The sequence below is a fragment of the Emydura macquarii genome, unplaced genomic scaffold (genome assembly GCF_026122565.2).
Source record: "Emydura macquarii macquarii isolate MOO-44397 ecotype Brisbane River unplaced genomic scaffold, CSIRO-AGI_Emac_v2 contig_1790, whole genome shotgun sequence".
NCBI classification, from domain to species: domain Eukaryota; kingdom Metazoa; phylum Chordata; order Testudines; family Chelidae; genus Emydura; species Emydura macquarii.
The window spans coordinates 25,164,230-25,308,408 of record NW_027131927.1 but is presented as its reverse complement, the minus strand read 5'-3'; the positions used below and the strand labels follow the sequence as shown (position 1 = coordinate 25,308,408).

The following is a 144,179-nucleotide window of genomic DNA, read 5'->3' as shown; positions in this document are numbered from 1 at the left end:
GGGGATTGTCTGTGTGTTGTTGTAACCTGAATTTTCCAGGAGTGGTATATATGTGTAAATAAAACATGCTGGCACTAAGAATTTTGCTACCTAGATGTTGCATCACTTATTTCTCCTCAGAGTCAAATTTAAATCTACTAATTGGAGCTCAGAGCAAAATGTAGAACTTCTGATGAGCTTCCCTGAAGTTCAGGAGGATTCAGTGTTATGACTCAAACTCCTCTGTACTTGAGGCTGTAGCAACATGGAGTCTTGAATTTCCAAGTATTATTACTGTCGAATCTATGGCCAGGTCCTTGTCCTCAACTCTGTCCTCTCTGCACCTCTCTAAAAACGACAGATGAGGATTCTCCCATCCTGGGGGAAATCACTAGCTGGTATAAAGCTGACAACTCTGGTCCAACACTCCCAGGTGTAAGGAGTGTGGTAGGGGCAGGATGGGGCGTGGCTGTAGCTTCTTCACTCCAGTGATTTTTGGCCAGCATTATGGTCCCTTGGGGGCTGTAAAAAGCTAGGGTAATTTAGAGTAGCCTCAAGCCTGTTCTATATTATACGGGAGGCCAAATCATCCCCCATTATTTCAGGGATCACAGGAAATGCAGGGTAATGTACAATTGCCTTTATTCCCCTCATGTCCTGTTTTGAGCAAAGCTCAGCCAGACCAGCGAATCAGATCCCTATTCTTTCTAGGTACAAGAAAGTGAACAGAAGAAGGAAAGTGTGTCACATCAGAAACTGTAACACATTGACTAATCATTTCTGAAAGAGAAGTACTTCCTCTGAGCAAGCCTGGCAGCTGCTAAAATGGCCTTCTGATTTATCAGTTTTTAGCTTAAAATTTCCACATGTCCCTGCAACTAACAAAGCCTCATTAGCAGCACTCTTTGGGAAACAAATAGGTTCGGCAGGAGATATAAAGAACTCAGATAAGCAGACCTGAGCTGCTGTGCTAACTCACTTATCAGTGTATCAATCAATAATATTCTGAGAAACTGGAAGGGAGCCAGATCAGTGACAACAGGCCAAAACAGTATGAGATTCATGGTATGTGTTAAAATCTGGGCTACTGGGTTTTCCAGGCTAAAGATGGCTCCACAGATGGTCATTATTATGAAGCCCAATGGAAGCATGCAACAGTGCCTCAAAGAGCTAGTATTAGAGAACAGCATTTAACATAAAGCTCAGATCAGTCAAAGCCCATGAGACTGTTATTACGGGTGGATCAACAACTCTGATTACAATCAGACATTGCTAAATCCCCACCAATCATCCATATCTTGAAGGATCTGATGAAAACAGACTGCATTCAGCACTAGGTTGTTCAGTCATCCCAAGTCAGTCCATCGGCAAAAAGACTCATTTGTTCTGGCTGCATTTGCTGTTAATATTACAAGAGAGAGGGGAAAAAAAAAAAAAACAACCTTTCCACCACAACTTCTGGTAGCCAAAAAGGATGCACAAGGAAGTGAGATAGAACTGAGGGAAGAACTGAGAGTAAAAATGGAGGAAAACAGAAGAGGGAAAGAAGAGAGAGAAAGACAGCATAGTGAGGCAGAGGTGATAATGGAGAAATGAGAGAAAAGAGAGAGAGAGAGAAACAAATATGGCAGTGAAAGGGGAGGGAACAACAGTAGTGGAGATAGAGCCAGGCCATAAAGTCTGGATTTGCATCTTGGTCTGAGCTTCCTCAAAGTTTGGAAGAGCCCAGTGCTGGTCTTTGATTTGAGCCCATGTCTGATCAGCCTGAAACAAAAATAGAAGTCCAGAAAGAGATATACAAACGAGGGGTCCAGTAGCTGCAGAGCTCCCTCCTCCAGAAGTCTGTAAAAGACACCCCTCTCCTTCTCACCCTATCTCTGGGTCACAGTGTGCTGGGATGCCCCATTGGCTGGAGAACACAAAGCCCAGAGCATGAAGTATGTCACAGTAGATTATGGCTACTGCCCCTCATGGCTCTCACAAAAATGAGGTGAGTATCTAATGGGGCAGCCCCAGTGAGTCATAGTTCACTCGCACTCTTTCCTTCCAGGACTTCATGCCATTCCTCTGTCTCTCTCTACATTTCCTGCATTTGAAGAAGTAAAGAGGAGCCAGGATATTTTAATAGAAACATCAACCCACATCAGAAAGATTAATAGTCCCAATAAAACAGATGGGTCTATCACGCCGTAGAAGGAGTAAGTTACTGTTGGCTATGTCTGTAAGGTGTAATAAGATGATTTAAGTGATAGTTGAGAGGCCTTTCCTTTTATTTCTTTTGGCTGCTGTTTCCATGGCAAAAATGCAGTCTAGACTTTCTTCAAGCACGCTTATCTTTCATCAGTTTTCTTATAGCTATGTATTTCATGGGAAAATATATATATATATTTTGAAGCAGCTCAGTGTGGTGTGTGATTCAGAGTTGGAAAACTTGCAGGAAGAGGCAAGTCATTAATTCTGACATTGCAACATTAAAGCTTTGTAACAGTCTGAATTTAAAAGGGGTACAGTTACTCCCAAAACATGCGTTTAAAATATAAGGAACATAGTGCAAAAGATACAAAGAACAATGGTTAAAGGGGTGCATGTGATCAAGACAAAAATTGCCTATTAAAATTCTGTCCATTTTACTAAAGATAAATGAATTTTAAAATATAATTTACTCTTCAGTGTTTGATTTTTTTGCGTTTCATTCAGCTGGGACATTGAAACTAGACTAATCGCTTTGACTTTAAAGTCAGATTTACTTTCTTGTTCTTATAGACTCATTAGAACAGCTTTGTCTTAAGCTTTCCAATACTGAGGCCCTGACAACATTATGATGATCAGTGCATAAGAATAAAAAAGTAACAGACCATAAAATCAAAGTGAGCAATCTAGTGTCAGTTGTCCTACTGACTCAAATGAAAAAAATCCATTTAGCTTTAGTAAAACATGAACAGATTTTAATACACAGTTTGTCTTGAGCATATGCATCCCTGTAACCATTACTCTTTGTATTTCTTGCACTATGTTTCAAAAGCATATTTCCCAAAACTGTAATAGAAGAAAAACCATCTGACAGGGCATAGGAACCTTGGGCCTGATCCTCTTTGCCTTCTACTTCTCCTTCAGTCCATCTACTTTCTACTGTTCCACAATCCCACTCAATGGGCCAAGTTTATTCCTGCTGTAATGCCTATGTAAGTCTACAGAACGGAGCTGGTTGAAATGTTTCGAACAAAATATTTTCTTGTTGAAAAAGGTCCTCTTAAAAAGAAACCAAATTTTCACAAAAAATTCTCATTTCTTTGAAATTCTGTTTTTGGATAAAACCCCCAAAATGGAAAAAAAGGTTATTTGGTTTTACATCTCCCCACCCTATTTATCAATAGCAAAAAGGAAAAAAGCTGGAGGGTTGGGATGGGGAGGGGAAAGAGGGAGAAAGGAAAAGGAAACTCAAGGGGGAGAGAAAACAAACTGAATAACAGTGAGAAAACATTAAAAAATGCCAATACATGAAAAATTACTCTTTTTTGAAACCTGTGGAATGACAATTTTAAAGCTTCGTGTGAAACTCTACTATTTTTCAGTCATTTCTACCATAGAGTTATACCAGAGATGAACTCAGCTTGATATGTTACATCTCCATGAACCTATAAAGGAATGAGCTGCCTACAGAATTTTCTAGCTACAAGACACATGCAGAGAAAGAACCCAGTCCAATACCCAGCAGAGCTGCCCTGCAGGAGATCCAATGCTACAGGAATCCACTGATCTACTAAACTAGCAGCTGAGAAAGGCTGTACAGGATTACAGAAAAAGTTCTTTGCCCTTCCAGCTCCTTGCAATGAAGTTTACTGGGAGCCCAAAGACCTTGAGTCATTACACAGTTGCTGGGAAAGGACCAGGGGAGAGATTAACTAAATTCAAGCAATGCATCATTTAGGCTCTGCACAGGTACAGCAGATGGGCACTGAAAAGAACTACGTTTACTTTTTGTTTGCATTTTGATTAACTGTAAGGTGCACAACAATACTGGGATAGATCCCAAGCAAAATTAAGTATGGGCCCCCACCTTCCTTCAAAACTTCAAGCCCACCCCCTTCCCACACTCAAGTTTCCTCTGTTTCTCTCTCTACAGAGGTTGGAGAGCCAGTCTTTATCGAAAAGTCCTAGAATTTAGAAGAAAGCTATGGGCCAGATTAACCAGGAGGTCCTGACTGCTTTGCACAGCTCCAGAAACACCAAGCAGCCATAGATCTGGTTTAAGCAATTTGCTAAACTGGGTTTATGGTTGCTTTGTATCACTGGACAGGGCAAAGTTGCAAAAACATGTTGGCGATTAAGGCCTCATAAAACCTTTCTATATGATTAATCCTATTTTATAGAATTTAAAGAAAATTAAATCCCTGCTATAGAATGCTAGAGGATAGTTAAAGAATCCTACAGAGATAATTTCATCCTCTATTCAATTCAATAAAAATTTTCCATAGGGAAGATGGGTTGTCTCTGCCCCTGTAGGAGACCTCCAGAGCATATCTCCCTTAAGGGGGTAGTGGTGGGTAATGGTTATTCCTTCCTTTCTTCTTCCATTCCTTCCTCCATCCAGAGGAAAGGGGGATTGGCCTGGTGGCAAGTCTCACCCCTGTCACGGATCCACTGAATCAGTGCTGTGCCCCAGCTTTGGAACAGTAACTAGGAGGAACTCCTTCAGTGTGCCAGATCCCCTTGTGCTCTCGCTGTTCCTCTAGGGTAAGCCAGGCGGCTTCACCACCTCCTTAGACTGGACGTCAGGGCCTTCAGCACTTCTACTTCACACCATGGACTCTGTTCAGTGAATCCAGCTGAGACAGACCCCTGTTGGAGACTTGTACACGTTTTAGGGATCAATGCACCTCTCCAAACGTTTGCAGTGACACTCCCACAGTGTTCTCAAAACAGTAGGGTTTGTTAGTCATCTAGAGCATAGCATAGGAAGTCTCCTAGGTTAGTATAGAGGAATGAAGGTTAAAGCATAGTCCTTTCTGGTTAGCTCAGAGCCCAGCCAAGCTGTAGTGAACCCCTATGAGAAGCGTGCTTAGGGGAGGGGTGGCTGCTGGCAGGCTGTTTTGCTCGGTGCTCCATTGCTGCTCCTCATATTGACCAGCAAGCTGTGCTGAGAATAGCACAGACAGCAGAAAGGAGAACAAAACAAGTGTTCCATCCCTGCCACTTGGCTGATCAGAGCTAAGGCTGCAAGCCTGATGGGGGTGGAATTCATGCACCTGAAATTCATGCTCAGTGACATTACATTCTTCATAAAAGGACTTGGCGTTAATGAAACGCTGTTAATGATGAAAGGCCGAATGCAAGATGTAAACAAAACAGAGCATATTCTGTCGTGCTTGGCTTCCAGGAAAGCTATAGAGTTCTGCAAAGTGGGTCGGGAGATCTACAGGGAAATATATACTCCGCAAGTTCAAAATATATTGACTATGACATATTACAGGCTCTTCATTCTACCTGAAATCAAGTGGTGCATTTTAAAACCTCTTGTAGTAACGTGGGAAGCAAAGGCATAAGATATTTGCTTACAATTATATGTGAACTGTGCTGATTTACAGCTGCAACAAAACTCTCTCTCTTCCCTTAAGGTCCATTTTCAGATTCTACGTGTTGTTGCACTTGAGCTTGTACATGTCCTTTTCTTGACCTCCAGTTACTTTTGTTCAAGCATTATATCAGAATCCAGAAATTCTTTATTCAGTCACAGTCAGAACTGTTCTGTATAAAGTTGCTTGTGTTTCTGACATGTGCAACTCACTTTTGCTTCAGCTAGCCTTACCCTGTTTAACCTTTCCAAACTACTGTATGCATAATAAAAAGGGGCCTGGGGATCAGAGTAGAAGTAGTAGTACTAGCTAAATAAGGTGCCCATACATTCTAATTTTTCTGGCTCTGTGTGTACATCTGGAGTAAACAAATGCTCATACTGTTTGCATGCAAACTGTTATCTTGCTTTTAGCTGCTTGTAGAGCAGCAAACGAGGTGTTACACAACATCCTGAGTAGCTTTTGGGAGGAAGAAGAAATGCCACAAGACTTCAAAGATGCTACTACTGTATCACTGTTCAAAAACAAAGGCAGCAAAGCTGACTATGGAAACTACAACAGCATTTCTCTCCTCTGTATAGCAGGGAAAATACTAGCTCACATTCTACTGAACAGATTCATTGCAAACATATATGAGGAGAATCTGCCAGAAGCACAGTGTGGTTTCAGACCAGGGCGTAGTACTACAGACATGATTTTTGACGTAAGGCAAGCCCAGGAAAAATGTTTATAGCAGAACATGGACCTGTATTGCAGTTTTCATTAACTTGATCAAAACTTTAAGATATGATCAACAGAGAGGGTCTATGGGCTATTCTACATAAACTGGGCTGCCCAAGAAGGTTCATACAAATCATCCGTCTGCTCCATGACCACATGACAGTGCAAGTGCTCTCTAATGGTGATGCTTCTGACGCATTTGAAATCTCATATGGAGTGAAGCAAGTCTGTGTACTTGCTCCAGTGTTGTTCAATTTGTTCTTTGCCTGTGTCCTCAGCCGTGCCACATGGGACTTGAATCGGGGATATACAACCACTATTGACTCAGTGGCTCCCTCTTTGATCTTCAAAGACTTAATGCTAAGACCAAGATGCTGGAGAGACTTCTCATTGAAGAGCTTTTTGTAGATGACTGTACCTTGATGGCCCTTATACACGACAACCTTCAGGTCATCGTCAATATGTTTTCTGAAACGTCCCAGCTTGCTGGCCTCACCATCAGCCTCAGTAAGACAGAGGTCTTGTTCCAATCAGCACCTTGTTCCAATGCCCCAGAAATAGCCATTTTCATCCAAGCTGAAAAAAATGTGGATCAAGTATCTGGGCAGCACCATCTCAACTGATGGTTCCCTGGATAAGGAAATTGCCTCCAGAATCAGTAAAGCTAGCCAGGCCCTCAGCCGACTCTGAACAAAAGTCTTTAATCAACACTACATTCATGTCTTCACCAAACTGAAGATTTACAGTTCAGTGATTCTGGCATCTCTCCTGTATGGATCTGAGACATGGACTCTTTATAGACGGCACATTAAACAGCTTGAGCCATTCCACGTGCGCTCCCTCCATTCAACAATGAGCATTTGCTGGCAGGACAGAGTGGCCAATATTAAGGTCCTTAGAGAGCAAACACAACCAGAATTGAGGAAATGCTTTTGAGAGCACAGCTTAGGTGGACTGGACATGTAATCAGAATGGAAGATCTCTGTCTCCCAAACAGATCTTGCATGGGGAGCTGAGGCAGGGCAAAAGAAAGAAGGATCATCAATATAAGCATATCAAAGATAATCTGAATAGTAGTTTTCAGTGGGCTGTCATCAATGTTAAAGAACTCGAGAAAGTGGCTCAGAAGAGGACTCCCTGGTGGTTGTCTTAAGTGGAACCAGGATCAGTACATTGAAATAATTATGGAATTATGTAAACAGGAGATAAAGTCAAATGTCATGGCCTGTACTGCAAAGCATTTCCTATTCTCATGTAAGTCATCAGTTGCTGTTATGTCCTTTTCTTCCTACATTAGCCATGAAAAGAGGCACCACTGGGGTGGATCTTTAGGGAATAAGCATTTCTGGAGAGAGGAAAATATTAATTTTTGAAAGCAAAATACATGCTGCACATATACTTTACGTATTAAAAATACCCACCGGGACAGATCATCAATACAGATGGTGCTAGCAATTTTACAGGCTAAATCCCATTTTCATTAGATGCATTAGGATGTACACAGCCCCAGAATGTTACACATAACACAAACTCATTTGTTCCTTTAAGCCCTACATCCCCAAAAGATCTTAAAGAGCTTTATTCCAGCTAAGCAACAGTACAAATCTGCAGACAATATAGCATTATGCCTCTGGCTCAGTGCACATAGTCAGCAACCTATACTATAAGAAGGTAAACTACATGAGCACACACAAAGGGATTGTGTTATGGCACAGCGCACTGAACCCACAGCAAATGGTGCTGAGTGCATAAGCTATGAAGCAGTACCTCAGATGTCCTTTCTATGATTATGTTTACAGATTGCCTGTAACAGACAGTATTGTAAAGACATCAGTTCAGAGAGATGAAGCTGACCAAGCCAAGACTGCATGAAATAACAGTACATTAACCATTCACCTGGGAGCCGGGAGCCCAGGGTACATGACTCTCAACCTGGCTGTTGGTTTGAGGGACTGTTCCTTACCTAGGCCATAATTTTACCTTTCCTCAGTATTGCCAACCCCAAATGTTCAAATACCATGAGTGAGGCTCAGCAAAAATAATGAAATTGGCTTTAAAATCATGAGATTACTTAAAAAGAATAGATTTGGTGGTCTTTTTATTTGCCTTCTGCTTTTTGAGCCTTTAGGATGCACTGGAGTCACATTTTTAAGCTTTCTCCACAGCCACAAGAGCTCAAAGCCTATTTTTACTTTAACAATGAAGGCTGAAATCATCACGTATCCACTTGACTCCAGGAGCTGGAGCTTTAAGGGAAACAATAATTATCATGAGATTCATGACAAAATCATGAGAGTTGGCAACCCTGTAAAATTTCCTGCCTGGTTTCTTTTAACAACCCCTTTTGATATCACACAGATCTACTGGGGGGCAGATAATATTTATAACAATAAATACAAGTTTTTCCCAGTTCTCCCCACTGTGATCCTCTGTCCTAGTGCCACATTAACTGATTGACAGGTATGCTAGACCTCACAAAGAATAATTTGAAACAGTCTCCATTCTTCTTCGCCTGTTCTCATGATTCCGCTGCCGTGCACTACTCCCTGCGAGCTCTGCTGCCTGAAGGGTAAAGTCTCTTTTGCTATTTTGTGTGACATTGGCAGTCAGTGAACCAACCTACCTGGGTCAGGATTTCAGGGTAGTTACTTTGCTATCAACACTCTCTTCCTGGCTCTGCCTGAGTCATCTTTGCTTCCTGTTTGTAACTAACTGTGGTCTTTCTTCAGAATGGGTGTGGGCACAAACTAAACTTCAGCTGCCGCTAATATATTCTGGCCATCTCCCTCCCAGCAAAGGGCATTTTCTGCCCAGGGTTCAACTTCTAAATGCTGCTGTTGTTGGTTGCCACGCTATGCTACCATCTCCTCTACTGCCTGCTACATTTTGTCAATGGAATTCTTTTTTAAATTGAAAAGTGAATGCAAACCACTATAGAACAGTGGGACACCAGGAACACAACACTGGCTTTTTGCCAGGCTCCACCTGCTGTGGTGGAAGTCAATCAATCACGTTAGCAAGCCAACTTACTATTGGTTCAACACGTATCAGGATTTGGCCCTGTGGTAGGTTCCTCCCAATTGCTTCCATTTTACAAACTTTTGGCCAGATCATCAAGTCCATAACCCATTGATTATGGCAAAACCCATTGATTTTTCAAGGAGAATTTTGCTTAGATAAGGATTTCAGTCTCTGCCGCTGCCACTCCCTGACCTTAACATCTAGCACTTTACCCCTAATATTTCCCTTTCAAGTCCCCCACACATCCATTTCTGAATATTCACTGAACAACAGGATGTCTGAATGCAAATATTATATGAACTTTTGTGTCAGTCTATTCTCCTATCCCTTCTGACAACTCCAAATGCCAAATATCAAAAGGTCGTCCTTGCTGGGTTATTTGTTTGAATTTAGCCAGTTTATAAGGGAAAGATTTTAATGTAAGCAATTCGATAGGAAGGGCTCTATCCAAAATCCACTGAAGTCGATGGGAGCTTTTTCACTGTGTTCAGTTGGCTTTGGATCAGGCCACCCGTGAATGTGTTCCAGAAAGAATGTGTTCCAGAAAGCAGAGACCAGTTAACACTCAGAATGAATGCTTTTAGAGGGACACTGACCAGGAGCATTGTAGAGTAGTGGGGAAAGGCTCCCCACCTGGCCTAGACAGGCATTTGATATAATTAGACACATGGAGGAAGTGTCGGAAGAGTGGTCATATGGAAGTAGGTTTCAAGCCCCCAGTTAGAAAGAGCTTGCAGAAAGGAGGATGACTATGGTAGAACCTAGTCCCAGAAAGAATATTGTAGAAGCCTTGAACTAAAGGGATGAGTTTGCTGGCTGGAAAGGCCAGGATTTGAACCACAGAGCCCCATGAAGGAAGGCTGTGGTACCTAGGAGTGGGTGAAAAGAGGACTCTTTTGGGAGTTGGAATATGTTGACTCAATTAGACCGAAGAGAGGGGAAATATTATTTTAAAGATTTTTGAGTGTGATTAGATTATTTCCAGGAACTTGCAGGGGACTGCAGTAGCATGTCATGCTGCACGGAGGTATGCTTGGAGACTACACCCTTTCTGCACTAATGGTGCCAAATATGACAGCTTACAATAAGACACTGCAGAACTTTGGCTTATCAGTCTTTTTTTTTTTTTAAATAGTGAGAGATTTCTCTACTTAATTATATTTATTTTAACCCACCAAGTAGAGCTGGGTAAACTTTTTTTGTCTGAAACTCTCTTTGCTGAAAAAAATGCAGATTTGTGTTGACTAAAACATTTTGCAATTTGGTGTTCACCTAATTGTCTTGGTTGACTTTTTGTTTGTTGCTTTCTGAACAAAATGTTTTAATTTTTTAAATTTGAAATGCCATTTAAAAATTGACTTCAATTTTATTAAAACTTCAAATGAAACATTTTGCTTCGGGCTGAATGAATCATTTAGTTTGACCTGAAACCATTTCTTTGACTCTTCTTTTAATTTTATTTTACAGCCAGCAAACTGGAAAATCTATTAACATAGCTTTACCTCCAAGTGCAGTCAAAGCTACAGGAAAACCATCAACCTAAGACTCCAGAGCTCACCAAAATCCAGATTATTTTGGAAAAGCACAGTTCAGAATACACTTTCAGGCCACTGTATTCCTTTCTTGTGGTAGAGGCTAAAAAATTACCTCCAAGAGCTTTTTTTGGTGACCTACATATGCAAAGTGAACTGGTAGTCCCTGTCCAGTTCACAGGCCCTGATTCAACTAATCACTTTAACATACTTACATTTAAATTTAAGCACATACTGAAGTCCTACCGACCTAATCAAAGCTAAATGTGATTAAATGCTTTTCTGGGGCCTTCAGGTCAGAGTTGGAGGGAAAGGAGAAGGGGTTATTGACCATGTTGTACTTCTGTGGAGAGAAGGCTTTAAGGTTCTTAATCTGGTACTCTTTATAAGAACTACATTTATTTAAAAGGCACCATAATTATGTGCCTCAGATGTGATCTTGTGTTATCATTGTGTTTTTTCTTCAATATTATATTAAAAAAAATCCTTTCCTGTCAAACAAATAACCCATACATAAATGCTTTAAACAAAACCTTCTCGCAATTATTACAGTCTTCCTTAAAATTCTAGGTCAGATCTGCTGAGGCCCCACTTCAACAAGCACTTAATCCTGTAGTGAGGCACATCCTTAAATTATGCTTCGAGTACTTTGTCAGATTGTAGAATAATGGGTGTATAATCTATTCTAAATCTGTCACCCAGGATTAGACAGAAAGGAAAAATACTCTCTGTTCCATTCCCTCAGAAAGAGTTAATTCCTTTTAGTTTTTGACAGCAAAACGAATTATTCTCTTTGAAATGTGCAAACTCAATTTCACCTGAGAGGTGGCTTAAATTGTATGGTAATAGGTGTTGTAGGAAACCCACACCTAAAGTTTTAACAAGACATGACACACTGTTTGTATGCCAGATAAAAAGTTATTGTAACTGCAGCTCTAGGCTTATTATGATTATTATTAAGTGACCTTAATACAGTTGCAGCTGTATATCCCAGTCAGGATTGAGGCTCCATGTTATGTGATGCTGTACCATGATATCAGACTATGCACGGACCTGTTTCTGCCTCTGAGTGTGTTCAGTCATAGAAGGCAAGCAGCACATAAGGGTGGGATGTAGGAGATCTAGTAAATATATGCAATACTAGATATGTATTTTATGTAACCTTGATATATATATATATATATATATATATATATATATATATATATATATATACATTTTTGTAATAAATGTTATCAATTTTAAGTGAAGTTCAAAACTTCTCCCCAGGTAAGTGAATGTCAGTTATACAAGCAAGCAATTTCCCACACACAGACAGATACATAAGAGGAACCAGTGGTTATGTTAACTAATAAATGCCCCCAAACTCACCCACCATCCCTCCAAGAGTTCTAGAGGAGTGTGTGCTACAGCAGCTATTTTGCCACCCTTAAAAAGGTGCAACATATGCTCCCCATGTGTACTGCCAGTTTTTCTAGCAGCAGTCCATCATATCTCTGCAGGGAGACTAGCACTTCACGCAGCACTGTCCAGGAGTGTGTTGCCAGAAAGGAGTCTCCCCAGCACCTGCACAGTGACACGAAGAAGGCTCTTTACAATTCTCTACACACTTGTGCACCTGCAGAGAAGCAGCCATTTTTTTTACCCTAAAATGGGACAGAGATTGTGTCTTCACTTGTTTTATGATGCAACCAGCACTCTTAATAAATACTCAGAGTGTTAAACCACCTTTCATTGCTCTTACAATAGGAGGATAGATTAACTCTGATAGCAAAGGGATTATTATTATTTTTTTAAAAGATAATTATTTTATGTTAGAAACAACAAAACTTACATCACTTATTCAAAATGTTGCTTCCACTTCCTTCTCAAACTAATGAGAATTCCATGTATTGCTGTTCAGTATCATTCATACATAAACACCTAAATTGCCAAAGTAATATCAACCATGGACACTTAAAAAAAAACAATTAAAATGGTCCTGTTGAAATTGAGGGATGCCTTATAGTTTTATTTGTAATTTAATTTTTAATACGCTAAATAATCAGTTCTATCTTTGAACAGGAAAGCAGAACCAAACATTATAAACAAATCAATCACAATAAACTCCTTGCTCAAATACAGATTTGCTCTTGATTTGGATGAACTCCAGCTTATGTGGTTATTAAAATTTTTACTTGTATTGGTTCTAGCCATTTCAAAGATTATACAGGAGTTACATTAAAAACTATGCTAAAAACATTATAAAGATTGCGAAGTCAAGCACTCAGAAGTTAGGAAATGCCAGATTTAAGGCTGCTTGTGTAACCTTAATTCAGCCTTCTTGTGGATTATGGTATTGTCTTTAATTACGTGAACATATACTATTCTGCACAGTATCTAGCACACTGGGGCCATGATCCCTGATCAGTACTACTGTAATACAATCAGAAATGCATTGACAGGTAAATCAGATTTATTTTACAGAAGATCTGGTTGCTTCAAGTGAGTAATAGGCATTAGGAGCAGATGAAGTTCCAAGAAACAGAGATCCTGTTTCTTTGTTCAGGCATAGTAATCTGAAAACCTCATCAAGAGAAACATAGATGTCTGAAATGTAACCAGGGCAGTGGCTGAATGGAATATTTTCTTTGAGGCATCTGGAGGCTAATTTTCTAATACTGGTGTGGTTTTACAAAGGAATTTTGGGTAGATTTCTTTGAATTTCTTATACAGAGCATATGGAAGTGAACATTGATGAGCCTGAACTAAACCCATGGAGCTGGATGTCTTTTGAAGGTTGTGATCATTTGAATCAGGATTTAGATACAAATTTTACTTTTAGACCCTGTCTATAGTGGCTTGAACAAAAACTGTAGACCTGAAAAATCTCAAACTTTGGGTAAATTCAGATGTGGATTTGGACTTTGCCCATTTCTAATATTATGGAGAAGCAGTAACCACTCCATAATTACGGGGGGCAATTGAGTTATCATCAGATAAATGGTGTCCCCTGTCTAACATCCACAAGCAATCCAATATTCCTTTATTGGCCTCAAAATTAGTAGATTAAATTAATTGAAGGTCAGATGTATAATTCTGTAGCTGAATTTGAAATGGACAAAGTTTTCCTGAAAAATGGTGAAGTTAGCTCAAAAAGTTTCACTTTTTTTTTTTTTTTTGCCAGTTTGTAGCAAAAACAAACAGTAGAGCAATGCAACTTGCTTTACTGGACTCATCCATTCTCCTAGTACACAGGAGCAAAGTCGATTTGTGTGGCGGCTCAGAGATGAGATGAATAAAGTCTGGTTTTAAAAGTTCCTAAGATTTTAAATAGTATTGTAAGAAAGGCAAATTAACTTTGCTGAGCTTACAATAAGGCATCAAACAACAGCCAGAACCTAAACCCTGGCTTCTTGTGAAAGGGTAATTCTCTAGCCTTTTTATTGCTGAGATAGCCCTCAGAAGCTCGGGCTAAAACTTTCAAACTTGAGTGTCTAAAGTAAAAGCATCTAAGCCCTCGGAAAAAGATTCTCAGGTTGTGGCGGATAATCAACTGATCATGAGCTCACAGTACTACACTGTGGCCAAAAAGATGAATGCGATCCTTGGATGCATAAAGATCAGAATCTCGTGTAGGAAGTAGAGAGGTGATTTTACCTCTGTATTTGACAATGGTACGATTACTGCTGGACTACTGTGTCCAGTTCTGGGGCCCACAACTCAAGAAGGATGTTGACAAATTGTAAAGGGTTAAGAAGAGTCACTAGAATGATAAAAAGATTAGAAAACCTGTCTTGCAGTGAGCAAGCTCCTTGAATCTATCTATTAAGTAAAAAGAAGGTTAAGAGGCGACCGGATCATGTAAGTACCTACATGGGGAACAAATATTTGATAATGGGATCTTTAGTCTAGCAGTATGACCTGATCCAATGGCTGGAAATTGAAGCTAGACAAATTCAGACTGGAAATAAAGTGTAAAATTTTAAGAGTAATTAACCATTAGAACAAGGGTCGTGGTGGATTCTCCATCACTGTAAACTTTTTAATCAAGATTGGATGGTGGTTTTTTTCCCGCTAAAAGAGCTGCTCCAGGAATTATTATTAGTAACCTTATTAGAGTACTACTACCAACTGTGCAAATGCACTGCTGGTGAGCAACTGCATAAGCACTGGTGCAGTCAAGATTAATTAATTTTTACCCTCCACTCTAGGTGCATCATTTCAGGCAGCTCCTGTAATATTGACACTGGTGTAGACGAACTTGACGTGTAAACTGATTATCTGGGAGGCTTGTCAGCTGAATATGAAGAATGGACATGTTGTCTGGGTCTTGACAAATGCATAATTATTCAATTTCTGCAAAGATCACTTTTCTGGATTGTTGTTGTTCTCAACCTCCCTTTCCATCCCTCCAGTGGCTCTCCCTTCTCCATCACATCCAATATAAGCACTGTCTCTGCACTTTAAAGCCCTCCATGCAATATCCCCATCTGAGCTATCATCTCACATACAATATCAAGATGTTGACACCTGCCTCCACCTTCATTGCCCACATTTAAAACTTTCAAACAAGCACCTTCATGCTTTTTCCCATACTGCTCCTAATGCATGAGAGAAGCTCCTCATAAACATCCACAAAGCCACCTCATTGTCCTACTTCAGATCATGCTTTAAAACATTCGTTTGTGATGTCTACAAAATTTTTACTGTGGTTACGCAGCTGAAGTGCTGAAACCACTGTCTCTCATGATGCTCAATACTGTCATTGTTTTCTTACACTTTCCCATCTGTCTGTGTCCACCTGGTATCTTTTGTTTTGCATTTAGATTGTAAGCTCTCTGGGGCAAGGTCTTACTTCTGTGTTGTACAGCGCTAACACAATGGGATCCTAGTCCATGAGTGGGATCGCTCCTCACCAGTAATATTGCACTATAATAATCATACTGCCTCCCAATAATTTTTCTGTCACACTTAAGTTAGTCAGACAAGCTGTTATAAATTAAGACATTTTGCTGATCATCACTATAATAAAAAATTATTAGAACACTTTATTTTATGCCAGATATGAGCTTGAAAATGGACAATGGGAGATAATTAAATTTAACTTTAATGGATCAATTAATTTTGTTTAGGAAGGTGAAGTAAAATTCATCCTTCTTCTGTTGCCCCTTTGTTGATGCAGGTATGTCCTCCTGAAGTGCTCACTGTGACCACAAGTGAGCAGTCTGTCCCTCTCCAGCAAAGCACGTGCTTAGGAGTTTTGCTGGATGAGGACAGATTTAAGCATATGCTTAAATGCTTTGCTGAATTGGAACCCTAGGTAGTAGGTGCAGAACAGTGAACTGTATAGAGCACAAAGATTGGAGGACCTGAAATCTGCCATTAGCATTAGTGGATAGTGAAAAAAGGAAATGGGGACATCAGGGCAGGTAACTAAAATGTCCCGATATTTTTATCCTAAATTGCTTTTATGTTACTTTCAACCCTACCAAAGTCTTTTTGTCTGGGGACAAAGTGGTGCAGACCCTTGCTCTCAGCAATGCTAGTATAAAACATCTTCAGAAGAAAATTTGCTGGCTTGATACCAGAGTGACCGAGAGCAGAATGTAGCCCAGTATGTTTGAGGGGGAAAAAATCCTGACATGAGAGCTCTGCAATGCTGAATTTGTAGCCATTTGTGTTATCTTTCCCCTCACCACATAGTGGTAGTGAAACATAATGTTTGGATTGTCTCTGTAAGTGAAATGATAGATGCCCAGAATGGTTATGCTATACAGATAAGGCAAGTGGAATAAAACGAGGCAACCTTTCTGCCTCATTAGGGTTATGTGTAATTTTCTCTTTGTGTTAAGACCTGGAGAACTAAGCTCCCTGTACTACACACAGGCAGATCCCATTGTCATCAAAATGGAAATTATGTAACCATCCCGGATCTGAATCTCCGTTATTCTAGTCCTCTACTTGTAACAGGAATGGATGCGGGTGGGCAAAAGTGTTTAAAAGTCGCCTTAGCTCTTCCCATAATCTGAGCTGTGCAGGGGTCTGCTGGCCCTTGGTGTAAATTAGAGGTTACGTTTGGATTCAAAGTGCCCCATTGCTTGTATGTGTTCAGATTCAGGCCCATCTCTACACACTTGAGTAATAAATGCCTCACATTAGATTTCCTCTCTCTCTCTTTAATTGTTGACTTTTATATTTACCTGTCACAGTGAAAAACATGAGCAATTTTTCTTTACATCTTTCTTAATAACTAACTTTATTATCCAATATTCTTTTCACTGCCCATCTCTAATTTATGATGATCTCTTCAATACATAATTCCAGTCCTATAATATTAGGTAAGAACCCAAAAAAATTAAGACACACAGGAACCTGATGCAACATTGTCCTGCACCTTGTACAGTCACTTACAACAGTCTAGCATAGATGGGTGTAAAACTCTGCCATTGATATTTGGTAGATATTTACAACCTTTTTGCACTGGTGTAAATGACTGCACAAGGTGCAGGCACAGCCATGTTGGATCAGGATCGTTGTACCTTTTTCTTCTCTCTTGTTTTCTGTAAGGGATTTCTCAGTCTGTTTTTGCATCAGTCAGTGTTTGATAGTTATAAGAAAATTGAACAATATTCAGTAGGTAGGAAAACTGTAGTGTTCATCAGTATTGGTACTGACAATCCATTGCTTCCTTTTCTTCCAGTGGGGAAGAATCTGCTAAAAGGACAAGACCAGCTGTTACAGAGATAGCAGGAGCTCAAAGAGTTGATAGCAATGTTATACAGTGAAGAAAACACCAGCCCTCCTGTAGGGGGGGTTGCAGCTGTTCCTCGGGCCCAGGCTCCGAGGAAGGTCACAGCACCTTAGTCTATGGTGGGAAAAAGCTAGCGGTTGGTCAGGTTTTAGCCCCCGTCCCCTAGGTTGGGCTGACAAGTAGTTTATAGCCCCCCCGCCCTCAAGCAGGGCAGGGCATCCAAGGTAGTCAGTAGCCCCCAGCCCTCAAGCAGGGCAGGGCAGCCAAGGTAGTCAGTAGCCCCCCGGTCCTCAAGCAGGGCAGGACAGCCAAGGTAGTCTATAGCCCCTGGCCTTCCAACAGGCGGGGCTAGCAAGCCGTCTGGTGCCCTCGGCCCTTAGGCAGGGCGAGGCAGGCAGAGCAGTTGAGAGCCCCCAGCCCTCCAGCAGGCAGGGCAAGCAAAATAGTCAAGAGCCCCCAGCAGGCAGGGACAGTAAAGCTCAGTATCCTTAGGTAGGCAAGTTCCAAGGAAGCTGTGCACACCCAAGGTGGTTAGGGAAGGGGGGCCCGGCAGCCCTTTCCAGTCACTCGGGCCCAGCAGTCCAGGCAGGCCTTGGAGGCTCTGGTTGGGCAGTTGCGCCAGGGCCAGGGCCAGGGCCAGGGCCAGGGCCAGGGCCAGGGCAACTTCAGCTTCTAGAAAGACACATCTTTCTCCAGCAGCAACTTCCCCCTGACTGATCTGCTAGGTCGGTCTTTTAAGCTTCCCTTTCCTGCCCGGGCTCTGTCCCTCTGCTTCCAGGGTGTTTGCCCTGCAGGGCCTTTATCTGCCCAGTAGGGGGGTTGAAGCTGTTCCTCGGGCCCAGGCTCCGAGGAAGGCCACAGCACCTTGCTACACCACCCACTCATCTAGTGCCATACAAGAAATCAGTTGAATACATAGCATGCAAGACCTTTAACTGAATAGAAGCAGAAAAGGAAGGTCTCTTCAAATGGGTGTGTGAAAGCAGAGAGTGAAAGAAAATCGTTTAAGATTAAACAAAAGAAAAGTGTTGAATCATCCAAAGATATGTGGCAGGAGTCCCCAAAACACGGAAGTGCCATCAGATATGTGAAAACTTTTATGTATTAAAATAGCAGATATGCTCAAAGGTAACTGAGTTTATAATGAAACAGCATATTGTGGCACAAGTGTAGTCCATGCCGACAGATCAGCACTCCTCTTTCATCTGCTCAGGCTATGCATTCCAGCCTAAAACCAGGGCTCTCCTCATAAGGGTGCAGTAAGATTGTGTCCCCAGCTATTAATGCAGATGTATTTGTATTTCTGTTTGAGATTTGGGCAAGAAAGGATGAAGTTTTGCCAGAAACCAATTATTACTGAAGGGGGCTTTGCATTGTATTGTGTGTTAGCTTCAGCAATGCTGGTGGAATATTTCTGACAGACCAAGTCTGAAACAGCTCATGGTCTTGTATGATTAATTATTGCTTACCTGATGGTGGGTTATGCTGGTACCAAGAGGTCTGCAATCAACTATGTTCCAATAACATTAAATTCTGCCCAACCCATAAAAACCAGTATACAAAACAGCCATTCTCTTCTGTGAGAGCTATGCATCTGTATGACTGCCTGACCATGTCCTATAGATGCATTAATCAGAAGTTTAGTAGACTTTTTCAATAAAGATGAATTTACTATCTGATATTTTTCAGCTATTAAAGATGCTCAGTTAGGTATCAAACAAACATGATAGTTTCTTTTTGCTGGATGACAGATTTATAAATATCACCTTTCAGACAGAAAATCCGAGTGTTGTGACTTTTAGACTGGTTTTCCATTATCTAACTTTCTCTCCGAAATATTTTCCTTTATACGATTAACCATGACATCTTTTACAGAATCAATACCAGCTTTAACCAAATTAATTTTTATACCCCTCTTGGGAACATCTCACTACTTGAAGATTCCCTTGAAGTGTCTCAGTTATGAATTCCAGCTTTGAGCACTTAGGGGCATCTCTCTCCATCTTAGCCTCCAAATGGGTAATCACAACAAAATAGGTCTTTAAAGAGATTTTCCTTGATGGTGTTTCCACATCAAAGGGCTTTGTATTTACCAGGTGTCAGAGGGAGTGGAGAGAGACACTGCTGATTTCAGCTCCCTCCCCTTCTTCATTAAGTCTTAGCTTGAAGAATGGATCTAGGCTTTTCTAGGAACCACTTTCATGGGTGAGGTTCCTCTGGTAATTCCTGCTGTTTTTGTAGATTGTAAGAAATGTCTGGCAAGTAAATGAACCAAGAAGCAAAAACAACCCTCACTAGGAAAAGAAGATGGATCAAATTCAGCTCATAGTGACTCCAATGTAAAGCCACAGTAACTTTGCTAGTACCAGGGGAGTTGCTATGGATTAACATTCATGCATAATGGAGAGCAGAATTTGGTCGGATGAATCAATTATGTGAAATTTTAAAGTACGAAACATCTACTCTATGAATATACTGCCTCAGTCATCTCTGCAACATTCAGCTAACATGTCCACTATCTTAACTCCCTCTCTCTTACCTTTAAATATCTATAAAAAGTTGTTATCATTCTAATGGAAGTATGTAAACAATTAGGGTGGGGTCCACAAAGAGATTTAGGCTAACTTTTAAGTGCCTAGAAAAATCACAGGCACAATATGGTAATCCACACAGCTAGTATGCTAGGCAGGGGAGCTGCCTAAGATAGCCAAAAGGAGATGCCAATAAGGGAAGTGCGTGCTAAACCCTGCCTATCTGTGATTTGGTGTCCTCCCTACGCTTGCCTTGAAAGGGTTAAGGCAGGCCAGAAGGGTCAATTAGCTTATTAGGCATGAAGCTGGGGGGGTATTAAGACTGGGAGAGAAGCCTTAATTAGAAGCTTACCTGGGCAGGAACAGGCAGAGCTTCTTTAAAGACAAGGAGCTGATAGTAGGTAGTCTGTAGCCTCTCTTGAGGAGAGGGAAGGTGTGTTTGGGGGCTATGAAGATAAGTAGCTTACAGTTACTTCCCAAGAAGAGAGGCTGACCATCTCCAGAGACGTGGGAGTGCTGGGGTAGGAAGCAGCCTAGGGAGTAAGCAGCAAGGTTGAGAACTGAACAGAGTTTGGCAGTGTGTTGTAGGGTCCCTGGGCTGAACCCAAAGTAGAGGGCAGGCCTGGGTTCCCCTACCAGCCATCAAGGGTGTGGCATAGACCAGGCATGGGTCACTGTAGGAGCAACAAACTTTGAAGGACTATACTTGGGAAAGGGGGAACGCTGAGTGATCTGGCTGGAGGAGTGACTCATAAAGAGGATGCTGTGGTTCCAGTAGTGAGAGGGGCTGCAGACCAGAGAGAGAGAGAATGATGGCATGGGATTGCAGGAAGGGGTGTTGACCTCATGAGCTAATCCCCGGAGTGGCCAGGAGGAGGTGCCAGCTTAGTGGTGAGTCTCACCATCTCTCAGGGAGAGGCATATATCTCTGCTTGTGATCCACAAATGGGAACTTTCCACCTGGAGTCAGGCGACTTATGAACAAAAGGCATTTCTTGTGGGAATGAGTTAAGCGCATGCATTGCACAGCACAAAATGGATGCTGTTGGATGAGGTGGCACCCCCACCAGTGCCCACCCTATAACGGTTAGTCCAGTGGACAGAACACTTGCATGGGAAGTGTGTAACCCATCTCTGCGAGAAGGGGTAGGTATGTTGATGGGAGAGCCCTTCTGTCAATATAGCATTGTCTACAGTGGGGTTAGGTTGGTATAACTGGATTTTTCAAACCCCTGTGTGATGTTAAACTGATGTAAACTTATAGTGTAGACCTGGTCTAAGGTCTTGATCCTGAAAAGACTTAGGCCTTGTCTACACCAGCGCTTATGCCAGCAAAACTTTTGTCACTCAGAGCTATGAAAAAATGTGTCCCTTAGCAACACAAATTTTGCTGACATAAGCACTTGTATGGACAGCGCTATGTCAGCAGGAGATGTTTTCCTGCCAACATAGCTACCATCACCTGTTTAGGTGGTTTTATTATGTTGACAGGAGAGCTCTCGCCCATCAACATAACGCAGCTACCCAAGTGCTTATGCCAGCAAAACATATGTCGCTCATGGGAGTATATTTTTCACAGCCCAAGCGACAAGTTTTGCCAGCATAAGCAGAGACCAGGCCACAGTGTATTAAGTTAAGCATGTGCAGAAATCACTCAGGTTGGCACATTGGTCCCCAATCAAGCAAGCCACTTATGAAATGCTTGATTTTAAGCATCTGAGTAGTTTCCTTAACTTCAGTGGATGCTGCTGAAAGCTAAGTGTGTTCCTGAGTCCCTGATCCCTCTAACTGTCCACTTGCACAGACATTGCTGTCTCCATGGAGTCCCAGTGAAGACAATAGAGCTTTGAACTGTGAACATGAGTGTTTCATGTAATACTCACGGTGAACATCAGATGACTCCTGAGGAATCCAAGGCTGAATTATGTTTGCATAAAACCTTTGTTAAATTTCACACACTAACAGTCATGAAAATCATGATCTGATTGTAGGTCACATGCAAGCAGTAAAAAACCAACAGTAGATTAGTAAATGGTCACTGTGATTAGCTTGCCCACTTCTAGTCATATTTATTATCACTGTAGCCTAATATGGTTTCCTTTCATACTGCAGCTTTTCAGGTTTGCAAAGATAATGTCTCTCTCTCTGTAATGCACCATAGCAGCCTTACGGTAAAGTTGAAAGCTTAAGGCACTCCTTGAATTTACAGTGGAAAGCTTTTAACTTCTGAAATGGTGTCAAAGTAAATGTATTTTCACTGTCTCTGTATGTACCAAAGATCATTTAAAAAAAAACAATCCTTCAGTGCCTGCAACGAATTCAGTTCATTGTTTTATTCTGCAACATTTGTCACTGACAATTGTTCTTTTCCAGAGTGATTAAGGCAGATTTAGTTGATCACTAGCAACTAAACCCATAAATTATCCTACAGCACAAGATTGATTGAGGAGTTTTCATTATGGTTTAATTGATTTCTTGCAGTAGATGCTCATGCAAAGTAACCAGCACCATTAAATAAATATTTGTTTAAAATGTGATCAGAGGGCAATCTGTTGTCTGTTTTCCTTTTTCCAGTCAAGAGAAGCTGCAGGGGAGAACCCTATTGTTATTTTAATAGTACTATGGGAACAATCTAAGAAACCAGCTGTTGTAGAAAAATTTGCCTAACACGGGTAACTATTAGAGATGTAGGAGCAATTTCATCACTGGTGTAACACTATTCATTTAATGCTCAATCCACTTACATGTATGATTAATTTGGCTCGCTATTCAAATTTTTCTCCTAATACACCTCTTTTCCTCTTCTGTCATTCTTTAAAACTGACTTTTTAATTCATCTGGGATTTTAAAATTTTATTTCTAGTGTCTTGGTTGGTCTCTCTCATCACACCCTTTTTAGTGCAAGATGCCTGCTTTATTATTCTATTATATTGTACTGTTTAATACCAAGATATCAGGCTTCCCCCCTTGGTAAACCGAGGAAGGAAAAGAAACCCTGCTTTTCTGAGCTGTAGCTCTAAACCTCTGAGTCTTCCTAATTAAAATGTATCTGAGTACATGACAGCAAGGGTGGGATCTATGAAAGGATTTAGGCATTGCAACACAGAATGTTGCAGCATCTAGAAAATCCACAAACATCAGTGAGGCCCACGAATTACCTAGGCTCCCTGCCCAATGGATAGGGAGAAACAGGCACCTAAGAATGTGACATACAAAAGCTAGCATGCTAAGTGCAAAGCTGCCTATGCCAGCCAATGAGAGATGCTGACCAAAGGGGTGTGTGCTAAGCCCTGCCCCTCTCAGAGATAGACGCCTATCTCTACTTAGCAATCCACAGCCTCCAACCTCTCTTCTGGAGTCAGAATGGTTTAGGCACCTAAGGTGTGTCTGATGAGAGTGAGTTAGGTGCCTGCCTCGCTCCAGGCAAAATGGCTAGAAGGGGAGGAGATGGCAGCAGCCCTCACCTTATAACTCTTAGCCCTCAGGTTAGGGAACTTGCCAGGGATGAGGGAGACCCAGTTCAATTTCCTCCCTCTCTGGCTGAGGTGGTGAGAGGATTTGAAAAGGGGGGCCTCACCTCCCAGGATAGTGAGGGCTATAGTCAGGAAATGTCTCTCCTGTTTAAGCTGTTCCACAGTGGGGAAGTAATGAGAGAGTGATTGGAACAGAAGGACTGGGCCCACTGCTGGCTCTCCCAGGTGGATGCCTTAACCACTGGATCACAACATCTTTCCCTTTGGGCTCAGAGGCTGCTACCAACTTGGGCCCCACACATGACTATCACAACCAAATGCCTGTCTTCCCCGGAGTCGTGGATTGTTCTGGGGCTTAAGCAGCCAGATGCCTAGAGTGAGGCAGCAGTGCACATGCCCAGAGGCAGAAACATAGATGCCTAGGGAACTTTTACCCTGAAAAAGTAGACAATGAGTGAGTTTAGGCACCTAGCAGCGTTCAGATGGAGTTTTGTGGATTGCAGTAGAACCAAAACTGGAATTTTGGCACTTAAGTCCCTGATTTAGGTGCCTAAATACTTTTGTGGATCTCAGCCCAAGTCATTGTTTATTGCCAAATTTTGCTCTCTATTACATCACTGTAAATCTAGAGTAAATCCATTCAACTGAGTGGCATTAATCCAGATTTACTCCAATATAGCTAAAATCAAAATTTGGCTTTAAATCAGACCTTAGCCAAATGGCTCCCTGAAGCCAATACAAGTTATGCCTGAATGGGGAATTCAGTAACTGCCCAATATAAATAAATTATACCTTTGGGGCTACATTTGCTGGGCTGGACTCCATCTGACCCTCCTTCTCCAGTTTTATGCGAGTTTTGTACTTTACTAATCCTTGGATCAGTTGGGGAGAAGGCTGGTTTCTGGTATAAATCAGAATACCCTCAGGACTGTTCAAACTTATACCCAACTGCCCACAGACCCAATAGCTTGTTGTGACAACAAGGGATCAGTTGGATGCATAGGACTCTTATGCTACAGGTTAGGAAATGGTGTAGGTTTCACTGTGACAGATTAGGAGCTGCATGTAATTTAGGAACGCTGCATCTTGACTGGGTTATTGTTGTGTTTACTTAATGCATATATTGAGTTAAAAGCAGGATTGTCAGGATATATAGACAGGAAGGGAATTGGAAGTGGCTGAAGTGTTTCCCAGCAAACACTTAAGATGAAAAAAAAAAGTCATTGCTTTGGAGTTCCTTCTGAGAGTCACTACAACAGCTCTATAGCATTTGGGCATTCCCCTGTTCTTTCCAGCTTTTCATGTCATCAGTCACAAAGCAGCTGGAGCAGCATGTGAGGACCTTGCCCTTGGTCCTAACCAAATACCTAATTAGGTCTTCCTTCCTGATATGCCTAGACTCCAATGTGGGTCTTTAAATATCCAAAGGCTCAATGCTAAGGTGTCTGAGAATGCCTGACCCAAATTCTCTGCTGGAATGAATCAGGGTAGCTCTAATCACTATGATGATCTGGCCTTGTGTACAATTTAGTAAGGAGGTGGTTACAGAGGAGACAGCCAAGTGCTCACACAGAGTATGGTCAAATGAGTCAGACTGAGCCTGAGTGAAAGTCAGTCTTGGGTTTCTTTTGAACTTTCTGTTAATAAATCAGCCCCTTGGAAGGAAGTAATTTAGGAAACTGTCAGGTCCACCTGCTGTGCCACACCTCTCCACAAGCAAGTGCCTGGGGATGGCATGTGCCTTTTACAACAAACAAATGTCTTTAGAATGTTAGAAATTATTCATTCAATCAAATCTTCCATTGAGGCCTGCCCCCATAATGTTCTGTGTATGGACAGGCCCCTATGCCAGCATGAAACCTCATTAGAATCTCTAGGTCTCTGGCTGGTGGAAGGGTAGACCTACACAGAGTTAATCCTATGATGCTGGTAAAAATAATTTCTTTGGAACAAGGAAAAAAAAAAACAACGCCCTGAAATATCTGGTATCTGAATAGTTGAAATTCAAGGGACATTTAAAACAGGCATCAAAAATCAACTAATAATCCTACCATCTCTTGTTTATAAGAATAACACAAAATAGCCTCTTATCTATGTCTTTCAATTCTCGGTCATTGTTTGCTTCCCTGAATAGTTAATCTGGCTTTCTGTGCAGTCTCTGTAACCCATCTATTCTCCATTGATCTGAAACCTAGCATCTCTGGATCTTGACTAATCCTCTCTCATAGAAGAAGCTGCTCTCACAGCTACAGAGGTGAAGTCCTAATAACATACTAAAATATAACAAATTCCTGCTTAGTCCTAACTTCTTCTATGTGAAAAGTAATCCTTGGCATGATTTTATGTGTACAAAAGTATTGTGACAGACAGACCTGATGGCTACAGGAGTGTTGGAGGGTATATATATTAGCCCCAGGATCAACAAATCCTTGTTCCCTGGGTGATTCAGCTGGGGTTACTCCAGGGCAATTAAGCCAATTAGGCTAACTGAGGCCAATTTAAGGAGCTTGCCCTAGCAGTTAAAAGCCTCCCTGTCAGGCTGATAGGGGCAGCTGAAAAGGAGTTAAGAGGAGGAGCGGAACAGAGCAGAGTACAGCTGCACTGCTTGGAGTGGTTGCTATTGCCACCACAACCCAGAAGGTACAAGAGTCAAGGGGAAGCCCGTCCGGGCACGGCCAGGGATCATAGACACAGAGGCCTGAAGGAGGACCCTTGCCTCGGTTCCAGGAAGGGGACTACGAGCAGTGGGGCCAAGGACAGGGAAGGTAGTAGCTCACGGACTAAGCAGTTTGAGGCTACTCCTCACAGGGTCCCTGGGTCAGGGACTGGGGCAGAGGCCGGGACCGGGCCCCCCCCCCCCACTCCCACCCGGCTATACCACCAGTGTAGCCAAAAAGGGCACAGGACCCATGGGAGGGCAGAACAGGGCGCCCTTGTCACAACCGGTGTCAGGAGAGAAATAGTATTGCGCGGTGGCTAAGAGAGAGAGGAGGAAAAAAAAAGGGGGGGGGGGAAGAAAGGGAGAGAGGAATTTTTCGTTCCCTCCTTCTACCATAACGGAAGACGTGGTAAAGGCCCTCATACAGCCACGGCAACCCAGCAAGAGGCCACCAGGGCCCAGATGGCCACCCAACAAGACTCAGTGCAAGTTCAGCAAGAGACCAACCAGTTGCTGATCAACCAGGCCAACAAGGATCGGGTTCTCTTGTGAGAGATGGTGGCCAAGTTGAAGACCCTGACCTCCCAGACCCTGGGGCCTGATGGGATGCAAGCACTATGGGCCACCAGTTATTTGCAAAAGATGACTGCTGAGGATGATGTGGAGGCGTACCTTCTTACCTTTGAGAGGATAGCTGCACGTGAGGCTTGGCCCCAGGCCCAGTGGGCTGGTATTCTCGCCCCCTTTTTATATGGAGAAGCCCAAAAAGCCTACTATGACTTACCTGCAGCAGCGGCAGCCGACTATCACCAATTGAAAATGAAGATCCTGGCTCGATCAGGAGTGACAGCGGCTGTGTGGGCCCAGAGGTACCACTACTGGAGGTACCAGGAAGGTAAGGCCCTTTGGTCACAGCTGTTCGATCTTGTCCACCTTGCACAGAAGTGGCTGCAGCCAGAGAGCCACCGGCCAGAGAAAGTCCTAGAAATTCTTGTTGTCGAGTGGTACATGAGGGGGTTATTGCAGACTTCCACACTTGGGTAGGTCAGAATGACCCCTCTTCCTATGATGAGTTGGTTGCCCTAGTAGAATGACAGGTAATGGCCAGGGGCCTTTCCCGACCAGCCAGAGAAGACTTGCCCCGGGTCAAACGACCTACCTCAGGTCCTGGAGACCGGATGACTGAGGGCCCAGGGAAGACCAGGTGGAAGACGAGGGAAACGGAGGGCCCACCAGAGGCTACTAAGAGATGGGGCCACCTGGGCAGGGAGAAAGGGGGCAGACACCCTAGCCCAAAGGACAAAGCAGTACCTCGATCTCCCTACCGGTGCTATGCATGTGGGGAGTGGGGGCACATAGCAACCCAATGTCCCAATGCGGAGGAGTCCATGCAGTGTAACCTGGGACATTGGGCAGACTCTTGCAGCCTAATCCATCTTGTGGGGGAAGCATTAACCCCACATAGATATACAGGGCCAGTAAAGGTAAACGGAGTTGAGACTCTGGCATTGGTGGACTCCGGGAGCGCCATCACGCTCATTTCAGGGAAATTTGTGAAGCATAGCCAACTGACGCAGGCCAAGCACACGGGGGTAACATGCATCTATAGGACGGTTAGTTATCACCCAAGTGTCCCAGTAAATATCGAGGTTCAGGAAGGGGTCACAAAAGTGACCACAGGGGTGGTTCCCCCACTTCCATATCCCATCCTCCTAGGAAGAGATTTCCTGGGGTTTGGAACCCTACTTCCCCAGAGAGCTTGGGTGAAGGGGAGGACCCTGAAACTACTGGGCTAGCTCCCCTCGAAAGACACCCCCTGATATTCTCCAAGATCACCTAGGATCTATTCCCAGCCCCTGGGAGGGGTCGAAAGACCAGGGTGGAGAGGAGGGCAGCTAAGGCTCTGGGTACCAGTATTTTGACCCAGGGCTTAAAACCCACCATGGTAGGTAGGCAGACCCAGACCACAGTTAGAGAAACTGCCCTGAAGGAGAAAGGACCCAAAGCAGGCCCCGAGCCAGGTCGCCCCAACCCAGAGGAAAGGGTGGGGACAAGCCTACCGGAGCTTGGACAACTAAGCATGGTACAAGAGAACTTCGGCCGAGATCAGGCCGAGGACCCAAGATATGCCAATGCTCGAGTGGAAGTGGCAGAGATAGATGGAGTGACTGTAGAGGGAAAAACTCGGGGTCTGGGGCCATATTTCATGATGAGGAGGGACTTGCTGTATCGGGTCATGGAGGTAAACAGAGAAAGGGTGCCACAGCTCCTGGTGCCCTGGAAGCACCAAAGGGCTGTGCTGACCTTGGCCCACAGCCACCTCTTTGGTGGACACTTAGGCATAGAAAAAACCCTGGCCTGGATCCTGAAAAGGTTATTTTGGCCAGGTGTACACGAAGAGGTTTGGTGCTATTGTGCAAGCTGCCTCAAGTGCCAGCTACACAGCCCCCAGCTCCACTTCAGGGCCCCTTTAGTACCCCTCCCCATCATCGAAATCCTGTTCGAACAGATTGCCATGGATCTAGTGGGTCCCTTGGAAAAGACAACCCAGGGGCACCAATACATACTCGCCGTCCTCGACTATGCCACCAGGTATCCGGAAACCGTTCCCCTGCGGAATACTACCTCTAAGGTGATTGCGACTGAGTTGGTGAAGATTTTTGCCTGGGTGGGGCTACCCAAGGAAATATTGATGGACCAGGGGACCCTGTTTATCTCCAAACTGATGAAGGACTTATGCACTCTGCTACAGGTACAGACCCTACGAACTTCCATTTACCGCTCTCAGACAGACGGCCTTGTGGAAAGGTTCAATAGGACTCTCAAGGCCATGATAAAGAAGGTGGTGAGTCGAGAGGGGAAGGACTGGGATGCCTTGCTGCCATATCTCATGTTCGCCATCCAGGAGATTCCCCAGGCCTCCACAGGGTTCTCCCCATTTGACATCCAGGATACCCCGGGAGTGGCGTCCCTAAGGAACTCACCAGGGAAATTTGGGAGGGGGAGCCCGCCCCAGGGTGAAATGTAATTGACCATGTGCTTCAGATGAGGGACCAGATAGCCTGAGTCACCCCCATTGTATGGGAACATTTAGAGACAGCCCAGGGGGCCCAGCAGGTCCACTATAACCACCAAGCAGTGGTTCGATGATTTCAGTCAGGAGACCAGGTGATGATACTGGTACCCACCGCCGAGAGTAAGCTACTGGTCAAGTGGCAGGGGCCCTATGAAGTGATTGAGCCCGTTATTACCTGTTGAGACTCCACTTTACCCTCGTGACTGATCATGCGCTCCTCCAGTGGATGCAACAGAACAGGGAGAAAAATGCACAGGTGACTAGGTGGTTTTTGTCCCTCCAACCCTTCCGATTCACAATACAATACAATACAAGGTTGGAAGTCTCCATGGAAATGCGGATGGCTTGTCCCAGGTGCACTGCATGCTGTCCCAAGTTGCCCCACCTGGTGGGATTGAGCAGGGGAGGAGGATGTGTGACAGGGCCAGACCTGATGGCTACAGGAGAGTATTGGAGGGTATATATATTAGCCCCAGGATCAACAAATCTTTGTTCCCTGGGTGATTCAGCTGGGGTTACTTCAGGCAGTTAGGCCAGCTGAGGCCAATTTAAGGAGCTTGCCCTAGCAGTTAAAAGCCTCCCTGTCAGGCTGATGGGGGTAGCTGAAAGGGATTTAAGAGAAGGAGTGGAGTAGCTACAGTGCTTGGAGCGGTTGCTGTTGCTACCACAACCCAGAAGGTACAAGAGTCAAGGGGAAACCCATCTGGGCACAGCCAGGGATCATAGGCACAGAGGCCTGAAGGAGGACCCTCGCCTCAGTTCCAGGAGGGGGACCATGAGCAGTGGGGCCAAGGACAGGTGACCCAGGGAAGGTAGTAGCTCACGGACTAAGCAGTTTGAGGCTACTCCTCACAGGGTCCCTGGGTCAGGGCCCAGGGCAGAGGGCAGGACCGGGCCCCCCCCTGCTCCCACCCGGCCATACCACCAGCGTAGCTGTAAAGAAAGCAGGACCCATGGGAGGGCAGAACAGGCCACCCTCGCCACAATATCTTTATGTGGTGTATATACATAATGCTGATAGCAGCACATCATTGCCATAATACAACATAGTCATATGACACAATTGAACAACACATTAATCTGGGGTTTAGATGAGGGAGTGCATGGCACATGTAAATCCTGTGTGCTGGGAAATTAATCTTTTAAAATGCTTATGTCCATTGGTAGAATCCTTTCAAAGGGGACTTCAGAACCTACATCCGATTCATTTTAATTTAGGCACAATAAAGATGCAACTAGGTGCAAAAATCCCATTGATTTCAAAGACTTGGTGAGGGTGTTTTCTAAACTCAGTGTGTCACTGCTGACACAAATGTAAAATTATCCTGAAAGAACTGGGACATATGATCATCAAAACCCTATTAGATTATGTTTTTATTCCAGTGGATGTACTTTCTTTTCTCTTCAATAACTACTAGGAAATAAAACTGCTTGTTTTGATTCCTTGAGGCTTTTCTCTAGGCTTAAATGATATAAAAAGTTGGAATCTAATCATCAGGATCCCACTACCCCACTCTTGCAATAAAACAACAGAAATTCTTACACCTTGACACATCCCTTCCAATGTTTGACAAATTACAACTATGGTCCTCTCTCCCCAGCAGTGGGAGGGAGGGCCTAGAATCCCCCACAAGACGCCCTCCCTTTCAAGCATAATTGTACAGCACTTGATGAATGAGATGAAACACCTTTATGTAACACAGTTATTGTTAGGAGGAAGAGGGGAGGAAAAAGCTCTTCTTGAGGGCAGTGTTACATAAGGGAAGAGATTTGTATTCTCAGTCAGTCTCTTCTTTGAGAAAGCAATTAATTGGGTTTCTGAACAACTGGCAGATTTGAAGCCAGTAGGAGTGTGAACCAAATGAAAGTTTATGAGGCTATACAGTGGCATTAAAAGTTCACTCATGATCTAGAAAGTGCAAGCCTCCTGCCAGCATGGTTGGGGGGTGAGGTTGGGGGAAAAAAACCTGGTGTTATTTCAGGGCCAAAGACATCTCAGCCCTGAGCATCTGTGCTGGATGGAAAGGAAAGTGTGATACTTCCTGAAGTCTAACTCTCTGCCTCTTCTCCACCTTCACCCTATTATCTCCCTCGCCCTTGCTCCAGTCTAGGTGATGCAATAGTATAAGAGAAAAGCTGTCTCTTGTGGGATCCTGATGACTTTTGGCTTCCTGTGCCCAAACTATATTATCAAATTAGAGAAATCTGATTACTCCCACTTCACTGCAAAAATGGCCCCTGATGCACCCCAGTCCAGTGCACCAGGCCCTGGATTTTTTGGTGTGGAAGAAGCGTTGTCTTATTTTCTATTTAGGCCATATAATTGGGGGGTAAAGAATACCTTGAAGGCCAAAGAGTGGAAGACTCTGGTAGGACGAAGGTGCCAGATCTAGGTTTTTGCAGCATCTATGTTTTGGGATATAGATTTTTTTTGTTGGGGGTGGGGGCGAGTGCAGCAGGAACAAGTAGACCTCCAGTAAAAAATTCCAATGTGTTTAAGTGACTTATTTTCAAAAATGAATTAGGCACTCAGAAGTTTAACTCCCATAGAAAGTCAATGGGATTTAGGTGCCGAAGTAACGTAGGGCCAGTTTTTCAAAGGTATTTAGGTGCTTAAAAATGCAGAGAGGCATTGAAAACTGCTTAACTTCCAACTCTATAAACTTTTGAAAACACCACCAGTGGCCTGCCTCCATCTGTAGGTGCCAAAATGCCTTTGAAAATCTAGCCCTTGGGCACTTTTGAAATTTTTACTTTATTTTTCATGATCACATGTGGGGGCTTGGTGCTGAAGATCAGTAGGATCCGGCTTTCCTTTTATCTCTTGCTGTCTAGCATGGTCTTAATGTGTACTAATTTAAATAAAAATGCACCCACCGCCATGGATTTGTTATGTATCCAGCTTTATTTTTGTTAATGAATGGCGGGGTGGTGGTGGAGGGGGAGTTAATCATCGTCTGCATCAGGCCAGGCCCTTGGAAACCCCAGCAGTGAGGGCGGCATGAAACATTATTTCCCCCCAGTCTCTAGCAAGGAACAAGACTCCAGGAGCCAGCCTGTCAGGCCTGTAGACAAACTCGGGATAAAAATAGCGGTGCGGACGATGCTCTCCACTGCCAATCCCATTAACAGTCGCCAGGAGTGCGGGTGCTGAAGCCATAGAGCTGTCCCTCTCTTCGCTCCCCAACTCGCCCCATCTTCATGCTAAGGAGGGGGTGGGCAGAGGAGTATTGGGTCGGGCTAGCCACGCAGGAGGCGCTACGGAGAAGGCTTCGGGGAGGGGGAGGAGAGGGGCTTGTTGCACACGTTGAAAGTGGTTCAGCATCCCTCCCCCACTATCCTCCTCGTCGCTTCTCTCCTCCTCCTCTTCTCCTCCCTCTCTGCCTCTGGAGCTGGGACCTGGCTGCATTGGATGCTGGACGACTCGCTCTCTGCATCTCCTCCGCCTCCTCTGCCGGGGATGTACTGAAAGGGGGGCCGCTCCCCGGGGGACTCTCCGCTCTCCACCCGCTCCCAGCCTTTTGTTAACAGGTTAAACCCATTTGCAGATTCAAGACCCCCGCGGTAAGTAACCTGGCCAGGGCGGGGCTGCTTCCCCCGCCGGCCGGGGATGGAGCGCGCCGGTGTGTGAGTGCGGATGCTCCAGGGTGCCTTTCCCCGGGGCGAAGAAGGCTGTGCGCGCCCTTCCCGGCCGGCGGGCGGGGGGGCGGCGGGGCCGGGGGAAGTGGGGTGGAAAGAACCGCTGGTTTCAACGTGGATTTGGGGCTTCTCCTGTGTTGGGCGGATTTGTAGGTGCCTCTCCCTGCCGAGGATCATTTGGTGGTGGAGGGGAGAGAGGCACCCACATAGACCAGCCTGCAAGAGAGACAGGAGGCTGGGGCTGTATGTGCCCGGAGGAGCATGCACCTGCCCTGTCTCTGTGTGCCCGGGGCTGTATGTGCCCGGAGGAGCATGGCACCTGCCCTGTCTCTGTGTGTGTGTATGTGCCCGGAGGAGCATGTGTGTCTCTCTGTGTGTGCCCGGAGGAGGAGCATGGCACCTGCCCTGTCTCTCTGTGTGTGCCCGGGGCTGTATGTGCCCGGAGGAGCATGCACCTGCCCTGTCTCCTCTGTGTGCCCGAAGGAGCATGCACCTGCCCTGTCTCTGTGTGCCCGGGGCTGTATGTGCCCGGAGGAGCATGGCACCTGCCCTGTCTCTGTGTGCCTGGGGCTGTATGTGCCCGAAGGAGCATGCACCTGCCCTGTCTCTGTGTGCCCGGGGCTGTATGTGCCCGGAGGAGCATGGCACCTGTTCTGTCTCTCTGTGCCCGGGGCTGTATGTGCCTGTCCCTCAGGTGAGTGTGTAACGCGGGGAGAGGCCGTTCCCTCGGCCTAAGGGGCAGTGCAGGGCGGGACGTGCCCGCTCCTCCCCTGGCTTGTGGGCTCGCTCAGCGGGGCCGCTGGCCCGAGGCGGCGCTTTGCCCCGGATTCCAGCAGGACGCTCCCTTCTCCCGCACACCCCGCCTGTGTCCGCCAAACTTCTTTTTCGCCATCTGCACAGCCCCCCTCCGCTCCTCCAGCATCTTCAATAGGGAGGCAGCTGTGCTGGGCGAAGAGCGCAGCGCTGGGAAGCCGGGGGAATAAGGGATTGAAGACATTCTCCTCTGAACGGCCATGGGACACGTGCAGCGAGAGATGTCTCGTCCCTCCTCTCTCTGCTGGGGTGTGGCCGTGCGATTGCCGCTAGGACACAGTGACCAGTCAGCGGCAGCAGTCTGGATAGATTCCTATTTCAAGCAATGTAAAAGCTGTTCTCTTTCTATGGGAAGGGTGACAGATCTGGCAGGGTGTTTTAATGAGACACAAACCTCGCCCCTATTTTTTGTTTAAATTTCTCATTTAAAAGCTCACAAGACCAAGCTGGGGTAGTGGATGTGCAGCCCAGATGTTTGTTTAGATACCCCATTCCTCCTACTCCGCATCGCAAGAAAAAGGGAGGTACAGGCACCAATATGTGGATAGAGAAATAAATGATCATCAAGAGTTAATTTGTTAAAGGGACACTGCCATTTAAAAAAAAAAAAGGACTTAAATGAAGTTCCTGGTCCCACACCTGCCCCTAAACCACCTGCCAATGTTGGGCTTTACAATCACATTTTGCTTTTATTAAAAAAAATTATTATAAATGACTTTTTCATCCCTGTCGGCACCAGAAACATCCACACAAATAACAGTGGAAACTGACTATACAGGGAAAGAGTAAAACTGACAATAGCAAAATGCTATCTAATGCAGTAAGTAGGCATATAGGAAAATAGATTTTTTTCTCTCTAATCTCTTGCAGTTCATAGATTCTAAGGTTGGAAAGGACCACTATCACTATAGGCTCATTATCACTATATAACTATAATATAGTTTTAATTGTAATAGGGTTTATAATAAGGTTTACTTGTAACAATAGTAGGTAAACAATTTTCAGACCGAATTGTGATTTTGTTTGTTTGTTTTGTTTTAAGTTGATGGAGTATTTTTAACCAGCCTGGTGGCTCTGAGTGAGGAGATATGGAATATCATCTAACCAAAGGGCTAAATCCTGCAGTCCTTGGAACAAAACTCCCATTCACTTCAGTGGGAATTGTCTTAGTCAAGAGTTAAAGGATATAGAAAAAACCTGTGAAATCAACCCGTGCAGCTCCCTGTCACAAATGGATTATTACCTACAGTGAATTGTAGTATCTTCATTTATATGGCATTTTTTTTAAAAAAAGGCTCAGCTTGTCCTGCTTGGTTTGTGAGAGGACTGCATAAACCTGATATGTGTCTGTAACACTGTTAAAGTTGTTTATGTGTATGTAAGAAAACTGAAAATATTAAGGCTGTTCAGAGAATTGCACATATTGTTGTACCCACTTGTTGAACCGCTTTTATTCTGCATGAAATACTGAATACTTCTATGGACAGATACAGATATGTATGGTGTGTAAATAGATAATACGTGGGTATAGATGATTGACAGAAATATGGTTTCAGTTAGAGTTTGAACAGTCTTCCCTTCATAAAAATATTATCCTATTCAAAGTGTTTGTCTTGCTTTTTTCCCCTAGTGCTGCATAAAGAAAATCTTTAGCCATGGATGTATTCATGAAAGGGCTTTCCAAAGCTAAAGAGGGAGTCGTGGCAGCAGCAGAAAAAACCAAACAGGGTGTGGCAGAAGCAGCAGGAAAGACGAAAGAGGGCGTTCTCTATGTGGGTAGGTGGGCTACAGAAAACCAATTGCTATTAATGTGTTTGCTTCTGTTTGCTTATCTGCATGGTCAATGAAAAGACTAGGATTCAGAGTTACCTTGCTGTAAATATGGAGTAACTCAATAATAAAGTTACACAGCAATGGAAATGAGATCAGAATCGAACCATGAGCCTGGAAGTAAAACCTCTGTAAAGCTGGATAATTATTCTTGCTAGATCCATTGGTATATTGTTGTGCAAAATTAAGCACTCGGGACTTTTTCAAGGGGAAAAGGCAGTATGCCGCATTTATTGACAGAAACTAAAGTAATAACTAACTTAAACCTACACATACACACACACACACACACACACACACACACATTCACGCGCCCAAACATACCAGAAAGCGTTCTATAGTTATATATAGCTACCAGTCCTGATTGTGGCTTGAGATCGTAGCTAGGGTTCGTTGCTGGAATTCGTGGCTCGTGGCAGCTACCTGGCCAGGGAAGCTGGGCACGAGGAGAGCAGGGTCCTTGTCGGGCGCGCACCGACGCTCTTCTTTAGATGATGTGTAGAACGCTGTTTTTCCCCCAAAGCCTTGAAATCTCACCCAGTCTTTTATAGGTTTTTCAGTTCTGCTGTGTCACGTCGCTTCTCTGTGACCCTTGATTGCTGATACAATAGCAGACGTGACTTTCAGCTTGTTCTTTGATGTCTTGATTAAGTTTGATTAAGTTTTTCTGGGGTGGATCCTTCTTTGATTTTTGGGGCTATGTTCACACTCTTCAGCCTAGGATGGACTTCACACTTCATCAGGACAACTTCATCAAGACAAGCTGGCAGTTTGGGTCTGACTCACACACACATACACCCTCCATTCATACCTTGTTCAGATAACTATCTTATTCATCTAAAGGTTTAGAAAGGGTTTGACACAAGATGGAGTACATAGGGTCAAAATGGGGTTTTTACACAAGATGGAGTACATAGGTCAAAATGGGGTTTTACATTCACAATATGGAGTATGACTGAGAGAAGTTCAAATGTTACATGATATCAATAATAACCATATAGAGGTTGACACAAATAAGGGTATGAATTGAAAGCTATGAATTAATCTACAGGGTTACAATTACAATTTTATTCCTACAATATCATTGCATTGTGATAGCTACCCATTATTTGAGCATGGTGCCAAAAGCATAGAATATAGAATATTAGAGTTGGAAGGGACCTCAGGAGGTCATCTAGTCCAACCCCCTGCTCAAAGCAGGACTAACCTCAGCTATATCATAGATAGTTGCATACCATAGGAGATCTGTACAATAAAAGATACGTGCCAAAAAATAACTGGCTCGCTGTCCAAGAGCCCTAACAGGTTTAGGGCACACTGGCTGGTACAGTAAAGAACGGTATACAAAGACAGAATGACATGTGGCTTTATAACCCGAATGCTACTGAATATGTGGATGTTAAGGAAGTTTTTTTGAAGAAAAAGTCAGTTAATTTGGAGACTGAGCCAACGTTATGCTTCCTGTTCCTGTATAAAGCAAAGAGGATTCAGTAGCTGGAAGGGAATGTAATTATGTTTTTCATGATGTTAAATAAAGATTTCTGATATTGAACATTCTGTGTACAAGCATTTCATTCCCTCACCTCCCTTGACTGAGTTTCCTCTAATGGATACTTGTTACATTGAAGGCCCATAGCACTTTCCTTCATGGATTATGAAGGAATGCCCACAGCAACTCTGTGAGGAAGTGGAATTATTATATCCACTTTACAAATGGGAAAACTGAGACAAGGAGAGGTTAAATGACTTGCCCATATCACATAGGGAGCCTGTGCAGAGCTAGGCATAGAATTCATATCTCAAATTCCAGTCCTACGCTTTAACCACAGGATCATTCTCTTTGCTTAGCAGGTTTCAAGCTCTAGAGAACTGTGTCTTCCAAAGGCTGTGATGAAAAATTCATAGGAAAGAACCTGTAAAATGCAGGAGTAAATGGTTGGTTAGTTTAAATAAACATATGCCTCTGCTTCCTCCTGTCTAAGTTAAATTAGGTCATGGAAAAATGTGAATGAAATAATACATTCTTTTCAGTATATCCTTTCTGTTTTTTTCATGGTTTTATATGTAAATACTGATAAAGATGCTGTGTGTACCTAGAGAGATGCGCACAGATTTCAGAAGATTTGAAAATGGTTGAAAACTGAATCAATTCCTTGATATGGGACTATTGGGGTTGCCACACACTCCTTGTTTTCTTTTCATGAATCACAATATCTTACCAGGTTAACATTAGTTTGTAACAAATTATTTCTGCTCCAGATATATTGGACTACACATTTTAGCTCATCTTGAACATTCTTTTCCAGTTAAGCCATAGCAAATTTCATTCCCTGGTTAACACAGAAAGCAGTAATTTTTAAAACTAATTTTAAAATCAATATATGTTTCAATGTATCTAGGCATTTTTTCACAATTATCAGAATACCTTTCACTCTTTCATTTTATATTATTAGTTTTCAGTGGTATGTGTTTTATTTTCTTGTAGATCATGATAGTCTTTTCATTATTTCTTTTTATTTGTTATGCTCAAAGTGTATGCTGAGTTAATCTCCATGACTTTTTCATTTGCTATGATATTAGGAATGCTGGCACTCAGTCTTGCTTCCAATGAAGTCAGTTGCAAAATTCCCATTGTCTTCAATATGCTTAGATTGTGAGCTGTTTGGGGTAGGGTCTGTATGCTAATAATAATTAAGAATAGTGCAGGAGTGATCCACAGTGAACTGATTTCTTTCATAAAGGAAACAAACATATGTAGTTTCACTGTAACAGGAAAAGGGCTACTAGGCAAAAGATCCACTCTCTCCTTCGCTCCAGGAGTGATGACAGCTAATATGTACAGCCTCTAGAAGTTCATCTTCCCTAACTGGAATTGTAGTTAAAAATGTCAGCTGATCTAGGGGTTGGCCTGATTTTCCTTCATGCCCTGATGTAAGAAGAGAAGCCAGGAATTCCTCTTTTTACCTCCCCAGCACAGGGTAGTGGTAACTTATCTTTTCTCCTGCGCAGCTGGAGCAGAAGAGGAGGAAGATAATGGCTAAATTCATAAAGGATTAGTACAATGGAACTCATTTATAATGGAGTGAATTGCATTGAAGCAAATGAGGATTTTCACTCTCTATCACTGTGTACAGAGTTGAAACTATAACTGAGTACATTACAAGTAGGTTCTGCAGTGCTATTGGTTGACATCTTCCTGAAAAGGCCCTATTGAGATCAGAGTTCAGAAGGCCTTGATAGTATTTTTTACATCTCAGTAGTCAGCTTGTCAATGACTCTTTGCCATCAGTTCTTGGGGGTAGATTAATGAGAAGCTAAGATCTTTCTGTCCAAATTACTGCTACTGCTACTATTCAAAGCATAGTAAAAACAATCTAGTACAAAAAAGTTGGTAAGAGAATCCCATGGAAAAATAGCCATTATCTGGGAAGAATGGAGTCATGGTAATGATTTAATCTTCTAGGCACAAAGAAACATTTCTGTCTATGGGCAAGGAGGCTACAGAGGACTTGGGAAAGTTTGGATTTTATTCTGTTTATCTTCATCCTGAATCCCGTTCTCCTCTGCCATTGTTTCTTTCCTCTTTCCTTAGTACCTGATCCAGTGTCCATTGCAGTCATTGGAAAGCCCTTCTGAATGGGTTTTGGATTAGGCCCTGAGTGAGCTTCTTTCTTTCACTCTGTGTTCAGAGTTTCCACTTGTGTGTATCAGCATAGGTCCAGTGAAATCAATGGAGCTACACTGATTCATGGCAGCTAAGCATCAGGTCTTCATAGTTAATGTATAACACACAAAGGAACTATGTGATTAGTGGTTATTAAGAGAAGGGAACTGGGATTCAGGAACCCTGGGTTCTGGTTTCTGCTTTGCCACTGACTTGCTGGGTGACAGATTGTTCAAATTAGAGTCCCATTGTCTTCATTAGAAGTTATAGCTGCTTAGCACTTACACGTTTAGGAACCTTAAACATGGATGACTTACTCATGTTTATCTTTATGCCAATTTCACTTAAGTGAATAAGGGTTAGATGATGACCTCCTTATACACATTGAACAATACAGTACTCTTTAATTTCAGTGAGACAGTTTGAGGAGTGTGGTACTAAGAGAGAAGTATTTTAATCTGCCTCTGAGTATAGATGTGATGCTCTGATTCAGGGGTTGCAGTTTGCTAATTTTGGCTCAAACTCACTATCTCAGGGAAAGGGGATGGGGCTTGTCAGGAGATGGGATGGGCAGAGTGAAGCTTTGCTACCCCAATTCTCTGATGGTGTGTGGCTTTTGTGTAGGACAAAGTGGCCCCGCCTCTGCAATTTAATTTACACGGGGTCTGGGTAGCTCAGTCTCTGGTAGCTAAAATCCCTTCCCTGTCAGCTCTCCTGGCTCCAGTTTACCCAAGCTCTGGTGTTCATATCTGTGTAGATTTGATCTGACCTGGTACTAATCCGTACCTTCCCCAAACTGTTTCGATTCATACAGATACCTCGGCTGCAGCCTTCTCTCAAGACATTTGTTGTTTTTCTTTGGCAGTAGAAAAGCTTGTGGGATAGCAAAGATATTCCAGTTTTAATCCCTGCTAAAGTTCTTGTGGAAACAGTTCCCCATGGGAACACTCAGAAGTTCATGAATTTTCTTGGGCAATAATCTCTCCCCTTATCTCCCTCTCCCAAGTTAGGTCATGCTTCCCTGTTCCCAATCAACTGTTGCTTAAAGTGGTGCATTGCCGCTGCAGGAAGGGCTTTAGCCCGCCCTGTGTCTGAATGAGGCCCTGATTCGTTGGAGTGTGGAGAATGCTCAGCACCTGTCAAGCAATTTGTGCCTTGCAGGATTGGGCCCCATAGCCAATGCACAGAATAACTACTTACGTTAATAGTACTGACAAATACTACAGAAATGGCAATGGAGGGTGGTAGTTATTATTTCTTGATTTTTTTTTCACCCAAAGGTCCAAATTCTGGCTGGAGCCTGAAAACAGGAGTAAAGTCCACTGCCCTCCTCCCTGTGTGGGCACATGTACAGTGTACACAGGAAAGGTAGTGGTAGTGTGTGCCACTATTCAGCCTGTATTGTGTAATCTGTGCAGAGGGGCCATTGCTGAGTCAGTGTGTATATGCAGACCATGTTTCTTGACCACTAGTTCGTGCTAGGGTGACCAGATGTCCCAATTTTATAGGGACAGTCCTGATATGTTGGACTTTTTCTTATATAGGCGCCTATTACCCCCCATCCCCGTCCCAATTTTTCATACTTGCTATCTGGTCACCCTAGTTCATGTCCTGTATCACCCTTCCACAGCTCCTGTCATGCAGGATATGAGGAGCAGCCTTCCTATGATGTTTTGGCGTGGCCAGAATAAAGACAACCACTTTCCATCATATGCTCCCACTACTGGCTGCAACTTTACTTAGGTGAGCCTATGGGCCTCTCCAGCCAGAATTTGTCCCACAGAATCTGGCTGCTGTCCTTACAGGACCCTATTCTGACCCTGAGCAAAGCCTAAGTAAAAAGGAAGCTGTGTTACAACACAGCACAAGTGAGATACCAACATAAAGCGTGAAGCTAGGAGAGCTGAGTAGCTAGATGGCTGCTATCTACTGCCCAGTATGAATTTGCTTATGAGAATCTGTGATTTGGCTGGATCCACTGGCCAAACTCTCACGTGGCCAAGAGGCCCACTCCCTACTCTCCATAGACCTGATTCTTATCTCACTTATAGTGTAAATCAGGACTAATTCCACTGAATTCAATGGAGTTATACCTGTGTAACGCCAGCGTAAGCGAGGTAAGAATCAAGATGTATATTCCTCTCTGGAGATATCTGCTGTGCAGAGTTCCTCTGTGAGGATTTTTTGCTCCTTCCACCCCAGTTGAACAGTTAAACATCACTACGGCTTCTACCTAGAATTTTCCACAGACACTCTTGCTTGTCTTCCTACCACAGATTTAAAGACACATGCACATGCACACTGTTGAGAAGCCCTCTACATAAAATGGTGTGTGCGTGTGTTGAATAGAATAATACAGAAAAATTACCCAAATTAATAAAATAGCATAGCTAGAAATTTCTAAATACTAACTCCTTGGAAAAACATTTTCTTATATAATCGTGCTTTTTAAATTTAGAGATCAGCACTGGCCCTCGAAGATCTAGTCCAATGGTATTGTAAAACTGTTACTTTGGCTTCCATGGTATATATCACATACCACTTCTCTGCACTGTAAATTGCTAAGCACGGTAGGCCAGAGATGGGCTTAATCCCCTTAAGATGTAGCTAAGGGGTAGTCTATACTTACCTCGGAGATTCGGCGGCAGTCGACTGGAGTTACGCAAGCTATGAAAAAAACTTGCATAACTCCCATCGATTTCTGTGCTTCTGTTCTGCATGCCGACTTCAATGCACTGTGCCAACAGGAACATGGTTCCAATTGACGCAGCTCTACGCCACTTGAGAAGGTGGTCTTAATATGTCAATTTCTGGATCAACTGAGCGGGTCTTCACTGACCGCTCAGTCGATCCAGAGAAGTCGATCTGATGGCGATGACTTTGCCGCCGTCAGTGTAGATATAACTTCAGTTATAGAATCAGAGAACCGGAAGTCTGGAATGGAAAAAAGACATTGAGGGTGGGATTTTCAAAAGTACTATCTGTTGGTTTATTTCTGCTCCCTCTGAAGTGAATAGGAGCTTTACCATTGACTCCAATGGAAACAGAGCCCATTTCCTTTCCAGTGCAGAATTTTTCCCTAAATTGGCATGTGCAAAGGTATCATGAATTCCAAAATTGGTTTGGTCTTTGTGGTTACCTCATCACACTGCACACTCATGTCCAATACTATATCCATTACTGCTCACTATTATCTCTAGGCATATTTCAGTGTAGCTGCTTTCCAGATTCCACTTTCATTAAAATATTTGTTTCAGATTACTTCCCACATAAATATTAGCTTGCATTTTTCCAAAATGAATTTCATGACCATGTTTCTATTACCTCTAGGCACTTTTATATCATTTTTATGTCCTCCCTCTTTGCAGTTCCCCCTATATTAAGACCAGAATAAAGTCTGCAGGATTGAGTTATAAATCGCAGCTGCAAATCTGGGTCCTGACCCTTACACACATGAGTAACTTCATGTATGTGGGACATTAGTGGAACTGCTCACATAAGCGAGTTTATTCATGTCCAAAAGTCTTTGAAGGATTGGGAGCTTATTTAACATACTGTTTACTAGAGCTTTCATGAAGTTGATAAATCAAGCCAGACCTAACATGGATGTTTCCAGTGCTTGGCTGTCCACCTCTCCACTACTCAAAACATGGCCAGTTATTTCACCCTTTATTGAGGTTCTCCAGTCGACCTTCAGTCCTTGCACCATTGCTTATATCAAGCCCAATTTTAATGAATTTTAAACTTCTTATGAGACACTATCTCAATTTATTAAAATCTAGATGTGCCATGTTTCCTGCTTTCCCATCACCCACTCATTTGTACCAGTATTTATAAACAGGTATTGAAAATGCTAACAACAATTTCATTGTAAAATTATTTTGCTTTGTTTAGGTTCCAGGACCAGGGAGGGAGTTGTTCATGGTGTCACAACAGGTAAGCACACAAGTATATTATTTCAACTGTCGTCTTATTTAAATCTATGATAAATCAGCCATCCATCTGTTAAATGGGTTCTTTGTCTTTGCACAGCCTCCACCCATAGAGACTGACAGCCCTGTTCGTCTAGGCAAGTCTGTTTCTCCTTGAGTGCGGGAGAGGAAGGGCACTGGGTGTTGAATGTGGGAGGGGGTGAAAGGGAATGTATTTGGGAGATATAGGGTGAAGTGGGATGTTTGTGTCAGGAGGACTGTCAGGAGGACTGAAACCAATGCTGACGGATTATTTGGGGGCTATGGGTGATGTAAGTGGGTGATAGTCGGCGTAGGGGGACTGGCGCTGGAATGGAAAGTGCTGATGCTACCTGGAGATTAGGAACTGAAACCAACACAGCAAATGACAGGTGGTCAGGAGGTCACTCATGTACTAGGGATGTACAGAGCACATGGGAAGGAAAGGCTGTAGGAAAGTAGGAAGCATTTGAAGCACATAGTAGAAAACAGTGTCAGAGTCAGTGAGTAGTGGACTGTTTGAGGCAGTGCCATGCTGGAGCTGCTGTGATGTATGTTTTCACCTTGTGCAGATCTACTAAGCCCCAGAGGAGAATACATCTTGGGTCTGGGTAACAGGTGGCACCTCTGCTTTTTGATCCTAACCATGCCTTCTTTTCCTCATACCATTCCTCAAACCTGGATGAGTCATGGGGTTCGCAGTTCTTCCATGGCACTAGAGGAGTTGGAACTGAAGGACGGTACCATCTTTGTACCATTTCAACATATGAAGGGGTGCTTCTGCTCTGCAATAGGACACAGGGCTTGTCTACATTTACCTCGGAGATTCGGCAGCAGTCGACTGGAGTTATGCAAGCTACGCAAAAAACTTGCATAATTCTCGTTGACTTCTCTGTTTCTGTTCTGCCTGCTGTCTTCACTGCACTGCGGATGCAGCGCTACGCCACTTGAGAACGTGGTCTTAATACGTCAATTTCAGGATCGACTGAGCAGGTCTTCACTGACCGCTCAGTCGATCCAGAGAAATCAATCAATTTGCCGCTGTCAGTGAAGACGTAGCCACAATAGAATTGAGCTTATGGGGCCTGATCCAAAGCCTGTGGAAATCAGTGGAAAGAGTTCCACTGACTTCTTGGGGCTTTGGATTGTGTCCATGACGAGGAGTGGAAGTGATACTTTCCCCATTTTCTTCATATATCTTTAAAACTACACCTGTCTGAATCTGTCCACAGCAGATGATCTTTTAATCTGTCTGAAGCTGGAGCTTTAGCTAATGGCTGTAAGTAAAGTTGTCTGAACATTTACATTCTGTTGCTCTGTTTTCAACTGCTCATAACTTTCCAAAACTGTCGCTTTTTGGCCCGAAATTTACCCAAAGTGGGCTCTGCCTGAGGATGATATTTTTCCTTAGAAAGTTTGAGCAAAAACAGTTCAGCCATTTTTGAGACTGAGAAAAAGGGAAAATGACATGTCTTCCATTATTAAAATGATTGATTTTTTTTAAAAAGAAAAAACAGGGCTAGCACTGAAGCAGGCAGAAGTAGGAAACTAAAAGCCGGCTGGGAGAAGTGCCTTTCAAAATTCTGCTGAAATTTTGCTTTGAATTTGTCACAGTTATGAAGATTTGAAAATTGTACTTTGCACGTGCACAGGCTATTTCAACAACATTAGCACTTTACAATTTGAAAATTAGGCTGCATGGGGCATGCAGACACATGGCCATAGTAGCTGTACAGTGAAAAATTCAGTGAATCTATGAGTTAAATTGATTTGGACGGTAACAGGTGTGGTAAGTCCAAAATCAGTAAGCAATATGGCGCAATAATTGGTAAGGTTCAAAGTGAATTAAACTCTTTGATATACACACAGAGAAGTTAAGAGCTTAAAAGCTTAAATCCTGTTTGAAAAATCTGCATAGTACACTGAATTTCATGCAATTTATCTTCTTTGGAATGATTGACACAAGGAATGTTTACACTGCAGGTGGGTGCATGCCTCCCAACCCTGGCAGACAGATGCACACTAGCCTCTAAAAATAGCAGTGAGGATGATGTGGCATGGGTGGTGTCATGAAATAGCCACCTGAATATGGACCCAGGGATACAGTGGGCTTGTTACTGGTGGCTAGCCTGTGCCATGACATCCACACTACTATTTTTAGCATGCCCTCTCAAGCAGACCTAGCGCATCTCTAACTGTGCATGGTCGGAGGCATGCTTCCTGCTGCAGCATAAACATTCACTTAAAGGCCTGGAAAAATACCTGAGCAAGAAGTTCAGAGGTTCTGAAGACCACTGTGAAAGTTAATAGCTTAGATAAGGAATTAGAAAAGAAAGAAGTTTGGGGTGAGACAAGGACTTTTTCTATTTCCTACTGCCCCACGCAGAAGTCCAGAGGAAATAAATATCAGTTGATTCATGCTCAATTATACAAACCCTACAATTTTTGAAGAAAAACTTCCTAGGGGGCATATTTAGCCTTGTTTAACGTCATATACCAAATGAATGGTTGAGGAATAGGCAAGGGGGGTGTTTTAGCAGCTAAGCTGAGGTGATCAACTGCAAAATTTAGCCTTAAGACACATATTGAAGCATTTGGAATTGGTACAAGTCTTTGATATAAGGTTTGCAGCTTGACATCAATCTAAGCTGGCCAGAGCTCAGTTAAGGGCTAACAGAAGGAAGAAAAGGAGACTCCACTTGAACTGGCAGAGGATCTGTGGTGATTGGTATATCTGATGTGTGGTGTATCCAGATGAACAGCATGAACATCCAGCTAAATTAGTGGTGGCGATGTTGATTAACTGAACTTGAACTTGAAAAGTCCAAAGACACTGTGTGAACCCTATGGAATTTGTTGCAGCATTGGAATCTTTCTGTGCAGTAGCCTAGCAGGGATGAAAGCTGCTTCTCATGATAGCAAAGTAGAAATGATTAATTGTGAATCCTGTGAGTACCAGCCTGTGCCTGATGTTCATGAGAGAGGGGATTCTAGCTGGATGCATTACATGTTTGAGAGGTTTGAGGTTTAATTTTGTTTGTAAGACAAAGAACTTGGACAATGATGCAAAACATAAGGACACCAATTCCACTAAATGCTGCTTCAGTTAAAAAAATTGGCCAGAAAAGGATTATTACGAATTTAGGCAAACCAAAATAGAACATCATAAATGACTAATGATGGGCCCTCACCCAGCTCAGGAAATGACTGACACTAAGCTGAATGGACAAAACTTATGGTTACTGATAGTAATTCTATAATATTTTTGTTTAATTCTGGGCAGTTAAACTTCAGTAATGTAGGAGGGTTGTTGAAGGTTAATTAAAAATTTGAAATGGAGAGGAACTTTGTACACAGGCTCAAACAATTACGGTGAATAGAGCAAACTTGCTACAAAAGCTGGAGAACACAAGTTCTAAAGTTCATATGAGTAAGTGACTAGAGAACTTGATCCAGTACAAACTGGGGAAACTGGGTTTAAGAAATGAACCTCTGGTAACTGAACAACTGGTTTGGAAAGCACAGATAGTTGGTGAATTCAGATTTGGATTTCATTCTAGCTAATGATTGTATAACTGATGCTAATAAAGTGTCTTGTAGATTCAGTCCATGGAAATTAATCCTGATAAATCATGTTATTTTCATCTAAATGTGTGATTTGAATATTAAATGTAATAATTTGTGTCCTCTTGAATTGCATTAGAATGTTTCATGTAACTCTGAGTTCGAACTGGAGGGGAAGAGATTGGCTATTACTTAACCAATAATTTGGGCAGACTGCCTTAAGTGACTTCAGAACTGTATTCTCAAAATTAGCTTTATCAGGGAGTAGTTTGACTTTCAGGGTCCAGCCAAATAGCTAATACACCAAACATCTCAATTAGCATCAGGAGACTTGAGGCATATCATATGCATTGTCAACAGTGACTACTGAGCATCAGATGGTTTGATTTCATGACCAGTTGGAATATATTATTGAGAACTGGCCTGGAGAGGAGTCATAATGGGCCACTGCTGGTTGGCACTTTTTGGCCTGATGGCCAGATAAAGTCCCTGCACATCAAGCCCTAAAGATCAGCTTGTGGAGACATTGCTCAGTCATGGATGGCAGCAGTCATGTGGCTATCTGTGATTTACCTGGCTGCACCAGATCAGTTATAACCCTGTGGAGCTTTTAAGACATGCAGAATAAAGCCATACAATGTGCCCATGGATATTTGGTGCTACGGCACCTCACTGTCTAAACGTGCTGTTGCTGTATTACTGCTAGGGCTGTTAGTTTACCAAGGCTGCTGCCTTCCCAGATTATTACATAGAGCTTATAAGCAAAGTCGGTTTATTTGATATGGTTTGATCAACCTGATGCTTAGATTAATTTGATGATTTGATATTAATCTTCATTCTAATTTGATTTCTTTGTTTATATATATGTATGTGTATATATATATCTGTATATCAACAGATCAAATATATATGCTTTTGTTTTGTTATTTAGTCTAGATAGTAAAATTATATCAAATGGAAGCCTATGTGGTTTGGATGTTTCCTTCTCAAAGTCAGGGTCCCTGAAGAGTCCCAGGATAAATAAAAGAGACAACTCTGTGATGCATCTAGTAGTGATGTATAGAAATGCCCTGTAGTTCTCTTATAACTGGTGCCTGAGCAGGAATATTGTTGGGTTTTGAGGAAAATTTGACTTCTGAATTGACCATTTCTTTCAATAAGCAACATGGGTTCCAGAAACTTTGAGGGCCTGGGGTAGACAATATGAGCCCATCAGCTGAAAGGCTACCCATTTCCCTGTAATTGTGTCAATACTCCTTACAGGCAGAAGAAAGGAAACACTCTCTGTCTCTTTCTGTTTTTAGCAGAGGAGGGGCATGGTACTTTAACATCTTCTCCACAAACTACAATTTGCTGGACTTATATGATCACTGTCTCAGCACCTCTAGCACCTGATGTGAAAGAATGTGCCTCTGTGACTCAATGGGAGACACCTAATCTGCTTAGGTGCTTTTGAAAATCCCACTTGGTACCTAGCAGCATGTTTAAGCACATTTGAAAACTCACCCTTATTCACTTTTAAAAACTAGATTTAAGGCTCACTTATGTACTTCTGAAATGTTTACACTAGAATATTAGCTAAAATCAATTTTGGCAAACCCAGTATAATACTAACATTGTATTTCTGGGAGGGAACGTGCTTTGGGTGACATGCTTTACTCAAGTTCTGCAGAAAACAGCTCTGCTCCTTGTTTCGAGATGGAAGCACTTCAAATGAATATTTTTCTCTGGAGAAAGCAGATTTCCCCAAGAAAGCTATTCAGCAGCCTCTCATCCTTGTGATTGTTGAGCTCTGTATCCCAGCGCAGACTAATGATTTGGCAATGGTGTCTGAGGTAGTAAGAGACAAACTGGCAGATGGGGTATTCTCAAGCATTCACTTGTGTGCACGGAGTCAGGCACACGTCAGGTTCAATGCTCAACATTATCATTTTCTTTTATGTTGTGTTTTATTCTTCTCCCTCTAAATCAGCAGAATGCAATTACACTGTGCATTTCTGTTTGTTTGTCTTCCTGTTTCTTTACATACACTGGGTGCTATTAAATATGGACCTAACACAACAATTTCTCCTGTGGAACATGTAACAACAAACTGTTTATACTATACCACTAAACAGTAAATCTCTTTAATGGCACCTATTGTGTCTTTTTTGTCAGGTTAACCCTGATACTCTATAGTGAACTCTTATAGCCACTGTTCTGGTTCCCATCTTTATTATATTTTTCATTATTATTATATCACTAAAATCAATGTCAGCAATCAGATTCCTTGCCCCTTTTCCTTGTTTGCATGCATGTACTAAATCCTTCCTGAAGAGAAATATATCCCTTTTCAGGAAAAGAAAAACATATGTCAAGGGAGAAGGCTTTCTCTATACACTGTAACATTAGCAACTATAGTCAGTAGATAATCACCCCTGCCTTAGGTTGTCACTAATGTAATCTAAGAAATATGGTTTTAGTAATGGCATTGTGTACAAGCCATTGTATATCACGACTGCATTAATACATCTGTGGGGTCCCAAACTTCAATGCATTTTTCCTTGTTTTGTCACTGATACAGAGATATTTGAGCAGATCTTTAAATGGTGTAAATCTGCATGGTTCGATTGAAGTTGATACAGCTATGCTAATAGTTCTATTGAAAACAATGAGGCTATCTTGGTCAACAGCAGCTGACAATTTGGCCTCTTGTCTTTGTCAAGGCTCCTGACTTTGATTAGAGGTGGTCGAAGTGTTTCATTTTTTTTTTTTTCCAAAAGTGCTTGTTATGAAAATTAAAATTTTAATGGAAAACATTTGACTTTTTGACAAAAATCAACACAGCTGAAAAATCAAATTGTATTGTTTATTGTTTTGGGGTTTTTTTTGTAATTTTTGGATTTTGGTCCACACCCACTTTTTTCACCTTTCTCGCCTCTCCCCATCCCCATTTTGCCACTGGAGGGAAGCAAAAAAGAGAGTAGTGAGGGAAAAACCAACAACAAAGCCTTTAAAAATTGTTCAATTTTTAATTTCTTTCATCAAAAAAGGGAAAACTTTAAAATTTTGATTCTTTTTAAATGAAAAAATGTCAGGCATGTTTTCCAAACATTTTAACCAGCTCTGCTTTTGACAGTTCTTTAACCCATTCTAAATAAACTGGAAAGCAAACTGCTAATCAGTTCAGGGCAGAGAAAGTTCACTCAGAACTCTAGAAAGTTCTCTGGATCTCCAAGGTCCCTTTGGCTGCTTCTGTTCCTACTGGCTGGAATTTCTCGCTGGCTCCTCTCTGAATTTTTCTCCCCAAGTGTGATCCTTATTCATGGCTGGAGTTCCTAGGTGCTACTGCAATACAAATATGAAAATAGTAACAGTCTGAAGTTCAGCTTCCCACGTCTATTTTACTTCCATTGTCAGTGTGTATGACAAAGAGTTAAGTCATTTGCATTTATTTCCTGCAAGCTGTCCTTTCTTACTGAACTTGTTAATAAAATCTTCCAATGGGGACATTTGGGGTTTTTTTTTTTTTTTTGCCCCCCAGCTATTTTTTACTGATGTTGTATAACTGATTATAGTAATCTATAGAATGAGCCATTTGATATAGGAAACTGAAATTCTTTGCATAAGAAATTGAAGGAAGGAATCTAATTGATGGATAGAAATGAAAATGGCCAAAAAAAGAACAGTACACACTTGCAGGGTACAGCTAGATTTTATTTCTATTATTTTACTAGTAAAATTGTGGGTGTGGATACATCTTGTGGACCAGATTTTCCAAAGAGTTTAGAGACCATTTGGACACCAAAATAAATGGCAAGATAGACTTTTTTTTCTTCAAGAAAACTCAACACATTAGATGCTGATCACTTCTGAAAGTCCAACCCTCAATTAGGTGATGAAATGGGAGTTGTCTTTTTTTAAATCTGGCCCTATATCTTTAAGGTATAGAGTCACATGATCCTAATTCTGCTTTCTAGATTGATTTCACTACAGTGCAAGCTGCTGGTTGGAGATAATCCTTGGGAGTGAATGAGCAGAAAGATCCCTGTTAGACTCCACAAGGCAGAATGGAGAACTATTGAAGTATATGTAGGGTAAATGTATTGTTGTCTTACTAGAGACATGGAGCCGGCCACTAGTGCAGTTTGCTCTGGTATCTTCAGTTTGTTTTGTGACATGGGTTTTAAACCCCACAGTAGAGTAAAGATAGATAAAGTTTTATCTGTTTCTTTCTGAGAACTAGTGGTCTTCAGAGTGTTGCTCACAGGCTGAGAAACAATAACTCCCTCCTTAGTAAGAAAATATTTATAAAAAATCCTGAAAAATTAATAACTGGAATTAAACTAGTTCACTAAGGCTATGTCTTCACTGATGGCAGTAAATTCGCCACTGTCAGATTGACTTATCTGGATCGACTGAGCGGTCAGTGAAGACCTGCTCAGTCGATCCAGAAATCGACGTATTAAGACCACCTTCTCAAGTGGCGTAGTGCTGCGTTGACAGGAACGCGGTTCCCATCAGCGCAGTGCAGTGATGACGGCATGCAGAACAGAAGCACAGAAGTCGACGTGAGTTACGTAAGTTTTTTGCATAGTTTGCGTAACTCCGGTCAACTGCTGCAGAATCTCCGAGGTAAGTATAGACAAGCCCTCAATTGTTTGTGATTAGCTGTAACATGCAGTCAGTGTGTTCTGTAAACTAATCAAAATGTGGTTTCTATATTGCATTTCATTGAATGTATTCTGACAGAAGATGGGCATAATAAGGGCCCTCTGCTAATAAACTCTGTCCCACAGAGTACAAACTGACCTGAATGAATATGGTCAGTAAAGGCTTACCAAGCAACAACATTTGAACCACAAATAGACCCTTAATTCTAGTTGTGCTACCACTATTTGAATTATCAAATGATGATGTTTCATTGCTTATGATTCACTTGGGATATACAGAAATTATAACGGTCCCACTGTTTGTCCATTGATGCTGCACTGTCAGTTTCTATATCAATAAATCACTTTATTCTCTTACTCCCTGACTAACGTTCATCTCCCAGTATTGTAACGTATTGTTAATCTCTTGATTTTCTACAGTGGCTGAGAAAACCAAAGAGCAAGTGTCTAATGTCGGGGGAGCTATGGTGACAGGAGTGACGGCAGTAGCGCAGAAGACAGTGGAAGGAGCAGGCAATATTGCTGCAGCTACTGGCTTAGTCAAGAAGGATCAGTTGGCCAAACAGGTTTGTTTTAGTTACCAGATTTTTTTTTTAAGGTAAGGAAGTGACCAAAATCAAAATAGTGAATAAATACCTTCTACTCTTACTAGTAAACTACCTCCTTTAGCTCAAGCGTTAGAAGTCTGCTCCTTTGAATCCCAAGGTTCTGTCCTCACTGATGACTGATAATCCGGGTTGTTACAAAACAAATGATCTAAAATCATTGTGTGTAATGTCTGAGCTGGCATGTTGCTCTCACAAAATTACCCATTTTGTGAAACTAGAAATTAAACTATATTAACTGGAACTGGACAGAAAAGGGGTAACAAGCGGGGGTTCCTTTGCATACTAGAATCCAGGATGTTTGCCAGTGTGGTGTCACCTTCTGAGTTTGCTTCCAACTTTGTGATAATTGTGTCTCCCAGTTCATGTTACTTGCTAAACACGTAGGCCCTGATTCTGCAAATGACAGCATGTGAGCAAACTGATATAAGCTTGGTGGGACCCCATGTGGGTGCAGCAGTCTATGCGCACACTAACAATTGCAGGATCAAGGCCTATGAGATGGATGTAATTAGCACTCTATAAATATCTGGCTGCAGGCCCATCTAAACAAATGGACACTAATATCAATTTCATGTGACTTCTCTTTGAGGTTAGGAAGGGGTTTTCACTTGATGATCTTCACTTATAAAGCAGGACAGAAATGAAATATCTCTGCATTACCATGTCTTGTCTTATCTTAGCTGAGCTGTTGATTCGCTCAAGATTTACCGTGGCACCTGCATCCTACCTCAGCATGGATATTAATCTCCGAACTATTGATTGCTGTGATTCCTTATTAATGGCCTGACTGCACTTGTGAAGGATTATATCACTGATGAACCATTTCACTAGTTGGGTTATCGCTGGCATTATTCTCTTGAGCAAACAGCAGTTTAGTTGTGCCTTTCAAATCCCTTCTTAGGGAGAGGAATCATAGACCTAACAGAATGTGTGGTTTCATATGTGGGTGCAAGAATATTTGTGGTATGGAAACTCTGGGCAGATGACTGGAGAAATGCTTTCTGTGTGGGCTACATCCATCTGAGGGTATCTAATATTAATATTTAATAATACTTCCTTCTAAGAAGCTAAAAACTGGCCATATGTCATTCAACATGGCCTGGGAACACAAGAAATACTGTTAGTGATCTAACTGGAGATCAGACTGGAAGGCTGCTGTTACCATGAACTGTCAGCCCTAATTCTAACACTATATACCCATGCAAACTTTGACTGGGAAGTGGTTTAGTGACACATCAAACTATGGTTGACAGGGCTGATTTATTTATTGGCGGTTTCAGTGCTGCATATGGGTTTTATGATTTGGAAGGAATTTACTTGTGAATAGTACAGCAAGAACTATCACACTTTATATTAAGTTTATAAAGAATTTTAAAGGGTTAGAAAATTATTAGGAAATGTTTTAATAATGGTTAATCAATTCTTATAGACTGTTATAGAGCCCAAAAGGTCTGTATGTTGTTTATAACCATTGCCTACTACCATCCACTTGTATATAATCTAAAGCACATATTACTCATGTAAAGTGAAATTGAGAAATCAAGATGCTGAGTTACTGGCTTATATGTTTGGCTTCACCTTTTCTTTTTGCCCCCCCGCCCCCATCTGTGTTTTCTATGAGTCATATATGGTAATAACTCAATTTTGTAATAATCAAAGAAAAATGGAGAAAATAAGATAATTATAGTCAGAAAATATGCTTTCCCTGTATAGAGACAGCCATCTACTAAATCCCTTGGGTGTCTTATTCTTGCTTTAGTACACACACATCTAGCTCCCACTAGCATCATGGGGAGTTAAAGATGGAGTATCATGGAGAGAATGCCCTAAAGTTGTGGTTTTTAACTCGGCTGGATTCAGCTCATGTTTCAGAAGGTTTTGAAACACCTCATAAACAAATCTTGGGGTGCATTTTATCGCTAGTGTAAGTAGTGTTTATTATTTATGTTGTGCTGGTATCTAAAGGCCCCAAGCAAGATCAAGACTCATTGTGCTAGGCACAGTATAAACATATGTTTAGACATGGTCCCTGCCTTATTGTGTAATTAAATAGACTTGCATGCCTTCTCCTTGGATCTTTACTTTTTTATATCTGATCTCTTGTAAATCCCACTGGAACAAAAAAGGCTTTCCACTTTCCACCGTGACTATGAAGTGGAAGGCTGATTTGTGCTTGTAAATATATAAGTACAGTAGCTGGGGCTGGATGATATAGCTCATCAATATAATTGCCATGCTTTCAGTGGGGCAAAAAACCCATAAGTGAGGATTTTTTTAACTTAGATGTTAGGTAATTCTTTTCTATTGGAAATGTTATTAAACTAAAAACCCTTATTAGTGTATTATTGAATATGAAAACGAATACAAAAGCATAAAAACAGTAGGAATTTTGTGAGTCCCCTTTCTTTTCCCTCCTTGATTATAATATGGCTGTCATTCTCTAGATTCCTCAGAGTTTAATCATTGTTCCAGAATAGCTGTTCAGTGGAGGGAGACAGTTAGACCAATTGAAGAACACAGCATAAAAGTTGCTGTAACTCTCCACTGCCTATTTTTACTACTTCTCCTGGTCAACCAACTTTTTTCATATAATTGCTGACTTTTACCAGTCCCTGCATCTCTTTTGGGAGTCACCCTGACCAAATGACTACATATGGATCTTTGTTCCCACTGTGTGTAGGGAAGCCCTGGGATGCATTGTGCCCAATGAGAAGTTGTGACTAAAAAGAACAATAGTCTTATATGTGGGATATTCCTTTTGATTTTGATGAGGCAGGAGTGACTCAACTTGAATGAAGCCAACAGACACTATAGTGAGCTCCATGCATTTATTTGTACACTTGAACTGAATTCCAATTGAAATGAGCTTTAGGAAAACATATCTTTTAAGTTGCTCAGGCTTAATTTTTCATTGATGGAATGATGTTATTGTTTCTTTTTATTTTCCTCCTCCTCTTTGTTAAATGTACGTTTTAAAATTTGGGTTATGCATCATTAAAGATTTCACCATCCCATAATGTGAACTAGGGCAGTTGGTGGATTGGTGGTAATCCAGAGCATGGAGTTGCATCCCTGACTATCTTGGTTAGTAGCCATCGATGGACCTATCCTCCATGAACTTACCTAACTCTTTTTTGAATCCAGTTATACTTTTGGCTTCAGAACATCCCATGGTAGCAAGTTCCACAGGTTGACTATGCAGTGTGGTACTCAGAAGCTACGCGTATAAACCTCGGTCTGTTTCTAGTCTTGACATGTCCTGCTTTGATAGCTTATCTCCCAGTGCTTTTCTACATGCTTTGGTGTTCAGATCTTGTTAGCTGAATGTAGAATTTATGGGTTTGATTTTTTTTTAACTGACCTTCAATTTTGTAACCACAGATGACTGTGCGTAAAACTAATTACAAGTGCAAACGATAGCATTGATTATGCATGAAAATCAATTTGTTAGGCATCTTAGCATTGTCAATTGTGCCCACAATCAGTTGATGGTGCAAAATTGGAAGCTTTTTAAAAAAATAATTGGGTTTTCTATGTAGTAATGGATGTAATTATAAGGGGCAATGAATGCAGTGACATTTGCTAGTCCAATGTTTAACTAGGTCTATTCCACAGATGGACTTGTCAGTGAAACATCTGTTAGTGGACTTGCAATGGGTAAAACTTTCTAGCATAACTTATAAAAAAGTTCTATGAAAATCCTGTTTTTTAACAACTTTGCTGTGGTTCATTTTGAGACCTGGCTGTGACAGTCTTGCAGTTCTGAGGAGGTGTTTGTGCTTTGCTGCCGTGTGCACTAAAATGCTCTTCAGAAATAAAACTGGTTCCCTTCAAACCAAAGACATTTTTGTTTTCATTTGGGGAGCAACAGGATTTAGGGTCTAGTGCTATGAGTTCAGAGAACTGAGGGCAGTCAGAGACTTGTGTCTAGCATGGAAATTCTATTACTTGAATGTCAAGATCTTGAAATTTGGCTTCATTCCAGATTGGAGAGAGAACTGAATTTTAAAATTTTTAACAAAGGAAAATTTAAATAAACAAACAAATTAATTGTTATTTAAACATTTTTTTGTTTTGACAAAATCAAAAATTTTTTATATGGACTTTGATTTTTATGTTGTATTATATATTCAAATATAAAACAAAATAAAAAATTTGAAACAAGTTATTTCAAAATGAAAAATCAAAACATTTTGTTCTGACAATGTCAAAATGAGATATTTTGACAGTCAGAACTTTTTTTTCCCGATTTTCTTCCAAAATGATATTCTGGTGAAATCAACCAGATTTCACAAAGCATTTTGATTTTTGATGGAACTGCATTTTCTGACCAAATATGGGTCATTCAAAGTTTTTCTAGCCAGCTCTATGCTGAACACATCTTAGGAGGTACTCATGCAAGATCAGAGCTTCATTAACTTCTGTTCAATCTCTGCTTGTGTTACTGGGGAATTTAGTCTCCAAATACAAAACCTGCTGATTGGAAATATGATGGGCATGCATTTCCTGAGAAGATCTGAGTACATTTTTCCTGCATGTTCCATCTTCCAGAAGAGAAATGTGACAGCTCCAAATTTTCCTGTTATGCTTCAGGCTTCCACAGGTTGATATCCCAAGAGATGCCAAACAACAAGGTGGACATGCTAAAAATGTGACTAGGTTCCTTTCAGTGAGATATGAACTAGTGCTTCTGTATGGGAACATATGCTAATTCAATTCTCCTCTTTTGAAGTGAAATTTGTTATGAGCAAAAGTAAACTTTCTCACTTAAAAGCAGAAGCTTTGGTAGGATTTCAGAATGGTTAATCTAGAAAAGATTCCCACTAAATTAATGTTTGGAACTAATGCATTTGTAGACATCACTAAATAGAAAGGTAAGGTGGTGTGAGGGGTTCAGTAGGCAGGCAGGAAGCAGGTACAGTGGTAGCAAGACTTAGGCCTGGTCTACACTGGCGACGGAGGTCGACATAAAGTCACTTACGTCCATTTCTGAACACCTGCGTCTACCCTGGCACTGCAGTTAAGTCAACTAGAGTTGCGGCAAAAGTCAACTTAATAAAACCACCTCTGCAAGTGGCGTAGCACCTAATTCGAATTTATTGCTTTGATTTAGCATCAGTGTAGACAGAACTTCACTTAAATCAACATTATTGGCCTCCGGGAGGTATCCCACAATGCCCCGTTGTGACTGCTCTGGACATTCGCGCTGTGCTGTACCATGGTCACACTACCCGGAAATGTCCCCTCCCCTCAAGCCCTGGGAAAATTTGAATTTTCATTTCCTGTGCAGCCAGAGTGGAGAGAGTTTTGGTGCTGGACTCCTCATGGCGACTGCAAAGCCCAAACGCGCTCCAGCATGGAGTAGACCAAAGGTGTGGGACGAGGATTCTGTTCTGGCTCAGCTCAGAGCCAGCAAAAGGAATCTGGACATTTACGGGAAGATATCCCAGGACATGCTGGAGAAGGGACACAAGAGGGATGCTCAGCAGTGCCGCGTGAAGATCAAGGAGCTGTGACAGTCATATCAGAAAGCTAAGGAAGCTAACAGCCGTTCTGGCTCCTCACCCAAGACATGCCACTTCTACGATGAGCTGCATGCAATTCTCAGTGGCGATCCCACCACGGTGCCGCCCTGCAGCATTAATACCTCTGCTAGGTCACAGTCCATGGACAATGATGAGGACTCCGTGGATGACGAGGAGGAGGATGAGGAGAGCAGGGTTCAGGAGAGCAGGGTGTCTGTTCTCCCAGAAAGTCAGGACCTATTCCTGACCCCAGAGCAGCCCAGCAGCACACAGGACAGCACTAATGATCCCTGGGAAGGCACGTCTGGTGAGTTTTTTTTCTTCTTGGCAGTTCTGTCCTTTTACATTGGATGTGTGTGGGGGGAGGGGGGGCAGGAAGGGGATTTCAGGCATTTATCAGACTTTACTGGGGGGTTACCCACGGAACAGATTATTTATGTGATGAGATATGCTCTGATAATCAACAGTTGATATCTCACAGAAACTTTCATGTAGGTAATCTGTTATCCTTCGCAAAAGGTTTCTGGGGAGGGCTGCATTGTTCCTCCCTCCATGGTAGGATACTTTGCCGCGCCACGCTGTAATCAACGGATAAGACATCATGGCGGAACACAACATAGAGGCATAAGGGCCAGGCTGGTGCCCCTCTGCATGCAGCAACTCTTCCCTTTCCTCGTGCGTTACCCTCAGGAGACTGATATCGCTCATGGTCACCTAGGGAAGACGGCGCATGTTTAAAATACCCGAGCTATACAGCAGATGCCCTGTACCTTTATATTCCCCATTGCAGTGTCCTACCAAGTCACTTTGATTACTTTTATTTGGTTTAAGCAGAGACTATGTACTCCCCTTCCCCTCTCCCCCCCTTCCCCGTGTTGTCTGCAGATCCCCTCGCTTCCCATCTCTGTAAGGACACAGCGAGCCAACCTTTCTGGGATGTTAGGAATGGAACAAGGGTCTGTGTTTGCCCTGTGCACTGCATGGAGAGTATTGTCTACATTACTGCAGTTGTATCATTTTCTTCAGTTTGCTAACAATGGCTACCTTGTGAATTTCTTTTAATTCTGTAGACACATCGGCCCTGGCCCAGCCTTCTCGAACTGCTGAGGAAAGAATATCACAGATTAGAAAGAGGAAAAAAAAAAAAAACAAGAGATGACATGTTTGGCGAGCTCATGAATGCCTCCACGACCTCAGAGACAGATCTCAGAGCGTGGCGGCTGACCTTGTCCAAGAATATGGGCATGGACAGGGAGAGTCGCAGAGAAATGCAGGAGCATGATCGCAGTACCACGCAGGAGATGCTGTGAATCATGCGTGACCAGGCAGACATGCTCCGGCGGTTTGTGGAGTTTCAGGAGGAGCGGAGGCAGGACTGAGTCCTACTGCACCCCCTCCATAATGATCCTCCACCTAGGGCCGCACTGCCCTGCCCTCGCCCACCCCCAAGAGGTCTCGGAGGAGAATGGCCAGGCTGCTGTACGTGCTCACCTCCACCCTGGTGGAGGCAAGCAGAAAACACCAGTGGCCCCCCTGACAGCTGGCCAGAAAGCAACTACACTACCCCTTGAGATTGTGAATGAACACGTCCCCCCTTCACCCATGACATGAATGTTCATAAATGAAAGTTTGCATCATTTCATCACGTTTCTTTATTAAATCATATCTTGTCCTGGAAGGATTTGGAGGGTATGGATATCTATTGGGGGGGGGGGGGGGATGTTTAGCAAAGGCAAACAACATACAGAACAGAAATCAGTCCTGCATCTCATTGCAGAACCTGGTTTTCAAAGCTTCCCTGATGCAAAGCGCTACACAGTTAGCTCTCAGCGTACTGTTGGCACCTGGCTGTTCATAACTGGCGAACACTCCTTTCTGCCTCCACAGCCCAACCCCTTCGCTTCACACACATTATGAAGAACACAGCACGCAGATATCACCGAAGGGAGGTTCTTTTCATTCATGTCCAGCCTAGTGAGGAGACTCCTCCATCTGCCCTTTAAATGCCTAAAGGCACATTCTACAACCATTCTGCAGGTGCTTAATCTGTTATTAAAACACTCCTTTCATTGTCAAGGTGACCGGTGTACAGCTTCATTAGCCAAGGGAGCAAGGGGTAAACAGGATCCCACAGGATCACTATTGGTATATCCACATCCCGATGTGAATTTTTTGGTCAGGGAAAAAAGTGCTCACCTACATGTTAGAGAACAGCCCCCAAATTACGAAATACGCGCGTGTCATGCACCTTCCCAGATTACCCCACATGGATGTCGGTGAAACGACCCTGGTGATCCACAAAGCACAGCAGGACCACAGAAAGTACCCCTTGTGGTTTATGTACTCAGTTGCTAGGTGGGCAGGCGCAAAGATAGGGATGTGCATCCCATCAATGTTCCTCGCCCCCCTCCCCCCCAGCAGTTTGGGAACCCCATCATGGCAAACCCGTCCACTATGTCCTGCACATTTCCCAAAGTCACTATCCTTCGTAGCAGAAGTCTATTGATGGCACTGCACACTTGAATCACGGCGGTGCCCATGGTAGATTTACTGACTCTGACTTGATTCCCAACCCAGCGGTAACAGTCTGGGGTTGCCAGCTTCCACAGAGCGATGGTGACTCTCGTCTCCACCATCAGAGCTTGTCTCAAGGAAGTATTCACGCGCTTCAGGGATGGGGCCTGCTCCGAGCACAGTTCTAGGAAAGTTGCCTTTTGCATACGAAAGTTTTGCAGCCACTGGTCATCATCTCACAGCTGCATAACGATGCGGTCCCACCAGTCTGTGCTTGTTTCCTGAGACCAGAACCGGTGCTCCACGGACTGCAGATGACTCATTACAGCCTGCAGCAATCAGGAATTGTTCTGCTCGATGGCTTGTAGCAGGGCAGCCTCAGTAGCATCGCTGTTGCCTGTGCTTCAGCTTCTTGCTTTACTTCGAAAATACTCAATGATAAGCTGCGATGTATTTGTGATGCTCACAACAATAGTGCAGAGTTGAGCTGGCTCCATGTCTCTGCAGCAATGGTGAGCGCGCGGCATAAAAAAAATGGCACAAAAATAGGCTTCCTGTTTGTTTGGGGCAAGAAGGGAGAAAGAAGCAGCGTTGCATCATGGGACGATGAAGCTTGTCCCAACAGCCACTGCGGCTAGTTGTACTGTGGGATAGCAACCCACAGTGCATTGCTTTGAAAGTCGAAATAAGTGTGGTGAGTGTGGACGCACGGGACCTGCGCAAACAGCATGGTGTGTACACACTGCTGCGACTTCTATAAATCGGCGGGTGAAAGTCAACTTTAAGTAAGTCGACTTCACTCGGCAGTGTAGACATACCCTTAATATTTCATCCCTCTGTAGTGATCCTAAATACCCTTCTCACCCGTTACTGTCCTTACCCTCAAAAGACTCTGTGAGTAACCGTCATGTTGGCGAAGAGACAAGATTCAGTTTTAATGACTATAAAGAGTATTCTTTATTGAAGTGGCTGGACACAAAGATACCACGTCGTTCTCCTTGACTCTCTAGCTTTTGAGCTAACTAAATGCAGCCTGTTCTGCCTAGCATCACTACAGAGTCCCCGTAGCTTGTGGCCTGGACTCAGTAGAGAAGAAAGGGACTGCCTACTGTACTACAGATCCCAGGATGCAACAAGTTCTAGGCACAACAGGGTTGGATACACTGTAATGCACCATATTATCTCTTCCTCTAGGAGTAAAACTTTAACAAGGGGTATCCAGACAGGTACCTCCTACATAAAAGTAGAAAATATGAGCTGGGATTTTCACAAGTGTTCTGAATTGCCTTGCATGAAGCTGGTGACGAAACTCCCACTGAGTAAAATAGGAGCAGTTAGGTCTGTTCTACATTACAGAGTTAGGTCAATGAAAAGCTGCTTACATTGACCTAACTATGGAAGTATCTACACTTAAATTTCACTCCAGCTGATGTAACTATCCCACTATGCCAACTTAATCACTCCATTTCCACAAGTGGCATAGAGTCAAGGTCAATGTAGTTAGGTTGACACAGTGTCAGTGCAGACACTGTGTTGCTTGCGTCGACTGTTAATGGCTTTCAGGAGCTGTTCCACATTGAGAGTATAATCAAGACAAGTGCTCCTGGTGAGGACACGCACCCTCAACAGAAGGAGCCAAGCGTAGAAGGATTAAGACCAAGTATTATCATATGGCTTAGGAGATCTTGTCATGGACGAGGAACCCATTGTGGTAAGCACAGTCCAAACACAGAACAAAAAACATTATTTGCCCTAAAATAACAACAGATGGATGCAGACAGACAGGGGAGTGCAAGGAAACAGTACTGGTCCGCTTGATAGACACTAGTGTCAGTGCATTTTCGAGATTTGTGTAGGCATCATGGCAAAGAGAGTTTGAAGGAGAACAGTGAAGTGTCTTTATGGAGCAGCATGGGAGAAAGCAGAATGTTGCTTGTTTAACAAGTGAGCGATGAAGGCTGACATCGTGGGCCAGTCAGAGGTGGGAATCGACTTTTCAGTACTGAATGAGAGATAATAGGTATGGGGGGAATAAACTGGAAAGGGTGTTGAAAGCAAAAACAAGTAGCTTATGTTTGATGCAATAGAGAAGGGGAAATCAGTGGAGAGAAGAAAAGAGAGATGTGATGTGGTCAGAAAAACGGGCTATGAGGTGATCTTTGCAGTAATATTCTGAATAGATATGGGAAAGGCAAGATGGCATTTGTCAAGGCCAGAGAGAAAGATGTAGCAGTAATTGAGATGTGAGATGATGAGAGCCTGGACAAGAGTTTTAGCTGTGGATGGATAGGAAAGACCATATCCTAGAGATTTTATGCAGAAAAAATCAGCAAGATTTAGTTATAGCCTGGATGTGAATGAGTCCAAGTTGAAGATAACGCCCAGGTTACTTTCCTGAGTGACAGGTAGGATGGTGTTGTTGTCCACAGGTGTTCAAGAAAGGAGGTAGCCAGGAGGATTTAAGTATTATTTTCATTTACCAAACACCCCACCTGAAATCTTGTTGGTAATTAGCATTGTTTTTCAAAGACAAAAAGTAATTACTGTCTCCTAATAACAGAGATAGCAGAAATCTCTTGACCTCTGATCCCGTTAGAAGGAAAACATGAGAAATACCATCCAAGTTTCTTTTGAGACCTGACCCGATAGGTTTGTGAAAATGCAAATGAAGTTCTTTGCTTTTAGGTGGCAGCCCCCACCCTACATACTATATTGCTGGCAACAGTGTTTTACTGAGATATCTATAAAAGCTTCTCCATCCATGGAGGCAGGACAGCATCTGAAGAGGACAAATGCTAGGTCTTCTCTCCTTGGGTTTCAGCTGGTGTTGCTCAGGGAGGTTCAGAAGTGGTAGGAGGATTTTGTGCCACAATCTGTCCTTAGCCTTCCTGGCTGATAAGTGACATTGGGAAAATACTGGTTTCTTCATGGAAGAGATTGTCAGCACTTTCCTCAAGGAAGGCAGCATACCAATAGTTTCAAAGGAAGTTCGTGATTAGCTTCTGTCCAGAAAGCTATGTCTTGATGTGGACATTCCATTTGGTTATTGACCTGTATGTAATCTTCCATAGCTGCTTATGATCATTATTAAGGTTTGGCAAGACAAGTCTCACAGTAACTATATGCCTTGGGTTTCACTGACCTTTGTTAAACGTGGAATGGACCTAAGGTGGCACAGCGGTGCCACAGATTACATGGGTTCATCATCTCTTGCTGATTGATGATAGTAGATGACCTGCTGATATTTTAGATCTATTTACTGCCTTGGCTACCACTGACTATGAAGTATTACAGCAGTCCCTAGTGGAAATAGATGGAATGGCTCTTGAGCAGTTTCATTCTATTTTCTCTATTCTAGGAGTCCTAGCTACATTGCTGTAGATGCTATACAAACATATAACAAAAAATCCATGCTTTCTTAAAGAGCTTACAATTTAAGCATAAAGCTAGAGAGAAAAGAAAGAGAGGTTGGTCCAGTGAGGTAGCCTGGGACTTGAGAGACCTGGTATGAGGTCCTGGCTCAGTCGCACTATTTCTTGGGTGACCTTGGGCAAATCACTTAATCTGTACTTCAGTTCCCCATCTGTAAAATGGAGATAATAGCACTGCACTATCTCACAGGGATGTTGTGAGGATAAACACATTCAGAATTGTGAGGTGCTCAGATGCTCTGTTAATGGGGCCATGTCAATACCTTAGATTGAATAGGTGGATACCACTATTTTTCTTCTTATCTAACTCTCTCTTTCTAGCTTCTTACACCAGCCCTTTCCCCTGGTACTTTCCTGCCTTTCTGGAGTTTGACTATCATTTGATCCATTGATTTATTTAATTTTTTTGTTCCCGTACTCTTTTTATTTCGCTCATTCTTTCCTCTGGCCTCTGCTCCCCACTCCTGTACATTTAATCTTTAATTTCCTTTCCACCTAACTTAATTGTCCCCTCAGCATATTAGAGGCTGATACATTTGTCTCCTCTAATTCTAAACATACTTAGGGTGTTTTATATAAACCTTTTCAGTTAATGTGGCACCAGTTCTTCTTCACAGTGTCCCACTCTTTCCTGTGTATCCGTCTGTGCCTGTGTGTGGGATCTCATGCAAAGCTCACACACATATATTTTTCTTGATCTAAATACAGTAGCAAAACCTATATTAAATATGCAGGGGTATGCTGCTTGCTAAGAGGGTGAATGTGTTCAAGTTCATTCAGGGATGATTCATATTCATGCCAACTATTCCTATCCCTTCCCACTGTTACATGAAGAATTCTTGAACAAATGCCTCAGATGGGAAAAAAATTGTTTAGAACTTGCAGAGGTTGTGCAAACTTACTAATATTATTGTCTTTCCTGAATGCAGGTTTACAAGCCTACTAACCTCAACAATTACAATAGCACCCTCCTTAATTTCTCCTGTCTCTTACATATTGTCTCAGAGCCTCTTTGCCCATCTTGCTTACCTCATATGACCAAAAATGTGTATTAAAGTGCACTCAAGATTGGACATTTAACCCTGATTCACACAGCACTGCTAAGACACCAGTTTAAATGGGATGCAGGTTGGTGCTGCATGAAAGTTGTTGCCCTCTGAAGATTTGTGAAGTTAGTTGTTGCTCTTTGTCCAGATCCTAGTAGATATGTATCCACATCATAAAAATCAGCATCACAGCTGGTACTTTTTGTTGGCAAGCAATGAACATTTTGCTAGGCACTGAGATGCCATTTCAGTGAAGCTGTGAAACATGCTCAAGTCCATCCATCCCCATTCAGCAAAGCACTTCAATGTGATTTGGTTTGCTGAATTGATATTCACTGGTGTGTCGGAGCCCTAGATACCATAGTGATGATGGAAGTATAAAGTTAGAGACAGTCTAAAAGCAGAGGCCGTGGATTGAGTGGACAAAGAGAGAGTATTGAGAATACATTATTTTCTCACTCATACAGATGACTTCTCTAGCTCAGGATTGAACCAAGAGGAAGTAGTTGTTGTGTAGATGAATAGAATTATTCATGTTTTCAGATATATCTGTCAAACATCATTGCTGAGAATTAAATTCACTATACATTTTAAACAAGGAAAAATGAGAATTTTAACAGCTCATTTATTAGATTTGACAACAAGGGAGTTTATTTATTTAGGGATATATATAACAACTGTTCAAATGAACATAGTGTATCTTATAAAACATGCCTGTTTTGATCATTAAAGATATCTCATTAGGTATCTTAATAAGTCTTTGTATTCATAAATAAAAAGCACACATGTCTCATGATTACGGCCAACTGTTATAAAAAGTCAGTGGTATCCAGGTGAAGAGCAAAGCTGTTCTGGTGCCCTATCAGCTGTATAAAAGGTTATCATTGAACTATCTCTGCAGACTGCCTCCTATGCTTTCTGCTCTTTCAGCTGTATTATATCTGGGCCTTTAGCTGACACCTAATCAAGAAAGAGTAAAACGGTTTGTGGCAGGTTACCTCGTAGGTTGAGGCTTTTCCTCCACTCCAATATTTCTTACAAAATGTTTGTTTCAAAAGCTCCCGGGATATGTCCAGGGATCACAATTCATTATTGAGGAAAACTAAGTGGACTACATCACAAATGCATCACATTTTCCTGTCTGAGAATGGACATCTGAAACTTTTCTATGTTTTGGCTCTCTAATCAAAAATATTTCCTTTTGAGTAGTTGGACGCAGATATCGAAATGGGTGATAAGTTCACTGAAAATGGATATCTGCAAGTATCTCCAAATGAAACAAAGCCATCAGTGCTGTTTTCTTTTAGGACTTGATCCTGCAAGTTATTGAGCACTCCAACTCGATCCAAATGCATACAGCTGTGCTTAACATAAAGAGAACTGCTCAAGTGCTTGGCTGGATCAGGGCCGGAGTTGTCAGGACTGAGCCCAGGATGAGCTGGTACAGCAGACACAGCTAATGTAGAACCTCCTCCACAGACTTAGATATTTTAATATCCGTGTGCTCGATAGTAGATTAACCGCTAGCCTTAAAAAGCAGCACAAAGTTGGGCAGCACCCAGGAGCAGATTAGGGATTGAATTGTGACTCGGTGGGAATTTGGTCTCTAACCCTCCCCTTCCTTTGCTCCTGGAGGGAAGTACTCTTTATCAGCTAAAGGACTCCACTAGCGCAGCATACTTACCCATGATGGGGAGCACTGGACCTGCAGAACCTGCTTTTTCCTCTGAGCTGTGATCTGTGATGCAGGTGAATAAGGGGGCATTGTATGCTCACTAATTCCCGTGGGTGGGTGCATGAGACAAGTGACGATCCTGTGTGACTAGAGAACAAGGTAAAACAAGGTAGAAATCATTCCATATAGCAAAGTTAAGTATATTTTGTGAAAAATTAATCCTTCCTTATGAGTAGATGAGATGAGTGTTTTAGCTGTGCAAGGGTTGTCTATACTTGGAGGGAAGGAGGAAATAGCCAAAGAGAAAATCATCAACAAAGTGGTAATTTAACATTATTAAAGAAATCTGTAATTTTACAACTGAAAGTGGAAAATACACTTGGGGGGAGAAATGACAGAGCCAGGTTAAGATATGGCCATTAGGGATAAGTCTAAAGAATTAGAGTTTTTCTTAATTTCATGTGTACCTTAAGGCAGGGGCCTGGAACCCATGTAACAAAGTAAGTGGCTGTAGTGAGAGTGGAGGCTGCCAGGATTCTGATCACTTCTAAAATGAAGTATTTACCACGGAAAATGCTGAAATGCTATAAATTGTTAACGATTACAGCTCCAGTTCAGCTATGTACTTAAGCATTTGCCTTAACTTTAGCACTTTTACTGACCGCATTCTAAACTTAGGTACAGAAATAATATTGCATGGTTTTATATATAGCAAATATATTTGCTATATGTGTATTTCATATATATATATATATATATATATATATATATATATATATATATGTATATATATATATATATATATATATATAGAGAGAGAGATATAGAGAGAGAGAGAGAGAGAGAGAGAGAGAGAGAGAGAGAGAGTATATACTGTATCGTATGTATGTAATGTTTGTGCATAACTACCAATTTAATGTCATAACTGAACATACATTAAGATAATTTAAAGTGATACTGATTAGACAGTGGGATTAAATGTTGTAATTTAATGCATGCGAAAATCATTTAAGCATTACATTCTTTTGGTAGATGCTTGTTTAACCCAAATCTTATTAATTATATAATTTATTTAATTGATGCATAATAAATCTCTCTTTTTAAAAAAACAGCTTTATCCCCCTAGCAGTACAAGTTTTAGTGATCTGGTCACCTCTTAGTTCCCTGATGACAGTATTTCATTTTACAAGACCCTCAAGACATAATTAAAAGAGCTCAGATCAGCATACAGTAAATAGAAAGGTCAAAGATTAACAAGCACAGAGACCGAATTAATTTCCATCCCTTGAGAGAATTACTCTGAGGTCAAGGGGAAGTCACTGGAGAGGTGATGTAAATGAGTGGCCTACACACTGCTCTTTACACCGAGGAAAGAGGATTTCCCCCCCACATGTTTAAAAATTTATCTTAAGTGAGTTTAGTGCTTGTGAAAGGTGCTGGATTGACAACTCTGGAGATCAAAGTGCTCTATATTTAGCCACAGTATGGCCAGTATCTGTCTAGCATCTCCACATCACCCCGTCAGAAAGCCTGTCAAACCTGATTTAGAAAGACCAATTTACAGGGTGAGAGGGTAGTTCAGATTCTGTCAACATTACACATTTTGGTCTTTCTGACAACCAGTTGTTATGCTGCTCTCTGTGACAGGGACTTCAGGCCAACAGGAACTGGCGGAAGACTGCTAACAAGAGTTTAGTTTTATTCCATTTGTTTCACCTTGCTAACCAAGCACATCTAAGGGGATCTCTAAATAGCAATTACACAGCATTTATGCAACTTCTCTATAGTGCAAATGAGTCACGTGTTCCATTGTGAATATAAATGTAGCAATAGATCATTCAAGTTGCCTTCTGAAGTTAGTAAACTAACTGGTTTATTACATGCATGGAAAATGGCTTTTTTTGATGGGAGGGGGAGTTAGAGGAAAGGTATCAAAACAGATAAAGTAATGATGCTGTATCTGAGCTGGTATGGAGGTATTGCTCTTCCTATTGATCTGCTCAGCATTTCCTCACTAGTCTGTTTCTTTAGAGGGGTATAGGCATAGTATTGGCAGGAGAGGAGACATTTTTAGCAGTGTTTCTTTCCACCTCCTACACAGCATGCATCTATGAGATAAGGCTTTTAAGTCTCTAGAGTTCCCTTGGCAGATTTTTCTCAGGGCTTCATTTCAGATGCATGCCTTATATTAAGGTCAGGTGAAACTTGTGCATTTCTGCTGTGGGACAGGCTCAGAAATATGAGACAAATATGTTTCTAATGAAGTAACAGGAATAAAATGAAACTAGAGTGAAAATCAAAATAGATCTGGTTTTTGATTGGGCATCCATCTTGAATGGTAAACCCCTCGATGATGCCTCAGATGAGGAAACATAAATAGGTCTGCAGATATACCATTTACTCTGTTCTTTGAACCTAGCTTAACTATGGTTCCCAAGTTTCATGCATGATCCATGCATATGCCAGGTAACTGAAACCAACCAAAGACTTCAGTGGGCTTTTGAAGGAGAGTCAGGTTTGTGTCCAGTGTTTGGTGGTTTGCAAGTTAGCATGCAGAATGTGAAAGAGGTGAAAGAATGTGCAGGGTGAGCAAGGATAAGGAACTACATTTAAAGTTGTTTGTGCTGAATTCCTTGACAAGTTTTTCTCTTAATCTTTTTGGGTGAGGGGCGTTCCATTTTTTTTTTTTTAAACAATGTTGATGAATTATCATATTGAATATGCATGGTCTATTCAGCTGTGCTCAGGATAGCTGTCTAGACCTGGCTTGGCAGGGAATGGCTTATCATCTCTGCCACCCATATTTTTTACAGTTTGTTCAGTGAGATGAAGTGCTGCCAAAAATCTCCATTTAGAATTGGGCAGGGAAAGGGGAAGGGGAGGGGGAGGGGAATTTTTGGAAAATACAAGTGTGTGATGCTGCTGTAGAAAAGCTCTGATTACAGGGCTCCTAACTTCTTCTTTCTCCCTAGTCCTGGCATCTCCCAGACCCCTATTTCTATATCCTTTCCATGAAATGGTGGAGGGAGGGTTATGGGTAGATACTGGAAGACTAGCAGTTCCCCAATACATGTGTTTCAGCTTGGTGTTTCTAGTCCTGTCAGAGAACAACCATTAATGCTGTGGTGAGAAAGAGCTTACATTTCACGTGGGATTTTGAAAAAAACTGCATATAACTTTGCTCCCATTGAAGTAGCACTCCCAATGACTTCAATGGGAGCATAATTTGATTGCTGCTGAAAACACCACTCTTAACATTTTAAAAATTGACATCAGCATTTTACATGCACTTTGTAGGGGGCAGGTTTTGTCCAGCACAGAAAGTCTTTGAATGGCTGTTTTAGGGCCTCAGGTTCAAATGAGACTTCAGTTTGTCAGAAGGGACTTGTCGTGGACAGACCTGGAGCTCTGTGTGAACAATCATGTCAGCACAAGGAGTTGCTAGTTTACACCAGACTGGCATGTCCCTGCCTATCCGGATTTGTACTGGCTAACTCTTGGAAAAGCATCTTGTTTAGTAACGACTGATTCAGAAAAAATCATTTGGAATGGTTATTTTCCCTGGACAGCTAGGGTGCGTGAGTAAACATCAGTTGAATGGAGTGTTGAAGAGAGAAGGCATTTTAGATTCTAAGGAAGGTTGGGAAATATTTGTTGCAAATATGTTTGTTTAAATAGTCAACATTTTGGTTATTTTCAAACTATAACATTTTCTCTAATCAGAGCTAGATCCCGAGTTAACAGTCTGCCCTGATCGTGCCTCAGAGAGCCACAGCCTCGCTCCCAGTCTCCCCATGGGTCTGGGGAGGGAGTAATTGGCATTGAGTCTCTATTCAGTGCAGCACACATTGTCCAGCTAGTAGTACAGATATGCCATCCCATTGGGGCTTGTCCTCCCTATGGTGGCTGCTTTCCCCACTGGGCAGCTACTCATGACTGGCCTAGCCAGCACAAAGTAATAAAAGGACCTAAAACACCTCCAAGGACCTAAAGCATTTTGCATGGCCTGGCTAGCAGAACATAATCTGCCCCTTAATGTGGGGAGCAGAGTAAGTGTGGGCTGCCAGTCACAGGGGATCATGCTGAATTCCAAACAAAGTACTCAGAGTAAGATAAAGCACAGTGTGAAGGAGACATCTCTGGCCCAAACGCCATCCTCACTGAACCCCAATTTGATACTTTAGATTGTCGTTTGGTTTTGTATCTTTTAGATTTGCATCTCTTTATTTTGTTCCTTTCCTTTTTTATATATATACACCATTTTGAAAGAAGGAGAATTTGACCTTTTCTTAGAAAGACACTTTTTAAGTGCAGTTCTTTTGTTTTATTCACAGAGTGATGCTGAATGCAGCTTAAGTTGAACAAGTAGAATTTTATTAAACCCTGTGGACTGCTCTGTCCATTTGGCTGAGTTGCTTCCAGCCTAATTCCCCAGCATCCCCTGTGTCCACTGGTGTTCCATCAAGTCATAGAGTTTAAGGACAGAAGGGACCACCAGATCCTCTAGTCCTGTGGTTCTCAACCTGTGGCCCAATCAGCACACAGCTGCAGACCATGTGACATCCTCAGGGCCATACAGGTAATATATATATTATGTGGATGCAGCCCACATAACACATAGAGAGCTGCATATGCAGCCCACAATGGTAAATAGGTTAAGAACCACTGAGTGTTTCACAGGCCACCAACACCACACAGAACCTGCACATTAACCCCAAAAACCAGAATTAGATCAAAGTATTACAGCCCATAGGAGATGAAATTATTATGTACCACAGGCAGCGAATAAGGGGGACTTGGTGCCCCAGCAATGGCAGGGAAATAATTAAGTGAGATACCCAGATAATCCTGGCAATTGACCTACACACACACATACTGCAGAGGAAGGTGAAAAAACCCCAAGGTCACCACCAACCTGACCTGGGGAAAAATTCCTTCCTAATCCCACATATGGCAACCAGTTATACCCTGAGCACGTGAGCAAGAATCAGTCAGCCAAGCATCTGGGGGAGAGAACGCTTAGTGCCACCTCAGAACCCTGGCCTGCACCGTCCAATGTCCCATCTCCAGCCATGGCCACTCCTGATGCTTCAGAGGAAGGAGATTAAAAAAACAAAACCAATCCAGAATACATTGATACACTGGGGAAAGCAGGGAGGAATCCCTTTCTGACCCCAGCCAGTGACCAGCTGAACCCTGAAGCATGAGCTTTTAGGAACATAAGACAAACCACGAATGAGCTCCATGGCTGTTGCGCCCTCTACCATCACAAGCACTGTTCTCATATGATCACACTCATAAACTTGTCCAGCTCTCTTGCAACTAAGTTGTTTTCTCCCTCAACTCCGATTGTGATGCTGTTCCAGAACCTTTCCCCTCTTATGGTTAGAAACCTTCTAATTTCCAGACTGAATTTGTTCCTGGCCAGCTGTGGCCAGGTGCCTGGTTAATGTGCCAACATTGTCCTTTAGTTTAAATAGCTCTTCACACTCCCTGGGATAACCCCCACCCCCGCCCAATGTATTTATAGAGTGCAATCATATCCCCTCTCAGCCTTCATTTTGCTAAACTAAAGTTCTTCCAATCTTCTCTCATAAGACCGGGCCTTCATTTCCCTGATCATCCTAGAGGCTCTTCTTGGCACCTGTTTCAGTTTAAATTAATCTTTTTTGAACATGGGTGACCAGAACTGTACACAGTATGCATCCAAGTTGGTATTGTCCATAATTGTTTTCCAGTCCTGACCACCTGAACCTCATATGCTCTTGGACTCATTATGGAGTCATTATGTCATCACAGATGTCCAATGTGCCATCTCCCTCTCACACAAGTCAGACCGAATCTTTCTGAGATCGTCCTCTGCTCTTGCACATACTGCTAAAGAGGTTCAACTTGCCACATTCCTTGCAATGCTGTCTTAGTGCACGGCACTTCTTCTTTGCCTGCTCATTTTGTCTCCCCCAGTAAATACATCTCAGTAAATAGTCACTATTGGAAAACATGTCACTCCAGTTTCATTCTGCTTTGGGGAGCAGTAGACTGATGTGAGGTTTGAGGCAGCGGTGAGCTTCTGAGTGCTGCAGACCTCTTTGCTTTGTTCCCCAAGAAGGTAAGATAATTTTTGTCATCCTCCTGCATGGCCAGGTTTATGTACAGCTCTACCTCCTTCCAGGGGTCCATTGCTGGGATAGTTTTAGGTCTGCAAAACCCACGGCACCAGGGGATTTCAGACTATGCTCCATAGCTCACATTGTCAGTTGGTGCACTTCAGAGAGCTCATAGCTCTGACACTGCCACCATGTTCATTCACAAAAAGCAATGCTGGATTTAGGTTAAGTTGAACAAGCAGAACCGTATTAAACCCTGCGGTCAGCTCTGTCTATGCGGCTGCGTTACTTCCAACCTAACTCCCTGTTGTTCCCTGTTTCCATTTGTATCCTGTCAACAACAGTCCCTTAAGAAACATTGGCCCCCTGACTCCAGTTCCACTGATCAGGATACGCTCTGAACAATAGAATTGTGGGGTTCTACATTCATTGTCTTAAAGTTTCCATGGGAGATTTGATCAGATTACAAAGAAAATGATTGTTGTTGCAACCACAGTCTGAGAGTTGAGCTGGATTAATTCCTTCCCGTGCATCATTACTATTAACTGCAAGCCAAATTAGACCCTGGATTACATTGAAACTTCAGACAATAGCCTCAGTTTCATGTGTGCAAATCCACTGAAGACTAATGGGGTCACAAAGGTGTAAGTGAGTGCATTGTTTGAAGAGGGTGTGGCTGCACAGGCATAAATAAAGCCCATCGTTTTACCAGTAAAGTGAACATATTTGATCCGGCAGCCACTGAGAGACAATAAACACAGAGCACCACGATACCATTTTTACAGTCTCTTTTTGGACAGAACTAAGTTTTCAATAATTTACAACTTGTGTTGTGTCATGAACTGTTTCCTGCCTAGATGAGTCATTTTTGACACTGCCGCTAAAGTCATGGCTGAATTTCGAGTTTCTCTATACAATACATCAACAGCTGCTGAGTTACAATTTCTCATCTGCTATCTGTTCCTTCTTGTTGTGAAGTCATCAAATACAATTCAAAGCATGATGGTTGAGATTTATTTAATTAGATTGCTTTCTAAGTTTTTTGGGGGGGGAGTTGGTGATGGTTTGATCTTCAGACACTTTGAAATGCAGCATAAAACCTCCTATGAGCTCTGTTTGTTGTTTGTGTGATCACTGGATGGTGTGCTTGCTTTTGTTAAAAAGCAAGAGGGAAACCCTGCCAGAATGTCATTCTGTATGTGCCACAGCTTGTGAAGATTGTCTCAGTTTCTCAAGTCTATCGGACCCAGAAAGATATTTTACATCTACATGGGAGTTCTTTCTGTCACAGTCAGACACTGCATGGGAGCTTTTCAGATAGTCTTTTCTCTCACTTTCAAGATCAGTAACTAACACAGTTGCAACTTGGAACTTATGCTAGCAGGAACCAAAGGTAAATGAGGCTAGAAACAAAAATGCTTGGGAATACAGTGTTTACTGAAAACACACCTGCCCAATTATATGCAACTAGCAACATCTTTAGAGATGGCTTAGACCAGCTGGCTACCCCACAGAATTGTCTTGGCGCCAGATAGCTTTCCCTGGAGAGCCCACAAGTTGGAGGTCATTTTTGAAAATCAGTCCTACATCTTCTATACACCTATAGATATAAAATGAGGATAGAAGCAGTAATATCTGGTAAATGTGTTATGAAAAGTGAAGATTGGTGAATTATCTTCATATTTATCAGACTGAAGATAGCATGAACTGAGTTGTTGCCAGAACTTCTGTGTGCTGTTGCTATGTGACTTTGAGTTGCTGTATTTCATCCCCAGAAGTAGCTGCAATTCACTAGTTTACAATATAATTTCTATATAAACAAATAAACAAATAAAGTTGTGCAACAAGAAAGAAAAAAGCAGGAATTAACCTTTTTGAATGCAAAGGATAAAGATAAATTTTACCACTGATCACTGTGGAATAATGATTAGAAATAAGTATCTAGAAACTGGAAACTAATGGCAAATGTGTTTTTTCTTTTATGATGGCATGATATTGTGGTATAAACATATACAAACATTTTGTTCATAGGCTGTTTTGTCATGGGATCCTGATTGCCTTTTTGTCTACTTTTCACTTTGTAGGACAGGATGTAAAGTATTAATCATATGGGCAGCATGCGACTCTTCACTGACCTCTAGCACCAAAAACTAGCTGCTTTTGTCAACCATGCAAACACTAAAGGCCAACTTAAAAAAAAAAAAAAAAAAAAAAAAAGGTACATTCGGCCTCATCTGCGCTAGAAAATTGTCAGCTTAAGTCATCGCGCAGGGATGTGAAAAATCTATACCCCTGAGTGGCATAGTTAGGCTGACCTAAGCCCCAGAGTAGATAGCATTTGGCTAACAGCAGAGTTCTTCCATCAACCTAGCTACCACCTCCCATGGAGGTAGCTTACCTACACCAGTGGAAGAACCCCTCCCATGGGTATAGGTAGTGTCTACACTGAAGTGCTATAGTGGCATGGCTGCAGCGATACAGCTGTGCCGCTGTAGCACTAGAAGTATAGACAAGCCTTAAGTACACACATAGGAGCCTAGTGAGATGTGAAAAATACCTAAGCAAGTTAAGTTCCTGTCTCCCATTAATTTGAAGGTTACTTTGGAAAATTCCACTACTTGGCTATCTGTGACTTCAGATGCCTAAATATTTTAGAAAATCTGGCCCTAAAAGCTTGTCTTCATTGGGTATTTTTGTTACACTGGTACAAACTCCCATTTTCATACTGGGATAAGTCACACCAGTGTAGTGCATATACCAATGCATACCTTCAGCGTATTGCTGTATCATTGTGGCTATGTGGATGAAAAAGATTTCTGACCTAGACAAGCCATCAGAGATTCTAAAGCGTGGTCTACTCTGGCTGCGGATTTCGGTGGCAGTAGACAGGAGATACGCAAGCTACGTACAGTAACTTGCATATCTCCCATCGACTTCCTAACGTCTACTTACCATGGTGTCTCTACTGCACTGTGCCTATGGGAAATACCCTCCCATTGACACAGTGCTACGCTTCTTGCCGGAGTGGATTTACAGAGTTGACTTCTGGGTTCGATTGAGCAAGTCTTCACTGCCGCTCAATTGAACCCACAAAATCAATCCTGCACTGCCAGCACTGCCGCCATCAGTGTAGACATAACCTAAAAGTGCTTCTTGAGAAAATATGGTCCGCTTTAATGAATGTGCTTCCCTGGATGCTTCTCAGTGTTGATTTGTGGCAATTGTGTTGAATACATCAAGGAACCTATCAAAAGACTCGTCCTGCGATGGGTAGGTATGGCATGTGGTTCTGGTGTCATAATATAGCTCATGGTGGCCTTTGTTTCTGGAGAGATTGAATGAGTTCCAACAGGAATATGGAAGTAGCCTTTCAATTCACATATCAATGAGTTAGAGTATCTGGGTTAGATTTTTTAGACAGGCTCATGGGCTTTAGCCTGAAAATCCAAGTACCCCAAAAGACTGAAAGCTATACCAAGAAGTGTACATATGTCCCAGTACAAAAACTGGAATAATCCAGTGTAAAAAAACAAGTCGTATCAGCTGATTTATACTGCCATACAGTTTTTCAAATGAGTGGGAGGAAAAAAGTTAACACTTAATTTTCTATTGCTCCTTACATCTTAATCTCGTAAACATAAAATGCTTTATTTCAGTCAAGAATTGTGCTCGCTAGAAAGAGGTCAAAGTTAATGACTCAACAGCTGCTTCCACGTGATGTTGGATTGCATTACATGCCTGTGCAAGCACTAACTATTTTGAGCATGTGTGAGTACTGGTATTCCTGCTAGACACTCTTATTTCTTTGCTCTGTCTTTCATCTCTTGGTGATGGTGAAGATCCTGAGAAAGCAATGGCATATTAGTGTCAAGGAGCACAGGACAAGTCACTGAAGGTTATAGATTGCTATTAGTTGGGTATCACTGGCATTTCAGTTTAGTAACTGGTGACAGATGTGAGACCTTGGAAGTGTGGAAACTTCAAAAGACTATTATACTGAGATATGCCAGACACCAGGGGCCCCAGGAATATTCTTAAACATTCCTATCTATGTATTATGTGTGTGTCTTTGGGAGGTAGGAATTGTATTTGAGCTCCATGGCAGGGGAGGATTATGGAGCTTTTCCAGGAGCTAAAATCAGAAGTGGGTAATTACTGCAGATCCTGCAGATTCAAGAGATCCAGGAAAGACAGAACTTTTTGGTATAAAGGGTCAGCCTGAACTGACTCAGGGACCTTATTTTATACTCAAAGTGAATGAAACTGTAATCCAGAGAGCTAAAAGAGTTTGAAGGACTGAAAAATCTGTCAGGGTCTCCATGGGGAAGATGGGAGACACTTGGTAAGGACAGCATGCATGTAGTAGACTTGTTTTATTCTATATTCTCTCTGTAATGCGTTTGTCCTAAAATAAATATACTGTGCTTTGTGAAAGCTGGCTGCTCACTGGTGAACACCATCATTGTCCCTGAGAGAGAGTGAACTGCCAGTGTTGGACTAAGGTCAGACCAGTGGAGGTCAGCAGGAGGTTTGCAGGCCTAAATTCCCGGTCTGGAGGGAGAGGTCGCCACTCACACCAAGGTAACATCTAGAGGTCTGAGACCTAAGAGGTGCCCTTAAGCAGATCAGGGAGGTGGCAGGGGTCAGTTAACCCTGGAACTGTGTCATAACCCATTTTAGGTGACATGTGCCATGAATTTAATGTTCTCAGATTTGTCTAAGGTGGGTGTTTTTCTTTCATGTTGCCTATTGCAGCAGCGGCAGCACATGCCAAAATATTTTAATGAAAGCTCAGGAATGCTGGGGAATGCTGAGTAGAGACGAGTGAATTCCATTTACCTGTCTTTCATGAGGCCTATTTCTACTCAGGGCTATCACTCTTCCCTTTAAAAGTACTTAAATATAGAACAGATTAAGATCATTTTGTTTTTCAAGACTAGGGGGAAAATAAGCATTTGAGATAATTTGGTGCCTGGCCAGAAACCTAATTTGGCATTTTATTCTACTTCCTGATTGGCAGTGCTAGTGTAATTGTGACACTAGGGACTAAGAAATATAGAGTCCCAGAATCAGATGTTCTTATCAGTGAAGAACTGTTAGGTTCTTTGGCTCTGAAAACATGAAAGAACATTCTGGCAAGTACTGCACAGCAGTGCTTCACAATTGCTATAGCCCAAGTTCCAGTGTCGTGATTCTTCAGATATTCGGTAGTCGTGGCATGTGCTTCTTTGAAACATTGTTTTATGTGTAAAATCCACTTACATATAGTATGGTCAGTAAAGGTGTAATAAGGTCTACACATCATTAATAATACTGAATTGCATTTTCCTTGCTGGCAGACCAGCTTGTTTCCTACCTTCAGGCTTTTGATCTTTCTACCTAATAATAATACAAATGGTAACATACTATGTCTGTGTTGCTTTTGGTTTTTCTCCTTCTCTTACCCTTTTTCCACTGCATCGCTTCATGTATTTTTCAGCATCTGATCCCTAGTATTTTATAATGTGCTAGATCCTCGTTGCACTTAGAGTGGGATGAGAAGGCAGAGATGGCTTTCCACTACATTTCTGCCTTCCACACCTACCACAGAGAACTGAGGCCTGTTTCAGCCACTGGTACAAGTTAGAACAGCTTGAGGGCAGGTCTAACATGCCTCTGGAATGGCTCCCTAGAGTTTGTGTCTGCCATCTCAGGACTGTCAGAAAGTAGCATGCTCAAGGCACACCTTCTCTCACTCTGGCACTCCCTCAGATCACCCACTGCACTGAATGGGAGAGGAGGGAAGGAGCCAGGAGCTGATCATAGGGGATAGAGTGAGGTTTGCGTCCCACATGTATTTTTTAAAATACATTTTACTCTCTCTTTTCCACCCCCTTCAAAAATCCTCTCTCTTCTTCGGCAATGCTCTCTCCTTCTTTCCTCATTCTCTTTCACTCTGCCCTTTCTCCCCATCAACCTATCTTTCTGTAAAGGATTTTTTTCTCCCAGGCCAGTACCTCCTCCTGTTGCAGCCTGACATGATGTAATACTTGTGTGCCTATGACATCAGTCCATTGTTTTGGACGTAGCTATGAAGTCAGTCTTGTACTACAACATCAGTGTCACAACACTAAGCACAAATGATAGGTTGTGAGGAAGGGAGCCCTGGCTTAAAGACAAATTGGGTCTGACTTGCACAACTGCTTAGCATCCACAGCTGCAGATGAATTCAATGGTGGCTTCAGGTGCGCAGCATTTTTTAAAATCAGACTACCACTGATAATTATCTAGTAAGGGGCCAAATCCCCAAGAGGGACAGATGTCAAAGGAGAGGAACTGCAGGATTTCATCCATGGAAGGAAAAAATATGCAATTTGTCACAGTTCAATGCAACTGCACCTGTATTCCCCCTCAGTGGTCTAACAAGGTCAGACACACTCAGGTTTCCAGCTCCCCAGCTACTGCTTCTCTTGAGTGGAAATCTGTCTCTCTCTCTCTTCTGACTGGGATATTTTCCAGGCTGGACAGTTCCTGGCCTTCACTATATTAATTCCCAGCCACAGACAGGTTGCCCTGGGACACCTACTTTCTCTTCAGAGATGGATAATAGTGTAAATACTACAGATATAAATTACCATATGGCTCTTTCTAAGCAAGCACATTTTATTCTTAAGATAAAAGCATTACAGAGTTTAAAACAATAAAAGAACCTACACACATGCTAACAAGTTTATCAGAGTGCATCCCAACTCTCACAGGGGCTCTGGAAGGTTCCATCTTTTGATATCCCTTCCTAAGGGCATATTGTGGTTATAGGTTCATCAGAGCTTCAGCTCAGAACAAGCACCCAGTCTTATGAAGCCCCTGTAGGCCAAATCCTTCCACTCCTCCCTTAAAGATGGGGGCTGCCTGTGGACCAGAGGTCCTGTCCATTTGCTGGAATAGGAAGAAGGCCCTGAGACAGGTTAAACCTCAAGTTTTTATCCAAAAGTCTGTTCCTTGTCTGTTGGTCTCTGGAGAATCCAGTGTGAAAGTATATTATATATATTTCTTCCCAGCGGGTGACTTCAAAGGGTTGATAATAGAGGAAGTATATGAGCATCCCCCTCCCTGTCAGAGAATGTATATACAATGTCACAACACATATACAACTGCATTTTTAATACAATGTATCCCAAAGATGTTCAGTATATTACAGGATATTGTCATTCTCTCACACATGCTATCTACCTTTCAGCTGCTTTTAAATTTTCAGTCATAAATATGTGAAGGTTTTCTTCAGTGTCATAAACCTTTCAGATTTCAAGAGGAGAATAATTTCTGCTGAGCCTTCCAAAGCATACTAATTTTATTTGTGGCCTCAGGATTTGAGTAATGTCTTAATACCTAAACTGTATTTGATTAAGGTGTTTCACACATGAGCTTATTTCCAGCAGGATGAAATACATTAGCAGCATTGCTCTGTGCATACTGTCTCTTGACAATATGTTCTCTGTGCCTTATTTGTTATAGACCTAGGATGTAGGTAGGCATTTTAAAGATAGCAGACACATTAAAAAAGTCTGAGCTCTGCATAGCTTGTTTAGGTTTGCCCAATCTGATACCCCATGGATAAATCTTTCATATGAACATGCCTTTTTTATTTTAAGGTAGGGCTCAACCCTAGAAAGTACTGAGTATCCTCTGTGAGGTGCTGAGCACTTTCAAACTCCATCTCAAGGCAATGATCTCTTTTTTGCTCCCAACTGGAATAGAATAATAGAATCATAGAAGATTAGGGTTGGAAGGGACCTCAGGAGGTCACCTAATCCAACCCCTTGCTCAAAGCAGGACCAACCCTAACTAAACCATCCCAGACAGGGCTTTGTCAAGCAGCACCTTAAAAACTTCCCCAAATATTTTGAAATAATAAGGGAAGTGGTAAAAGATGCCTTTACCTGCTACATTACAAATGGTTGGTCTCACCCCTGGATTTCCCATTGTGCAGTGACGTCGGGGTGGGATAGTTAACACAGGTCCCCATGGTCAAGGCTGTGTCCGAAGACACCCTCCAGCCCACAGATAGTAGTTTCAGATAGACAGAAAAAATACAAAGTTATTCAGACATTGAGAATAAAATCTAAGGATATACCAACAAGTGGCAAAAATGCGGTCTGAGAGTAGCTCATTTAGATGTAAGACTAAACCAATTAAATTAACTTTCTTCATCACAACTCTATTATAGACTTCGAAAAAACATGCACAGTACTTCAGAGTGTAAGAGCCAAATGTCACCTTACACCAGGTGTTTCCAGCCCATCAGCAATTCAGGGCAGGAAGCTTGGGTTTCCAGTCACTGGTGAATAGGCATAGAAATACAAGCTACAGATTTTGTAGACTGACTATTGATGCTGATTTCAAATGTGGGAGTAAGAACAGCCTCCCATATTTGGATGTCTGGATACACATGAAGTGTACAGACCGGTCACTTATGTATCTCGGTGTTGATCTGAGCATCCAAAGATGGGGTTTGGATGGTTTCAAATGCCCAAATTTCCAAATTAGGTTTCCCAATTATTCTAAGAACTTCCATATTTTAATTTTAATGAGGTTGCCACAGAATTTCCAGTCTGTTGCAGTAGAGCACTGCAGAGCCCAGGAACGTCACTGCAGAATGCATGGGGCTTGGACCTCATGCGACAAAAAGAGTCAGTAGGTCTGCTAGGCAGCGAGACTTTGCTATTTCTGGGAAGTGACAGCGGGCAACCAGTGGTATGGTCCACATGGAGATAAAACTAGCAGCCACCCAGGCCATTTAGTATTCCCTGGCCCTCTGAGAACTGTACAGGACAGCACTCTTAATAATGTACTTCACAATACTGGGGATTCCATGATGCCAGCTGACTAATCAGATAGGGTCAAATTCTGTTACTTTTACTTACACTGAGTAGTACTCACAATGATTCTGTCACTTTCACACTCTCTGAGTAGCCCTGTTAATTTAGCATTATTTTACATAATTTATTTTGATGTCAGGATATAAAAAAACCCTCCAAGATACTGATCTCACTTCATTAATCTTGATTTTCACCAACATTAGATCAGAACCAGGCTTGCTATAATAAAGTTCCTATAATAAAGTTCTGGAGAGCTTGCAAAGTTTCAATACAAAAGTTCAGTCTGTGTTAAATAAAAAATGACTGGTCTTTAGTTTTAACTAAGGTGAATAATATTTAGACTGTAGTCATCTTTTTCATGCATTTTGAAGATAAAGTTAATTAGACATCAGAAGGGAAATCTTTTATACCTTTTTAAAAAAAGCAATACTATTTAACATTTTTTTCATTTAAGAGAGAAAAGGTGCTCTTTGTAAGGTCATTCTTTTAAAAAACAAAACAAAACAAAACAAAACAAAACAAAACAACCCTTTCAAAAACATAGATGAAATTGATTTACATAGTCTGGAAACCGAGCCTAATTGTTACTGTTTCTTTAAAGTGTAAAGTTAGTTTAGAGTTACAATATTAGCTGAAAATTACTCATCATGGTTTTTAATTATTTTATATCAGCTAAACTATAGTTGTCATCTTTTGACATCACTTATGTTGTTAATATTTCCACATTTTTGAGACCCTTTCTTCAACAGGAGACAGACATGGCCCAAAATGTAGAAATTTTTCCTCTGACTTCAGCATCAGCTTTACTGGACTCAGAAAACTAGATCTTCTACTGGTATAAATTGACATTGCTTCATTAATTTTCCATTCCCATCCCAAAAACATTTATAAAAGAATATATAAATACACCATCTGTAGTCTCAGTTTGGCCAAATACGTCTCTGTGTATCTACTGTTGGTCTTTTTTGGCCAGGGTGAGGTGGAGTGGACTAGGATCATATCTGGGCATGGAGTGAAATGACAGGCCAGAGAAATCCTCGCTACCATTTCCATCTCTCCCTGGAAGGACTAAGGCACAGATTAGGCATGGAGAGCATGAAATCCTTGCTTCCTTCAGTCAAAGGATCAAGGGAGGTGAACACCAGTGCAAGCAGAGAGGGAGAAGAAAGAAATTGCAAGGAAAACACAGGAATATTTCAGGTCATAGACTGAATTAACCACTGCTAGGAAATAACTGTCTTTGTCCTGCATCAGGGGAATGCCCTTTCTACAGGAACTTGGTGTTATTTAGTGGAATTTGCCTTGGAGGGCAAATGACCCCCAGCCAAACTAGTGGCTTTTTAAAGTCCCAGCCCAGGCACCTATCCTTTCATTTGTTGCTGCCTAAGGTGAGCACAGCCCATGCTATGGACTGATATAGGCACAGCCCCACCTTTTCCTCATAAGGAAAAAATAATTATATAAAATATTAGTTGAAAAAATAGCATTATTGAAAGAATGTGTCATATGAGTAATATTAGATTATTTATCCAGATCTAGTGTGTATTCTCTGTCTACACACAAATGTATATCTATTCAAACTAGAAATCTAGGCATCAATTGATCCTACAGAGGAAATGCATCCCTTTTTTTTTTTTTTTTTTTTTTTGTGAATTTATGGTATACTGAAGTATGAAAGTACATATTTATCAAAGTGTTAAAACAGACTTTTTTCAAAGCTCTTTTTGCATTTTTCCCCTTTATTCTCCATCCCATAACTGTAGGTTATTTTATAACTTGCTTCGTATGAAGAAGAATTTTGAACTCTTCTCCCCTCATCCTTTTTCCTGGGGTCTGCTAGTTTAGATCATAACTTTTCATTCCTTTACTGTATCCCTTTGATATTCAGCAATGATGGTAGTTGCTAAGACAACTAAAAACTCCACCCAGCTCAGAAAGTGGTAGTTTGAGGGGGAGTTTCTCTGCTTACAAATGTACATCTGATTCAAGGGACAAGAGGAGGCAAGTGTGATCAAAATAACCTAAACCTAAGTCTCTTTCAATCACTTTTATTCTTTGCATTTTCCAAAGCTTTATGAGGTTTACTGTTTTGGGGTTTTGCATTGTTTAATGGGGACCTTTCACAATGGAGCAAACCCAGAAGAAACCTTTGTATACAATAATAAATTGTCTTGGATAACTGTTTTCTGTGTTCCCATTGCCATTATTGGACCAGATGCTGAATAGGAATCTCAGAAGTTGGAAAAGGAGGAAAGGATCATTCTTTCCATCTTCCTTTCAGACTATGTTTACACTGCAGCTGGGATGTAATTCCCAGCTTGGGTAGACATACCTGCTCTAGCTATGATTGATCTAGTATGCGACAAATAGCTGCGTAGCCATGGCGACACAGGTGGTGGCACAAGCTACCTGCTTTGAGTACGGTCCCAACGCCCTGGAAATGTACATGGGTTGCTAGCCTGTGACATCTGCAACATAGCTACACCTACACTCCTATTTTAGCACACTAGCTGGATCACAGCTAACATAGGTATGCCTACCCAAACTGGAAATAACACCTCCGGCTACTATGCAGCCATTCCCTCAGTGTGGCTTTTCCATGACACTAAATTTTCTAGCATATTGTTCAGTCTCATTTTGAAAGATACATGCAAAAGGGAGAGAAATTTAGCTGCTTTTTGTGACTTCAAAATGTCTGTGAACAAACTTCAACGTCTATGGATTTACTTATTATTCAAAGTTACTTGGTGAATGATTTATACCATAGCAGATTGTTGTTATCTGTTATGTACTATTTGTGCTACATGATTGGTCACCTAAGTCACATCGTAACATTTCGACTCCCTGATTGGATGACATCCAAACTCACAATGACTGTGTGAAATGGTTGTGCAAATACCCTGGCAAATATATTATTGCATGATTATTTGCATCACACTTTCATATGAACGGTAATAGAGAGCAAATAAAAGGATTTCTGATGCAATTGAAATGAATATATAATTTTTATTTTCATCAGTGTTCTTGTATATTTTCTGCAGTATTTTTTTCAGCCTTTACTATAGGTGTTTTTCAGCATCCCTGCTCTATAAATCTCTCTCCTTTACTCCAAGACTGTAAGATTGGAATTAGCATTACCTGTCATATTTCCAAGATAAACCTCATTTAGTTATTTTATGTTTTTAATCCCTATAAATAAAGGCCTCACATAGTCCAAAGCAAACTAGACCTAAATTCTGTTGTCATTGTTGCTGGAGTGTAAGGCAATCTGGTGCAACAGACTGGAAATTCTGCAGAATCTTCATTTAAAATGCAGGCTTTAAAATAATTAAATATTGAAATGTGCAATACAATTAGGAGTGTAGCCCCCATGTTATTTAATTTATACTCAGTTAATTTTTCCACTATCCCATATTGTTAGTGTGCCTCATAAGTTTGTATAAATGATAGGTCACTATATCATGGTAGTCAGACTTGGAGTTTTTTGGTAACTGGGATGGAGAAAACTGGGGCTTTTGGCATCTACAGAGAAGTGGGAGGAAGTTTGGGATTGTGGGATAAGCGCATTAGAGATTCCTGGTGAAATAGGTAACTATTGTGACAAATCTCTTCCTTTACCTTGGGTCTAGCACTTCCTTATAGCGGTAGGTCAGAGAACTGCTTCACCCCTTAGTGTTCTTCCATCCTCTAGTGGTGGGTGAGGGTAATACTGCTGCTCTAAGATCACTGCTCCCTACTGGCTCCCAGTTCTGTCTCTGGTTCTTGTAGGCCTTTGCCTCTTCACCAGGGCTCTTGCCCCTCCAGTGAATGGCCAGTGGAGGGGGGAGGAGGGGTGTGGTCCCACCCTCAACTCCAGGCCCCCACCAGGGATTCTACAAGTAGCAGCTTCACGGTGTGGCTTCAGGAAAGCAGCTAGCTTCCCTGGGTTACTTTCTCATGTCCCTTGATTTAATGTCCATATCCAGTTTGGAGGGGGGCCCTTCCTGGCCTCCTTGCCAGGGAAGGCTCTTGACCTCTGACAGCCCCACTGGGCATGGTAGTGCCAAACCAAATGTCCAGTTAATCTTCCCCTTCTGGCAGGGTCTTTTCCCTCAGGCCTCCAGGCCTGGAAAAGATCCTTTGCCCTCTTTGGGCAGGGCTTTTCCCTCCCACAGTCTGTGTACCTGCAGGGTTCTCTTCTGCCAGCTTTCTGCTCCTTCTCCTAAACCCTCCTGGCTCTTGACAGCATCTTGACTGCTCACACTCTCTGGGAGCTCACCTCACTCCCACAACTCCAGTCACACCCTTGCTGGAGGGGAAGCTTTTAACAGGTCCTAAGTGGGGCCTTGATTGGCTTCAGGTGTGTTAATTAACCTGGAGTAACCCCTGCTTAACTACCAAGGGAAAAGGGACCTGCTGAGCATGAGGCTGATGTATTGGTCTTCTGGCATTCTCCAGTAGCCAGCTAGTCTGACTCTGTCACACTATGTTGATGTTTAAAGTGTCATCTTTAGATTTCAGACTGAACACAAAGAAGTTTATCTCTCAGAGCTGTCATTTTAGGCAGTCTTCAAATTCAAGCTGAGAGTACTGCATCAGCTGCACTTGGTTCACATTTCAAAGGTTTTTGTAATCCCTCCCCCCTGCAACCACAAGGGCTAGAAACATAACAATGTTAAAAAAAATCTTAGATTCTGGAATGGAGCAAAGGGAGGCTTTGGGGACAAATTCTGCAACTGCAGAATTGCCGAAGTGCTCTGTCTATAGGTCTCTATTTCTGTAGTCTCACTGGTGTTCACAGTTCCTCCCAATTTTTTACCATCAGTGAATTTCATTAGCATGCTGCTTACTCCTCTTACAGATAATTAATGAAGACGTTAAATAAACCCAGTCCCTGCAGTAACTCACTAGGCACTTCCCCTCAGCTTGAAACACTGTCATTTATTATTACCCTTTCTTTTCAGTCTTTTAGAAAAATGTTAATCCACATAAACTTGTTTTTATGTAAGACAATTTGAATTATCTTTTCAGTTAAGATTTAGTGACGCTTGGACGCTTGGTTAACATCCAAATATATTAACTCCTCTACATGCCCTTAATCCACTCATTTTGTAATTCAATGCAAAAAAGCAATCTTATCAAACAAGATTTGTTCTTATAAACCCGTGTGGCTTATTGCTGAGTTTTCTCTGGCATTAGCCTTTTGGGGGAGGGGTTTGTGGACCTCCATTTTTTTAAAGCTAAAAGGACATTAGTTCTGAACCTTTTCAGAAAAAGGAAATTTAGATTACTGCTTTTCCTTCTGTGTTTCAGTTTGTACTGAGGGACACACATGGTAGCCCTTCATTATTGATTATAACTTTTGATGTACAGCAACAATTTAAATAAAAGATGTTGGCAAAACATAATTAAAGTATTGAATTTCAAGTAGTAATTAAAGGCAATAGTCAAGATTTTCAAAAGACCAGTGATGGGGGCCCAATTTGAGATATTTTAAAGGGGCTTGATTTCCAGACTGTGCTGAGCACTCTTCCAACGACACTCTGAAAATCAGGCCCCTTTAAAATGTCTCAAATGGGCAGCCACAAACTGATGAATCTAGAATTACTAGCCACTCATGACAATCTTGCTCAACATGTCTGAGAAAAAGAATTCCTAGAGCTAGTGTAAAAAACTAGTTTAGGTTCCACCCAATCTCATACCATAGATAAGCAACATTATTCACTCCCACCTATAAAACTAGAAAGAGAATAAAAAGATCAAAACAAAGCTCCTATAAAAGGCTCCTTTGTTAGCACAGGGTATGTCAGAGCCTCCCTAACAGAAAGGATTTTCTACAGCTTGAATAGTACTGTACAATACAATGAAAGACTCATACAAAACATAGTGTCTGAATCTCTTTAAATACTGCATTATGCAGTTTGTTGTTGGGAACTGGCCCTTTGATATTTAATTTGTAGGACATATTGTTCCATGAACCACATGGTAGGCCTTAAATTGTTGCTCTTTCTAGGGGAGGAAATGAAATAATAGCGCAGCTTTCATTCCCATGAGCATTTGCTAGAAATATACAAGTGGCTGCCAGTCTCAGAACAGAAACATACTGAATTATTTTTGACAGAGACCAGGAAAGAAAGGACTTCAAAACAAGGACTTCTAAAATCAGTGCCTATATAGATAAAAAACGGAAAGGGTGATTTTTACTTGGGAAATGCTTCAGCAAGCACTGTATGTTGTATTAATTTTTCTGTCACTTCACTAAGAGTTTTACTGAATTTTACCTCTTTATTTTAACTCCTGTTCCACTGCAAACACATCTTGATGGCTATGAATACATCTGTTAAAGTGACAAAGTATATAGCTATATCAGTGTGGTTGCTTAGTCATATCTTGTAATTATTTGGGATCTATAAGGGGTGCTGACTTTGGAGTAATGTACATAAGAATCCAGAGGCAAATCAGAAATGAAACTGTCTCTAAAATGGATTAATTCAACCACAGTATGTGGCTGAGATACAGTCATCTGTAAGCATCCTAAAGAAATATACCCCCAGTGGAATATTGATTGACAATACATTAAACCAATGAAGTACAGGATAGAAACATTTCATCAACAGAATACTATCCTTATCTGAACAAACCTTGGAGTCAGCAAACAAGTATCTACTATAGCATTGTCTCAGAGCAGAATAACTTTCTTTGATGGTAGCACCCATACATGGGGTGGGGGATGTCACACCCATATAGCCTGGGTGTGAGAGTTTGCTTCATATTTTTTTCTAGTAGAACAGGATGAAAACCATCCAGGTCAAAAATCCAAATGACACACAATCCAAGCAATATTCCTGCAATCCTCTTTAAAAACAACAAACAGGAAGGGGTAAGATAACAGCAGCCTTTCACACGGATTGCAGAAATAATGACAGCTACTGTACTTAAAAGAGCAGTGAGTGACTAAAGATAAGTAAATGGTGGGCTGTGTGCTTTAAGGACTGTGTTCCTATGTTTGAAAGGTCTGCGTGTGGGCTGAGCGAACAGCAGAGCTTGTTACCCACTCTTGATAACTAGAATGGAGGAGCTGAGACATCCATAAAGGCCTCTGACTAAGAAAATGATGCAAGGAACAAACAGGCAGAGAAGAAGCCAACTGGGGAATTCAGAAGGGGTGTGAGATACAGAAGTGCCTGGACATATGCGAGCTCCATCAGGTGAAGGGATTCTCAGAGGTAAAAACATCAACAGGATACAAAATGGTCACCAAAGGATCCAATGCAGTTGGATGTGGAGAATGTGTGTAGAGGTGATTGGTAAATAGATTTGCTCCGTGACAAAAATGTGGACTTTTGGCAAAAAATCAAAACCAGTAAATTTTCAGACAAAAACTTTGAGTCAGAAATGTTGCTATGGTGCCATATGGGAGGCATAGTTGGGCACCCCAATTCACCTCTATGTGCCAGTCTCCATGGCCAGATTGCATCTTCCATGTTGCACCTTTTGCTGATCCATTGTGGTGTATCATGTGAGATACAGATCAGCTGGGGAACCTGGCCCAGAGAGGAGAATGGGGACATAGGGCATCCCAACTATAATTCCCATGAGATACTGCTGTTGCAGTTCTGAACAGAAACTTTTTGATGTTCAGACTTGTGTGGCTTTTCAACTAAAAGTCAAAATTTTTATGGAAGGCAGATACTTATATAAAAAAAATTCATTTAGTCAAAAACCCAATTTTCTGATGAAAAACAGATTAGAGGAAAAATATCTGCCCTACGTGTGTTCTGTTTCTCTTCCTGAACAAAGAGTAGGAAAGCTATGTGTATGTGAAGCACAAGCTGGCTTCCTTCAAGGAAGAGAAGATGGAGGAGTTCAAAGAATGATTGAAGCCACATTGAGAAACTCTGGAAGCCAAATGGCCTCCTGCACCAAGGAACCATCAGAAACACTGCAAGCTGAGTCCATGCAAGGGATAGTTATGGAGATGACAGAATGAAGTTAAAAAGATGTATCAACTAGGGAGAGTAGCTAAAAGAAGAGGGGAGACAGCTATGAAACCTTACAACCTTGTCACCAACAAACTGAACAGTAGCCACATTAATCATCAAAAAGCAAGTAATAAAAAGAGCCTCCACAAAGAAATAGGCAGCAACATTCTTGATTGGTGACTCCATAGTGCCGAACCAGGACAATTAGGACACAGGATTGTACGCCTCTTCCCTGGATGCCAAAAGAGAAAATGTGACAAGAAGGGTATAAATAAATGCTGAGACATTTCCACTATTTGTTGCCATTGTGGGAATGAGAACAGGGAGATTCACTTAAATCAAAGATGAATTCAGGAAGTTGGGAAGGCTGGATCGGTGTATATGAATTTTCCTAGATCCTTCCAATACCAAGAGTGTGTGAAAATAGGGAATGACACATACTAGAGACTAGCTGATGTTACAGAGAAGAGATTCTTGTATTCCTGGATCACTGGAATGTCTTCTATAGTGAGAAGAGACTCAGAAGACAGATTCCTCTTAAACAAAAGGAGTATTCCCCTCCTGTGTTCAAAATGTATAGGAAATGTTTTAAACTAGACTAGAAATTGGGTGAAGGGTTGTTTTCACCTAATCCAAATAACATGAGATATAGGAAAGTTACAGGTTGAGTTATCCTGAAACAGAAATGAAGAAAATGAAGAACAGAAATGAGGAATATGGAAGGAGTTTGTGAAATAGGGAAGAAGAACTCAAAGTGATATTCAGCACAGGAAAATATAACAAACTGGGGTGTTAATGAGAAATGGTGAGATTCTCACAGATGGAATGGCAGTAGACAAATACACTCTATTTGGGAGAAACAAGAAGCAAAGAAGATGTGGGAGAGTGCTGCTATCTGTCAAAGGTATCTAGTATGCTCTACAAGTAAGATAAAATGTATTGGTGGTAAAAGTTTGGTAGTAAAATACTTGGATAAGAGCATAAGGAATGAAAGGAGTAAAGGAGAGAAATTTCAGGGAGCATCTAACACAGATCACTAGGGCTATAGAAGAGTGAAAATAAAGCTTCCTAGAACCATCTGTCAGGATTCCCAAAGTTACACTATACTCCTTGCACTTTTTAGATATATAGATATCTGAGTAACAAATCAGCCAAATGTGGCACCAGCTATTTCCTAAATTTACAGAATATAAGAATGTAAGAATAGCCATATTGGATAAGAACAATGATCCATCTAGCCAGTATCCAGTCTTCTGACAGTGGCTGGTGCCAGCTGCTTCAAAGGGAATGAATTGAACAGGGCACTTATCAAGTGATGCATTCCCTGTCGTCCAGTCCCAGCTTCTGGCAGTTAGAGGTTTAGAGAAACCCAGAGCACGGGGTTGCATCCCTGACCATCTTGCATAATAGCCATTGATGGACATATCCTCCATGAACATATCTGATTCTTGTTGGAATCCAGTTATACTTTTGGCCTTCATAACATCCCCAGGCAACAAGTTATGTAGGTTGACTGTGCGTTGTGTCAAGAAGTACTTCCTTATATTGTATTAAAACTGCTGCCTGTTAATTTTATTGGTGCTCCCTGGTTCTTGAGTTATGGGAAGGGCTAAATAACACTTCCTTATTCACTTTCTCCACAGCATTCATGATTTTATAAACCTCTATCATATCCCCCTCTTAGTCCTCTCTTTTCTAAAATGAACAGGCCCAGACTTTTTAATCTCTCCTCATATAGAAATTGTTCCATAGCCTTAGTCATTTTTGTTGCCTTTCTCTGTACTTTTTCCAGTTCTAATATATCTTTTTTGAGATGGGGTGACTAGTATTCAAAGTGGGTTTGTACCATTGTATACAGTGGCATCATGATATTTTCTGTCTTAGTCTCTATTCCTTTTCTAATGGTTCCTAACATTGTTAACTTTTTTGACTGCCATTGCGTATTGAGCAGGTCTTTTAGAATCATGGAAGATTAGAGTTGGAAGGTACCTCAGGAGGTCATCTAGTCCAACCCCTGCTCACAGCAGGACCAACCCTAACTAAACCATCCCAGCCAGGGCTTTATCAAGCCACACCTTAAAAACCTCTAAGGATGGAGATTCCACCACCTCCTTAAGTAATTCATTCCAGTGCTTCACCACCCTCCTAGTGAAAAAGTTTTTCCTAAGATCCAACCTAGACCTCCCCCACTGCAACTTGAGACCATTGCTCCTAGTTCTGTCATCTACTACCACTGAGAACAGCCTAGCTCCATCCTCCCTGGAACCCCCTTTTCAGGTAGTTAAAGGCTGCTATCAAATCCCCCCTCCTTCTTCTCTTCTGAAGATTAAACAAGCCCAGTTCCCTCAGCGTCTCCTCATAAGTCATGTACTCCAGCCCCCTAATCATTTTCATTGCTCTTCGCTGGACTCTCTCCAACTTGTCCACATCCTTTTTGTAGTGGGGGGCCCAAAACTGGACACAGTATCCAAATGCGGCCTCACCAATGCCGAATAGAGGGGAATAATCACTTCCCTCAATCTTCTGGCAATGCTCCTAATGGAGCCTAATATGCCGTTAGCCTTCTTGGACATAAGGTCACACTGTTGACTCATATCCAACTTCTTGTCCACTGTAACCCCCAGGTCCTTTTCTGCCATACTGCTGCCTAGCCAGTCAGTCCCCAGTTTGTAGCAGTGCATGGGATTCTTCTGTCCTAAGTGTAGGACTCTGCACTTGTCCTTCTTGAACCTCATCAGATTTCTTTTGGCCCAATCCTCTAATTAGTTTGAGTCACTCTGTATCCTATCCCTACACTTCAGCATATCTAACACTCCCCCCAGCTTAGTGTCATCTGCAAACTTACCGAGGTTGCAATCCACCCCATCCTCCAGATCATTAATGAAGATGTTGAACAAAACCGGCCCCAGCATTGACCCCTGGGGCACTCCGCTTGTTACTGGCTGCCAGATTTCAGAAAATTATCCACAATGACTCCATGATCTCTTTTTTGGATGATAACAGCTAATTTAGACCACCATCATTTTGTTTGTATGGTTGGGTTATGTTTTCCAATGTGCACTACTTTGCATTTAGCAACACGAAATTTCATCTGCCATTTTGTTACCCAGTCACCCAGTTTTGTGAGATCCTTTTGTAACTCTTCACAGTCAGTTTTGGACTTAAATATCCTGAGTAATTTTGTATCATCTTCTAACTTTGCCACCTCATTGTTTACCCCTTTTCCCAGATCATTTATGAATATGGTTGAACAGCCCTGGCTCCAGAACAGATCCTTGGGGGACCCCACTATTAACCTGTCTCCACCATGAAAACTGACCATTTAGTCCAACCCTTTTATTTCTATCTTTTAACCAGTTACTGACCCATGAGAGGACCTTCTCTCTCATCTCATGACTACTTACTTTGCTTAAGAGCCTTTGGTAAGGGACCTTTGTCAAAGGCTTTCTGGAAGGCTTTTCAAGTATACCATACCTGTTGGATCACCCTTGTCCACATGTTTGTTGACACTCTCAAATAATTCTAATAGAGTGGTGGGGCATGATTTCCTTTTACATAAGCCATGCTGACTCTTCCCCAACATATGGTCTTCATCTATGTGTCTGATAATTTGATATTTACTATAATTTCAAGCAATTTGCCTGGTATTGAAGTTAGACTTACCAGCTTGTACTTGCCAGGATTTCCTCTGGAGCCTTTTTAAAAAATTGGCATCATTTTTAGCTGTCCTCTACTCATCTGGAACAGAATCTGATTTAAGTGATAGGTTACATGCCACAGTTAATAGTTCTGCAATTTCACATTTGAGTTCTTTCAGAACTCTTGGGTGAATACCATCTGGTCCTGGTGATTTATTACTGTTTATCAATTCAAAGACAACATTACTATTGTTATTTGTATTGCAGTAGCACCTAGGAAACCCAGTCATAGACCAGGACCCCTTTAATGCTAAGCATTGTACAAACACAGAACAAAAAGACTTTACCTGTCCAACAGGACAGCCATAGCCAAAGAGAGTAGAAAGGATGGTCTTAGGGTTAAGGCCCTGGATTGTGATTTAGCAGATCTAGGTTCAATTCTTGGCTCTACCACAAGCTTCTTGTATGACCCTGAGCAAATCAGTTAATCTCTATGTGCCTGATTCCCACTCAGTGGAATGTGGCATATCAGTATACTACTTTTCTGTCTTGTGCATGTATAGATTGGCAGAGACTGTCTCTTACCATGTGTGTGCACAGTGGGATTCCATTTTCAGTTGGGGCTTCTATGTGTTACCATAATACACAGAGTAAGTAATTAAAAATGACATCAAATGCTGGCACATCGGTGGGCACCTAGAAATACATGGGACTTAATTCTGATCTCACTTACACCAGTGTAAACCAGGAGTGATTTATTCAGTGGAGTTTTGGCTAATGCAGGATAAAGATTAAGCCCCCCCATGTTTTATGCCATGTGGTCTATTTGTATTAAGGTGAGTCAGTGAAGATGGTGCATCGGTATGTTGCTTCACACATTATTTGTATATTTGTGAAGCACATGATGAGCATTGTTGGTGCTTAACAATAACATTAGAAAATAACTGAAAGTAGAGAATGGGGACAACACACATGAGTGATGACAGTAGGGCTAGAATACTGGGCATGTATTGCAAAAGGCTTACTATATTTTAGTTTTCAGTCTCCCTTCCCTTTTGTTCTCTTAATATTGTTTATAAATAGCCAGAGTTCTCTTGTTTCTCCATTCAGTTTGCATAAGTATTTCCCAGCAGAGTGTAAAGAGGAACAGTGCAATCAAACACGACACACCTGCTTATTAGCAAGACATTTCCTTTCATTACAGCATAGAAGTTGGATCAGTAACGATAGCTTTTGTCAGCTTCCTTTCATGTTCATTGTACGCAGAAGGATTCCTAAAAATGCATTATCCTGATACCTATACATTTTCTTTTAACATCTGTTGTGTTGTTTGTTTTTAATGCCATCATTTTCCACTACCAGATTTTTTTAGCAAAATCTTTAGAGCATTGATGCCAGCTCTGCATTGCCTCATGACACAGGAATTGCTTTACATGGATAAATACAGCCACTGCTATGTGGGATATTTAAAATATCTGGCAGCATTTTCTTTACAGGAAAGGCAAAAATCAAATCCACAGTACTATATTCAAAACTCCTTTGCAATGCTGTAGAAACACAAGAACCAGAGAAAATTACCAAAAAACTCAAAGGAAAATGTGTTTTTAATACTTAGCAATTACAAGGCCTTTTGTGTGTTGATCTGATAGCTCTTTGTAAAGTCTTGGTATGCCCATTATACAGATGGGGAAACTTAAGAGCAGATGACTTCCCCAAGGCTGTAGAGGAAGTCAGTGTCAGAGATAGGATTGTAACTTAGAAGCCTCTCATTCTTTGTCCTTAGCAGAGAGCCCGTTTGTTCTCTTTCCATGAACCTGGCTACTTCTATTGGTCTCTTATTCTTGACAAATCTCTCATCAGGCTCCCTCAGCTAGTAGAGGCACTTTCTCTGTAGCTGGACTTCTCACTGAGTGTGAAATTCACCCTAGTACAAAGAGATAACTCAAGGCTTAAGGCTTACCGTTTAAGGGGAGAACAGTGCACCCCTTCTGTTTTCCCTGAAACTCACAACTCCTATAGCCTCTGATCACACGTTTGACACTACAGTATTTTTAAATATCACAGCTACTTGCCAACACTTTTCACCTAACACTTTTCATCCAGTACTTACTGGCATGCTAGCTGTGAATTTTGGTAGTGCCAGCTTTGTGTGTGATACAGATAAGATATGATGAGACTGTCCAATCCATGAAAAATGAAAAGCACACAGAAGTCAATGGGAGTCATCGTAGGCCCCAATCCCTTAAAGGGGGCCAGATTTTCTGAAAGTGCTGAGCAGCCACTCTGAAAAACAGCCTCCCTTAAAGCTGTCTCAAGTTGGACAACCCAAAATATGAGGCACCCAAAATTGCAAGTTTCACATCTGAAAATCTTGTCCACTACTCTTTCCTATTCTCTGATAGGTTCTAAGTTACAGGCATTTGCATTTGAGTTTTATGTTGTAGGTAATGTATAAAGGCTTCATCACATTCTTAATGCTTAGGCAAAGAAAAGCTGCTGTGCTGTACACTCAACTCCATCACAAAACATAATTTGATGTGTATGAATGAGATGTCGGAGAGAGGGAGGAGAATTATAGGTTACAAATCTGCAGTGCCAAGTTTTTGTGTGTGGGTATGTTTTTTTTAATGTATTAAATAAGAAAATAAAATGGAGGTCCATATTCCTTTCTCCAGTATTATGTAACCAACAACTTCACAAGCTGGTAAGTTAATTTTTATTTGACATATCAAATAAATGTTTTAATATATTTTTAATGCTGCCATGACTTCTAGTTCTCTGTTTCCTGCTGTGGACAAATGTTTCTCCATACACCAGACACCCTGTGAAATCTCAGTGCACAGAAATTTTTAATGAAAATGGTAAAAAACAAGTTGCTACATTAAAAAAAAATAAGCTCAGGCTTGTGGCCACATGACAACAATGCACAGCATTCATAAAACAGCTCAGTCACCTCAATAGTTCTTAAAAGTGTGTGTGTGTGTGTGTGTGCGGTGTTAGGACTAGAGTCTCCGTGGAAAGGGGAAAAAACAACAAAGAATAAATAATGTATTAAAAATGATCAAAGCAATTTCTTCTTCATAAACCAGTGGGAGAAAAATAAAGAGTGTTGTAAAAAAAAATTGCTAAATGTCAGTATAGCACACTAGGAAATACAGAAAATAAAATGAAAGCAACCCTGAACAATCCCTCCCTCTAATAAAACCAAAAGCATACCTAATTCTGCATCCCACACCCTCAAAAATCCACCCACCCCCAACATGGAAAGGTGACAAGCAGGTCTTGATCCTAGCCCTGAAAGATGCCACATGTGTAATACTGTGATGGATGCTCTTCTCCACACTGCGAGCCCTCAGTAAAAATGGTCTTGGATCCTGTTCATTCCCAAGTATTTGTAGGGAGGGATAGAAGTGCAGTCTGTGCCAATTTCAGTCGCCAGAGTGGGACACAGAACTTCAGGCAGTCTGGTCTCATCCATTCCAACACATTAAATACCTGAAGTGCACTTGCTGAACTGTAGTCAGCCAAAACCCTGTACCTGTTGGAGGTGATGGATGGATTTTCACTAATGTCAGTGGACATTGGATCAGGATCCCAGTTCAGAAAAGAGAAAGCAAAGCACTGGGAATATACAAGCAGAGGAAACCCATGAATCTTGCAAGGTTTTGAATGTGAAATGATATCTTTAACAAACAAGCAAGGTAACCTTGAAAAGCTTGTTTGAATTAGTTGAGCAGGATCATGGGAAGTGGCGGGGGGGAAGGCAGGGAGGAGCAGAGGATATTCGTATAATGAGCTCAAAACTGAGTCTGTAGACTTTCTGAGATCCAGGGCCTGACTCAGGGGTGGGACCAGTTTAAGCCTATGTTGGTGGGGTTAAGACAGGTTGACAAGATGGGTGACACAACGCTTACATTGTAGAGATGCTGTGTGGGAGTTGAAGATGACACTGGCCAGATCCAGATTCTACTTGCCAGGGGAGGCAGGGGGCAGGGCGGGGGGGACAACAAGATGTCCAACCCCAAAAGGGCAAAGGACCAGAGTTACAGCTTAGGAGAAAGAAGATGGAGTTCAGAGTGTTGACTAGCCCAGCGAAACTGGCTGTTGATGACAGGAGGGAGAAAACCCCAAAGCCTTATATCATTAAGGAATAGCCCCGACCACAGGATAATGGGCAGCTGCACTGTCTCTCAGTGACACAATGACTTCCAGAACTCTCTAGCATACAGGGGCAGTGCGAGTGCTACCTTGTTCCTTAGGATGGTGGGGAGGCCTTTAATAAGTGTATTTCCTCCAGGGGAGTGCTCAGGCCCGTAAGAGTTTGTCTCAGTGTAGACTATAGAACACCTCTTCATTAGATATTGTTAGACCTATGTTATAAATGTATTATATTTTTTCATGATATCTATGTCTTCATAGTATATAATGCTGTTTATTGTATGACTAAACTACAATACAAGCGGCTCAGCACACATCTGTTACCATACTTTTCTCACACCAGAAATAATGTTTCTTTTTGATGATCTCTGCACTGATTTCCCACCCAGCTCCTCCGTTTCTGAATTTTCTACAGCACAGAAAAACCCAATCTGGACTAATGAGAATTTTTCATCCTTATAGAGATGGACTTAAGCACATGCTTCAGTGCTTTCTTGAAGTGCAGACCTAGGAAAGGAGTTTGCATATCTAGTACAGATGCACTTCACCTTTCGGTCTAAGGAGCAAAGATCACATTTCAAAGTCATTTTTGTAACAGGAATATCTGACCCTTTGGTTAAAACATTGCTAACTGCAAGCTCCTACACCACTATGGTCCTTTTTCTGTATTACCTTGGTGTCTCTTGGAACCATAAAAGAAACACCAAATTTGTTCAACATGACAGAAAAAACTAATAAAATGAGAGGCAGTCTTATAACTATTACCCTCATATGAAATTATATGACACTGATGTTTTTCAAAATAAGTGGCTGCAAGATAGTATGGTGTGATATAAAAATAACTTTTTCACTCAGATTGTTGCTGCTACTTCTGTCTTCCTTGTTTTGCTATATTTATGTTTTTCATTTTTACACTGAATGCAGTTATATTCCATTTGGGAGGTTACAAAAAACCCCAGCCTACCAGCCATATAAATCTGATGTCCTTTAACAATCACTGCCTAAAGGCCAGATTCAGTACAGGACCCATTCTGCATTTGTTGGCCTGGGAACAGAGCTGTGTGAATCTAAGTGGTTTTGGTTTGCAGATGGTGGGGGTGTACAAACTATTTTTGTTTTTTCCAGCATCTGATGGGGTGTCCTTGGATTGGCACGGAGCTAGGCTTTCGCCATTTGTGCTGACATCCATGGTCTTAAGGAGGAGTTATGTGATGGGGTGCACATACCCCATTCCTGGGCTGAGAGGGAAAGAATTAACCCTCTTTCCCTAGAAAGGGCCATAGCTGTTTGTACTGATTGCAAAGACCCTCAAGAGGTGTGTAGACAACTGAGAGAAAGGGATGGGCTCTATGTAAGAGATCAGTTGCTAGAAGAGCAGGAGGAGGTGCATACTGGGAAGGATCCCTTTGGTAAGTCTCTCCAAAGAGTTGACTTGGGGAAAGAGCTGAGGAGCTATTTGTGCAGAAATTTTGTTGGCTATTTCATTGCCCTACAAGTAGGGGGCAACTTTCATTTGTGTAGCCAGAGGACCAAATCTCACTACTGGCAGATGGGAAACTGCGCTATGCTTGTTTGGAGAATGAGATGGGGTATACTTGCCTGCCTATACAAATCCCATATGAACTGTTTCTCCTAAACTTTGGGTTTGGGTTTTGAACAAAATTTAGCTAGCTTTTTGGCTTCTGACCAAAATCACCCTGTGTTATAACTGTCCAGGGGTGCTGAAAAATTCATGAATCTCTCTGACTGGGTAAGAAGTTCAAATTTCCCATCCTTCAAGGCACTGCACAGTACTCTCTGAGCCTGTACTTTATAGACTTTTTTTTAAGGCCAAATGGAACCATTAGATTATGTAATCTGATCTGTGGCATAATACAAGCCGTCAATTTTCATCTAATTACTACTGTTTTGAGCCCAGTAACTCGTGTTTTCTAAGGCATATCCTCTAGAAAGGCATCAAGTCTCTCTATGAAGACATCAAGAGGTGGATAATCACCACTTCCCTTGCTACATTGTTTCAGTGGTTAATCATCCTCTCTGTTTAAAAAAAAAATGTGCCTTATTTCTAATTTGAATTTATCTGTCTGTAATTTCCAGCTACTGGTTCTTGTTGTACCTTTTTCTGCTAGATTAAAGAGCCCATTACTACCCAGTATTTTCTCCCCAGGAAGGTACTTATAGACCATAATCAAGTCACTTCTTTATCTAGTTTTTGATAAGCTAAACAGTTTGAACTCTGAATATTTCACTGTATGGCATCTTATTCTGCCTTTGACTCGTTTTTGTGGTTCTTCTCTTCTCCCACTCCAGTTTCTCAATATGCTCTTTAAAACTGGACACTATTATTAGTCTCACCAATGCCGTATACAGAGGTGCAGTAGAATCGCCTCCCGACTCTTACTCACCGCACCCCTGATTATGCATCCAAGGATCCCATTATCCCTTTTTACAACAGCGTTGCTTTGGGAGCTCATATTTGGTTACTTCTCCGCAATTATCTCTAAATCCATTTCAGAGTCGCTGCTTTCCGGGATACTATCCTCCACTCTGAATGGGCCCCGCTTACCAAGCAACTCAGATCATTCGTATAACTGCCCTCTCCTCATCATTATTTACTGGTCTGACAATCTCGGTGTCCTTTACAGATTTTATTGGCAGTGATTTTACATTTTCTTCCAGATCACTGATGAAAATATTGAACAGTGTTGGGTCTAGAACTGATCTTTGAAGAATCCTACTAGAAACATCCCCATTCAGGGATGATTCTCCATTGACAACTGCTCTTTGAGATCTGGCACAACCAGTACTCCTCCTCCCAGTTTTGTGTGGAATAAGGCAAGTGCCTAACTCATTCTCACAAGAAGTGATTTTAGTGCCTAAACCACCTGACTCCAGGAGAGGGTTCCCAGCGGTGGATCACAAGCAGAGGAAAGTGCCTCTCTGTAGCCCTGACTGAGGTGCCAAACTCTGTGAGAGGGGCCGAGTTTAGCATGCACCCATCTCCTTGACATGTCCCATTGGCTAGTTTAGGCAGCTTCTCATCTAGCGTGCTGGCTTTTGTGCACCTGATTCTTAGGCACCTACCTCTCCCCAATCATTGTATAGTAAGCCTATGCATCTAACTCGGGCTTTATGGATTCCATTGTTGTTTCAGTAATTTTTATAGGCACTTAAAAGTTAGATGTTGTGATGCTTAGCATCACAGTGCCTAAGTCCTTTTGAGGATCTGGACCAAAGTGCCTGTCCCAGATACACAGCTTTTTAGGTTCTCAGGAGACAAGCTACTTCCTTTGGGCCTCCTAAAATGTGCAAGAGACCAGGCACTCCGGTGATAGCAAACCAAATAGTACCAGAAGATAGAATTAATGCATGCCGGTGCAATTGTTTTGTAAGCCAGACGCCTTGGAGTGTGCAGAGCTTGCTATTATTTTTTTATTATCCCCTATTTTGTTTTTAAAAATACCTAATTCCATTTTTAAAAGGCTACAGTAAGGATGCCCTGGTAAGAGAAGCACTCAAAAGTCAGGAAGGGCCATATGGTTTCACATGCAACTTCATTGCCAACTCTTGTGATTTTTAAATTGCAAGTCTCATCATGTTTGGTGTTTTTCTTAGAACCAAGTTATTAGTCATGACAACCTCAGTTTTCATTTAAAAAGAAGAAAAAGAAGAAGCAACAGCAGCAGAAGAAGAAGAAAGTCCAACCCACAGGCTTATAGAGAAAAACCTGAAAATAAGGACCTGAACAGCTCACAACTCAGAAATTAAAAAAAAAAAAAAAAAAAGGGGGGGGGGGGTGTTTAAAGGCACTCTTGTTGTTTTGAGGATTTTGATTTTTTGAATGCTTTTTATTGGCAGTATTGGTACCTGTGACAGATACACACCAAGCACCAGGTTTTCCAAAAGCACTCAGCTCCTCTTTAGGCACCAACCTCAGTGGCCAGATTTTTGAAAACAGCTCAGCATGCTGAGTGTTAACCGCTTTTTAAAATCTGACTCTAGTTGTGGAGGCCGAGCACTTTCAAAATCTGGTCCCGAATCCAAGTTTTATGTTGATGTAGAGTGTTTGAATCAGGCCCATTGTCTTTGGCAGCCATATCATGCCGCTGAAATGCAAAACAGCTGTTATACATATTATTTCTTGCTTCTCCAAGTATAGCCTCAATAAGTATCTCATTAATAGGAGTGAAACTTTTGTCTCAACTGCCAAACTTTAGGTAGCAGCATTTGGTACTACGCAGCTGGTTCACACGTTTTTTTTTAAACAAATGAACAAATTATTAGAAGCAGAGATTACGTCAAGGTCACATTATAGCAATTACTGACACAGTACAGTGCATAGCATCATCGCCTACACAAATCACACCTCCCTTGGGCCTGTCAGGCATTGGATTGCATTAGGGGTCTGCACTGCTCCAATGGAAGCTTCAGGAGACATTGTGCCACACATATGCACCATGCATCCTGCATCTACTAGGAACACAGGGCGAATTCACCCAATGCTGCTCACATTATGGGGATGTAGCAGATGCTCTCCACCACAACCAACCAGTGTGTTGTTGATCTAGGTCCTGCCTCCTCCCCACATCACAAGTTTAGGTGTGATAACACTGTTAGCTAGCAACAGTTCTTGTGCTCCTTGCATCATCCTCCAGCTGTACAACAACATGGATTCCAGCCACAGGCTGACCCTCAGCCGGGGAGCAAGTCCCTTGTCACTAAGTTATAATGTCTTTGTCACTCCTAAATTAAGATCTTCATATCTTTGCAAAATTTGCAAAGTGGTATCATGTGAAATCAATTGATCCCACGGCAATAAACTGTTGCCAGTATCTTTAGAAGTGAAAATACACTCTGTATGACTAATGTCTGACTCATATGAAACCTGCATCATTAACAGTAACTATTACAGTCAGAAATCAAAGTACTTCCCTTCAATTTAGAAGATATTTTGGGGCCATGTGTTTTAGAGAGAAAATACTCAGAAGCCTATGCAACTGGTGCAAAATACAATCCTGAAAGAAAACCAGAAATGAGGGAATCATCAGGAAAACAGAAAAGTCCTTCAATGAGTCTATTGAAAAAACAACTGTCAAAGAACATCACAGATCCCTGTGCTCTGCATTAGCTGGAAGACAGTGTATGTCACAGCACCCAGATTCCTTCCAGAAAGATAGCTTTATTTGTAAAGGGCCTGATTCTCCACTTCTTTACACCAGTTTTACACCATAAAAATTCATTGTCTTTGTGCTTGGATGATCTTACTTTTCAAACATGCAAGAGGATGGAGAAATTTAATGTTCAATTCAACTGTTTATCTCAGTGTCCCTGTCTCTAATATCTCACCACCTGATGTCACACATGAATGACTTGTCATATTCTTCTGAAGTGATCACTTAATCTCATATGTTCTGTTTATCCATGGAATTATTAACTTCCCCCCAATTTTGCTTTAATTTCATCAACCTATTGCTTTGGATTTTGTGCAGCTAGTATAATATCAGTTCTTAGGGCAGAGAGAGCAACACTTTACTGGGAACCAGATCAGTCACTTTTCCCTTCCACTCTTCTCCACTCTCATTTTTTGTTTCTGTTTTCAACTCTCCTCCCACTTTCCTGTCCTTTCTTCCCCCAAGTATATCAGCAATTGGGAAAGGAAGTTTGGAACTAGTGGTTAGAGTGTTAACCTGGAACTTGGAAGACTTAGGTTGAATTCTTCATGTTGCTACTTCCTGGGAGACTTCAGGTAAATGACTTAGTCTGTCTAAGCCTCAGTTCCGCATCTGTAAAATGGGGATAATGCCTCATAGGTGTGTTGTGATAAGCACATGAAAGCACACTCACATACTCCAGTAATGGGAAGGCGGAGGGTGGCGGCACACGTAAAAGAGACATGAAGTTCCTTTCTGAAGTTATATTCCTTGTATCTTTTCTGACCTCCTTATTTAGGCCCCAGTTCAGCAAAATCCTTAAGCACATGTGTAACTATAAGTATGTGAATAGTCTTGTTAATGTCTTTGACTTCATTAGAACTATTCAGATACCTGATTGCGCACTTACTCACATGCTTTGATGGATCAGGACCAAAGAAAGCAGCACTCCTGAAAAGAAAATGTCTGTTCCTGTTGCTTTTAAACAAGGATCAGCCAGCTTCTGCCACTGATCATATTCCTATCAGACTCTGGGATCCCAAGACATCATGGCCCACTGCAAATTTTAAATTTAAAGTTCAGTGTGAGTGCCACAACAGTGAATGTGTTCTTCAAAAGCCAGGACCTAACCAACACATGTATATGCCAGGAGATCCAAGGGTGATGAAAGGATTTGAGCAAGGGCTCCGATACCTCTCATGAGCGTGCTCTTATCACTGGGCTATAGAATACTCCCTCTCAATCTCTCTCCTGTTGAAACTGTTCCATTTGGTCTAGAGTCACTTGAGCAGGGGAAATGGACCCTTCATCTTCCATCTCCTAGGTAGGTGCCCTAACCATGGGATTACAGAGCCATTCTCGCTCTATGGCCCAATGGCCTTTTTAAGTATTTATATACAATGGAACAGCTTCAGTGGGAGAGACCCCTGTTCATATCTTTTCTCCTCCTCTGCCTGAGGGGGAAATTAAGCCCAGGTCTTTCCCATCCCAGGAGAGAGCTCTGACCACTGGGATAAAAATGATAAGGTGGACACATTTTGAATGGGACCTGATCTGGTAGGTGAGTTCTGAGCATGCCTACCAGCTAGAGCCCTGAAGGCCAGATAGGTGGAGGAATACCTGTCTTTCCCCAGTTTGTGGATTGTGCTGGGGCTTTGGTGGGTGATAGGCAGAAACTTAAATGCCTAGGAAACTTTTACCTGGAAAAATTAGGTGCCTACCTGGTTTGATGGCAGCTGAGCTGGGGTTTTGTGAATCCCAGTGGAGTTTAAAACTGGGATTTAAGCACATAAGGCCCAGATTTAATTACCTAAGTATCTTTGTGCATCTGGGCCTTTGAGCCTTCCTTAGCTGTGCAGCTACTAAAGTGCATGAAAACATAAATCACACAAACTATGAACCAAGTCCCCTTTGCACTGACTACGCTGTGTAAGGAACAAACACACACACAAAACTTAAGAATGTGGAAAGAAGGAAGGGAAAGTAGAGAGACATTTGTATCCAGGTGGGAGATGGACTAGAAGGGTGGCAGACCTTCTATGGTGCCTATCACGATAGGGTCCTGGTCCATGACTAGAGCCCCTGAGGGCTGCAGTAATATAAATAATACATTTAAACCCAATCCCTGATCCTGCTGAAGTCCGTGTTATTTTTCCATTGATCATAATGGATACAGGAGCAGGCGCATTGTCTGATATATGGCTGAAGCAATTATTGCTTTTGCACAGTGTTAACGCTGGCAATTTTATCATGGGCTGCACCCAGAGATTCATAGATTATAAAACCAGAAAGGACCATTGTGGTCATCTAATCTGACCTGAATTAATTTCTGTTTGAACTAGAGCGTATCTTTTAGAAAAACACCCAATCTTGATTTAAAAACTGCCAGTGATGCAGAGGTAATCGAGTAGCTAAACTCACATGCAGAAAAGTGTCATGACAACTTTTCAAATATGTTTTTATTAAATATGGGCTGCTGAAGAGCTAATAATGAAATTTACAGATAAAACATTTAATCTATGGTTGCTGAACTAGCAAGGGTAAACTCATTAACTTAGTGCTAGCTCATATCTGAGATGAACAGAAACGTCTTTTGGAGCTAACTGCCACTGCAGACCCAACAAGCCTTTAATGAAATATGAACCCCAAGAAACTTCTCTGAAGAGAGGATCCTGAACTCACAAACAATTGTCTGTAACTGCATAAGAGAAGAAGAAAGGACACAAGATGTTATCCATTATGGAGGAGGCATGCTGCCGCCAAGGGTGTCTCATGAAAGGTGAATCCCAGCTTTCTGGACTGGACAAACACTGTAAGGACTGACCATTGGGTGAAAAATACCTTAAAAGACAGGAAAGTAATTTGTTAATAAGTGTAGGCCAAGATTGAGTTCTATGGTTTTCTTTTCCTTGTATCCTTATGTTTGTAAACCCCATTATTTGCTTTAGTTTGAATCTTTATCTCAAACTCCATTAAATAAACTTCAGTTTGATTTTACTATAGACCCATCAAAGTGACTTGTACTAAGGAGAGAGTTAACCTCAAGTGAAACCAGAGAACTGGGGTACACTGCTTCCACAGAGGCAGCGGGTCAGTGTGTGCTGCGGGAACCCCAAAACTAAGGGACTGGGCACACGAGTGTAACAAAGTGGCTGTGTAAACTGCTAGCTTGTCTTAAGAAAGATCGGGGCATGTGGTGTACAAGGCAGAGTGTTTTTGTTGCCAGCTGCTGGTAGTTGGGGAAGGCTTCTCCTGGCATGTACAGGCAAAGCTCCCTCCTGCTGTGAGCAGGTGGTAGTGATTCACCCAAGACACCTCAGTTAACTCTGAAAAGTGTCACCCGAGGACTCCCCAGATGTTGAGGAATCCCTAAGTGATGTAGGTTTGGTGTAGCCAGCTCCATGGCACCCCTTCCTGGCCCCCTAGTGGAGGGGTGTGCTGAGGACATGCTCAGGTGTGCAGTGGTGTGGCTAATGCACTGCTGCACATTGGCAATCTCCAATTACTGGAATGGTCCTCTGGGGCCAGAGGCAGCTTAGAGCAGCCCTCAGGAACACAGCCAGCTTTGCCTCCCCACCTCAACACCTGCTGTGAGTGGAGCTTAGCCAGATCCTCAGCGGATATAAATTGGCATATTTCCATTAATTTCAATAGAGCAATGGTGATTGCTACCAGCTGAGGATCTGGCCCTGACTGTGTGAATGGGAGAGTCATTGATACTCTAATTGTAAAACAACCATAAAGGCCCAGGGGGTGTCCTTCTTACTCAGACTTGAGGCAGATCTTTAGCACCAGTAGAGGTGTGGCTTTGATGGGCACCCAGTTAGGGATGACTGAGTAGTGGGTTGGTGACTCAACCAACCTGAGAACAGCCACAATAATAAATGCAGAAGGGACAATAAATGTATCTCAGGCAGAGAACAAACTCCCATGAGACTGGAAAACAGCTGGGTTGGGAGTTCTCGGACCTGTTTTCTGCCCCATTCAGCTGTCTGCGTCGTCTGATTTCACTATCTAACAGCTCCATGCACCAGTGCACGTAGCATGAAGAAATGTAGACAGGGATAAAGTGTTCTGTGTCCACTCACTTCGGTCTGAAGGGCAGTATGTCTCTGTGCACAAGCAGATAGGGGAAGCAGTGAACCATTTGGCTAGAGAAAGACTGCAGTTGCCTGCCCGGAGTTCAGGGTTTTGCAGTGGAGCAGCACTCAGATATAGGTGTGGGAGAATTAGCCCCTTACACCTGCACACGATAGGAGTGCTGCATTTTGGGGATTTGTGGGCTGAGTTTGGTAGTGCAGGAGGTTCCTTTTCTTTTGCAACACTCGGCTGAAGTGAACCATACTTAGACTTGTGCTTTGGACTTGGCTGAAAGAAGCCACATTTTTTACCTTTGCTTTGACTGAGCACCCGATAGGGGTCACCTGTACTATCTCTCTAGCCCTTAAAGGGACAGACAATGCTTTTCATGTCCTATTCTGTTTTACAATAAGGCACACCAGCAAGGCACATCGAATTGTGTTTTCCCCTCTAGCCTGACTGTCACAATTTCCCAACAAGGAAATAGCCAACTGCTGAAAAAATCTAAACCTTCCTGACTGCTCATAAATTATAACAACACATTTGGTGGTGATAACCAGCATGTCAAATTGGTGGATACTGTAAAACACTCAGTTCAAGCTATAAACATCCTGACCGAACTGCATCCAGGAAACAAAAACACAGTGGGATGAGGCAGTGGGAGGCAGAAATCTCTGCTGAGTGAAGTTTTGTGGGCACAAGAAAACACTCTAATGCTTTAGGCCAGATGCTTAGTTATAGCTATTTTCCCCAGCTGAGCAACTGGTCTGATCATTTATAAACTCTGTAGCTACTCCATGGAGGTATGCCTTGCCACAGGGGAATAGCTTGCAAAAGTACTATCTAAATGCTACTATACTAGTTGTTTTAAATGCTTTTATAAGCTTTGTACCAATGAAATACAATTATACTGGAGCAATAAAGAACATACAAAATAAGCAATGGTTAATATTCCTTACATTCCAAAAAGCTGGAATCCAAATAACTTGTGTATTAGCTATGATATGAGGAAGGGAGAAAATAAATATTTCCTCAGTTCTTCACAGAGCAAAGGCCAACCAGTGATCAACTACCACAGTCTGGCCCTTAGCACTTTGGAGGGATTAAAGGAATGAGTTTAGTTCCTCTCCTAGGATCTGTTTCACCAGTACATTGCTTTATGCTTTCTTGCTTTGTGCAAATGTTTCCCCCAGATAATACTAAAGTAATGCAGTGGCTAATCAGAGTTGTAGTATTTAGAAAATATTTAACATTTGTTTTCATGGTTTCCTGTCTATACCATATTGTTCATTTGCTTTGCTTGTTTTTATGTAAATATTGTTCCTGGAATTTTTATATCCTTTCCCTTAGTACTTTGACTTTGTCTTTTACAAACTAGCTAATGGATGATCTGTATGGGCCAGATTTCATTCTCATTTCTACACCAGCGTAACATAACTCTATTGACTTCCGGGTGCTACTCCTACCTTCCACTGTTGCAAATGAATTCATGCAGAATCAGGGCCTAGAATATCTGCTCTTACCAAATATGATGACACAGGGAAGTACATATGCCTAATCAGGACAGTCTCAGCACTGTGGTTATCGTGTACATATTAAAAATGGAACTGCTTGGGAAATGAATGCGTCCAGTAGAATGGTTGGCCAATCTTTCCCCACAACCACATCACCGTCTTACTTCCAAATTAGTTATTGTAACAACTGTGTGTTTAGTTAGAATTCTATAAAAATGTACAATTTATCTTTCAAAAGAAATTGGCTGGGTTAATACTTTATGCATTAGGGACTATAATGGCTTAGGGTAAATTAAAACCTTGGTTAATTCACAGAGGTTGCTAGCCCCTGATGTAAGTGGAGCTAAACATATACACCAGTTGAAGAACTGGTGAAGAACTACATGCCTATAAAACAAGTATTTTTAAGAAGAAAAGTGACTTATGCCAAAAAGCTGTTAATCTTTAATGTATCTATTCTGGATCAATCTAATTCCTGGATGCTGGTGTGTGCCACATAGCCTATCTGTAATATTTTAGATCAGATAATAAATTGGTGGCCAAAAATGATAACAGGAAAAGTTAATCCATTAGTCCCAGAGATGGATGTGCTTGGGTCTCAGTCGTAATTAACAATGGTTCTGAAGTTTTGGCAGAAAATGACTTCATGGACCAACTGGTATAAAAAGGTGTTACTCCATAGACTTCAGTGAGGCTTTGTCAACATATACCAGCTGAGGATCTAGCTCTAATGTCTGTGTGTGTGTGTGAAACCTATTTTAATCTAGACTATGAGGCCAAACCGAGTTACAGTTCTCGTTAACATAGGGAAGTAATTTGTCTACTTGGAAACAATAAAGTGGAGACATAAATGAGAAAAGATTAATCAGCGCTGGAATTAAACTGCTAGGCCTGAGTCCCAGGGTTGAAAGAAGGAGCCCTAATACCTGTTGTTAAGGTTAATATTTCCAGTACTATGATTAATATTTCACTTGTATGGACTGTTACCAGGGTCCTAGCATCTGGCAAAGGTCTCTCTGGGCCACAGCCATGGTAGAACAGCAGGGAGAGGAGCTTTGCTAAAGTAGTGGAGGAGCTGGCCAAATGTCTCAGGTATGTTGGGACGATGATGCTGAGGAGAAGCTGCTACTAAAACTGTAGCATGTTCCCAATGCTGCTCTGTGATTCATGGCTACACCTCTGTCCCAGCCCAACACATCCCTTCAAGGAGCCTGAGTTGTGCGGTCACTGCTGGTTGGCCTTCTCCCTATTGCTTCCAGAGCACTTGCAATTAAACTATGGCAGTCTTCTGTAGCTGGGTGTTGGATGGAAGGGGACCCATATTCTTTCATTTAAACCTAAAAGTTTGGTTCTCTCTAATACATTTGCAAGCTTTAAAAAAAAAAAAAAAAAAGGAATTAGGATTATTTTAAGGGTGCTCTACATGTTCAACCCAACTCATCCTATTCATAAGAGAAAGAAGGAAATCCCTCTATTGCAGTAAATTTATTCCCAGCTATTGTAAAATGGTTGGAGAGTGTGGGAGCCAGCCAGCCAGCGAGATGGATGGATGGACAGATAGTTAGAATCCACTTTTTGTGGGAGAAAAATGGAACGAGTGACTTCAAAAATCGAAACAGAACTTTCCCAGTGTCTTTCTAAAAGTGGTGAGTCATATAGAGCCTTGTTTTAGAATGTGCTGAGACATGAATTAAGTTCACACTTTTCTTACTTTCCTGAAGCATAAATCCACTTTTAAAACATTGCATTCATTATTTGCTCTTTTCCATAGGAAGCTTCAGTGAGGTTATGACACAGTAATAACTCTTTACAGAGAGATTTTTGTTGTTGTTCATTTCATATCATTGGGAATAAGTGACTATTTGACATACAATACAAAGCTGGCTACCTGGGCATTTATTCATGCATAAGTGAAGGATTTTGAAAGGAAAGTTTTGGAGTAAAATGGCTTTCTCTGAGCCTCCAAGAGGTGTCCACTATTTGGCTCAAAAAAGATTGATTGAAAGGCATTCTCCCATATTAGCATAAGCCTGAGGATTTCATTCCACTCTATGAGCCCTATAATGGTGGCCATTAAATCCATGTTAGTTTTTGCAATGCTGGGGCCTACATTATTAAGGCACTAAGGTCCTGAGAGGTGTTGAGTACCTGCAGCTCTTGTTAGAGTCAATGGGCATAGCCCATGCTTGGCACACTTTGAGATCAGGGCCCCAAACCCTTAGTAGTGTCAACTCTGTGAGCTGATGCCAAGAAAGGCTCAAGTCTCTGCTAAGCACTTAAGAACGCCAATATATCCCTCCTCCCCAACCATTTTGTTGGGGAGGTTGTATGTGAATCACCATATAAGGAAAGTCCCTTTTCTCAGAATGTATATTGGTTCAGGGGCCCAGTGAAGTCAACAGGAATCTTTCCACTGCCTTTATTGGACTTTGGATGAGACCCATAGAGCTCAATCCTTCAAGGTGCTGAGCATTCTGACCCCAGTGCAGCAAAGCATGTAAGTATATGCTTAACTTTCAGCTCAAGCATAGTCACATTCAACTCAATGCACTTAGCGTTCCCTACAGAATCGAGGCCATTCATTCCAAAGTGAATGTTGAGATGATGAATGAGAATTGAGTGGCTCTCCAGCCACTGCTTGCAGGGTGTTGGTCAGGAATAAACGGACAGAGCTAAGGTTAGTGCTGAAATCTTAAACTCTTAATTGTATTATGATAGCATTCACAGTGTCTTAGGTGCTGCACAAACATGTTGTGAGGCAAAGTTACTGCCTCAAAGATCTTCACAAGCTACAAGAGAACTCTGAACTCTTCTGCATTTCAACTGACTTCTATTTTTTTCAGAAAAGGTGATGAATAATGTCAGTTCCCATCCCTAATGTCATTTTTTGTTGGGGAAATCTCTAAGTTATTTATATTAACACTTGGGTTCCTTCATAAGAACTAGTGTCAGGGATTTTAAAATGTTAAGCAATCAGAAGTAGTACTCACTTTTCAATATTTAAACAAATTGTTTAATGATCAAGGTTTCTGTAATGATTTTAAACCAGCAAGATAAAATGGGTTTACAATCTCTAATGTTTGCAGTTGTGACAGCAGTAATGCCAAATAATGCCAATAATGTCAAAGATTAAAGTCCTCCCACTTGTTAAACAATCTATGATTAGTGACACAGACTAATTTAGGACAAATTAACTACCACTCCTATCTATACAGGATTTACCTTGATTGGTCATCTGAAGTATCTCCCTGACAATACAAAGTGCAGTAACTTTACTCTTTCCCCCCCGCTTCTGCACAGAGCTAGTCATCAACATCACACAGAAAAACCACTTCAATTTCACAGGTGTCCTATTTATGGAGAAATGTACAACTAAAATGTAGGAAAATTCATTCTCTTCTCACATTTTAATTAAAAAAGTCAAACCAGATTGTCTCTGATTTGCATAAGTTCTTGCGTCTGCATAGGTCTTGTTATGAATTAGGGAACATGCTTACTTTGAATTCCATCGCTTTATACATGATTTTAATTTATTCCTGTATTCCAGTATTGCTGTTTCATAGAAGAGACAATAGGTCAGCCCTCTTGTTGCTAATTTAACATGTATAAACGCACGTGGATAATGCAGAACCTGTGTATCTCAGTGGAAAGAGAGTTTGCTTCACATTTCAAAGGGCACGCATTTAACTCATATTGAGAGAAGGTTTTGCTTTTATTTACTTTCTCCCATTGGTGACAATAGATTAATCCTTGGTGATTTCCTAAGGAAGCAAGCAAGCAAACAAAACAACGAACAAATTGGAAAGACAACAGTTCATCTATATAAAGTTATAGTGCTTGATTCACTGCTCTGTTACTCGAGTATTATGCCTATGGAAATACATTGAGTTAAATGGGACAGATCACTTGCTTAAAGTTAAGCATGTTCCTAAGTGCTTTGATGGAACAGGCCTTAAATGAGCTAAAATGGGTTTCTTGGTAGACTTTTTTGGTCTGTGAGCAATCACATTGACTGACCCTATGGTATATGTAACACAAAAAACTATTACATTATAATGGCAGCCATTATAATAGTTCATGGAGAAAACATGTAGATGTGTTACTTCACAACTGAACTGAAATGAAGACGAGCTATTTTAAAGCCAGATGATTATATACGTATTGGTAGCAGATTTCAGTGTGTGTGTGTGTTTGTGCACATCACATTTATTCTTAGCCTCATATTCCAGATAAATATTCCCTGCCTTGATCTATGCCTTGGCAGACCCAAATCTTCAAAACTGCACATGCACATATCTTAACCAGCCAAGCAGCTAACTGATCATTTTGCTTGTGCATTTACTCCTCTCAGGCAGCCAGTTGTGGCAAACATGTAAGTAAATGATGCGCGTTCCTTTCTGAATGCTTGATTTTGGAGATTTGGATCTTGTGCTCTTATCTGAAGGATCAGCAGTTAGCATGAACTCACTGCATGACCTTTAGAGGTGCAAGAAATTAAAGCAAGCAGAGTTTCATGTATTATTTCAAACTAGATGTACTAAGGTCAATTGTAGGAAATCTTGTGGACTTCTAAAGATTGTAAACTGAGCCTGCTACTCTTGTCCCCTACCCCCAGTCCTGAATATCTGTGAAAACATAAAAAAAGGGTTCTGCAGAAACAACAGTGGAAGCTTAAAAACGGAAGGTACTATATTGCTCTAGACAGTTTGTCAGTCCTGATCACATCAACTGTAAATGTGACTTGTAGGATAAAGAAGCATGGTGATTAGCCTCAATTCGCTAGTACTGTATGTGTGAACTACATACTCCCTTCCACTCTATTTTTCAGCTGAATATTGTAAACTCTATAGATAGAACCCTATGATAATTTCTTGTATTGCATGATAATGGGGAAGGTTACGCTTGCTCAATTTCAGTTAAACTGTTGTAGATTATCTTTAATTGAGGACTATTTCACAGTAAATTCTTGTTAACTAAATAAAAATATTCTCTGGTTCTGCAGAAGAAGAGAAATCTTAAAGGGCCAGGACTGTAATATGGATTTCCCTATGTAACAAACTCATAGGCACAACGTGAGAAAGGACCTGTAGCTAACACAGATGCACATTGGGAATAGTTGTCTGTTTGCTTCCAGAGCAAGATTTCTATGTTGATGTTATTTTTTAAATGCAGGCTTGTTCTGTATTCTCTTGCGGTGTTTGCTCTTTCCTGGAGACATTCCAGAAAGCTTTGTAGTTCAAGTAATCACTGCGAGCCTTTTCCACAGTGAGTGATGGCTTCTGTCTTTCAAGAAGCAGACATTTTAAACTACGCCCAGTTAGGTGGAGTGCTCTAAAGTGATGGACTTAAGGGAACACTTCAAAGAAAGAAGCTTAGTGGCAATAACTTAAAGGTAACCACTTTACTGACAGCAGGTCTTTCTAATCAATTACAGGCTTTGATAGAAGTCGTGTATCCAGTAGTTCCCTTGCTGGCTGTTGCCATGAGTTTAGAGTGTAGAGAGGAAAGCAAATAAATAAATGGTGACAGCATTAGCTTATTCACTAACCCTAAGGGGTTAGTGCAGGGATAATACTCAGTCTGGCCTCCTCTGTACTGGCAGAACTCTATCTTTAAAAGTTCCATCATCTTGTCCTGCATCACCCCAGCATGTGAGTGCTGATCCTTACAGAATACCCACGTGTAGACTTCCAGAGGGTCAGCAGGGAAGAGGAGCACTTCATCCTATTCTGCACCCACCCCTCGCATGGATTCATAATAGGCAGTAGAGGAGCTGACCGTTTAGCCCAGAGATTTCTGATGGGCCAGATCTGGAAATCTTTACTTGTGTTCAGTGACACCCTTATTCAGACTGAGTCACATTAAAGTGAATGGGACTATTTGTGAAGTAAGTTATCACAATCTGGCCCTGTTTCTTAGCACCAACCTCACCAAGAGCCAATGGGATCGTATTTGGTGGTTGTTGTTCATATCACATTGTCTCCAGGGCTAACTTGAGATGAGAAAAGCTTCTGTTCTCTTTATTTAGTGCATACAATTTTAATGGTTAATATACCGAAAAAGTGAAACGGTGTGTAGGTTTCCTTAGGGCGATGTGTAAAGGATTCAGAACTTGACGGTATGATGCTAACCACAGCTCTGAAAGCTTCTGTTGGCATCAGACCCTATCTAGCATACTGTTTTATAGCAGAAAGAGAATTAATTATGCTTTTCAGCCTGCTACTTGAGAGTGTAAAATATTGCACAAAAGAATTTGCCTAATGTTGAGGTGTGTGTTTTTTATAGATATTTTGTTAAATAAAACATGCCAGTTGTTAACTGTGCAGTTGATTGGGTTTACAAAGCTACTGTAGGCCTGTACTTTTCAAGGCGACAATAGCTAGGAAATCACACTTGGTTCAGAGCACCCATCTATTCAGAGGGCCAGATTCTCAGCTGGTGTGAATTGGTGTAGTTCCACTGACTTCAGAGATTTAACAGTCTCTTTACCAAGGAACGCAACTTTGATTATATTATATTAAGACTCACAACATGCCAGTACTTGTAAATTCATAAAGCCAGCAGATTCTAAAGTGCAAATCACTAGAAATACTCTCCATAAAACCCAAACATCAGCGCACAATTTCCCACACTTGGTTCAAGGTTAAATTTTTCAAGTATAAAATGTTGGCAGTTAATGACATTTGGTTAACATGCTTTTATAGCAATTAATATTCAAATGATTTTTAGTCATTGCAGTCGGGGACCATTGTATTTAACATCATATCACCTGGCTGTGGGTAAGCCCTGCAGAACTATGTTTGACCATGACTTGCCCTGTCTACCATGACTGACAGGGGTTTAACAGAGTGTTAGTGACCATTACTCCTCAATGTTACATTCTAACATGACCTCATTTTCTAATGATGACAAGCCCCAAATGGGGTGCCTGGAGGTTGTTCTCAATCATGCTAACACCCTTTTGAGAGCCAGATGGATGCACTGCAGTCAGATTCGGCATTCTCAGTCCCCTGAAGCTCAGGGACCTCACACTTAGGATATGTCTACATGCAAATAAGCACCTATCGCTGGTCCCTGTCAGCTGACTCAGTCTCGCAGGGCTCAGGCTACTGGGCTCTATAACTGTGGTGCAGACATTCAGGCTTGGGCTGAAGCCCGGATTCTGGGATCCTTCCCTCTCAGAAAGGGCACTGGAGCCTCTCATTTTCCTCACACTGAGGCTGTATTTAAACATAATTCTTGCTAATGTTTATCTTCACTTAATTGTTCACTTTCGGAACAATTAACCCCGTTCATGTCCAGCAATTGCACAGATGTACTTATCTATATGTCACTATCACTGGAATAAAAATCACTACACTGCAGCTACACATCTGTCATCCATAGCTGATGCTCAGTCATACGCCAAAGGCATGGAAGAGGACTACAAAATGAGTGAGCATGAATTTTAAAGCTTTCTAAAGTGCTCTGACAGTTATGAGTTATCTAGTCAGCTCAGTCAGCTCCACATAGTCAGTGAAATGATATAAAGAAAGCAAACAAGTAAAAACATTTTTGATAAACCTTTGTTTAGAGTTTTGATTAGGATTTTCTGTCTGTATAGCAATTTTAATCTCATCTGGAGAACAAATCTTTTCAGGCAACATAATTGGGATGAGACTGACTCGAGCTGAGCTGTACCAAGTGGAAGGCTAGGCATTCATTGACTAGGCTACAGTATCTAGCTCTTAGAAAACAATGAGTTCTGGAGCAGAAGACAGATGATTTCCTTTTCAAAAAGGAAGTCAAAGCCTATTGGAACAATGTATTTTGTACCATGTTGCGACTAGGCACAGAAAGGGACTATGCGCAAATCATGTTCAATGGCTGTACAAAAGAAATCATCTCTCTTCTGAGGATCGAAATGCATTTTATTAAATCCCACAAAATACTGACTAGCAATTTCGGAAACGCATTTTTAGAGAGTATTCTGCTGAAGTAGGATGGTCGAAGCTAGTCAGATTGCAGGGCTGCTATGCACAGTTACCGATTGACCACTGCACAATAGCCCTACTATATATAGATCCCTATTTTCTTATTTTGACCTCCTGCCCTTGAGAACTCTAGCATTCTTATCCCCACAACAAACACAGATGCCTCCACATCTTACTACATTTGCTTCACCTCTGCCATGATGCTTACAAAACACTCTACAACAGCTGAGCTAGGCAGCTGGTGTGCTGTGACCAGGGCTTTTTAAACTTATCCATAATTCTCTCACTGTTGCCATGTGCTCACCTCCCCAACCATTTGTGGTGAGTTACCTGTTATCCCTCATTTTATATTTAGTTTGTAAGTCCTTTGGGGGCAGGGAGTGTCTTTTTTTCTGATGTATACATACAGTGCCTAGCACAAGGAGACCCCATCTCTGACAGGACTCCAGGCACTTCTACAACACAAATAATCTTCCAAAAATGTCAGCATAAATGTCTCATATATTTTTTATGAATGGCTTATAAGCATTAAATATATCAGAATAAAAGTGACTTTGAGGTTGCTCTTTGCTCCCTCACTGATAAATACATCCTAGCTCATAAACAGTTCAGCGTCAGAATTCAACTATTACCTTGTAAACAGGAGCCAGCCTCAAATAATCATCTGAATATATGTGATTACAGTACTTTTTTATCATTCATAATGAAAAAAAAATGTTAAGATTGGAAGAATTAGTAAATTATAACTTTGCAGGAGCTGCCATACTTACTGATATTATCAATTTAACTTATTTCTTTTGTAAGTTGCTTTTGTCAATGAGTAGAGATGAGGTAACTTATTTCTGACTAAAATAACTTGCATTCAGTGCAGTTCCACTGAGACGTCTGAATGTGTTTATTAAGATGACCAGCTACCCATATGGGGCTGTAATAAACATGACAGGACAAGCAGATTGCTCTTCTGTTTTCTTTGGGTAGCCAAGCCTAACAAAAAAATCTCTCTTTCCACCAAGAAAACACTAGAAGATGAAGAATATTAAAAGCTATGGGATAAGCAAAATTTTCTTTCTACTAAAGACTATAAACTCCTTTAATAGAATGTAAACATCAAGCATTTTCAATGGCTTCTTTGTGTTGATAGGTGATGAGTGAGAACCTCATTCCCATATTCATTAGTTTTTAACAAGGCCTTTAGATTAACTTTACCAGTTTGACCTATACTTTGTATAAATGTTAGTCACTGGGAACTTCCGCACACAACGTTTGCCAGGTTTTTCCCCCCCCCAATGTTATGTAGGGGAACCCAACATTTTGCCCATCTCCAGCAAACAAGATGAACTCTATAGTGATAAAGCTACTGAGGACTCTTGGAAACCTTTACTAGATTTTCTCGGCTGTAGTCAAATAAGTTGTAACCATTCATTGATTTAGCATGTAGCTGGAATCAGTGATATACAAATACACTGTATTACAATGTTAAAGGGTGAAATTCTGTCTTCCTGCCCACTCACCTGCATGATTATGGAAGTGCCAACATTAAATGGAGCAACCACCATTCTGCTATGTGAGGGGCCCAGGAAGCAGACAAGTCCCAAAGGAATAGCATGCAGCTTCCTGGGCACTACCGAACCATGCAGTAGCAACCCCATACACAGAGGTGTGTAACAGGGCATGGCCTGTGAGTCCTTGAACTGTGCAGATCCACTAGGCACAGATTCCATCCAAACAGGAGGAAGGGGTGACAATATCACGTCATGGCCACTTGAGTCTGTAAGCTTTAGCAGTAGCCACGGAATGGCTGTGTGCGTATTTTACATTTTGCCTCCTGCCTGGTTTAGGACTTTGTGCCTCCACCTCATGCTTTAGACCAGTGTTTCTCACCTGTTTATGGACCTGAGATCTTCCTGACACAGTTTAGAAAGGCAGCAAGCCGGTCCCTGGTATCAAAAAGGTTGTGAAACACTGCTTTAGACCATACAGACTTGAGGCGGGAGAGAGGGGGGCAATGACCATTTCACCCAACGTCATTAACATTGTAGCCTTGTAGAAAAGCCAAGGTTAGCTTGCATTGCTGGTTATTTAGAGCTGGTGCTATGGGGTAAGACTCAGTCCTCGTGCTCTGCCTTTACCAGCATGCTTATCACAGCTTTACTTTTTTGTAAAATACCCTCATTTTAAAAACCTTTTCTGTGCAAAAGAGCAAGCTTAACTGGATTTCCTTCAAGAACACACAAAAGTGAGCTTCTTAAGTCTTGTGATGCAAAGATTTCCCTAAGGATTCAACTTTCTGTGTGTTTTAAAAACAGAAGAATTTTGATCTTTATTGGAAAATGTTCTGTGAGAGAGTTTGTAATAAGATAACTGATATATCAAAAGGGATTCCCTTTGATAAATGAATGGGGATGTTACATTTTTAGCTTCATCACAAAGATGGGTAGGAAAATGATCTTATGCTCCAAGTAAAGCTTGTGCATTTATTTATATCATTACATTAAGTAAATAACACTACTGGATATGCCCCCATTATTTCTATGTTATCAGGGACATTGTTTTCTCTTCTAGAATCTTAATTGCAGAGGAAAGAGATGGCTTAGGCAGTGAGGCAGTCATTAAAAAATAATAAAAAGTGTGGTTACCTGTAGAGCAGTGTTTAAATGTAACCTGTTAGAAACATGACCTTAGGTAGTGCCATTAGCATTTTAACTAACTACCAGTTCTGATCAACTTAACATCAAAATGGATGTGTGGCATTTTGAGATGAGGGTTACAACTGGACAACTTTGATAAACCTTTCCCAGGGAGCCAGCTCTTTCATTTCTTTGGCATTGGGTGTATGTTTTTGCTTCTTTAAAAGAAAAAAGAGTGTGAGGTTTAAACTAAAATAAATGTAACTTGAAGTCTTCACATTCTCTGTAACTTGAAGTCTTCAAATCATGATTTGAGGATTTCAGTAACTCAGCCAGAGGTTATAGGTCTATTAGAGGAGTGGGTGGGTAAGGTCAGACTAGATGATCACAAAAGCTCCTTCTGGTCTTAGAGTCTAGGAGACATTAATGTTGTTCTGAGCAGTGCCTTGTCCTGTTTCACCAGCTCTGTTTTCCTTCCTATGAGAGAATTTGGTCTCTTCTTAGGCCTTCTGTTCACCCTAATCCAGATGGGCATTTCAGGTCTGTAATAGCTATTTAGCAGACAAGCAGCTCATGAGCTGTGAAACCCTTCTTAAAACCATTGGCAAACCCTCACTTCATCTTTATTAATGGTGTTGGCAGTTTAAGTTGCCTTCTGTTGTCCTGTTAAAGATAAGGCATGCAGGCTGAGGGTCTTTCTTGTGCAGCCTCAAGAACAATTTCAGGCACAATTTTACTTGGCAGATGGATTACTAGCAAAATCTGCTCTTTCATGAGAGGGAAGGCAGACGTGAATTCTTTGACTCTGAATAACAGAACAGAGTGCAATAATTGGAAAATATAGGCCCTAAAAACTGAAGTGCTGGATGAGGCATTAAATAACATCTTTTAAATTATTCAGCACAAGAACACATTTTGATCTGTTTCAATCAAATTCAACATTGGCTGCTTGGTGGGGAGCACTCAGTGGCATCTCTGCCTTCAGGGCAGCTGTGGGCAGGGGTAATGCCCTGCTCAGAAAAGCAGCCATAAATAAACGACCTTTAAAAATGTTTAAAAGTTAGAACCTACATTTTCAAATTGATGCGTGATTTTGGGGGGCCTCAGTCTTTGGGTACCCGGTTTGGCACCTGAAAGGGGCCCAATTTTTCAGAAGATCTGAGGACCAATGCTTTGCAAATCAGGTATCAAGTTGTGCACCCAAAATTGTTGGTCACTTCTGAAAATGCCAGGCTAAATAAAGATACCAATAGTCCGGTTCATAAATGTGCAGTAACAGCTTCTAGGATTGTGGTGCTGTTGCTCTAATACACATGGTTGCACACATCAGTTGGAGTCCCTATACAGTGCTGTTGCATAGAGACACACAGAAAAAGCACTAGACACTTTCTATTCAGTTAAGGCAGGCACAGCTAGAGACCTGTGTGGAACACTGAGTGGTGCCCAGGTTTGGTCCACATCTGTTGTGCTGCAAGCAGCTGGTAGGAGCAGTGGGGATGATCTCAATAGTCCTGAAGGGGTCGTATGTCTTTATACAGAATATTTTATATCGGGGATGGGCAACTTGTCTCTGGTATAATTTGTCTTCTTGGCATATTTGATGGAGATGGCTGCTTAGTAACTGCAAGGAAAGGAGGAGGATCTGTGCAGGAAGATCCCCACACACGTGGAAGTTGAGGCCAGGGTGGTCTCTCCCAGGCCATTTGACTTTGTGGGAGAAACTAGGCAAAGACTCCAGCTGGTAAGATCTGAAGCAGAGAACTTCAGACGTTCAGAGAATTGTCTTGAGTTTTGTCTGGACTTTCTCTGCCTTGTGCTAATTGACTTCAGTGTTCCTTCTCCATTCACTTTTCTTTCCATTTAGATTATTCCCTCCTAGCTAATCCCCTCTCAAAAAAAAAAAAAAAAAAAAAAATCATGGAACTGCCATGCACTTGCTGCCATACATAATTCTCTCTCTGTATTTTATCTCTTTCTCCACCCTGTGTCTGTCTTGTCTGCTTAGAGTGTAAGGCCTTTGAAGCAGGGACTGTCTACTAATCTATTTGTACATTGCCTTGTGAAATGGGCCCCAGCTCTCGTTTGGTCCTTAGGTAGTACTGTAATAAACATGATTAAGAAATAATAATAACCTACACATAGAGGATCTGAAAATGGGGCCCTTAGTCATGTTATTCTTGGCAAACAGGACTCCATGCAGCCCCTTGTTCTCCTGTCATATTCCATCGAGCTTGTAGCCTGTGATGTGAGACTATGGCTCAAAGAGGGCTTCTAATTTGGCCCTCTTTTCTTGGCTGTGACAGCCTATGTGTAAAACATGGGATCAGCAGAGTTATGGCAAAAATAAAGGCACCTGGGGAAGAATTCTTCTGCTGTGGAGAAAAGGGGTTTAGGGGGAAAGAAAAAAGGTGTGTTTGAGAAACAATAGAGGGAGTGTGGGGGGGGGGGAGGGGAGTAGATCAGGGTAGATGGCAGGATTTGAGAACCAAGCAAAAGCAAAGGGAAATGGATGCTCATATAGAAGGAAAAGAGGAGTAGGGACAGGTCAGAATGAAGAGGGATATAGAAAAAGGAGTAGGTGAGGGCAGAGTGTAGGAAGGTGACCAAAGGCATGGGGATAGAGTGGGTTGCGTAACCAGGGAATGGCAGAAAGCAGCTGAGAGTGAAGACAGAGAATAGAAAGGAAAACAAACATCAGAATGAAGAACTAAAACTGGGTAGGAAAGGAAAAAAGTATGGAAGTAAAAATAATTGAGGAAAGGAAGAAAGGAAGACAGAATTAGAATATGAAAAATGGATGGTGTGAAAAATATCAAATGAGTATTACAAATACAGATATAAACTTAGATTATAAACTGTTTGGGGCAGGGATGTCTTTTTGTTCTGTGTATGTACAGCACCTAGCACAATGACTGGGTCCCTTAGGCACTATGGTAATATAAAATATTTGTTTAGGAAATAATAGCATAAATTAAAAGACTTTGGAATAGTTTGAAGAAAAATGTTTCAGAAATGGGGGAGGAAGCAATAAATAGTGAAGAGAACAGAGACAACTCGCAGAGTTTAGTTTTAAGAATACTTGCTGCTAAAGTTTGTATGACAGTGAAATGTGTTATGAATTCGATTATACAATGTGTGCCATTTTGAAGCATTGCATAGAGTTTTAGTTATGTGACTCCCCTTAAATCACAGGAACGTGTGCCGCTAAACCCCACGCTTTGATAGTGTGTTCCTTTATTTCGAATAATTATATTATAGGAAGAAAATTATTTATGAATTGTATAATAGGTTATTTGAAACCACTGTGCTGCGTGCACCAGAAAATTGCATTTTTCATGTTATACTTCAAAGAATTCCGAGCGTGCCCCCATTGGGTTCACGACTGGTGTTTGGGTCACCATGCCCCATTTAGATCCATCTTTGATGACAATGAAGTTTTAAGTCCTATGCCTAGTTTCAATCCCCTTTATGTGTCTGTTCCAAGCAGTTGTGACAAATGTGGACATGAGGGGGAAAAATTTCTCAGAATCCAGACCTCAGAGTGGAAACATCTTGTACAGTAGTTGGTGCTACGCTCATCGTATTTAATCTACATTAGAGTTAAGATCACCATCAGAAGACACAGAGAGGGATGAATCGTGATGATAGGATATAGAGGTTTTGTGCCACGCGTTGTATACCTTACTTCCATAGGTAGCTTTTCAGGGCCCATTAGGCGCTAATCTGTATGAGCCTGGGAAGATGTGTTTTTTGGTTTTAATTGTGATTGCTTTTCCACATTTTATCTGCAGCATATTGTTGGCTTTAGTATGGCTGCCATATAATTCCTAGGCTATCAGTAACTGCCCCTTTAGATTGGGCTATGGGTTTTTATTTTTACATTAAACTCTAAATTATTGATTTAAAATATTAAGTCAATTTTCTCTAAAGTGTACGTAGCCTGATTTTACATCTATTTCAGTCATATTATCAACAGATGTAAATCAACATAGTTGCATGGATTTCACTAGAGCAATGCTGTTTTACACCTACTAAAATTTGGCTCTTCATATCAATCTAATTGTTGTGTATCTTCCATTTTAGCACCAACTTCTACAGTCCTTGCTCAGGCAAAACGCTAATCTGTCTTCCTTTGGAGTTTTGCCTGAGCAAGAACTATGGTATTTGGCCCACATAGGATACACCCTCCTGAGAGTATTCACTATCATTTAATTTGTTGTAAATACTAAATAATAGTATTTGCAATTATAGGGTCAGAATCTGATGCCCTTACTGAGTTTGAGTTGCATCATACTATTGGTCCTACTAATTCTAATGGCACTACTCATGGGGTAAAGTGCTATTCAATACGCATAAGGGTATTAGAATCTGGGTCTTAGGGAATATGTATTTGTTCAGTATCCATAATTTAGTGCCATGTTCTAAAATAGAAAAAACCCACACAAAGCTGTATATTATGATACGTGTCCTCTTTCTGACCAGAGTATCTGATGCACATACTGAGAACACATCAGAACCATTATACAGTGATACTGATGTAAATAGGACTGGTCTATAATATAATCTTATTGGAATAACCATTTACCTTATTTTTATCCTGAAACCACCCCTGTTCCAATGGCCCAATCCTGCAAATGTTTAAGCACGAGAGTAACTTTACTCCCACAAATAGATATATGGAAGTTAATAGGACTACTCAATTGACTAAAAATACTCATGGGCCTCAGTGTTTCCAGGATTGGGTCATAACGGTGTAATCCTCAAAACAGCTTATTTTATTTGCTGATAAAATAAGTCCCCAAGGTATTGGAAAGTTTCTCAGGGAAATTCCAGAACTTAACACTGATATCGTTGCCATGGAGAGAGGGACTTCTGGACACATCCATGGGAGGGAAGGGGGGAGTGGAGTTGTAACCCTCCAGCAATACAGGGTTTCTTGTGGTATCTGCCATGGTCATACGTTTGGAGAGTCAGTGCCACCTTTAACTTGGCATCATGGCTCTTTAATAAACTGTGCTGCCATTGGGTCCTGGTGTGCTCCATACGTCCTTCCAAGGCACAGAATTTGCAGACATTATTGATGACGAGAACAGTATTAATTCTCACAGGGATTTTTTAAGGTTATTCCATGGGGCTGCCTGAAGATGATGCCACCTAGTGCTCCACCCCCAGCCAAAATAGCCACACCATATTCCTGAAGGGACACCTGCATGCTAACATGGAAGGGTAATGCTGCATTGGTCCCTCTTCCCCAGTCTCAGACTGTCTGGGATCCACTGTTGTGGGATTTCCACAGCTTTCATTCCCTTGTTGTCAAGCAGCAGAGGGGATGATATGGCCCTTGCCTTCAATCAACTACTCAGAACAATCAACACTGTCTTTAATGGGAAAAACAGTACTGATATAGACATATTTTTCAAGGTGAATTGTGAAGAAACCCGTGACAGACTGTTGCTTTTATCTCCTCTTTTAAACATTAGAATGAAGAAGGTATCCCACAGGAAGGAATGATGGATAATCCAGATATGCCAGTGGACCCTGATAATGAGGCTTATGAAATGCCTCCTGAGGTAAATCTTTCTTTGCTATGCTCTTTCAATGTATACAGCTAATGGGCATACGAGGGATTAGCACAGGGTAATGTAATGGCAATGGCACTTACATGGATGCACAGAGGGTTGCTTCTCCTCTCTGGGTGCCCAGCGACTGCGAGATTGCAAAGAGGAGGCAGGTCGACGACTCCTGCCCTCTTCAGCCCAGTCTATGCAGCTGGCCACTCATTCGGGGGGATGACGCTGTAGTATAGTAGCAGACATGCTGCCTCTGTGACCAGGATCTCTGAATGCATCTTGAAGGCAGCACACCCAGCTGGGGTTCCACACCACCCATTGATCTGAGCCAAAATGGCAGAGTCAAGCTCAACGAGAGGAAATTTGCATCAGATTCACACTTGGCTGTGCATGTGCTTTGGACTATGTGCATAAGTGCTGTGTTATAAGCAATAGTGAATCGGTACTATTTCTGTGTGATAGAGCCTGTCATTAGGATGAATGCCAAACCAGTGTTTTGTGCAGCCAACTGTCTTCAGCAGGAATCTGTAACTCCTGTAAAATTATAATTATTTAGGACCAAATGTTTTCTTTGGAGGCATGCAAACAGCTCCTAATGAAGTTAATGGTAATTGCTCATGCATTGGAGGGCAAAGGGTGGCTTTTATTACTGTAGCGTTGGGGAACCTGAATGAAAGAGGCAAGACCACACTGTCTAACAGCCCAACAACCCTTTTAATGCAGCCAGAACTCCTCCCTTACCCCACAGTAGTACCTCCCTAACCAAGAGCTGGCCACATGTAGCACCACTCAACACTTCCTCTTGTATTTCCGATTTCCCTCACCCAACTTCTCTTAAATTTACAGTATCACATTATTACATATTTTCCTTACAGTAACAATATTTCAGAGAACAATTCTACACACTCTATCTCCAGAATAATCCACAATAAATTCCCTTTTTCTTGTATTTGATGAAATTATATTTTTGTCAATGTATGAGTTCAAGAAAAACATGTATGGTTAAAATATCATCTTTCAAAAGCTTCCTAATTTTGTGGAAAACATTCTATAGTATGCAGCAAATCACTATTACTCCTTTTGGCTCATGCAGTCAAGAAAGTAAAATCTTTTGTCTGGTAGTTTCCTTCCATTGTTGCTGAATTACTTTGGTCCTACTATATACAGTATTACTAAAACACATAGGGTACCACCAAAAGTAATCAGACTGGTTGTGGATTGCAGTGCCTGGGCTTGATCATGAAAGGTCTGGAGCATCTAGAGCTTGATCCAGCAAAAGTACTTGGACACATAATTAACTTTAAGACCTAGTAGTTGGAATCAATGGGGCTACTCATATGCATATAATTAAGCATATTCTTAAGATATCTACTGAGTCAGTGTAAGTACCTGAAACTCAGACTGGATTGCACAGTGCAACAGGAATTTCAGGTACCCGGGACCTGTAAAGATCACACCCAATTACTATAAATGGGACAGATCTTGATAAAGGAATAATAATTTAACTCCACAAATGTAGTAATTGCCACTAACAGCCTAATCCAGTTGCCACTGAAGTCAGTGGAAAGTCTCCCATTTAGCTCAGTACAAATTGGACTGGATCCCAAATGAATACGAAAGATAGGGCTGAAAATAGTTCATTCACTACTGAGTGTGAAAATATTTTAAGCAGGCAGCCTGCCTACCTGCCATGACATTTCAGGCATGTAGATTTTTGTAATAAACTCTTTTAAAGCAGTTTACTGTCCTGGGTCCTGATCCTTTCACTACAAACTCATGTACTTAATTTTTAAACATATAAGTTATTGATTTCAGTGAGACTATTCATGAGTTTAAAGTTAAGCGCATGCCTAAATGTTTTCCTAGATCAAGGATTAAGACTAATGATCTGTTGCCACTGAAATGAGCAGCAATGAAGCTTTTCCCTCAGTAAATGACAGGACAATATAAGGATTGCTTATGCCTATGTTATATACAGAAATGTGATTTTCTCTTTGCTTATTAATTCTCTTGGGAATTCTCTAGAAATCAAATGCTATATGTAATCTTAGCAACTGATATGGAAGGTGAATGGCAAGTCTAATTAATCTGTAAATACTTGTCTCTTGTAAATGAAGTATTTGGAAGACAAGCTAAAGAAATGCCAACTAAATAAAGATAAATAGCCAGATTGTCCTCTGATTAAAATCAATGGCCTTCTTTTCATTGACTCCAGTGGGAGTAAAATTGGGCCTAAAATGAGACTTTTTCTAAGTGTTACCAATTTTGACTTTTGCTCTCCTCAATAGGAAGAGTATCAAGATTATGAACCTGAAGCATGAAAATCTCTTCCCTCTTTCTATCTTCTGAAATCTACTAACAAAGACGTCCTGTCCTGTACAAGTGCTGAGTTCCAGTGTGCCCAGTTGTAAACTTTTTTTTACAGTTTTTACAGTGTATTTTGAAGTCTTCCATCAGCAATGATTGGAGTGTCTGGGACTGCACCCAGCTTTCATTTCAGTGATTCCCTCCCACTGAAACGAACAACAGGGTGGCAGGGCCATTGTCGTGCTGTGGATATTGTGGCTTCAAGTTTTAAAAGTTAAAAAAAAAATTTTTTTAAACCACCTAAGTGTCTATTGCTTATTTCTAAAGCCGTAGATGTTTTATTGATAAGTTGTCAGTAACTTTGTACTGTTTCTGATACAAGAATTTTTTTGTTTTGTTTTGTTTCCTATTATTATTCTGTCGGGGTTAACTTAGTGAGAATTGTTAATATATACATATAAAGTAATTGAGCATGAACTATGCACCTATAAATATTAACTGTTAACATTTTTATTGTTTTGTGGTGTTTTATTAATGTGTGCCTATAAATAATGGTGTTCAACTGAAGCAAATAAAATGTAATTCACTAAAATATGAACTTTTAAATTGGTGATGATCTACAGCACTTTCTTTCCTTTCTAAGAGTATATGTTAAATAATTCAGGATAAGGATCTCATCATGAAGGAGTTGCAACAACAACAACAACCTTCTGCAGTCAGTGGAAGGGGAGCAGTGGGCCATTTTGAAAGACTCTGGGGGCCACTTTTGGCCCCCAGGCCACAGTTGGGAACCAGTGGACTAGCTGATGATATGGTTGTTTATATTAATGGGTATGGTTTATTAAATAAAGGTTTACAGAATACATGTTTTGGTAGTCACAATAAATTTGCAGTCATAAAGAACCAAGAAACAAATGTAGTCGTCAACAATGAAATGCAGCAGATTATCAGAAAATAGTAAGGACCTATAAAAAATCATTGTCTCAAGGTTGTTAAAATACCAGGATACGGAAAAAACCAGTTGAGTGATGCATTGGTTGCACCATATTTGGGTCAGGTAAAATTTGACAATAATTTGTTTTCCGAAAAATAGACAGTGTATAGTTACTGTTTTACAGCACTGAATCTTAGTTTTTTATTAAAGCTAAGTATATCTATATTGACTGTGCTGACTGCATACATATCTCTGTAGTGGGAAGATCTGAATATAAAGAGAGATTTTACTTCTCCTTCCCTTATTAGGAAGGCTACTCTTTTCTTCTTGGACTCAAGTTTTCCCCCTAACCAGTATGACAGGGTATTTTTTAATCTAAATTTTTATGTTGCCTATTTTCACAAGCAGGATTTTTACCTTTAATCATTCCTCATAGCCTGTGTTTCCCTGAAAACCTTGCTGGCATGTAATGCTTTGCATGTATAGATCTTAAAATAGGAGAATATCATTATCACCATTTTGTAGATGAGACAGAGGTGATGTGACTCAACCGAGGTCTGTGGCAGAGTTAAAAATATAACCCAAGTCTCTTGAGTCCTGACCCAGTGTCCTATCTGTCAGGCAACACTGATCATTTTTGTTGTCAACCTATGAGTTCTTCCCTGATTGTCTGCATCTTTCTGGTATTGGCATTCCCAGAATTGAATGCAAAATTCCTGGCATGGTCTCACCAAAGTTGTACATAGTGATAGTTGATGTGATGTCGCTGCAGTCCAAAAAAAAAAAAAAAATCACACTGGCTTTTTGGTTTCGTTTTGCATTTGCAAAGTCACGTTTAATTTCCTGTCTGCTATCACTCTGAGGTGTCTTTTATAAGCACTGCATAAATGATTGAAATGAAAAAGAATTGGCATAGAAGACTTTTTTTAAAATGGCATTTCAAAATTTTCTCAATTATTTCGAACAACTCATGATTTTTCATCCAGAGTTATGATCGTTATTGATGCCTCAGAATTGAAAAATCAGAAAAAGTAAGAATTTGGCTTCTGGTCTAACGCCCACTGATGTCAATGTGTGGGATGAGGGGAAGGGGTGTTCCATTGTCTTCACTAGGCTTTGGATCAAGACCTAAATCATACTCAAAGTGTTTAATAAAACCTCTGGTCTATCCACTGGATCAGGGATTCCCAGACATCTCTATAGTGTGAACCACATCGCAGTAGAGAGAGTATCTTGGACTAGACACCTCCATTCCCATTGGAAGTCCTTCTTCCCTTGCATTGGCAATTGCATAACATCTCTACGGCAAGTATAACAATGGCTTCAATGGAAAATTGATAGAAGAATGTTTCATGGAAATTTTATAATTATTAATGTAGCTTAAGTGTCTTTAAATGTGTTTTGGCAGATGGAAACAAATGAGAAGAGCCAGCACCACAGAGCCAAGCCATCAACAATTGTTCAATGGACCACCAATGGGCAACAATTTGAGAACTGTTGCCCTAGGCCAGTGGTTCTTAACCTTTCCAAACTACTGTACCCCTGAAGCCTGAGTGCCACCCCCACGGGGCTGAGGCATGTAACTTAGTTTCATGGCGCCCCTGTGGCTCCAGGCAATTGCCTTTCTTGCCACCCCCAATACCAGTTCTGCACTTGCGACCCCTCTAAAACCCCAGGTTAAGAAACACTGCCCTAGGCCTACGATTGACAAAGCTACCTAGGGGAATCAGATGCCCAATTCCATAGGAAGCTTTGAAAATCTCAGGCTAGGTGCATACATTTCTGAATGTCTTCTCTTCCCTGCACTGCAGATAGTGGGTAGCCTTAGTTTTTCTGAATCAGGAAATCAAAATGAATTATTTAGGGAAGATATGCCCCACTTCTGGAAGTGAGCCAAACATTCCTCAAACAAGCCATGGGACATGCTGTGAAAAACATGAACTATATAAATTTACCCCTGAGATAGAGGCACAGAGGTCTGGCCTATGAGTGAATTATTTTCTTTCTAGGTTAACATCAGCAAATCATTCATAGTATAATGACATTTTTAATATAATATAGGTGATATCTTTGGTTCATGTACCTCTTGAAAACATGTCCTCAGTTGGCCTGAAAGGTGTATAGGTTCTCACTGTTCCTATGGCAACACAGTGTGATCCAGTGTGCTGCATTTTAATTAGCTTCCTCTAGGGCTGCCTAACCGTCTTTTTCAGGTAAGCTAAATGCCAATTTGTCTTATTTCCTGCAGTGCAGTGAAAGCAAATGTGTGGACTGCAAATGTCAGAACTGAGTTAGACCCTGATCTAAAGCCAGATCTAAACAAATATTACTGTAATGTGATCTAAAGAACCTTCTGCCCCGTATATTAAAAAAAAAAAAAAAAAGAAAAAGCAGTAGTGCAACTGTGAGACTGTTTGCTTACGTGATGCCTGCTAGTTAATAATGTACAGTTTAAAGTGAGTAGAAAGCAAAAGTCTCCCTGTTTCTTGACTTAGGTGTTTGGTTTTCAGGTTATCAATGGAACTGAAAGCAATACTCTGTCCTCTGATTAAATAATCAATAATGAATCTCTCCATATCCCATTTCTCCAGGGAAAACCATGTGATGCTTTTTTCCTATTTGGACAGATTTAATTGGTGTTTTAATGGTTCCTAATTAGACATATAATTGTTTTTATTACTGGAAATCACAGTTTCATTAAGATTTGCTGTAACTGTATTTGCCAAAGGGAATGACCGCCACAAATAAAGAATTGAGATTTCAGCTGTAACATTCCCTCTAGACATTAATATGAAGTTAGGGTAAATTGCAATGTATGGTTTGTGGAGAACTGTGGAAAAATAACTTGCATCTGATTAACACCCCTCAGGATGCACTTGTTTTACTCACTGGGACACGCATGTGCTTTCCTAACTGAGGCTCTTTGGTCCTCAACACACCTCCACGATACATTTTCTTAAGTGTTAATGTAAGTAATATTTCTGACTCTTTTGCTCTGGCAAACTTGATAGCAAACTCATCATTTCCTAACTGGCAGGGAAACTCTTTGCATTACATTCATCCCTGGTGTAACAGGAACAATGAATGGAGCTCAATGACTCTGATATCAAAGTGTAATTCTTCAACACAGACCATTAAGAGGCTCTGTAGGATTCAGAGTGGAGGCTGCTGCCTCCAAAGGCTTTGGTAAATATGCTAAGCCTTCTTGAAGTGCAGTAGTGGACAGCTGAAGAACAGTATCTTGGTCTTGCCTACAGGTATCCATAAAATATTTAGATATCACACACAGCTATCTGGCTACTATGGGACCTGGTCCAGAGCCTGGTTATAGTCAGCAGAAAGACTCCCATGGTCTTCAATGGCCTTTGGATTGGGCCTTATCTGAGTGACTTCTATATCACCCACAACATGATGTCTAAGCTCTTCCCAGGCAAATCAACTCAACATGGTGAGGTCCCTGGTCTTCTCTCCATTCTGGGCAGGGAGATACTGTTGGGGGAATAGTTTTTAAGATACCATTTGTTTAAGTAGTATCTTCATCAATAATGCAGTGTGTTGGTAGGGCTGAGACTAAAGCCTATGACTTTTAGGGAATTTTAAGTCAAAATGCGTGAGCTGTGTCACTGCTCCAGTGCCTTTTATATTGACCAGTTCATCCATGCTGAGGGTATATTCCAGAGATCTGATCCAAAGCTCACTGAAGTCAATGGGAGGTTTTCCACTGAATTCAGCGAGCTATGGATCAGACTCAAATTCTCCCCCCTTTAGAATGCAGAGGGAAGGTATGGATGGTAGAGGTTCAGTATGTCAGGTTCCCTAAAGAGAGCCAGCCCTGATGGTGGGGCCAGCTTTTCAGCTGCTGTAAATTGGCACAACACCATTGACGTCAGTAGATCTGCACCCATTTACACCAGTCAACGATCTGGCTCTGTGATTTTATCAGTGTTTGCTTGATCTATTTTTAATTGAGTTCAGCTTGCTTTGAGCAGGGGGTTGGACTAGATGACCTCCTGAGGTCCCTTCCAACTCTAATATTCTATGATTCTATGAAAACCACCGCCTCAATCATCAACCTGGAACCTGCTGCTGCTAGAACATGAGAGGATCAATGCTTTCAGCACTGTATGTAAAAACATGTATTGTGACTCAGACGTAGATCAGGAAAGCACATCAAGAAATATTTTGCCCCACACAGTTTTATGTCCCCAAAAAGAATGGCTTTATCCCCAAAGAAGGTAGTCTTGCGTTGCTGCTTAAGAAAATGGATAGTGTAGGGTGAATTTTTAAGAATCAAAGATCATCTTATGGTTAAGGCACTGGACAAGGTCTCAGGAGATCTGGGTTTGATTGCCGGCTCTGCGAGACTCCTGTGTGACCCTGGGCAAGCCCTCTGTCCCTCAGTTTCTGTCTATAATACGGAGATAATATTTCCTTTGTGTATCTTGTCTAATTACAGTTTAAGAGCCCCAGGCCAGGAACTGTCTCACTCTGTGTGTGTATGTTTGTCAAATGTCTACCACAATGGAGCTCTGATCAAAAGTGCAGCTCTATATGCTAATGTAATACAAATAAATAATAACATATCTGCCCAAGATATGTCACATATTAAAAGGCCGAATACTGCTCTCATTTATACTGATGTGCAGCAATATAATCAGAAATCATTAATTTCAATCGTCACTCCTGAATTACCAGTGTAATAGAAGAGATTAAGCCTTAAATGTCTCAGTTTGTTTCTTCACATAGTATTTCTCTTGTATTTTTAATCTGTATTTGATGGTTCACTTTTTTTTATCCTGTTACTTCAGCATAAAGAAGGGGAGGAACCATCAGACACACATAATGATCATTTTTAAACTGGAAATAGCATCTGCTTAGAAGCAGGCATAAACCTTTTTGCAATGAGCCTGACATTCATTGTATAATTTACAAAAAGGCTTCTTTGATCTAAAAAAGTCTAGCAGATGGAGAAGCAGCAGGTGGAACCATAGAAGAGGTCACCAGAAAGTAATTAGCAAGATAGCCAACTAGGTCTGATGATACCTATCCTGTTGAGGGTTCTTTAGAAATGTATTCTTCAGTGAAAACGCAAAGGTGGACTTTGTCTTTTCCATTAATGTTTGAACCTATCTATATGCCAGACTCTTGAATCAGTCGGTACCTATGCAGTATATTTCTCTAAAAAGAGAGTAAGGAACTGAGAATGATGCCTGGTTTGTTTGGTCTGTCTTATCCATAGAAGATTTATTTGCAAAAGAACATAGCATTGGTCTACCCTCTCAAGGTCCCTTCCAGCTCTCTGATTCTATGATTATTACTGAAAAATTACTTACTTTCTCATTTTTACCATATAATTATAAAATAAATCAATTGGAATATAAATATTTTACTTACATTTCAGTGTATGGTATATAAAGCAGTGTAAACAAGTCACTGTCTGTTTGAAATTTTAGTTTGTCCTGTCTTCACTAGTGGTTTTTATGTAGCCTGTTGTAAAACTAAACAAATATCTAAACGAGTCGATGTACCCCCCAGAAGACTTCTGCAGACCTCCAGGGGTACATGTACCGCTGGTTGAGAACCACTGCCTTACAGACATAAAAAGACATGGGCTTTATTCTTATCTCCCTTACCACTATAAACAAGGAGCAAGTCTAGTTATAAGACTGCATGCTTTGGGGGGCAGAGTCTGTCTGTTATCTTGACATTTACAATAGCTAATACAATGGGTCCACAGCCCTGAATGAGGATTTCAGTTGCTACCCTAATACAAACAATGAATAATAGTTGAAGCGAATGATTAGGTTTGGAGATGTAACTAGAGTCACTGATACAAAAATTAAATGGAGGGGTCTCTGTAGCTATATTATTCTGCTTTTTCTCAGTCATTCAAATTAATGAGGTACCCACTGCAGTTGCCTGGAGTTTTATACACCAACATCATAACAATAACAAACATCTCCCCAGCATAGTAGCAATTTAAGCTTAAACATAAAGAACAGAAACCAATTTGTTCTTTTTTTAAAATAAAAGTTAGAAGAAGGGAACGGTGTACCTGATTCTCATCTCAGTTACATCAGTATAAAGTGAGAATAACAGCAATGAAGTCAATGGAGTTAGACTGGTATAAAACCATTGACACGGGAGAACCTGTTTCCTTGCTAAATATTTTTTTTTAAATGCTCACTGAATGACAGAAGTGTAGTGGCAAACCGTCCTCTAGTCCCTTGCTGTGCATAATGAGTGTCAGAATCAGAATTCTTACTATTTCTCTCTGATATTGATGTCACAGAGAAGGGGAGATCTGATACTTGAAGTTAAACCCCCTAGCTGACACACTAACAGGGTGCTTTTTCCCTTTTAATCTTACCACAAGCCCTATTGATTTTGTAAGCAAGATCGAAAAAGCTGAGGTAAGCTATGGAGATAAGCCTGAAGAGAAAAATGGCATGGCTGCTGAGGCAGCAACTCAAACAATAAGATTACTTTCCAGTAGTTGGATCCCTTGTTGTATTGTTGTTCCAGCGCCAATGCAAGAGGAGGTCACCATAAATGTGAGCCATGGAACAGTTCACGGTGCAAGGAAGTGCCCATAGCATTTTCTAACATCCAACCATTCTAACATGAGAGACTGTCGCAACATGTCTACATTGCAATTAAACACCCACAACTGGCCCGTGTCAGCTGACTTTGGGCTCATCAGGCTCAGGTTACAGGCCTGTTTAATTTTGAAGTAGATATTGGGGCTTAGGCTGGATCCTGGGTTCTGGGACCCTTCCCCTTCTCGGCATTCCAGAGCTCTGGCTCCAGCCTGAGCCTGAGTGTCTACACCACAATTAGATAGCCCTGTAGCTTGAGCCTGATGAGCCCAAGTCATAGAATCATAGAATCATAGATTCTGACAGGGGCCTGCTGTGAGTGTTGAATTGCAGTGTAGACATATCCTAAAAGGCCCAGCCCCCATATCTATTTCAGTTGCTATTTTTTTCCATTTGCAAAAAGGTTGTGAAACCACCAGACTTCCACTCTCTCTTAGCTAGCAGTAGAAAAGGTTAGCATTAGTTTCCGCACTAGTTTTAGTGCAGTTATGTGCTTAGCTCCCTAGTAGGCTGGTTAAAAGCAATGTGCATCTCTGAGAACAGCAGTCATTGTTTCTTTGAGATTCAGTCATTCAGGTTGTCCATTTGGACCTACTGCAACAAAGTGACAGAGGGGTAGTCGTGTTCGTTTGTATACAGCAAAAACAAAGAGAGTCCTGTAGCACTTTAAAGACTAACAAATTTAATTAAAAGGCATCTGACGAAGTGGGTTGCAGCCCACGAAAGCTTATGCCTGCAGAAATTAAATTTGTTAGTCTTTAAAGTGCTACAGGACTCTCGTTGTTTTTGCTGCAACAAAGTGAATCGCCCAAGCACCTATATTACAATAAGGCAATTGTGCTCCAAACAGTTGCAATCATAGTTCCAAAACAGTAATGCTTGACAATGTAATAGCCAGTCAGCCTGGTGTCTGAAATGACAACATTAAAGAACTGAGGGATTAATTTAATGAATAGTGCATTCATGGAATTTCACCCTTTTTCTGTTGATGACATGGCCATGAACAGTCTTATTTTTCTCATGTGCATTCATTATTCAAAGCTAATCTTCAAATAACTCTTGCTCTATAGTTTGTTTGCAAGCATTTCACTGTGATTATGCAATAGGCAAATGAGCTGATTTGAATGGACGAACAACACATGGCATATTTCACTTTCTTAACTGCATGACCATAAATCTTAGAACCACGATTCCTTGGTGAAGACTTGTAATTCTCCAAATGTTCTGGAATATTTACTTAAAGCCAGTGCTTGGATTAACATTCCTGCCACCAGTAAACTCATTCTCTAGAATATTCATGGGAAATGAATTCAAAGGGCATGAACAGAGCCAAAATGAATTTGTATTGTACAAATTACAATTTTTATTTGATAAAAATCAGGGACAATGTTTTTGCTATATTTGCCCAGCTCTAGTTATTGGTCCGTCTCAACACAGCATAATTGGGACCTTATCTTCTGTTCTACTTTGCCTCCTCTAGAATGACAAATGGGAATCTCAAAAAGCTTGTTTATGATTTTTAAAGTCAGCCTTCCGTGAGAGGATCTGGATAGAACCCCATGAACAAACACCTACACATAATAGCTCAGCATGTTGTCTCACGCTTTAACTTTTGCAGTTGCAAGCTCAGTTGACTTTACCCTGCCTTTTGATTTAACGCCACATATTTTTTGTGCTTTCCTTAAGGAAAACCTTCCTTTAACTTTAGTTTAAAAAGATGTATGAAAAGTCTTAATGGATTTAAAAAAATATATATAAACCATGGAACCTGGCAAACCATCCATTTCCAGTTCTGTATTGGTCCCTTCCTCCCCAGTGCATAAAGTCTATGGATGTGAATAGGCATATCAGCCAAAGGCATCCACTTAGTCCTGTTTCAATACAAAAATAATACTTTTATTTGTTGATGTGAGAGCAGTGATAACAGTGTTACCATCCCTGTTTCATAGAGGGGAATACAGTAAGAGGTGAGATGATTTGCCTTGTCCATGGTGACATGGAGTCAGTGGTAAATTCTGGAACAGAGTCCAACTCGAAATTCAGCAAATAAAACCTCTAGATCACACCCTGTGGAAGCTTGTACAAGGCTGATCATGATCTATTGAAGCTATGCTGGTGCAGAAGCTGAACTCACGAATTGCTGCCTGGAGGACAGTGCTTGGGTTTATCACTGCAGGGACTGGGACTCAAGGAAACACAATGCCACCCAGACTGCTAGAAACCATGGCAACTCTGCAACCCTTTGTAACAAGGCAGCATGTGTTCTCCTCTCTCCACCTCATTTTATTGGCCAGAAGTGGCGGGGAGAGGTCTATAAAAGAGACCTGTGCTGGCCCAAGTACAGGTCTCACACAGACTTGGGATCAGGTCTGTCATTGTGCCCAGCTCACTCAGGGGAACATGTCTGAGAGAGAGCTCCCTGTGCCCTCTTCCCATCTTTGTAGGCCTGATCAGGGCCGGGAACAATCTTGCTGGATGTCAACCTGTTCTGCCAGTCAGGAGGAGAAAGCTGCTTCTGGAAATGCAGCAACGGAAGAGAGGCAGCTCAGGAAACTTGCCTTAAATACCGCTAAAAGTTTCTGCAATTACATAAATTAAAATCTGCTGTGAGGCTGTAGCACCTGTGTTGTGTTTACAGACACAGTAATTAGGAGCCTGGAGGCAAAGTAGACAAATAACAGTTTAAGAATTGCTCAACTGCACTGCAGGAGCTGGAGAGAGAGAGGTGTAAACCCCTACAGAACTCCACCTACACCATCCTCCAGCAGGGAGCTAGTGCCAACACATGCACTTGGTGAAGCGCTGCCTTAGAAGCGCTCTGAGTGACTAAGGCTATGTGTATGCTGCAATCAGAGACTGTACTTGCAGCATGTGGAGACATAGCTGATCTAGTTTATTCCAGCTAGCTTGGATGCTGATAGCAGTGAAGCCACAGCAGAACATACTTCAGCATAAGCTAGCTGCTCAGGTAATTACCCAGGAATTTAGGTGGGTTTCTACAGCCCACACTGCCATGGGTGCGCTGCTATCCACACCCAAGCTAGCTAGATTAAATAGGTTGGACATGTCTACATGTGCTGCAGTCACACCTGATTGCAATGTAGACATTCCCTAAAGACTATCCGTGCTAGTCCAACAGACCCATGCTAAAGATAGCAGTGCAGGTACCATGGCATGGGCTTCACTAGCAATGCATGTAAGTACCTTGAATCCCTGCCGTGCTTATGCACTGTGTGCTGCTGTGTCTACCGTACAATCGCACCTCGGACTGAAGTATAAACATACATCAAGTGATTTAGTACCCTGAGTCCCTTTAAAAGTCATGCTCAAAAAGTCAAAGCCTCATGAAAATCAAAGGTTACTCTCTGCACAAGGCTAGATCCACACTGCAAACATCTGCTGGTATAGCTGTCAGTCAGGGATGGGAAGACAGGCGATCACTGATCATCACAGCTGTGCACTAGAGGTGCAGTTATGTTGGCAAAATGCTCCTCGTGTACATCTGTCCTAAGTGACTTTTGAGAATAGTATTGAGGCTCCTAAGTCACTCTGGCATTTTTGAAAATGTTATACTACATGTACATTGGATGTCCTTAAAGTGCATTTATTAAATATGTTAAATATTTGTGAAATTCCCCATTCTAAGAAATACCACAATTACTATCAATACTGCAAACATCACACATAATGGTAGTTGATGCCCACTGGGTTGTATGTAAGTGTAAACATACACACAAGTTTGCCACTATATAAATTGTTGGGACCTGACCTATCTGCTAAAATAGAATGCTCTAAAAAGCATGAAAATATCTTAAGGGAAAAGAGAAGAGAAGGACAACTGAGGAGACAGAAAACTTTTCCAAAAGGGATGGTCTTCATGAAGATATTTAAAACTGTATCTTTCACTGGACACACACACACCCACTCTAGCATGTAGAATAGTTCTGAAAATCAGAGATATAATGCTTCCAGACTCCATGAACTCTGCCCAACCATGTTTTCAAAAAAAGTTCCTACAACTCTCCAGCAGGTGCATCCAACAGTAAACCAAAACGATAAACATGCAGATACTAAACAACTCATATTTAATGGGGGGAAAACAGCCAGGTGTCTGCAGTGAAGAAACCCATCTGGCCAAGAAATGAATTAATATATTGGAAAGGGAGCTCTTTCCCTTTAGTGTCCTGCAAGATTATAACCTATTTTACAGACCATAACAGCCTAAGATTATCATCATATTTGATTTTGCTGGGTTTTCATAAGACTGAGAACGAAAAAGAAAATTAAAGGTTGTTGAACGTATCTTTTCTTTCACACCTATGAACATCCAATTATTCAGCTGAAATGTGATGCTTTTTGTGCAATACTTGGTCAGGATTGTATTTTTAGGTGATAAATGAAAAGTTGAGCTTTTATTTATTTCACTTTTATTACATAACCCCAGTACAATCTGAGTAGCATGTCTTCTAGATGCAAAAGTTCCTCAAAGAAATTGCCATCATTTTCCCTGCCAGTAAAAATTGCCGCTTACATTGTCATCATATTTTATTTATTTATATGGCATTTACAAATGATTGTTCTTTACACTTGCACCATAAACAAACACAATTTGTCCCCAGCGACTCAACATCTTTTGGGTTAGAGTTTCTCTTGCAAGTATTTGTCTGACATTGATTATTTTGGATGTCTTATGAGTGACTCAACTGGATGGTAGGTTAAATCTTACCAAATGTTAGCATTTTCTGACAATCCATTTGGGCTTTTAAACATTTTAGGAGGTTTATCATTTAATTGTGCATGAATAAAAATGAGCTGGACAACAGAGCATTGTATTCATATTTGCATTATACAGTCCACTTCAATGCTACATATTAGCATATATCTTATACAAAACAATAGAGCTGATCTATAGTGTGTATATGTAATCTATCATATTCTCTTAATAGTCTAGCATCATCCATTCATGTTGAGCAGAGAGCTGGGGAGAGGAAAAATGGAGAAGGAAATGGAAAATAATAGAGCAGATCCTCTGGTACACAAAGGCTACTTAACATTGCTCTAGTAGAACAAAGCAGCCCAAAATTTAGTTTAAGTGGCTGTGTGGGGATTACATGTGTCTAGGGGAATGTATAAGTGGTACAGAACCACATGCCTCCCCTAGGTCATGGGCACAGGGAGTTAGAGCAATATAAGGAGGATGGGACAAGGGGCAACTATCTTTTTATTTCTGCCCTAACAGTCAGAGATCTTGCCCAGACTCTTATCTCCAATGTTGGCTACTCTAACCTCCCCCTCCTTGCCTTTCTAATATTCATGTTGTCCGCACTCCAGTCCCTGTAAAATATAGCTCATGGCAGGACTAAGTAATATCTAGACCATCCCTGACAGGTGATTGTCTAACCTGCTCTTAAAAACCTCCAATGATGGAGATTCCACAGCCTCCTTAGACAATTTATTCCAGTGATTAACCACCCTGACAGCTAGGAAGTTTTTCCTAATGTCCAACCTAAACCTCCCTTGCTGCAGTTTAAGCCCATTGCTTCTTGTCCTGTCCTCAGAGGCCAAGAAGAACAATTTTTCTCCCTCCTCCTTGTAACAACCTTTTATGTACTTGAAAGATGTTATGCCCCCCTTCAGTCTTCTCTTCTCCAGGTTAACAAACCCAGTTCTTTCAGTCTTGCCTCATAGGTCATGTTTTCTAGACCTTTAATCATTTTTGTTGCTCTTCTCTGGACTTTCTCCAATTTGTCCACATCTTTCCTGAAATGTGGCGCTCAGAACTGGACACAATACTTCCAGTTGAGGCCTAATCAGCGCAGAGTAGACCGGAAGAATTACCACTGATGTCTTACTTACAACACTCCTGCTAATACATCCCAGAATCATGTTTGCTTTTTTTGCAACGGCATTACACTGTTGACTCATATTTAGCTCATGGTCCACTATGACCCCAGATCCTTTTCTACAGTACTTCTTCCTAGGCAGTCATTTCCCATTTTGTACGTGTGCAACTGATTGTTCTTTCCTAAGTGGAGTACTTTGCATTTGTCCTTATTGAATTTCATCCTGTTTACCTTGGACCAATTCTCCAGTTTGTCCATTCTGAATTATAATCCTATCTTCCAAAGCACTTGTAAACCCTCCCAGATTGGTATCATCCGCAAACTTAATAAATGTACTCTCTATGTCATTATCTAAATCATTGATGAAAATATTGAAAGATCTGGACCCAGAACTGATCCCTGCAGAACCCCACTCATTATGCCCTTCCAGCATAACTGTAAACTATTGATAACTACTCTCTGGGAATGGTTTTCCAACTACTTTTCCACCCACATTATAGTAGCTCCATCTAGGTTATATTTCCCTAGTTTGTTTAAGAGAAGGTCATGCGGGGCAGTATCAAAAGTCTTACTAAAGTCAAGATATACAACATCTACTGCCTCCCCCCATCCACAAGGCTCGTTATCCTGTCAAAGAAAGCTATCAGCTTGGTTTGACATGATTTGTTCTTGACAAATTCATGCTGACAGTTACTTATTACCTTATTATCTTCTAGATGTTCGCAAATTAATGGAGCAAATAATTAAGCAATCATCTTTTCACATACAGAAATTAAGCTGACTAGTCTGTAATTCCTCGGATTGTCCTTATTTCCCTTTTTGTAGGGGGGCACTATATTTGCCCTTTTCCAATCTTCTGGAATCTCTCCTGTCTTCCAATTTTCAAAGATAATTGCTAATGGCTCAGATATCTCCTCAGTCAGCTCCTTGAGTATTCTAGGATGCAGTTCATCAGACCCTAGTGACTTGAAGACATCTAACTTGTCTAAATAATTTTTAACTTGTTCTTTCCCTATTTTAGCTTCTGATCCTGCCACATTTTCATTGGCATTCCCTATGTTAGAAGTCCAATTTCCACCAACCTTCTTGGTGAAAACCAAAACAAAGAAGTTATTTAGCACCCCTGCCATTTCCGCATTTTCTGTTATTGTTTTCCCCCCCTCATTGCGTAACAGGCCTACCCTGTCCTTGGTCTTCCTCTTGTTTCTAATGTATTTGTAGAATGTTTTCTTGTTACCCTTTTTGTTTCTATCTAGTTTAATCTCGTTTTGTGCCTTGGCCTTTCTAATTTTCTCCCTGCATACTTGTGTTATTTGTTTATATTCATCCTTTGTAATTTGACCTAGTTTCCATTCTTTGTAGGACTTTTTTTTTTTTTGACTGTTAGATCACTTAAGATCTCCTGGTTAAGTCAGGGTGGTCTCTTGCCATACTTCCTATCTTTCTTACGCAATATAATGTGCTGTGACACTTCTGTATTTTTGCGTCCGATTTTGTAAGCAAGTAGTTTTAAAGTGAGATGAAACTTGTGTGTACGCGATACAAATCAGACTCCTAAAAGCGGTACAATAGTCTGGAAAGGTTGAGAGCCACTGCTGTAAGGCATCTAGCAAATTGTGGGTGTCATGCAAATAAATATTTTTGGGGGGAAAACTACAATTATATTTTAATACTTCATCCACAATTCATTTCAAACTGTTGACGCCTGAATGTGGGAGAAGGAATCATTAAGGATCATATGAAAAAATAGTGGCCAGATCATGAACTTACACTAGCTGAGGATCTGGCCATGACTTAGCACCAAAAACATGTTCTATAACCTCAGTTTCCCCATATGTGATATAGACACTTGCATGTGTCATACATTCTAATGAAACAGCAGCTCAACATGAATAGCGCAACAACATGTCCTCCTGGAGAAATGGACATTAAATAATGAAGCCACAAGTCAGCCATTAAAGAGCTTTTCTTGGGTACAATATCACAGAAAGGCCAGGACCATATATGATTTTTGAGAGTCAATTTTTTTCATACAACCTACTGTAAGTACTATAGTATAAAATTGATTCTGGCACTCCATAGTGCTTCAAGAATTTACTTTTGCTGCAATGCTTTAACAAAAACAAACAAACAAGATGTTCAGATAACTGGCCAGTAAAGAGTTCTGCATCTTATTATAGCAAGAATTATGAACTGCAATTTTATCCAGAAGAATATCATTAAGATTGCTTTGCATCATTTAAGGGGCCAGTTGCTCACCAGTTCTACCACGGTAAAGTGCACTCTGCTGCCCAGCACCTTGTTTCACAGTGCATTTTACTATGAAGACTAGAGTGAATATCCAACTGCATTTCCAGTTGTTGCTCCAAGTCATAGTATTGCTTTGCCATAAATACTTTCTTGCCGCATATTGCAGATGGTATGGGTGGACGGGGGGCTTACAATGGGGATGGTGTCCAATAGCAGAGGTGCACATTGGAAACAAGCAATCTTACTGTTTGCCCAAGCATTGGCAGGTGTGGATTATAAATGCTACTACACCAGCTGTGATTAGTCCTATGCTACAGTGGTCACTCTTAGAAATTTGCCTGCTGTCTTTGATAACTAAAAAGAATATTGCATGTTTTCGCTTAGTGAATTTAGGTAAGGATAAGTAATAATGCAAACAGAGCCTGATCCAAAAGTCATTGAAGTTGATGGAAAGACCCCAAACGATTTTAATGAGTTTAGGATCAGGTCTTGTGATAGGGTATTCACCCCACAATGGAAACGGGTGTGTGTGTGTGTGTGTTAATAGAGGTCTCCTGGGCTTGCCACACTCTGTCCCAGAAAGGAACAATGGAGTGGAGTCCTCCAAGCAGCCTCAGAAGGCTGTGCAGGAGGCAGCCAGTTGGAGGAAGGCTGTACAGAACAACCAAATGGGGCCCAGCAGGCTCACATAAAAGGAGCTGCAAGGCAGAGCAGAGGTCAGTTGCTCCAGGGTGTCCATGGAGTGAGCACCGTCCCCCTTGCAGGCTGAAAGAAAGCTCCAGGGATCGGTCAGCTGCTGGCGGGGGCAGGGGGAGCAACAGAGCTCCTGATGGGCTGCAGGGGGTGAGCCTAGATGAGTACCTTGAAGAAAGGGAGAAGAAGGTGGTGGGATCATGGGGAAGTAGCCCAGGAGATCGTAGGAGCAGTGAGAGGAATTAGAGGTACAGTAGGAGGCTGCTATCCACAGGGTCCCTGGACTGGGACCCAGAGAAGTGGGCAGGCCTAGGTAACCCCCACTCACTCCTGAAGAAATGGCATGATTATTGGACAGAGACACTAACCCTCAGAAGGTGGTAATACAGGAATATGGATGGTGACACAGCTGGAGGGCTGAGTCATGAAGAGGGTGCTGTAGTTCCTGAGGTGGCAGGCAAATGCAGAGATGGAGTGACTGTGTAAAAGCTATCGATGGGATATCTGCCTTGAGCTAATCCCCAGAGTGACCAGGAGGAGGTGGCATTCTGGCAGAGAATGATGTACCCCATACTAAGATAAGTATCTATTTAGCAAAGACAACACTCGCCTAATGGTTTTGAATGAACAATGTACTGTCTATTTAAGATGGACGAGTCAGGAGGAAGGATGGCTGGGGAAACCAGATGCAACATGTCTGAATTTTATATTGCATATTCAAATAAGTGCATACATGTTTAGTTGAGTATGTGGTAAGTGGAAGTCTACCTTACTTTTGGCCCCATTTTCTCCCCACAATTTACCACTTTCCATTTCTCTTAAAAAAACAAAAAAAAAAAAAACCCACCACAACACAAAAAGCTAAGTTTGAGGAAAATAAATGCAAAAAAGATGTTAATGCAACAGTGCAGTTGCAATTGGAGCCATAGGTTTGAGTTTCCTGACTTGTGCATGAGTATGATTGTATTTAATGAAGGAAAACAAATAAGGCCCCACTCCTGCAAACACTTATATATGTTACTACTCTTAAGTATAAAGTGGAACACATGCATCAGTGTACTCAGCAGTGAGGCTTAATACAATAACTGGAAATACAACATGCTGCAATCACATTCACTCCAGATAAGGGATGCTGCACCAGATGAAATGCTATTAAACACTGAAGCTGAATGGTACAGGGTAGAGATGGTGAAAGGATGACAATTCTGATTCACAAAGAATTTCAGAATCTTGCTTCATTTTGAATCATAATGAAACCTAAAAATGTTGAAGTTCTCAGAGAAGGAAAATTCTGAAAAAGGTTTCAGATTTATCCACATATTTTGTCTTATACATTATACAAAAATGAAAAAGAAAAAGAAAAAAGAAAAGTCATCTCAAAATGAAAAATCAAAACATTTCATTCTGAAAATGTAGAAACAGACATTTCAACATTGTCAGAAAATTTGGGGGGGGCTTTTCTCAAATAAAATGTTGATGAAATAGACAATTTGATGAAGGATCACGATGGAACTACATTTTCTGACAGAAAAGGGTTCTCTTGGAATTTTTCTGAACAGCTTCAGTATAGAATACAGTTAAGAGCCTTCAACTAGAATTCCCAATTAAAACTTGCTTACCCCTTTCTAAATTAGTGGCCTGAAATATCTCAGGCTTGATCTCAGCCAGAATAAACTCTTTTGAAACCTCTCCTTACTAGTAGTTAATTGTCC

General features: G+C 41.4%; 1 protein-coding gene across 1 annotated transcript; it reads left to right on the top strand.

The window, feature by feature from the left end:
- The first annotated feature begins 32,568 nt into the window (after positions 1 to 32,568).
- Positions 32,569 to 126,759, top strand: SNCA (synuclein alpha). The gene is made up of 6 exons (XM_067557390.1): positions 32,569 to 32,861; positions 35,380 to 35,525; positions 43,138 to 43,179; positions 51,830 to 51,975; positions 123,752 to 123,841; positions 126,130 to 126,759. Exons 2-6 carry the CDS (start codon positions 35,405 to 35,407, stop codon positions 126,160 to 126,162), a joined length of 432 nt encoding a protein of 143 aa, XP_067413491.1. The 5' UTR covers positions 32,569 to 32,861; positions 35,380 to 35,404; the 3' UTR covers positions 126,163 to 126,759.
- The last annotated feature ends 17,420 nt before the right edge of the window (positions 126,760 to 144,179 follow it).

Bases quoted from the DNA above. Each gene is read 5' to 3' on its own strand.
- SNCA (XM_067557390.1), top strand. From the start codon at position 35,405: ATGGATGTATTCATGAAAGGGCTTTCCAAAGCTAAAGAGGGAGTCGTG. The intron at 51,976-123,751 runs GTTTGTTTTAGT...TTTAAACATTAG, and splicing joins AGGATCAGTTGGCCAAACAG to AATGAAGAAGGTATCCCACA. The intron at 123,842-126,129 runs GTAAATCTTTCT...TCTCCTCAATAG, and splicing joins CTTATGAAATGCCTCCTGAG to GAAGAGTATCAAGATTATGA.